The sequence below is a fragment of the Rana temporaria genome, chromosome 3, assembly GCF_905171775.1.
Source record: "Rana temporaria chromosome 3, aRanTem1.1, whole genome shotgun sequence".
In the NCBI taxonomy this organism is placed as follows: domain Eukaryota; kingdom Metazoa; phylum Chordata; class Amphibia; order Anura; family Ranidae; genus Rana; species Rana temporaria.
In genome coordinates this window covers 110,334,454-110,468,768 of record NC_053491.1, presented here as the reverse complement: position 1 = coordinate 110,468,768, position 134,315 = coordinate 110,334,454, and the positions used below count along the sequence as shown (strand labels likewise).

General features: G+C 44.9%; 1 protein-coding gene across 2 annotated transcripts; it reads left to right on the top strand.

Moving 5' to 3' along the window:
• Window positions 1–30,937: 30,937 nt before the first annotated feature.
• IRF5 (interferon regulatory factor 5) lies at window positions 30,938–115,846 on the top strand. Of its 2 annotated transcripts, none has more exons than XM_040343225.1 (9): window positions 30,938–31,250; window positions 70,149–70,399; window positions 77,329–77,518; window positions 79,823–79,878; window positions 93,480–93,513; window positions 95,355–95,642; window positions 97,989–98,378; window positions 113,363–113,481; window positions 114,841–115,846. In XM_040343225.1, exons 2-9 carry the CDS (start codon window positions 70,226–70,228, stop codon window positions 115,087–115,089), a joined length of 1,500 nt encoding a protein of 499 aa, XP_040199159.1. In that variant the 5' UTR covers window positions 30,938–31,250; window positions 70,149–70,225; the 3' UTR covers window positions 115,090–115,846. The 2 variants fall into 2 exon arrangements, with proteins under 2 accessions (XP_040199159.1, XP_040199158.1); XM_040343224.1 differs by having other exon boundaries at window positions 30,938–31,262.
• Window positions 115,847–134,315: the final 18,469 nt, after the last annotated feature.

Sequence of the window (134,315 nt, the reverse complement as noted above, 5' to 3'; positions counted from 1 at the left end):
AGAAGGGAAATTTAAGGAAAAGGTAAGTGAACCAACAATGCACTAGCTTAAAGGAACCTATTTAGAAAATAAAAGACGAACCTTTACAACCCCTTTAAGCAATATAGTCACTGAAAGACAGAACATTTCCCACTGGGTTCAGTGGACACTACAAGATCTTGTATAAAGAGAAACAGGATAAACTTAAACACACTTATAATATCAAACTTAAAGCAGGAGAAAGACCTTTAAGTCAATGTCCTCCCAAAGGTAAAAAATGTTTTCCCTAAATAGCTTCCTTTACCTTAGTGCAGTCCTCCTTCACTTACCTCATCCTTCCATTTAGCTTTTAAATGTCCTTATTTCTTCTGAGAAATCCTCACTTCCTGTTCTTCTGTCTGTAACTCCACACAGTAATGCAAGGCTTTCTCCCTGGTGTGGAGAAAGCCTCTTGAGGGGGGAGATGGCGAGCAGGAGGGTCAGGACGCTCTCTACTTTGCAGATAGAGAAAGGAGCTGTGTGTTAGTGGGCGTCCTGACCCTCCTGCTCGCCCCCTCCCCCCTCAAGAGGCTTTCTCCACACCAGGGAGAAAGCCTCACATTACTGTGGTGAGTTACAGACAGAAGAACAGGAAGTGAAAATTTCTCAGAAGAAATAAGGACATTTAAAAGCAAAATGGAAGGATGAGGTAAGTGAAGGAGGACTGCACTAAGTAAAGGAAGCCATTTAGGGATTTTTTTTTTTTTTTACCTTTACAACCCCTTTAGGAGTTTTATTCTTATCCACGTATTATACTGCTATATTGTGTCTATAATACTGCTATTCCGTGTCTATTGTACTGCTATTATGGTGGCCATAAATGTAACGATCTGGTTGAACGATTCTTCACAGGATCGGATATGATCATATCTATAAGTAGAAAAAACAGGTTCACCCTTAGAGGGCACTTTTTCCCCTTAGATTCCTGCTCGTTTTCTCTAGGGGAATCGGCAATTTGTTTTAAAATATGTGCAGTACTTACCCGTTTACGAGATGCATCCTCTCCGTCGCTTCCGGGTATGGGCTGCGGGAATGGGCGTTCCTTCTTGATTGACAGTCTTCCGAGAGGCTTCCGACGGTCGCATCCATCGCGTCACGATTTTCCGAAAGAAGCCGAACGTCGGTGCGCAGGCGCAGTATACAGCCGCACCGACGTTCGGCTTCTTTCGGCTACGAGTGACGCGATGGATGCGACCGTCGGAAGCCTGTCAATCAAGAAGGAACGCCCGCTCCCGAAGACCCATACCCGGAAGCGACGGAAGAAGATGCAGCTCGAAAACGGGTAAGTACTGCTCATATTTTAATACAAATAGCCGATTCCCCTAGACCGAACGAGCAGGAATCTAAGGGGAGAAACATTTTTTTTTTAGAAATGGGTGAACTCCCGCTTTAACCACTTGCTTACTGGGCACATAAACCCCCTTCGTGCCCAGGCGAAATTTCAGCTTCCGGCACTGCGTCACTTTAACTGACATTTGCGCGGTCGTGCGACATGGCTCCCAAACAAAATTGACGTCCTTTTTTCCCCACAAATAGAGCTTTATTTTGGTGGTATTTGATCACCTCTGCGGTTTTTATTTTTTGCGCTATAAACAAAAAAAGAGCGACAATTTAAAAAAAATATATATATTTTTTACTTGTTGCTATAATTAATATCCCAACTTTTTTTTTTTCTCAGTTAAGGCCGATACGTATTTTTCGACGTAAAAAAAAAAAAATCGCAATAAGCTCCACGTCCCTGCTGTGTTACCGACGATCGCGTGTACCCGGCGGACATCGCGGCCGTCAGGTACACGCATCGGCTTCCCAGCGATGCGCCGGGACAGTGTTTACCCGCTGCGTGCCCCCCAGAGGTTGATTTCGAGCATGCGCACTGGGATACCCCCACGGACGGCGCATGCGCCATTAAAAAAAAACGTCATTTACGTGGGGTCAAGTGGAATTAACATAAAACACGCCCACATCTTTGTCATTTGAATTCCGCGCCCTTACGCCGACACATTTAGTAGCGGAACTACGATACACTACGCCTGCTTAAAACTACGCCGATCTACGTGGATCTGGCCCTCACTGTATTACTGGCCAGTAAGCCAGGATATATGTGAGCCTTAGAATAAGAATGCAGAGTGTTTAAAACAATTAAATTACGTAATCAGGACTTCCCTTGTATAAATCTACGCATCACTGCCATTTCATCCATTTTAATCTTGATGCAAGAAGATACACACATTACCTCATCCATCAGGATCTTTAGTGTGGCATCTGTTGCACTGGCTGACCTCTTCCCTAATATAGAATCTTGTTTAGTCCGGGATTATAGCAGCAATTCACATTCTATTTCAATGCCAAAGTCTGACTAATTCTGTCACCAGAATTAGCAAGCAATTAATAAAAACTTATCAGTAAGAATGCATTTCCTCTTTCATTCTAATGAAGAAACTTGAACTAAAAATAATGTTCATTCAATCATACTATTATGTCCTATGGGTTCTGAAAACGATTCATATTGGTAAAATCAGACAAAAAGTTATTAATAACATATGTAAGCTACCATTTCTGGTTTCCTTCCAGCAATGGTAATTCCCTAACTGTTTTGCTGATCCTTTGGCTCTGATGCACTGAGTCAGGCTGCATGTACAATACAGTAAAACCTTGGTTTGAGAGTAACTTAGTTTGAGAGCGTTTTGCAAGACAAGCTAAATTTAAAAAGAAATTTTGACTTGATATACAAGCAATGTCTTGATATACAAGTAGCGTCACAACTGAGTATAAAAGAGAAGAGCGGCGCCTCTAATTGTAGCAATAGGGTTATATTAACCGCTTGCCGACCGCTGCGCGTACTTATACGTCGACAGAATGGCACAGCTGGGCAAATGGGTGCATATATACATCCCCTTTAATTTGCCGGACGTGTGGTCGCGCTCACGACGCCGGCGGCGCGCTCACGACCCTGCCGCGTTACCCCTCCGTGACCCTGCCTGCGGGACCCGCGGACTTGATGTCCGCCGGTGTCCCGCGATTGGGTCACAGAGCTGAAGAACAGGGAGATGTCAGTGTAAACACAACATCTCCCCATTCTTCCTAGTGACATGTCACTGATTGTCTGTTCCCTGTCATTCGGGAACAACGATCAGTGACGTGTCACGGCAATTCACGCCCCCTAACAGTTAGAAGCACTCCCTAGGTCACACTTAACCCCTTCAGCGCCCCCTACAGGTTAACCCCTTCACTGCCAGTGTCATTTTTACAGTAATCGGTGCATTTTTTTAGCACTGATCGCTGTAAAAATGACAATGGTCCCAAAATGGTGTCAAATGGTGTCTGATGTGTCAGCCATAATGTCTCAGCCACGATAAAAATCGATGTTCGCCGCCATTACTAGTAAAAAAAAAAAATTATTAATAAAAATGCCATAAAACTATCTCCTATTTTGTAGACGCTATAACTTTTGTGCAAACCCATCAATAAACACTTATTGCAAATTTTTTTTACCAAAAATATGTAGAAAAATACGTATCAGTCTAAATTGAGGAAAAAAAATATTTTTTTGTATATTTTTGGGGGATATTTATTATAGCAAAAAGTAAGAAATATTGCATTTTTATCAAAATTTGTAGCTCTATTTTTGTTTATAGAGCAAAAAATAAAAAACGCAGAGGTGATCAAATACCACCAAAAGGAAGCTCTACTTGTGGGGAAAAAAAAAAAGGCCAATTTTGTTTGGGAGCCACGTCTCCACAACCGCGCAATTGCCAAATCGCAACAAGTGGCCTGGTCTTTGGCCAGCCAAATGGTCCGGGGCTTAAGTGTTTAATGAAGGTACAACATTTAGAAACTCACATGGTTGATAATTAAAACAGGTACATCAAAGTATGCAGGCATCCGGGGTAAAGCTGTTCAAATAGACCATCCTCCTCCCTGCCATCAACGTCATCCCTTCACCTCTGCGCTCCATGAGCAATTCAAGCCTCGCCTTCAGATCGCTCTACTGCAGGGTACTCTTCCTGATCACAATTTCAGACTGACAGCGGTGAGAGTCAGCGGTGTGGAGGACAGTCTATGTGGAAAGCTTTACCCTGGATGCCTGCATACTTGGATGTGCCTCTTTTAATCATCAACCATGTGTGTTGCCTAAATGTTTTACCTTCATTAAATGTAACCATATTACTACACTCTAGAGGCGCCTCTCTTCTCTTTTATACTCTGTAGCTTCTGCTGGATTTTGCTTATAATCCCCTTGTGGAGGCCTCCATTGTGGATGGACATTTTATGGTTACACAACCTATCACATTGCTATAATCTTTTTATATGGATTATAAACTGAAGGACTTATAAGCGGTTGTGGAACAAATCATTTGAGTTTCCATTATTTCTTATGGAAAAATTTGCTTTGATATACAAGCGCTTTGGATTACAAGCATGTTTCTGTCCAAGGTTTTACTGTATACGGATTCAAAATGCATGCATTGCATATGACACACCTAAAGTAGAATTCCAGGTATGGATATTTTTACATAGTTACATTGGTCCAGCTTGGATATACTATTCTATACCTGTGGGATCCCTCTAGAATGGGAGTCTCAAACTGGCGGTCCTCCAGTTCTTGTGAAAACTACAAGTCCCATCATGCCTCTGCCTGTGGGAGTCATGTTTGCAACTGTCAGCCTTGCAATGCCTCATGGGACTTGTAGTTTCGCAACAGCTGGAGGGCCGCCAGTTTGAGACCCCTGCTCTAGAATCTACAAATCACTAGAAAACATGGCGATCAGCTTTAAAGAGGAATCCTAAATGTGCATACTTTATACATATAGGCCCAGATTCACATATAATTACGTTGCTCCTGGGCAGCGTAACGTATGTGATTTACGTTACACCGCCGCCGGTTTACAGCGTAAGTGCCTGATTCTCAGAACACTTACCTGTAAACTTGCGGCGGTGTATCGTAAAAGCGCTCGGCGCAAGCCCGCCCAATTCAAATGGGGCGGGCACCATTTAAATTAGGCGCGTTCCCGCGCACTGCGCATGCTCCGTCGGGTAAATTACCCGACGTGCATTGCGCTAAATGACGTCGCACCAACGTCATTTGCTTAGACGTTAACGTAAATGGCGTCCAGCGCCATTCACGGACGTCTTACGCAAACGACGTAGATTTTTTAAATTTCGACGTGGGAACGACGGCCATACTTAACATTGGCTGCGCCTCATAGACCCAGAGGCAACTTTACGCATCGCAAAGGCTACAGAAACGTCGTAAATTCTCTGCGTCGAGCGCGCGTACGTTTGGGAATCGTCGTAATTTGCTAATTTACATTAGCGACGGGGAAAACTACGTCGGCGACACCTAGCGGCGGGAAATAAAATTGCATTTAAGATCTGACAGCGTAAGAGCCTTACGCCTGTCAGATCTAATGGGTATCTATGCGTAACTGATTCTAAGAATCAGTCGCATAGATACCGGGGCCAGATTAGGACTTACGACGGCGCAAATGGTGTTGCGCCGTCGTAACGCCTTTGAGAATCTGGGCCATAGTTACATTGGACCATAAGAAAAGCAAAAGGAAGAGAGATAAGTGTCAGGCTAATCCTTTAAACAGCTTAGGAATTTATTCAGTATATAAGTATAAAACAATACTAAAAACTTGCGTGAAAAATGTTGGCGCACTTGCAGAGTGCTAGAGCGGGTGGGAGCTTCCACATGCAGTGTCACAGGAGGACCGCCGGAAAGTTTCTATTGTGGGATCCACGAGTATCATGTGTTAGCCGCAGCAGGAGCCTCGGTAAGCCTCATGGAGACGCCGGCTGGGTGTCTCTGGGTGGGAGTGGTCCAGGGCTGTCAAACTGGGGAGCCGCCCACACGCTGTCTGGCCAATCAGAAAGCAAGGCTGATGAAGAAGGCGAGGCTGTGCCTTCAAAACACTTTCTGATTGGCATTTTTGGATTTTTTTTCCAGGCATTTTACAGGCAATTGGCTTGTGTATCAAGCTTTAATGTCGTGTACACACGACCGTTTTTCATGTCATGTCACTCAACGTGATTCCTCTCAAGCCTGCCTTGCATACACACGATCGTGATAAAAAATGTTTAAAAAAAAGCGTGGTGTCGTACAACACGTACGACGGCACTATAAAGGGGAAGTTCCATTCGAATAACGCCACCCTTTGGGCTGATAATGCAAATTTTCCTTCTCATAACTTGCTTCTGAGAATGCGCGTTTTTTCCCCGTCGTTAAAGCCTACACACGGCCGTTTTTCACGACGAGAACAAGACGAGATGAGAAATGACGTTGTGAAAAACGACGAGAAAAAATAGAGCAGGTTCGTTGAGAAAAATGCTCTGGAGCCTACCCACGGACGTTTTTAGCGACCAATTTAAAAAAAGGGATTTTTCTCGTCATGAAAAACGGTCACGTGTACGCAGCATTAGAATTTTTTCTTGGGCTTGTAAAGGGGTGAATGAATGAAAACTTATATAGCGCAACACATGCGAACTTAATCGCCTCTGGGCGCTTGTTGTTCCTGTCTCCTTTGGTATCAAAAGAGATGAGTCTTGATCTTTCTCCTGAACGCCAAGTGGAGAACAGTTCTATAGGAAAAGAAAGAGGGGCAGATTCACAAAGATCTGCACCCGCGCAGCGTATCTGAGATACGCTACGCCGCCGTAACTTACCTGGCTTTGGTTTGAATCCTGAAAGAATTTGCGCCGTAAGTTACGGCAGCATAGTGTATCTCTTGCGGCGTAAGGGCGCGGAATTCAAATGCGGCGATTAGGGGGTGTGTTTCATTTAAATGAAGCACGTCCCCGCGCCGAACGAACTGCGCATGCCCCGTCCGTCAAAACTCCCAGGGTGCATTGCTCAAAATGACGTTGCAAGGACGTCATTGGTTTTGACGTGAACGTAAATGGCGTCCAGCCCCATTCACGGACGACTTACGCAAACAAAATAAAAAATTTCAAATTCGACGCGGGATCGACGGCCATACTTAACATTGCGTACGCCACCAGATAGCAGCTTTAACTATACGCCGAAAAAAGCCGAACGGAAACGACGTAAAAGAATGCGATGGCCGCTCGTACGTTCGTGAATCGTCGGAAATAGCTAATTTGCATACTCGGCACGGATTACGACGGGAACGCCACCCAGCGGACGCCGAAGAATTGCATCTAAGATCCGAAGGCGTACGAAGACGTACGCCTGTCGGATCTAACCCAGATGCCGTCGTAACTTGTTTTGAGGATTCAAAACAAAGATACGACGCGGGAATTTTGAAAGTACGCCGGCGTATCAACAGATACGCCGGCGTAATTTCTTTGAGGATCTGCCCCAGAATCTTCAGGTTTAAAAACGTGTGCATAAATGTTCATTATCATTTGTTCCCATAGAATTTTATTGGATCACAATTGCTAAAAATCGCTCAAAAAAGGCTCATGTTCTTTTTTGAGCCTAGGGTGACAAGTGTGAACAGGCAGGGATTCTGTGTAGTCAGGCTTAGTCAGGTGTAGGGCAATGAGCAGAAAAACAGAGCTTTATTGATTTTTTTTGTTATGTTCTTTTATTATCACTGGCAATACTGTACATATTAGGTCATGTGAGATCTGATTTAAACTCCCCATAGATTTCTGTTGCAACAGGTTATTTTTGTTGGAAGAAATTTGCAAACTTTTAAAAGGCGTGATAAAAGCACAAGCATAACCCAAAGAAAGTATAACAACATAAATATTGTAAAGATAAGCGTTCAAGGACAAAATAACCTCTATGTTTTAACTTGCGAAAGGAGCATGGCTGCTTATATAATTTTATAAATATTTACTTTACAGCATGACCAGGTCATTTGCTGGCGCTGACTCATGCGATAATGACAAGACTACACAAATTACCTGGTTGTAGAGCGACATAAATGTTTTTACGTGCTTGTCAGTATCTGGACTATCCGGTTGGGCATAGAGTTCCCATTTTGATGCCAATTGTCCCATAATGAGGAGAGATGACTAAAGGAACCACTTCCTGTTACAAGTACTCATTTGACTTCATGACACAGAGAGGCCCAGGCCCAGCCAAGGAAAATCCACACCCTTTATTACACTTCACATGCACAATGGCATGTTTCTAAAAGATGTGACTGTTATCGGTAATTGTCTTATTTAAAAAATAATCACACCAAGATATTTACAAAGTTGTAAGGAGTTATAATATCGATATTTTAGAAACATTATACCAGGGGTGTCAAACTCAATTTCATTGTGGGCCGCATCAGCATTATGATTGTCCTCAAAAGAGCCGGTTGTATCTGTTAGGCCCCGTACACACGAGAGGATCCATCCGCTGGAATTGATCCGCGGACCGGCTCCAGCGGATAGATCCCCTGGTGTGTACAATCCAGCGGATCTGTTTCCGCGGATTTTTATCCCCTGGGATGGATTTCCAGCGGATAAAAATTTGAAGACATGCTTTCAAATCTATCCGCTTGAATCCATCCCAACGGATTGATCCGCTGGTCTGTACAGACTCACCGGATCAATCCGTCCGAATCAATCCCCCGCATGCGTCGTAATGATTCGACGCATTCGTGGAATTCCTTATATGACAGCGTCGCGCACGTCGCTGCGTCATCATCGCGGCGACGGCGCGACACGTCATCGCGATGGGATTTTGGCGCGGATTTCGATCCGATGGTGAGTACACTCCATCGGATCAAAATCCTCGCAAATCCTCGAGAGGATTTATCCGCGGAAACGGTCCGGTGGACCGTATCCGCGGATAAATCCTCTCGTGTGTATGGGGCCTAAGATTAGATGTCCAGCGCGTCCCCTCCACTTACATTAGATGTCAAGAGCCACCCACCATCAGAAGTTGAGTCCCCCACTCAAAAAAAAAACACACATGACCCCAACATTGTGGTGTAAAATTTGTGCCCTTGCAGAGACATCGAGGCCCCATTCACACCTAAGCAGAGCGATTTTTAGGTGTTTTTATTTGAGAGTTTTGCAAGTGCATTACAAGCATTTTACATTAGGGTGACCAGACATCCCTGGTTTCCGGGGACAGTCCCCGGATTGAGGACACTGTCCCCGGACCAAGTCTGTCCCCGGTTTTGTCCCCGGATTAAATTTGAACAGGAGCTGGGGCAATTTCAAAGACAGTCAGTGCAGAATAAAATAAAAAAAATCTGAATTACACACCCCCGCTCTGCCGCTCCTACTAGCTTAGGTTCTATTTTTTCCTATTATCTGTGCCCCTTTCTGATGATCATGTGCTGGTCGGAGCGGAGTGAATATTTCTTCAGCTTCGGCCGCATGTTCTTCTGCCTTGTCTCAAGTCCCGGCCAGCTGTCTGCCTGCCTGGCGGAGTGATCTTCCTCCGATCCCCACCCAGAAGTACCTGGGGCCTGGAGAGTAAGGCCCCTTTCACATTGAGGAGTTTTTCAGGCGGTACAGTGCTAAAAATAGCGCTGCTATCCCGCCTGAAAAACTCCTTGGGCTGGATTCAGATACATAGGCGTATCTGTCCGCCCGGCGTAACGTATCTGAGATACGTTACGCCGCTCTAACTTTGGGCGCGAGTTCTTTATTCAGAAAGAACTTGCGCCCTTAGTTAGAGCGGCGTAGCGTATGTGTTGCGGCGTAAGGCCGCGTAATTCAAATGGGGACGTAGGGGGCGTGTTTTATCTAAATTTCCCTTGACCCCGCGTTTTTTACTTGAACGGCGCATGCGCCGTCCGTAAAATCTCCCAGTGTGCATTGCTCTAAATGACGTCGCATTGCTTTCGACGTGAACGTAAATTACGTCCAGCCGTATTCGCGAACGACTTACGCAAACGACGCAAAATTTCAAAACTCGGCGCGGGAACGACGGCCATACTTAACATTAGCTACCCCTCATATAGCAGGGGTAACTATACGCCGGAAAAAGCCGAAACGCAAACGCCTTAAAAAAAAAGCACAGGGGGGTCGTTCGTTTCTGAATCGGCGTAACTCCTCATTTGCATATTCCTCGCGTAAACAAACGGAAGCGCTACCTAGCGGCCAGCGTGAGATTGCAGCCTAAGATCCGACGGTGTAAGTCACTTACACCTGTCGGATCTTAGGGATATCTATGCGTAACCTGATTCTATGAATCAGGCGCATAGATACGACCGTCGGAAATCAGAGATACGACGGCGTATCAGGAGATACGCCGTCGTATCTCTTTCTGAATCTAGCCCTAGGGCTTTCACACTGAGGCGATGCGCTGGCGGGAGACAAATAAATCTCCTGTCAGCAGCATCTTGGAGCGGTGAGAGGAGCGGCATGTATACCGCTCCTTCCCATTGAAAACAATGGGAAACCGCGGCAATACCACCCGCAATGCGCCTCTATAGAGGCGCATTGCGGGCGGTATTAACCCTTTATCGGCCGCTAGCGGGGGTTAATACCGCACCGCTAGCAGCTGATTCCTGCGGCAATCCCTATTTTTAGGGGCGTTATACCGCCACGGCGGCTCCCGCCCCAGTCTGAAAGGGGCCTAAGACTTGACAGGCTGTGAGGGGGGGCGGCGGTGGCAACGGGCAGAGAGTCGCTGATTGCCGCCATTACTAGTAAAAAAAAAAATATGTCCCCGGATTTCGTTTAAAAAATCTGGTCACCTTATTTTACATGTGTATTCAAGATTCAGTTGTTTTTATTTTAGTCAATAGAAAGCACTAGGGGGAGGGGATTAGGGGTGGAGAGCTGCTGTTTTTCCAGAAAATATGCAACAAAATGTTTGTAAAATGCTTATGTTGAGCGTTTTTCAGGTGTTCCTATTGAAATCTATGGGGCCAATCTGCCTCCAAGAAGCTCATGTATTTTTTTGAGGAGACAAAATGCTCAGATGTGAACAAGGGCCATTGAAATTAATAGGATTTTGTTTGTTGTGTGGATTAGAGCTACAGGCTTCAAGCAGAAAATTTGCTCAGGGGTGAATAGGGCCTATGGGCAGGTTCAAACCATGGCCCAAGGGGTCTGCGAAGACAATGCTGCATACAGTAGGTGACCGCGATATTGTGTCAATCTCGCTCCCTTTGTCGGCGAGATTGACCACCTACGAGCCCCATCGCGGGAGCCAGCGCCGAGCTGGCTTGCCGCGATGGAGACAAAGCTGTCATAGAAGCGACGGGAGATCCGACTTGGATTCCCGCCAATTCTAGCTGCGGCATTTGGTATGCATCCTGAGAAGGAGAACTCCACGCCAGATTTTAAATAAAAAAACGACATGGGTTCCCCCCCCAGGAGCATACCAGGCCTTTAGGTCTGGTATGGGTTGTAAGGAGATCCCCCCTACGCCGAAAAACCGACGTGGGGGGGTCCCCCCACAATCCATACCAGATCCGTATCCAAAGCACGCTACCCGGCCGGCCAGGAAAGGAGTGGGGACGAGCGAGCGCCCCCCCTCTCCTGAGCTGTACCAGGCTGCATGCCCTCAACATGGGGGGGTTGGGTGCTCTGGGGCAGAAGGGCGCACTGCGGGGCCCCCCCACCCCAGAGCACCCTGTCCCCATGTTGATAAGGACAGGGCCTCTTCCCGACAACCCTGGCTGTTGGTTATCGGGGTCTGCGGGCGGGGGGCTTATCGGAATCTGGGAGCCCCCTCAAATAAGGGGGCCCCCAGATACCGGCCCCCCCCCCTAAGTGAATGAATATGGGGTACATCGTACCCCTACCCATTCACCTGGAGGCAAAGTGTAAAAGTAAAAAAACACACGACACAGGGTTTTTAAAATAATTTATTAGTCTGCTCCAGGGGGCCCCCCTGTCTTCTTTAGCCCTTTTAGCAGGGGGGGTTTTCTTCACCGCCGTCTGGTTCTCTTCCGCTCTCCGGGGGGTCTTCTCTGCTCTCCGGGGGTCTTCTCCGCTCTCCGGGGGGTCTTCTCCGCTCTCCGGGGGGTCTTCTCCTATCTTCTCCGCTCTCCGGTTCTTCTCCCGCTCGCTGTCTGGTGCCTTCTCCTTCAGGGCGGCTGGCCACCGCTATCTTCGTGTGTTAGCTCAATTACTAGCGGCGGCCAGCCCGCTCTTCTGTGACGTCTTCTTCTCTTCTCTTTTTCTGCCTTCTCCCGATGTTGACACGACCCCTCTTCTCGCTGCAATGACGGGTGCACGGTTTGCATCCGATTTATATAGGCCTCTCTTATGATGTCACAGTCCCATCATGCTCCGGTACCTACCCACGATGTGTCAACATCGGGAGAAGGCAGAAGAAGAGAAGAGAAGAAAAAGACGTCACAGAAGAGCGGGCTAGTAATTTAGCTAACACACGAAGATAGCGGCGGCCAGCCCTGAAGGAGAAGGCACCAGACAGCGAGCGGGAGAAGAACTGGAGAGCAGAGAAGATAGGAGAAGACCCCCGGAGAGCGGAGAAGACCCCCCGGAGAGCGGAGAAGACCCCCGGAGAGCGGAGAAGACCCGCCGAAGAGCGGAAGAGAACCAGACGGCGGTGAAGAAGAAGCCCCCCCTGCTAAAAGAGCTAAAGAAGACAGGGGGGGCCCCCGGAGCAGACTAATAAATTATTTTAAAAATCCTGTGTCGTGTGTTTTTTTACTTTTACACTTTGCCTCTAGGTGAATGGGTAGGGGTACGATGTACCCCATATTCATTCACTTAGGGTGGGGGGGCGGTATCTGGGGGCCCCCTTATTTGAGGGGGCTCCCAGATTCCGATAAGCCCCCCGCCCGCAGACCCCGACAACCAACGGCCAGGGTTGTCGGGAAGAGGCCCTGTCCTTATCAACATGGGGACAGGGTGCTCTGGTGTGGGGGGGGCCCCACAGTGTGCCCCCCTGCCCCAGAGCACCCAACCCCCCCATGTTGAGGGCGTGCAGCCTGGTACGGCTCAGGAGAGGGGCGCTCGCTCATCCCCACTCCTTTCCTGGCCGGCCGGGTAGCGTGCTTTGGATACGGATCTGGTATGGATTGTGGGGGGACCCCCCCACATCGGTTTTTCGGCGTAGGGGGGGATCTCCTTACAACCCATACCAGACCTAAGGGCCTGGTATGCTCCTGGGGGGGGGGGATCCATGTCGGTTTTTTATTTAAAATCTGGCGTGGAGTTCTCCCTCTCAGGATGCATACCAAATGCCGCAGCTAGAATTGGCGAGAATCCAAGTCGGATATCCCGTCGCTTCTATGACGCGCTCGGTGGAATGTGCTTTGTCTATTCCAGCGAGTGCGAGATGTCGGCACCATGACGCCGAGAATCAGCGCAATGCTGTCGTGCTAGAATCACATTCTCGGCAACATGTACTGTACCTTCGAACTGTCCGTGATTTGGAGGGACTGTCCCTGATTTGGAGAAATGTCCCTCTGTCCCTCTTTCCTCCTCATTTGTCCCTCATTTTGGTCTGATCTATATAGTTGTATATAAAATGCACTTTTTATCTTTCAAAAAGTGTTTCCCAGTGCTAAACCTTTCATCCGATTTCTAAATTGCTGCATTTGTAAATTCCAAAAGCCAATATAAAGGAATAGTAGTGGTAAAAAAAGCATGTGGGAAGTGTCAAGTATACCCCACCACATACTACAGTTGGAGGATATGGGGGGTTGTTTAAGAAATTACACAGAAAGTGCACTTGGAAGTGCAGTGCCTGTAGATCTGAGGGGAAGATCTGAAATGAGGGGAAGCTCTGCTGATTTTATTATCCAATCATGTGCAAGCTAAAATGCTTTTTTTTATTTTCCTTGCATGTCCCCCTCAGATCTACAGCGACTGCACTTCCAAGAAGCAACATTTTGCTGTAGGGTGGATTGTCAGATTTCAACAAGAAACACAAATGTAAAAACAGCACAGCCAGGATTGAAAAAGGACTGAACAGTCTGAAATGCTTATGACGGCCTTCCAGCTGTCGCGGATCTACAAATCTCACGAGGCTTTGCAAGGCTGACAGTTACAAGTATGATTCCCACAGGCAGAGGCATGATGGGGCTTGTAGTTCTGCAACAACTGGAGGGCCACCAGTTTGACACCCCCAGCAGAAGCTGTGGCAGTACAAATAAAGTTCTGTTTCACAACTGCAGGATGCTGAACTACAGACTTATTTTGGTCACTGGATTCTAGAGTGCCTGAAGCCCTATTCCAAACTGTGGCCTGAGGGTCGGATGCGGCCCTTTGCTCGCCTTTATCCGGCCCTTGGGGCAATTTTCCTCCCACTGATACAAGACACTATTTCTCTCACAGACACCAACAATGGGGCATAAATGGGATCGTATGCAGAACCATTACATTTACAATAATAAACCAATATATTGATATTTTAAAAATGTTATTTATTTAAAACTTTAACAATGGATTTGAATGGCCGGGGCCCTTTATTATTGGTATTGTATTTATTTACCAACTTACAATAGATAATAACCAATCACTTTAACTCAATTTAACTCAGCCATGACAGCTCGAGTTAATACTGTAACCAGTTCAATATCTCTATAACTGTCCCTTTTCATGAGAAAGGACCAAACCACATAATAAGGGCCTCGACGATGGGAGGGAGGGAGGGCGGGATGTTCCTTCTTCTGCTGATCCGCTGCTGTCTGCTTCACCTACGCAGCTTTAATTCTATATACAGTATAAGGGCTAGCTCGTGCCCTATTGGCATGTGACTAGTTTTTCAACCAATAATATTTAAACATATTTAAATCATAATTGACATTAAACCTGTAGTCTCCCCTGACCCCATAGGTGGGTGGAGCAAATTATTTTGCTCCTCCCTTTTCCTTCCAGCTACTGACATCAACAACGGGGCACTATTACTTCCACTGACACCAATGATAGGGCACTATTCCTCCCACTGACACCAATGATGGGACACTATTCCTCCCACTGATACCAATGATGGGGCACTATTCCTTGCACTGGCACCAATAATGGGGCACTATTCCTCCCACTGGCACCAATGATGGGGAACTATTCCTCCCATTGATTCATTGTTTACTCCCACTGACACCAGGACAATTTCTACTCCCAATGGCCACAGTCCAGCCCCTCTAAAGTCTGAAGGACATTAAAGCGGGAGTTCACCCGAAAAACTATTTTTAACATTAGATTGAGGCTCATTTTGTCAAGGGGAATCAAATCAAATAGGAACGCCCAGTCCCGCAGCCTATACCCGGAAGCGGCGGAGAAGATCTATCTCTAAAACGGTAAGTACTGCTTCGTTTTAAAAAAAAACACCCGATTCCCCTTCACAAAATGAGCCTCAATCTAATGTTAAAAATTAAGTTTTTGGGTGAACCTCCACTTTAAACTGGCCGTTTGTTTAGAAAATTTGAAGACCCCTGCCCTAGGCTAATGATAGACGGCCTACCTAGCGTTTTAATTTCAAAGCTTTATTTTAGCTTTTGACTGATGTGTACTGATAATACCTTTATGTGGTATATTCACAGCTGGATTCCTAACCAGTAATTTCATAAAAAATATTGTCAAATAATGCCGATAAGGACTTCTCATTTCTACTGCAAAAATAAGGAGACCATTGGAAGATCTCCTCATTAATCAACGTGCACTTAGCTCGGCTTGACTCATTCACACCCTCCAAGGCTGATGCCACAGTTGGGAAAACTCACCAGCGACAACAAAAACATTTGCACTAAAAATATTTGTACAGGTTGCACTGATGCTGGCTGGTTGAGCAAGCTGTCATTCTCTCACTGAGAACAACACTGTAGAATGTCACTCCCCAGCAAGAAAATGACATCTTGTTCACTCAGCCAGTGACCTGTTGACCTGTACAAACACATGAGTATTTTATGCACTTTTTAGTAATCCTGACATTGTAAGTTGTCATCAGCTAAAGAATTTCAAGTGTGATATTGACTTAAGATGTTATGTGTGTCATTAGCGTACTTTTTTAAAAAAAATAGTTATTAACAGTGGGACATATATTTATATTTCTGATCCATTGTGTCAAAGGCACAGTTCACACCGGAATCGTAGAGGAATGTAATTTCTGCACGCTCCTCTGCACTGCGATTTTACAGTCAATTCATTTGAAAAACTATGGGCTAGATTCAGAAAGAATTTACGTTGGCGTATCTATTGATACGCCGTGTAAATTCAAAGCTGCGCCAGCGTATCTTCTTTCTGTATTCAGAAAGCAAGATACGCCGAAATTAGGCTAAGATCTGACTGGCGTAAGTCTCTTACGCCTTCGTATCTTAGTTGCATATTTACGCTGGCCGCTAGGTGGCGCTTCTGTCGATTTACGTGAGGAATATGCTAATTAGGTAGATACGCCGATTCAGAAACGTACGTCCGCCCGGCGCATTTATTTTACGTCGTTTACGGCGTAAAGTTACCCCTGCTATATGAGGCGTATCCTATGTTAAGTATGGACGTCGTTCCCATGTCGAATTTTGAAAATTTTACGTCATTTGCGTAAGTCGTTTGCGAATAGGGCTGTACGTAATTTCCGTTCACGTCTAAAACATTGACGATTTGCGGCGTAATTTCGAGCATGCGCACTGGGATTCTTTCACGAACTGTGCATGCGCCGTTCGTAAAAAAACATCGAATACGTGGGGTCACATGTAATTTTTTAATAAAACACGCCCACATCATCCACATTTGAATTAGGCGGGCTTACGCCGGACAACATACGTTACGCCGCCGTAACAAGTTCTTTCTGAATACGGAACTTGCGCCCTAATTTACGGCGGCGCAACGTATCTGAGATACGTTACGCCCGCAGAATATTACGCCAGGCTATCTGAATCTAGCCCATTGCTTTTGGGGTGCCATTAAGGCAGTGCAATTCGAACACAGTGCATGGAATGCACCTTTCCTACACTGCGTTCTGGTGTGACCCGACCCTTAGCTGTGAACAATCATTCTAAACATTGCGAGTCTGTGCCCGGATCATCTGTATTGTGAGATAGTGTGATCTGCATATGGAAGGGATGAATAGAGTGATTTTGCCAAAGCTAGTTCTCAATTTCAAATTGCCAACTCTTCATTTCAATCATTGAGCTGCATAGGCACAATTTGCCTTATTTAAAACGTGTGTGTTGTTTGGTTGTATTTAGGGGCTTTAGGCTCCATGCACACAGAAGCTAAAAAAAAGCTATAAAAAAATGCCAGTAGCTTTGCAGGGAGCCTTTAAACGTTTTTTTTTTTCAATGGTTAAAAAAACGCGAAAAAACGCTGGAGTCTTTTATTTTATTTTTGTTTTTAGGGTTTTATTATACTTTTCTTATCTTTTCCAATGAATGCAAAGTGTTCTCTGATTGAGCAAGGTGGAGCTTGTGATGTCAATGCCCCACCTCTCATCCTTGTCCAATCAGAGAATGCTTTACATTTTTGAGAAAATGCAAAGTGTTCAATGAATGGTGCCCATTGCACCTCCTGTGTTCAGAATGCATCAGGGCAGTCGTTTAGGATGGGACCAAGAGGCTAGTTGCCTACTACAGTGATTTCTAGCTTCCATGGGGGCCCCACAGGTATGGCACATACTGTACATACATACACTAGTCCAAGTGGCACCAATGTAATTATATAAAATTTGCCTAAGATAATGAGGCTAATGAGGGCATGCTTTTTGCCACAGGTCTATGGTAGTTGAAAGGAGCTTCTGTAAGGACCCTTTCACATGGGCAATCCAATCAGGTCCACCTGTTTTTCAGGCAGACCTGATCACATGAAAAGAGACCTTATGCTACAATGCCATTTAAAGCCTATTGCACTCTTATAAAAAAACACCTTAATTTTGCCTTGCCCATTCACTCCCATACACTTTCTCAAAATGGCAAATTTGGTCTTAAACCACGTGATTTTCAGAAATGTGAAATCAATTTTGCTAATTTCTAATGGAAACCCTGAGCCATATACTGTATATGAATATCAGTTGAGCTATCTTCTAGAGAAAACTTACATTTTATGTTTACCGGTCTTATATAAAACGGATCTACACTAATTACTTTATATAAATTAGCTCTCTTCTTTATTGCTTTGAATACCCTTGCCAAAAAACAACCTGATATTTTCAGCAGTGGTATTGATGCTAAAGCTACAATGAGAATTTCTCCTCAGTCATGTTCTGTGGCATTGTCAGGTTAGGCAATGTACAGCAGGTTACGGCAGGTCCCGGTGTACTAGGCATGACCCGCCCTTCTAGACTGTGTACTGCTAAGTTACTTCTGTACTACATGTACAAACTTGCTAGATGCTCTTATAAAACATACAGGATTGCTAAATATAAATCAATATTACACATGCAGTGATCGCACAGAACTTAATTTTCTCTAGAGTTGGCTCTAAACATTACGCATCCAAGATCTGACCACGAATGACAATTGTGGAAATACATAAACATGCACACTTGTATTGCACCAGTCTTATGTCAATGGAACAATGATCAGCTGGGAAAATCCAATCCAACTGAAATACCATCCAACCCAAACCAATTCTGTCAACAGAATGTGTAGTTCAACCCAATTACTGTCCACCAACATTAGGATTGGTAATGGTAGCCTATTACTATATTAGTCAAAGTGTAAAGTCATTACCATCTTTAGTACATATTTCAAAATAGCCAATGGCAAAGACTACAGTATATAGGTTACGTCATGCCTCAATGCATTTAGAGCATTCTACATAATTGCTTACAGTATACATCAACACTTAATTTGTCATAATCCACAATAAACACAAAGAGGTGTACTTATAAAAAATAAAAACACATAGCTATTAGTCCTGCAAAACGGCAGCTACATGTGTCCTGTGCGAATGCCAAAATAATCAAGTGTTACTAGGCTGTTTTATCTCCATTTATTCATAAGAATTGTGTGAATCAGAAAAATACTGAATTATAGCAATTAGATGAAGCTTATGATCATAGGTAATAAATACATATTTACTAGGGCTGTTACTGATTAAAATTTTCGTGTTCAATTAATATATTTTTTTTAATCTACTAATTTCGATTAATTATAACGCACATACATTTTTCGGATCACCACCATATATAGTCCCCACTGTTATATCCACAGACATCTCCCCCACTGTAATATCCAGACATCTCCCCTCTGTAATATCCACAGACATCTCCCCCACTGTAATATCCACAGACATCTCCCCCACTGTAATATCCACAGACATCTCCCCCACTGTAATATCCACAGACATCTCCCACGCTGTAATATCCACAGACATCTCCCCCAATGTGATATCCACAGACATCTCCCCCAATGTGATATCCACAATCACCCCCACTGTAATATCCACATACATCTCCCCCACTGTAATATCCACAGACATCTCCCCCACTGTGATATCCACAGACATCTTCCCACTGTAATATCCACAGACATCTCCCCCACTGTAATATCCATAGACATCTATCCCCACTGTAATATCCACAGACACCTCCCCCACTGTAATATCCACAGACATCTCCCCCACTGTGATATCCACAGACATCTCCCCACTGTAATATCCACAGACATCTCCCCCACTGTAATATCCACAGACATCTCCCCCACTGTGATATCCACAGACATCTCCCCACTGTAATATCCACAGACATCTCCCCACTGTAATATCCACAGACATATCCCCCACTGTGATATCCACAATCACCCCCACTGTAATATCACCAATCTCCCCCACTGACTCTCCCCCATATGATGCATTCAGGTGAAAAAACTGGAAGTTTTATAACCCCTTTCAGTATGTAGCACCCTTCTAGTTTAGGGAAATTATAGGTTTTGGCTCCTCTGTAGTCTTTGGCGCAGCGATTAATTTCTTTGGGCTGCTTTAGGTTTCACAGGCTTCCAGAACATAGAGGGCTGGGAGAGTCAATATGGGAAGCTTGAATATTTAGTGCCCATCGGCCAATCCGTAGGGAAGTGTGCCCAGTAGGTGGCTGGGGAGAACATAAATAGTCTGGAGTCTATGAGGCAATCCTGCTGGAGTGTACTATCTGGGAGCATTTTTTTTAAAAAAAATTCTGCAACTGAGGACCGGGTCTAGAAAACTCACCAAGGAACTCCTAGTGGAAGCTGGGAGGTGTAACTGTCCTGGGACACTGTGAGTACTGACCCAAGCTCAAAAACCCAGTGGATGTGTGTTGTTCTACTTTGAGGGCTTGTTGTAGCTTTTTTTTCTGAGACAGCTCATACTGGGTCTCAGTTTGGCCTTCTCCTGGGTTACTGGGTTAAAGCGGTTCTCCACCCTAAAGTGGAGTCCCGCTGATCGGAACCCTCCCCCCCTCCGGTGTCACATTTGACACCTTTCAGGGGGAGAGGGGTGCAGATACCTGTCTAAAGACAGGTATTTGCACCCACTTCCGGCCCGGCATTCACGGGCAAAAGACAGGCATTCCGTCACATCCCGTGGCCCCCCCCCCCCCGTTGTGTGCTGGGAACACTCGGCTCCCAGCACACAGCGGGAGCCAATCGGCTGGCGCGGCGCGACTCGCGCATGCGCCGTAGGGAACCGGGCAGTGAAGCCGCAGCGCTTCACTTCCTGGTTCCCTCAGCGTGGATGGCGGGGGGAGCAGCAGAGAGACGAGCGGTCGCTCATCCTCTGCTGCGATCGGCGATGAATTCCAGGACAGGTAAGTGTCCTAATATTAAAAGTCAGCAGCTGCAGTATGTGTAGCTGCTGGCTTTTAATATTATTTTCCCATGGCACATCCGCTTTAAAGACATCTCAAAGAAGTTGCAACTAGTGAAGTGTGTCCTTCTGTTAGAAGTCAGCTTCTTTGAGTATTCCATACCACCCCAACCCTTCTCCTGTTGTAGGTTCTACAAGCAATAAATCATAAAAAGACATCCCAGAGTAAATGGACTGTTGCCAGTGTGATTGGTAGCTTCTGCACTGTTTGGGGAAGACCCAGTTAAAACCAGCAGCTCCTACAGTGGTAGCACTACAGGTAAACAGAAGAGAATCATCTCAAGTTTTTTCTATGCCTGTAGAGTGGGGGTCAGAGCATTGGTACATACATGAACAGCCAAGCAGGTAAAAAACCTAGGAGTCATAATTGATGACACCCTCTCGTTTGTGCCCCACTTTAGAAACATCCTGCGGAATGCCAATTACCATCTAAGGCTCCTCAGAAAAGTAAAACATCTATTCACGCAAAATAACAGATCACTACTTGCCCAGGCTTTTATGCCTTCACGGTTAGACGGGGCAAACGTATTCCTATTGGGTGCCCCGCAGAAATGGGCCCATAAGCTCCAGGTGGTTCAGAACCACACTGTTCGCTTTGTACTCGGTCTAGCGAGACGAGACCATATTAGCCTGGCCAGGAGATCACTTCATTGGCTCCCTATCGAGCAGAGAGTGATCTTTAAAACGCTCTGTATCTTCTTTCGTGCATACTGGGGACAGGGTCCCAAGTACTTACACAGCTTGGCGGTGCACTATGAACCCTCGCGCCCATTAAGATCCAAGACCCAAAATTTAGCCATAGTCATTCCATCTAAACTTTCTTCCATGGGAGGCAAACGACTCCAGAGTAGGGGTGCCATGCTGTGGAATGCCCTCTCCTTGGAACTTAAGATGACACCTAACCTGCTCCTCTTCAGAAAAAAACTAAAGACGGAGCTGTTCGTCCAGGCCTATGGATAAATTTATATTCTTTTCCCTCTCACAGTCCGCCCCCTCATTGAAGGGGCCACTTGCCTCTCTAATAACTATGATGTCTTCTACCCCTCCTCTAGTATCCCCACTGTTCCTTTTTTCTTTTATATTTTTTCTCATACACTTCACGGCTCTTTCCTCTTGCTCCCCTAAGGGCTGGATACCCTTTCCTTTCACCGCCCTCTCTTCTCTTTTCTCTCTCTTCTTCACCACGGATTGATTCAAAGTTACATCTCACCAGTGGCGCTTAGACGCTCACTTCACAGTGGGCATTTGGCGCCTAATTAAGCTCAAAAATCAATCAATCAATGAAGTTAAAGTTGAGAGTACAACATGGATATCTGATTTTATTCTTTTGATCCAGTGACCAGGCCCAGGCAAGAAGTCTGACCACCCTGACATTTGTCAGAAAGGCTGATGGGATAAGGTAAATAACCAAATAATAATAATAAAAAAATATCAGTTTGAAGTATTACCTGATTTAAGACTAGGATTAAGAATATATGCAAATTGGATGTGTTTTAAACCACATCAAATTCGCATGACATGTGAATGTGACCGTCTCTCAATGGAGCTGGTTCACACATGTCCAGGGTGGCCATGGTGCGGATTCAAAAAGGGTCCTGTGCATTTCTGGGTTTGGTTCAGGTGCGAATTCAGGCACAATTTTACACCTGAACCAGTGAACAGAGACACAACGCACCCCGGACTGCAAACTGCAGCCGCACATACGTGAACTTGGCCTAAAAGACAAAGCTATGTATCTGAGCTGATTCCACATTGTATTAACAGGTTACTTCTTATAATCACTATATGGAACAACTACAAAAAGGTGACAGCTATTTATAGATTGGTTCTCCCTTTTAGGAGACAATAGATCAGGAATGCCAACCACATTAGTTTCTGGCTAGCTTTACAAATTATATATGTACAATCAAAGTGTATCTAAACCCACAAACAAAAATATAATGCAGTATATGTTGCCACTTACCAGTCCTTATGCCGCGTACACATGTTTTTTAACCCGATTATTGTTAAACCAGCCTTGCCTACACACGATCGTGAAAAAAAAAAATGCTCGAGCAAAGTGCGGTGACATACAACACGTACGACGGCATTATAAAGGGGAAGTACCATTCGGATGGTGCCACCCTTGGGGATGCTTTTGCTGATTTTGTGTTAGTAAAATTTTGGTGAGAGACGATTCGTGCTTTTTAGTCTGTTACAGTGTGATGAATGTGCTATTCCCATTACAAACGCTAGTTTTACCAGAACGAGTGCTCCCATCTCATAACTTGCTTCTGAGCATGCACGTTTTTTTCACGTCGTTAAAGCCTACACACTACCATTTTTTACAAAGTTAAAAACGGCAACATGAAAAACTACGCAAAAATTTAGAGCATGTCTTGATCTCATAGGGACTTCTTAGTGATCCTGCTGTTATTTTGACAAATTGCCAGTAGCAGGATCGCTAGTGTCAGTCGCCCGACTAACATCAGCCTTATAGCAAAAGCATTCATATATTTTGAAAACATTGTGTAACTGTCTTTTGGAGGGTTATGGGAAATGGCCATCCTCAAACAGGATATTGGGCTAAAACCTGGAGGTAAAGAAGGGAACAAGAACCTTTGCTAAAAGTGAAAGAGTGGGATTGATAATGAAGTTGGTAGTAGCGATGGATGAACATCTGACGGGACGGTTCGCGAACGCTAACCACAAACTTTTGCAAATGTCCGCGAACCGCAAGTTTGCAGCGGGCCCCATTGACTTTAATGGCAGGCGAATATTAAAAACCTGCAGGTCATATTTGTAGCCACAAAATACTTACTAGCTGTGCACAAATAGTCCCACAACATGGACACTGACCTACCAGAAGTATTAAGTAAAAAAACGGATACATAAGTAAGTGCCGGCCATTACAGGCCCAAAAAATTAGCCGACAGGCATTTACCTGACAGCAAACAACTTTGTATTCTGTGCCTGTAGGTACATTAAGCTATTCACCGTATACAGAAGTAAGTGTCGGCCATTACAGGCCCCAAAAATTAACCGATAGGCATTCACCGGACAGCAAACAACCTTGTATTCTGTGGCTGGTGGTACATTAGGCATTCACCGGATACAGAAGTAAGTGTCGGCCATTACAGGCCCCAAAAATTAGCCCACGGCCACAGGCGTTCACCGGACAGCAAACAACCTTGTATTCTGTGGCTGGTGGTACATTAGGCATTCACCGGATATAGAAGTAAGTGTCGGCCATTACAGGCCCCAAAAATTAGCCCACGGCCACAGGCGTTCACCGGACAGCAAACAACCTTGTATTCTGTGGCTGGTGGTACATTAGGCATTCAACGAATACAGAAGTAATGCCGCGTACACACGATCACTTTTCGGCATGAAAAAAAACGAAGTTTTAAAAAACGTCATTTAAAATGATCGTGTGTGGGCTTCACATCGTTTTTCGGCTTCTGGAAAACGACAACATTTTTTTTCGAACATGCTGCATTTTTTAACGTCGTTTTAAAAAATATTGTTTTTCGAGTTATAAAAAATGATCGTGTGTGGGCTAAAACGACGTTTGAAACCCGCGCATGCTCACAAGCAAGTTATGAGACAGGAGCGCTCGTTCAGTTAAAACTACAGTTCATAATGGAGTAAGCACATTCATCACGCTGTAACAGACAGAAAAGCGCGAATCGTCTTTTACTAACACGGAATCAGCTAAGGCAGCCCAAAGGCGAATAGAACTTCCCCTTTAGAGTGCCGTTGTACGTGTTGTATGTCACCGCGCTTTGTTCATAATTTTTTTTAAATGATGGTGTGTGGGCAACGTCGTTTTTAATGATGAAGTTGGAAAAACTTAGTTTTTTGGACATGCTGAAAAACAAAGTTTTTTTTTAATGCCGAAAAATGATCGTGTGTACGCGGCATAAGTGTCGCCCATTACAGGCCCCAAAAATTTGCCCACAGCCACAGGCGTTCACCTGACAGCAAACAACATTGTATTCTGTGGCTGGTGGTACATTAGGCATTCAACGGATACAGAAGTAAGTGTCGGCCAGTACAGGCCCCAAAAAATAGCCCACAGGAGTTCACCTGAATTTGAATGAAACATGGTCTACTGGTCACATGTGTTGAATTCCTCCGAGATCGATGCCTCATTCATTTTTATAAATGTGAGGTATTCAACACTGTTGTGAGCTAGGCGAGTGCGCTTATCGGTCACGACCCCCCCTGCTGCGTTGAACGTCCTTTCGGACAGGATACTGGACAAGGGGCAAGCCAACAGTTCCATTGCAAATTGTGCAAGCTCTGGCCAGAGGTCAAGCCTGCCCACCCAGTAGTCCAGGGATTCATCACTTCTCAGTGCGTCCACATCGGCCGTTAACCCGATGTAGTCGGACACCTGTCGGTCTAGGTGTTCCCTGATGCTGGATCCGGAGGACAGCTGTCGATGGGTAGGCTGAAAGAATGATCTCATATCATTAGTGACCAACACATCTTCAAACCGCCCTCTTCTTGCAGGCGCTGTTGGATTGGTACCCGAAACCGTTTCTCTGCGAGTGGAAATTCCTCTGCCAGCGGACGCAAAAGCAGAATGCAGCATTTCTCAAAGCAAGGCCTGGAAGTGTTGCATTCTGATAGCCCTCTGTGATGGTGGTAACATTTCCGCCATGTTTTGTTTGTACCGGGGGTCTAAGTACGTTGCCACCCAGTACTGGTCCTTGCCCTTTATGCTTTTTATAAGGGGGTCCTCTTAAAACACTGGAGCATGAAGGCTCCCATTTGCACTAAACTAGAAGCGATGTACTGGCCTGGCTCCTGCTCATCATCCAGGATAATGTCGTCCTCGTTCTCCTCCCCCCCATCCACGGACAACACCAGGGATCCCAGAAAGGTTTAAAGCATGCTCTTCTTGCTCCTCCTCCTCCACCCTGGCACCATCCTCCTCTGACTCCTCTTCAGACTCCCGTTGTTGACTTGTCTCAGGTGGAGTAGCCCCCCTGGGAATTCATCCAGCATTGCGACTTCCTCATCTTCCTGCTCCTGCTCCTCGATGGCTTGATCAATGACACGATGCAATGCACGCTCCAGAAAGAAGGCGTAAGGTACGATGTCACTGATGGCGCCCTGGCTGCGACTGATCAGTTTGGTGATCTCATCAAATAGCCGCAGAAGTCTGCATGAGTTGCGCATGAGCAGCCACTGGCGCGGTGCAAAAAAACCAAGCTCCCCAGAACCTGTCCTGCCGTAGAGTTTGTACAGGTAGTCGTTAACTGCACGTTTCTGCTGGAGCAGCCTATCAAGCATATACAATGCTGAGTTCCATCGCGTCGGGCAGTCACAAATAAGATGTCTGACGGATAGATTGTGTCGCCGCTGAATGTCAGCAAGGCGAGCCATGGCCGTGTAAGATCTTCTGAAATGGGCCGAGATTTTCCTGGCCTGCCGCAAGACGTCCTGGACCCCAGGGTATTTGGCAACGAATCGCTGCACGACCAAGTTCAGGACTTGTGCCATGCATGGCACATGTGTAATTTTGCCCTGTTTCAGCACGCTCAGCAGATTGGCACCGTTGTCGCACACCCCTTTACCAACTGTCAAATTGAGCATTGTTAGCCACTGATCTGCCTGTGAACGCAAAGCTGAAAGGAGTGCAGGACCAGTGTGGCTCTTGTCTTCCAGGCACAACAGACGCAGGACAGCATGGCAACGTCTCACCTGGCATGTCGAATAGGTTCTGGGGATCTTGGGCGGCGCAGTGGAAGAGACGGTAGCATTGGAAAATGAGGAGTCAGTCTGTGGTCAGATGTATCTTGGCACCGCCACTGTGTGCCAGAGATACATTCACTTGCCGCTGAACATGGCCATATAGCTCTGGGATGCCCTTCTGTGAAAAAAAATCCCACCGCCTCTCCTGTCCAGGTTCTGAGGACCGGCAAGGAAGAATTGCGGTTTACCTGTCAACTGCCCAGCATTGGGCAGGTGACAGGTAAACTGCATACCCAAACAAAGGTAGACGCGATACCCAAACACAATTGACGTTCTTTTTTCCCCACAAATAGAGCTTTCTTTTGGTTGTATTTGATCACCAAAAAAAAAAAAAAAAAGCAATATTTTTTAATTTTTGCTATAATAAATATCCCCCAAAAATATATAAAAAAGCAAATTTCCTTCTTAGTTTAGGCCGATATGTATTCTAAATAAATAAAAAAAATCGCAATAAGCGTATGTTGATTGGTTTGCGCAAAAGTTATATAGCCAGATTCAGAAAGACTTACGCCGGCGTATCTACAGATACGCCGCGTAAGTGTAAATATGCGCCGGCTTATTTATGTTCCGTACCCACAGAACAAGATACGCCTGAAAATAGGCTTCCTCCGACCGACTACACTTTCCTACGCCGGCGTATCGTGGGCGCATATTTACGCTCGACGCATCTTGCGCTCACATTGATTTCCTATTCAAATATGCAAATGAGGGAGATACGCCGATTCACGCATGTAAGAGCGCCCAACGCAGGCTACGCACGGTGCGTGTAAGGCCCCGTACACACGACCAAACATGTATGCTGAAACTGGTCCGCGGACCAGTTTCAGCATACATGTTTGGTCGTGTGTAGGCGCGAGCGGGCAGATTTCCAGCAAACATTTGCCCGCCGGGCCTTTTCCCAGCAGACAAATATTCCTGGACGTGTTTTAAAACCGTCCGCTGGAATCCTGCCCGCTCGGACATGTACGGTCGTCAGTACAGACCTACCGTACATGTCCGAGCGCCCGCTGTCCCGTGGAAGCATTTAAATGGCAGGCCCGCCCACGTCGCCGTGTCATCGTCGCGGCGACGACGCGGCCACGCCCCGCGTATTGTTTACGCGCGGACTTCTGTACGATGGTTAGTACAGCCATCGTACAGAAGCCCTCGGGCAGACATGTACGGTGAAAACGGTCCGACGGACCGGTTTCATCGTACATGTTTGCTCGTTAGTACCCGGCCTAAGTCGTACGTCAGGCCTAAAGTTATTCCATCAAAAAGCTGGATTATCTTTGCACCAGACGTGCACAGGTCAGCTGGAGAGCAGCTACAGAAGCATCGTTACGGTCGAGCTGAGCAACCACACTTGCAGGAGAACACATCTGTGTGCCAACATGCCAGGGGCAGCTGTGGTCCTAACACTACTAATGGGTCCACCGACTCGTAGGAGGGCACGGGAGAGGATATACCGCACGAGCATGGACGTCTTTGGCATGGGTGTATCGCATCTTCAGATTCAGCCCTGATGCCATCCTAGAATTAGCCACAACCCTGCATGATGACATCACCAGCAAGACACATCGTGCACATGCAGTGCAGCCACTGGTCAAGGTACTGGCAACACTGCATTTCCTCGCCAGTGGATCTCTTCAGCGTACAAGTGGAGTCGTGGCTGGGATGTCACAATCCACCATGAGCAGATGTGTGCACCAGGTTGTCCCCGCAATCCTCAGACGCATGTCCCACCACATCATCAGTCCCACCCAGGAGCATCTGCGACTGAAGGCAATGCAGGATTTCTACCAAATTGCAGGATTTCCAAGCACCGTGGGGGCCATTGATTGCACACATGTGGCACTACGGCCCCCCGTGACACAGAGCACATATACCACAATCGTAAGCAGTGGCATTCCAGCAACGTACATGTGATAGCCGATGCCCAATGCCTCATATGGCACGTCCGTGCCAAACACCCAGGGTCCAGCCACGACAGCTACATATACCGTCAAAGCAACATCCCAACAGATTTTGAACAGAGCGTGTACAGGGACAGCTGGCTGGTTGGTGAGTGACATGGGTGTCAGGCATGACTGTCCGCCCCCATGATGCAGACATCACGAGGGGGCACATGCATGACTAACATCCTCCTGTCTTTTCCCTTCCAGGTGACTCTGCATATGCACTTGGACCCCATCTCTTGACTCCATACCGGAACCCCCAAACCAGGGGAGAGATAAACTACAATGCTGCACACATATACGTACCCGTGCAGTGGTGGAACACACATTTGGCCTCCTGAAATCCCGTTTCCGATGCCTGGATAAGTCCGGGGGGACCCTGTTGTATTCCCCAAACTTTGTGTGCCAGATCATTGGTGCATGTTGCATTCTGCACAACTACACCATGAGAAAGGGCCTGGAGATTGACATACGTGATGACCTGACCCCCGAATCACACAATCCCCCCTTAATGAGGCTACCCTGTCTGCTGAGGGAACAGCAGTCAGGAGATGCCTCACAGAAGACATCTTTGCACGTTAAACACACACATTCATCATGGCACAAGGAGAATGCACGCATGCACACCACTGTAGTCCCTAGCTCACACACACCACATCCACATCACATTGGATTAGCCCAAGTCCACCATGCAGGACTTGGGAGCAGCAACGCCACGCCAAGGCCCCAATTATGTCACTGTCCATTCATACCACATTCACACGGTCGTGGAGATAATTTCTCCCCGACGACCGAGGGTGACACCCCTTACTGGCAGGAGTGTCACCCCCACATTCACACACCAGTCACACTGTAGCCAGCACTCCTCACCGTGTGCTTACATAAATAAAAAAAAAGGCTCATGACCTTAGCATAAAAAAAAAAATCAAATCCTAAAAAATAAATAAAAAAAAGGGGGTTGCCACCTGGGGCCCTGTGGGCCTCCGGGCCCCTGGGGACCTCCGGACCCCTAAAAGTTTTTTTTTTTTTAAAGGGGGTTGCCATCTGGGCCCCTGAGGACCTCCGGGCCCCTTACAGGTGTACTGCCTGTACCCCCCCTGATGACGGCCCTGTTCAGAGGTGCCTTTTTTGAGATCGCTTCACTTCCCCTACAAGGCTGCCCTGACACAGTGGTCTTTGCTCTTCAGTAAGGATGAGCTCCGGCGTGTTCGCACACTCTGCGTGCAGAGCCTGCCAGGAAGTTGGCACTACGCTGCGCTAATCACAGGCAGTGAGACATTTTCCGATCTCTGCAGCCACGAATCGGGACAATGCCTCACTGCCTGTGATTAGCGCAGCGCAGTGCCAACTTCCTAGCGGGCTCTGCACGTGGACTGTGCGAACATCCTTACTCTTCATTAGGGATGAGCTCCGGTGTGTTCGCACACTCCATGTGCAGAGCCCGCCAGGAAGTCGGTGCTGCGCTAATCACTGGCATGGGGACATTTCCCGATCTCTGCAGCCGAGCATCGGGACAATGACTCCCTGCCTGTGATTAGCGCAGCGCCGTGCCGACTTCCTGGGGGGCTCTGCACATGGAGTGTGCAAACACGCCGGAGCTCATCCCTACTCTTCATACATAGAGCTATGAGCTCAAAGGACTTAATTCATGAACTTTGTTAATAACATCACCTAATTGCTGCGCCACTACCCACTTGTAGCAATATAAACCTGAAAGGGAATGCGAATGAAAAATAAACTTTTGTCTTTGGTTGGACATTCAGGGCAACTTCGCACCAGATGCAGTTCTTTTTTTTCTGGGCTGGTTCACACCACAAAAACGCACTCCAGATTCATTCCAGATGCGTTTATGCATGCGTGTTTTAACAGGTTTTCGATGGTGCGTTTTTGGTGCGTTTCTAAAAAGATTCCATGTGCTTTTTTTTCTTGTTTTTTTCTCACTAGAGTCCAGTGCATTTTTGATGCGTTCCAGTGCGTTTTTGCAGGAAAAATGCAGCATGTTCTACTTTTTTGCTGGAACTGAAAAGCGCTGGAACTGACTGCACTGGTGTGAACTATGCCACTGGAAACTATATAACCTACTTTCCTTGCGTTTTTGATGTAGAACAAAAACGCACTGGACTCCATGTGGTGTGAACTGGCTCTGAAAATGCATGCACAGTGTTTTCCATGCATTCCAATGGCTTTTATTTTTATGGTTGAACTGGATGGACTTGTGTCTTTTCAACCTGACTAACTATGTAGTTCACACCAATGCAGTCAGTTTCAGGTCAGTTTCCGGTGCAGAAACTGCCTGGAACTGAGCATGGGTGCACTCATGTGAGCCAATTAACCTACCAGCATGTGTTTTGAGTGTGAGAGGAAACTGGAGTCTACAGAGGAAATCCACACAAGTACAGGGAGAATATGCAAACTCCATGCAGGTAGTGTCCCGGTTGGGATTGGAACCAGTGCTGCAAGGCACAAGTGCTAACCGCTGTTATATTTGCACATTTATTTTGTGGCGCTTCTATAGTATATTGTGAAAGATTTCCCTTCTTAGCTGAACACAGACACACCTGACCTGACTGAGCCCTATACCTGCACACACCATAACACTGATGTCAGCCCAGCAGACTGCATGGAGGGAGGATCCATGTCACCTGAATCTCTGTCCTGCCCTCTCCCTCCTCTCACCCTGACAAGAAGAATTTCTAACCAGGAAGTTCACCGCCCTCCTCCCCTTCTGCTTTCATAGGCAGCTTCTGCTTTTTGTATTTTGTGTTTTCAGTCATCGTCTTGGAAGTGCTGTCCTTCCTTCCTTCCAGGGAGCTGGCTGGAAGAATGACTTCCCAGGAAAGCGTTTCTTTCTCAGCTTAGGAACGCCAAGACGCACCTGGAGAGCAGATCTTACGCAACAAAGAACTTTACACCTTGCTGGGCCACCTGACAAGTACAGTAAGTACTACAGTAAGTGATATTTGTTTGTTTTCATGACATGGATCCTTGTTATTATACAAAGTCAGTTCATAAATACCAGGGTTCTGTTGCAGCTGAAAAGAAAACGTAATTTCAGATATGACTGGAGATTCCATGTTACCTTGAAGGGCGTAGACACCCATCCTTTATTCTGAGCCGCTTTTTGATGTGTGCATCCACCTTGGCGCTGCATGCATGCAGACCCAGCAGCTCTATGCACATAGTCAGATATGGAGGTAGGAACAGGTGCACAGATCCAAACGCAGACACTGTGCATTTGGATCCATGCACCGTCCCCCGCCTGTGAACAGGAGGTGATGTATTCTCTGTGGATTGATTTTCAGAGGGACAGCCAGGGCAGTCCCATTCATGTCAATTGGGATGCAGCGGCTTCTAATCTGACAGCCCTGTGGGTGTCCCCGAATGCAGTTTGATTTTTGGAGACATGCACACCCACACAGTTATGAAAATGGGAGCAGCAGCTATGTCCATGCAGTTGCTGTGTCACAATTGACATGAATTGGACTTCCTGCATTGGGATGCACGGGACATCTGTGTTGTAATTTAATAAGCCATGACACCTGGGGCTGCTAGAATAGCAGAAGAGTGGCTGCATCTGATAGGTTGCAGTCAAAGTTCGGCCAACAATTTTTCACCTCCCTCAGTTTTTCTGATGAACTTTGTTGAGTCAGGTCGTGCCGACGGAATTGACCACAGATTGAATTCGGGCCACGTATATCCAAATTAAAGGAGATTGTACAGTCCTATTGTAATGTGTGGTGCGCTTTATAGTGAAATAGTATCAGAAGTCCCTAAAATGGTTCAGTTGTTCTTTGTTATCCATCAGGGAGGACCTACATGACCTTATCCTTAGTAACTTTCTCACCATCAATGTTTAAAAAGGGCTGTGCATGGCTACCTAAAGCCAAGAGACGGTACTTACATAAAAAAAATCATATGGGTACAGTATGGATAGGTGAAAAAATATTGTGCAAACGGTGAAAGTGGGAAAACAATAGTAAAGGGCTAGTGAGTAATAAATAGATAATATGAATGGAAGCTGCTACGTAGAAATGTGACAAACATTCTAAATGGAAGGTGGATAGAATGTAGCGCTAACCCTTATGTGAAATAGGAATACACATAAAAGGACGAGCGTTCTAAAAATCATTCAAAACTAAATGAGTAAGAAAGTCCCACGTGATAATAATCATTCAGTATAAGAAGAACAAGGAAGTCCAACCTAATATATAAAAAAGTGAAGGTAGATTTAGTCAAAATGACCTAGATCTAGTCCAAAGCAAACAAATGGAGAGTGAGTCTGCAGTAATGAATGGTGCTCTTCAAATGGGTAAGTCCAAGCTGATGGACAGGACATCTAATAAAGAAATCAATCTTCTCTAGTGTAGTAAGAATGGATACCCTTACCGCAACTGATGGACCCATATGTCAGCGACAGAGGATCATGTGAGCTTGGATAGCCGGATCGATACAGACGGTGGAAGAAACCCGGGTTGCATGACCGCACAATTGTCATTCAAAGTGTGACAGCGCTGAAAATTGGCCTGGGCAGAAAGGGGGTGATATTAAAGTCTTGTTTGTTATCTTAGCAGCTTGCTGTTGGGGTATCTAAGCAGGCGCGCTCCCGACCTGCGGCTCTGTGTGTCCATTCACACGCGGCGCCGCAACTTGGCCCAGCCCCCTCTGTCTCCTGATTGGCTCACTGGCTGTGATTGACAGAATTAGAAGCCAATAGCTCCTGCTGCTGCCAAAAGCCAGTCAGGAATGTGAGTCCCCAGAGAAACAAGTCTCTCGTGGACATCTCTGGATCGAGAGGGGGCTCAGGTAAGTATTAGGGGGGGTTGCTGCACACAGAAGTTTTTTTATTACCTTCATGCATAGAATGCATGAAGGTGAAAAACGTTGTACCTTTTACAACAACTTTAAGGCAATCCCTGACTCAGAGATGAGACACTTGTGTTCAGAAATCATCAGCAGAGTTCCTCCGTGAGATGTTTTATCCCATGACACTTGTACACATTTGTAACTGATGCATGTTTGCATTCAGAAGGACATACAGAGCTTTTGCCCACTCCACCAGTCCCGGTAACAAAATGGCATTCTGCCGAGCACAAAGCGGGCCCTGTGCGTGCTCATTAACCCTTACATCCAGTACCTAGTGATCAAGCCTTAGATCTTCATAACACTAGTCTGTTCCCAGTGACCAGAGGAGACGGACAGCTAGGGAGAGACTCAGGGCACCAACCCCCCTCTCTATGGGAGGACCTGTCACCTAACCAGGTACCAGACCAAACAACTGGTTGTTTTAACTGTTCTTCCCTTTGTTACCCATGGCAACTTCCTCCTCTTTTTTTGCCTTGTGAGTTAACCTTTTGTAGTGCTGCTACAAATACCCCATAGTGCTTTTACAGAGCCAGGTTCTTTAGGAATATGCCCAGACCCAACATGCACCCCCTTGAAGAACATCAGGCTAGGCTCATTGCAGTTGGAACAACTTTACTGAACACTTAGCATTACATATGCAACAGGGTGAAACAACCTTTCCCTATCCAACTCTAATTGCGGCTGCCCCAGCGTACCTGCACAGGTAAAGTCCTTGTGGGTGAAGTCTATACTTGTGAGATCCAGCGAGGCAGTGTCCATCATTATGGAGTTCTGAAGTGGACAGCAACCTTTCTAAATTGTTCCCATCTGCGCTGTACTAGTGGGGCACCTGACCTCTCCCCTTCTATAATACATGGGTGGTAGTGCCCATCATTACGGGGTCCCGATGAGTCAGCATCCTGATGTGGACTACATGTCCCAGCAACCTTCTTCAGCTGTTCCTGTCCCATCCAGGCTGCGCCCGTTCGGACCCAGACCTCTTCCCTTTTATAATACACAGGTGGCAGTGCCCAACATTAAGGGGTAACGATGAGTCGGCATCCTGAAGTGGACCACGGGTCCCTTGGCTTAGGGAGCCAGGTTGCCAACTAAACATGTTTTTGTGATCAGGCGATACGTCCATACACTACCGTGTTTCTCCCGAAAATAAGCCCGGGTCTTATATTAATTTTGGCAACCTAAAACACACTAGGGCTTATTTCTCTTCCATTCATGGATGGACACAGCAGCAATTGACCTTTAGGGTATTATATCCTTCCTTCCAGGAGAGACTAGGCAGAAAAAAACAGCACTTCAAGTGTTAAAACACTTTTCAGTACAGCTCCTCCCAGGGGGCGTGGTCCCCCGGGTATAACCCACTCTCTGACTCAGCAGCTCCAGTTTTTTTCTGCCTAGCCTCAGGAGTAGACATGGCCTTCTGGAGTCCATGTACTCTGGATTTTTTATTTTTTTTGCTTTTATTTTGTTTTGTTCCTGCATTTTTGTTCCTGATATCTTCTGCCGACTGGGTGACAGGCTGGGTCTTGATCCTTGTAGTCCCCCCATGCTCGGCCATCGAGCGTGTGCCAGCCCTCAGCTCAGCTCTGGGTCGTCCACGACATGCCCCGTTGCTCCAGGGGTGGCCGGGGAACTACATGTTCCAGGCCACACTATATGACCAGTCTCTATGGCTTTGTCACAGTGTGTCTGGCCGACAGCCATGCCGTTTAGCCGACGTTGGTTCTGTCCGGAATGCCTCCAGCCGGTGGTCGCAGGACGGGTAAGTAGTGACCCCTTGCCCTGGCAAGGTGGTATGGCTGGTGCTTCCTTGGGGAGGTCGAATGAGGGTCCGCCCTGCTTTCCTCTCTCCCTTCCTCTCCCTCCTTTCCCATGCTGGGTGGCGGCTGTAAGGGGGGGGCCCTCCTGGGGTTCTGTCACTACCGGGGACCGTGTACTGTAAGGTGCTGTTGTTTTTGTTGGGGGAATTGCTGTATGTGCTGGGCTGTGTCTTTCTGCTGTCTCACTGTGTGTTTTTAAACAGGTGTATGGTCGCCATTTTGTCGCGGATGAGGTGTGTATAGGTTGGCGGCCATTTTCTTGTGGCCCACATGCTGGTTTTCCCTGCATACGGTGGCCATCTTGCAAAAGTCTTGGCCTCTAGTGCCTGTAATAGCGCAGCAAAAGCCCGCAAATAGCTTCCTGAGGGACAGCGCAGCGCAGCCAGCACTTCTCAGCGCTTCAGCTAACACTACAACTGGGTCGAGTGGTAAGTTCCCTGGGGGTCCCCTGCCCTCTGTTTTGCAACCAGGAGGGTGACCGGTGGGTGTCTGCCTTGCAGTACTAAGGAGGCATAAGCGGTGGGTCCACATGGAGTCTGAACAGAGGCTTCTACCCCAACCATGCCTGAGTTAACCCTTAGTGCCCCTGCGGTCTCTGTAGAGCCCATACGGCAGTCCCTTAGGCGTTTTATCGTCAGGATTGAAGCGACAAATTGACAGAAGGGGGGTAAAAACCCCCTCCCTGCGCCTGCTTCTGGGAATGGCTCTGACACGGAACCAGACCCTTCTGCTGCTGCTGGCTCTGGTTCTGTCATGTCAGATGTTGCAGGCTTAGCCCACACGGTCAGTGAGGATGACTCTGCTTCAGGGTCAGCGCTTGATAAGGCGTTTTGTTGGATCTTTTATCACTACGGTGCGGCACACTCAAAAACTTGAGGATGGCAGAGTCGTCAGAGATGCCGGTCACTTTTTTGGTTCCGCAAGCCGCCCCGCAACGCAAAAAGTGTTTCCTTGTGTTCCAGACCTGGACAAAATAATGTACAAGGAATGGGATCGGCCGCAGAAAGTTTTTGCTGTACCAAAATACTTTGCGGTCCGTTATCCTTTTGAGGAAGACTTTAAAAAAAAAAGTCCTCCGTCAGCGGACTCCCCTGTGTCCAGACTGAACAAGTCTACCACGTTACCTGTGGAAGGGGCTCCCGCCTTTATGGACCCCGCAGCTAGGAGAGCTGCGGCTGTGGCCCGCTCCATGTTCACAGTAGTGGGATCGGCGGTGAGACCGGTTTTGGACGAAGCTCTAGTGTCAGACAATTACCGAGCGGGCAAAGTCCCTGCTGCAGGAGCTGGAGACGCATAAGGCTCCTGAGCTCTGTGTGGGCCTGGCTGACCAGTTGGTGCAGGGCCTGCAGTTTTCCTGTGAATTGGCCCTGGATACGCTCCCCTTGCTCTCCAGGGCCTCCGTCTACGCAGTGGTACTATGCCACCTTGTGTGTAGGTCTGCGGACCAAACCTCTAAAAGGTCCTTAGGAGGGGCTTACCCTTGAAGGGTGTACGGCCTTTTGGGGCGTCCCTGGATGACATCATTATAGATGCTACAGGGGGTAAGAGCACTCTGCTCCCGCAATCTGGGAAGGGTAAGGAGCCTCGTCATAAGCAGGGTCCCTCCGTTACCTCCCCCTAGCGTTTTTTTTTTTTTCGCCCCAGGTGCGGCAGGAAAACTTTTTCCAGGGTGCTAAGGCGCCCGCTGTAGATCAAAAAGCGCACCTGGTCCGCAAGCCCAACAAGTCTGCTCCTGCATGTAGGTCTGCCCCCACCAGACACTCGGGTGGGGGGCCGACTTTGCAGGTGCGCGGCTCGGTAGAGATCCCTCTTTCCGACCGCTGGGTTTGTGAGGTAGTTTCCTCGGGGTACAAGATAGAGTTTCTCTCTTGTCCACCAAACAGATTTTTCCTTCCAGCTTCCTCCGGTACGCCGGGTGGCCCTGTCAGGGGCTGGTCAGGATCTGCTGGTCAGGGAAGTGATTATACCGGTTCCTTCAAGGGAACGGTTTCAGGGGTTTTTACTCCAATCTGTTTGTAGTCCCCAAAAAAGGAGGGGGTCCGTCCAATCCTGGACCTCAAGGCCCTTAACTCTTTTGTCAAAGTGCAAAGATTCAGGATGGAATTGTTCGCTCGGTAGTGGCGGCTCTCCATCAGGGGGACTTTATGGCATCCTTGGGTACTCAGGACGCGTACCTGCATATTCCCATATTTCTGCATTTTGAGGTCGAAGAGGACCATTTTCAGATTGTGGCCCTCCCCTTCGGCCTGGCTTCGGCACCACGAGTTTTCACAATGGTGCTGGCTCCGATTCTGGCCCTGCTAAGGCAGCGCGGAATCGCTATTGTGGGATACCTGGACAACTTTCTCCTGAGAGCTTCTTTAAGCTCAGACTTAGGAGAGGATGGGTTCATCACCTGCCAGCCCTCCAAAAGATTCGGGTGGCTACTGAATGTCCAGGAGTCAATGTTGGTTCCGTCCTAGCGACTGGAATACCTGGGGTTGGTCCTGGATTCCTCAGAAGAAAGTTTTTTTTTTTTTCTCCCGACGGAAGAACTCCAGACACTGCAGTCTGCGGTGCAGCGGTTTGCGACCCAGCAGTGGTCGTCGCTTCGCCTTTGCAAGAGAATTCTGGGTCCCATGCTAGCCTCTTTCGAAACTTCGTGACATCTCCGGTACTTCGGACCGGGAAATTATTTTTGCTGTGCTATCGGACAGTGGTCACGACGGATGCCAGCCTCTCCGGCTGGGGGCGTTCTGGAGTGTCCAGTCAGCCCAGGGCGCTGGACTCAGGTGGAGTCCCGTCTGCCAGTCAATGTCCTGGAGCTCCGGGCTATCAGGCTGCGTCTCCCCAAGTGGTTTCCGGGTCTGCAGGACCGTTCGGTCAGGATCCAGTCCGACAACACTACGGCCGTGGCGTTTGTCTACCATCAAGGGGGCACGCAAAGCTCGGCCGCAGTGGTGGAGGTTGCACACATCCTCCGGTGAGCCACAAGGTATGCTCCGGCTCTGTGGGCCGTGTACATTCCGGGGGTGCAGAGTTGGCAAGCCGACTACCTACTCTGAAGTGTTTTCAGAGTTGTGCCAAAAATAGACCTTCGGGCGTCCCGTCTCAATCGGAAGGTGTCACGTTTCGTGGCCAGGTCAAAAGGCCCTTGGTCAGACGCGTTGGTGGCACCGTGGGGTCACTATCGCCTAAATCTACGCTTTTCCTCCTCTGAAGCTTCTCCTTCACCTGTTGCGCAGAGTGGAAGCAGAGGGGATGCCAACAATCCTGGTCACTCCGGATTGGCCGCGCCTTTCCTGGTACGCGGACCTGGTGCGTCGGGTGACAGACGTCCCTTGGATTCTACCCCTGAGAGTAGATCTTCTGTCGCAGGGTCCGATTTTTTTTTTTTTTTTTTTTTTTTTTTTTTTTCTTGCCCTGCTTTACAGTCGCTGGGTTTAACAGCATGGCTGTTGGGAGCCAGGAGCTGGAGGTCCGAGGTCCGTCAGGCTTGTGACCTTCCTGTGTGTCCTCCACTGCCTCCGTGGGACTTGAATTCGGTTCTCTCGGTGCTTCAAAAGGGCTCCGCTTGAGGACATTCGGGAGATTCCTCTTTCTCTCTCTGTCCCAGAGGGTTGTCTTTCTTAGTAGCCATTCCTTCGGTCAGAAGAGTTTTTGATCTGGCGGCCTTGTCTTGCAGGGCTCTTTTATAATGAGGACATTGTTTTACTATCCTTATGTCCTCAGCTGAAGGAGGCCACGTTACTTCCCTTGAATGTGGTGCGAGCCCTACAGGCGTACTTGTCTGCTACGGCTCCGTTCCGGAGATCGGACTCACTGTTCATGTCAGTGAAAGGTCTGTCGGTCTCGTCGGCCTCCATTTTCAGGTGGATCAGACAGGTTGTGCTCCAGGCCTATGCCCTAAAGGGGCGGGCGCCTCCCTTTATGGTTATGGCGCATTCGACCAGGGCGGTTGATCCCTCTTGGGTTTTCCGCCATCAGGCGTCTGTTTTACAGGTGTGTAAGACAGCGATCTGGTCGTCAATCCACACCTTTTCAAGTTTTACAAGGTGGATGTGAGTGGATCTGCGGAGGCCTCCTTTGGCCGCAAGGTTTTGCAGGCGGCTGTTTCTGGTTGAAGTTCCTCCGTTGAGGAACTCTGGTTTGGGGTGAAGCTTAATTGCTGTGTTGTCTTCCCACCCCTCGAATTTTTGGACACTGCTTGGGGACGTCCCTAAGGTCAATTGTTGCTGTGTCTGTCCATGAACGGAAGAGAAAATAGGATTTTTGTACTCCACCGTAAAATCCATTTCTCTGAGTTCATGGACGGACACAGCACCCACCCCTCCTTTTTGTTTGTACTGCTTGTTACGAACTGGAGCTGCTGAGTCAGAAAGTGGGTTATACCCGGGGGACCACGGCCCCTGGGAGGAGCTGTACTGAAAAGTGTCTTAACACTTGAAGTGCTGTTTTTTTCTGCCTAGTCTCTCCTGGAAGGAAGGATATAATACCCTAAGGTCAATTGCTGCTGTGTCCGTCCATGAACTCAGATAAATAGATTTTACGGTGAAAATACGGTTCCTTTCTTGCAGCTTCCCTGGCTGTCGCATGGTCTGCCTGGGCTCTTCTCTGCTCCAGGATCCCCGCTGGCGTCGGCCTGCTCCGTGCACTGGGGAGGGGGCCGCGGGCATCAGGCGGGAGGAGAGCAGAGGAGGAGGGAGCCGGTGTCCTGCTGCCGTCGGCCTGCTCCGTGCACTGGAGAGGGGGCCGTGGGCGTCGGGCGGGAGGAGAGCAGAGGAGGGGGAAGCCAGTGTCCTGCTGGTGTCTGTGAATAAATTGTGGTAACACTGCGCTGTCAAGTGGACTAACAAAAAAACTAAAAATTTCTGCAGCTTTAAAGTGGAGGTTCACCCAAAAAATAAATGTTTAACATTAGATTGATGCTATTTAAGGGGAGCAGAAACGGGTATTTTTTTTTAAATCAATGCTGTACTTACCGTTTTCGAGATAGATGTTCTCCCGCCGCTTCTGGTTATGGGCTGGGCGTTCCTATTTGATTGACAGCCTTCCGAACGTTGCATACAGCGGGTCACGAGTTTCCAAAAGTAGCCGACGTTCGGCTTCTTTCCGCAATTTTTGTATTTTTCAGTTTTCGAATTTTTCACATTTCAAATTTTTTCAATTTTCGAAATTTCGATTTTCGAATTTTTCAAATTTCGGAAATTCGGATTTTCGGATTTTTCAATTTTCGAAATTCCGAATTTTTCGAGTTTTTTATTTTTCAATTTTCGAAATGCGAAAATATTTGCAAATACGAAAATTCGGAAATACCAAATTTCCAAATTTCGAAAATTGAAAATTTCGAAATTCGAATTTTTCAATTTCGAATTTTCGAAATTCGTAAATACGAAAATTCGTAAATACGAAAATTCGAAAATTGAAAATTCGTAAATACGAAAATTCGTAAATACGAAAATTCGAAAATTGAAAAGTTTGAAATTTCGAAAATTGAAAAATAAAAAACTTGAAAATTCTAAATTTCGAAAATTGAAAAATTCGAAAATTTCCGAAAATTCTTTTCGTTTTTTTTCGTTTCATTCGTTTTTCCCGTTTTTTTGCTTTTTCGGATATCCGAAAATTTCCCGAATTTTACGAAAAAAGCAAAAAAATTACCGAAATTTCAGAATTTCCGAAAAAATAAAAAAAACGAATAAAACAAAAACGGAAAAACGAATTTTTTGAATTTCCCGAATTTACGAAAAAAAAAAAAAAACGAAAATAACAAACGAAAAAAAAAATTTTTTTGCCAGTGCACATGTCTAATCAATAGTGATTATAGCCAAGGTGAGGAAGGAAAGAAGGCTGACATAGTATAATCCAGTAAAACAATTTAATGTAAAAAATATTTAAAATCGCACTTACAATAAGTAGATAAAAATTTGCATGTGAAAATATGTAGCCGGCCGGCTAACACAGCCCGTTCACTCCGGGACACTGTATGTAGTGATGACGTCAGCACCCCGCTACCCTATGCCGTTTCGTCACAATTGACTTCGACCTGGGGCATGAGCTGCATGCTGACTCAGCGCTTTTTATATCTCTTATACAAAGATAGGACCGCCCCCATCTGAGCTCCTAGCATCCCCGAAGCTAGGGTAGCCATCTTGGAAGAGGGAAAAGTTTTGTACTAATATGGGTAAAAAGTTTGAACACATCCTCCCATACTGTCCTTATGGCTAAGGTGTCAGTGTTGTCTATATGTCACATAAAAAATTAATTTTACTCACATTTAACTATAATGCTTTGCTATCTGCTAAGTGGAATTAGTATGCACGCTCACCAGGAGACATCCGATCACAAGCCGGGACCTCTCAGTCAACGTGGTTTGCCATTCCATGTCCATTGATGCCATAGTAGAGAGAGAAAATAACCGCTCAGTAGTCTTCAAAGAACCTCCTCACTGGAACCAAACCATGGGTGCCGGCAATGCAATAGTGATGCAAAAATATGAAGGAAACTTAGACAGCCACACTCCAAAAATGTTCTTTTAATTAAAATCCATCACAAAATAAACATGCCACAGCAAAAAAATTGGAGCAAAAGCTAACGTTTCGCACTGTAGCTTCAGTGCTTAGTCATAGCTAGTACACCACGTGTGGCATGTTTATTTGCGGCTGTCCAAGTTTCTTTCGTATTTTTACACCATTGATGCCATGCTTAAGGTGGATGAGCTTGCCAACAGTAAGGTGGGACCCCATTATGTTGAATAGATGTCAGATGCCAGCCCATCGCGGACTCACAGCGTTCTGCCGTGGGTCGGTCAGTCACCTGACCATGAGGCTCCTCCCATGCTGTTCAGCTAGACTTGGACTAGTGGTCACATGATGGTTATGGGCATACTTGCCCATACGCCAAACAGAGGCGCCGCGTGGATGACACGCGAGTCCCGCACGTCCCGCTGCAGTGACGCCCACTCCTCACCCTGCTGTAGTGACGCCTACTACGTCACAGCGTTGGTCCGCATGTGTACATGTCATATGAAGCTGACGTTTCACTCAGGGAGGTGAGTACTATTGCCGCGGATATTTCCATTTTGAAAATGGGCAAAACTGCCAATTCAATTGTATTCGATACATAGCGCAGCACAACTCGAATGGAGAAAGGGGCCAAACCTCCCAAACTTCCAAACAACCCAGGGTGGGAGAATCAGTTAAATATTCAATAGTTAACCTGTGTAGGTGGATTGTGTGTTGAATATTAAACGTTCCACTCCACACATGAATTTGAATTATTGTGAAAGTTGACATACCAACACTCAATGAACAATATATATAGTGTTTAAAGGAAAAGAGAGAAACCTTATTTTAATTGAAAAATTCAATAAAAATTAATAAAAAATATTACTTGAAAAAATTGGACACTAGTGAGCATCAGGTTGATAAAACCTGATTACTCTGGGGAGAAGGCCACTTATTGCTCCCTGTGGTCAAATATAGTATTGCACCCAGAGGCAAAAAACAAATGCGGGACAAAATAAAATGGCTGGTAGCCATTAAACATAGCAGGTGATTTATATAAGAGAAACATTCACACAGTTCCCAATTGTTCACAAAGCTATGTGTCTATATTCTCTCACCTATACCCTGCCTGCAATTGGATAATCTGTTGGAAATTTGAATGTAATCATTGAAGATCGGTGTATGTATAATTGAAATGTAATTAAACTATAATTAAAATAGAATAAAATAAAAAATGGAGGAGAGCATTAAGGATTCATGTTTGAAAAAGAGTATGAGTATGTACGTATTATCCGGGAGCTCAGATAAGGTTCACAATCGCATAATCAGCTATTGTCTATAAATGCGTTCACATCTATGTCAATATTCAACCCATAGGGTGTGTAGCACCGTATCCGATGGATCCATGCCATTTCCATCCTGGATATTTCCCTGACCAATGAACCACCCCTCCAATGAGGGCTGTACCGATCTATACCCAGAATAAGAGTGTTAGCAGGGTTACGTTGATGGTAAAGATCGTAGTGTCTGGAAACCAAATGATCTTTATACCCACTTTTGTTGTTAGTTATATGTTCCCCTATGCGTACCTGCATTGCTCTTTTTGTTCTCCCTATATACTGAAGCCCACATGGGCATTCCAACAGGTATACCACACCTGTGGAACTGCAGGTGACAAATGACTCAATCAAGTGTTCCCTTGATGTACTGGTTGATCTGAATGATTCAGTTTTTTTGTTTCTGGTTTTATTAAGAGTGCAAAGCTGGCATTTCCGGCATTGATGGTAGCCAGTAGGCTCTTTCTGGAAAAAGGACACTTTTTTTAGGTGGTGGATCTACCACATTGGGTGCCACCCTATCTCAGAGAGGGAACACCTTTGAAGATCACCTCTGGTTTTGCTGGTAAAAAATGTGCTAATGATCCCATCGTTTCCCAGAAGATGCCAGTGTTTACGGATAATTTTATTGACCATAAAATATTGAGAGGAATAGGTGGTAATGAAAGGAATCCTTGGTCGATCTCTTTTTCGTTTGGGGCCATCCTCTAGGAATGAAGTTCTATCGATCCCAGCTACTTCTCTCTGGGTGATGTCTAGAGAGCCCCTATCATAGCCTTTTTCAACCATTCTTGTTTTCAAGATATCAGCCTGTATTTCATAATCTGTGACTTCTGAGCAATTAAATCTCATTCTTATAAATTGGTACTGACTGTAGCCAAGATGCTTTGACAGCTCCCCAAAGGAATATATGCATTCCCATCTGTCTTCTTGAAATAGGATATGGTTTTGAAGCCTGTTTCATTTTTGATGATAGTATGATAGTAAGATGATAGTTGGGTCCAAAAAATTTACTTGTTCTTGGCTGGCTTCATGGTAAAACGAATGTCCCTCTCATTATTGTTAATCGAAAGGAAGAATTCGTCAAGCTGTGGGGCGGTGCCATTCCACAGGAGGAGGACATCATCAATGTATCTTGCCCATAGGGCCAGACGAGGATTGCGGTCCTTGTAGATGACGTCGTGCCATAAATAAATTGGCCAAGCTAGGGGCATACTTGGCCCCCATTGCTACGCCCCGCTGTTGCCTGTAAAAATTTGAACTAAACCAAAAATAATTATGATTCGCTGCGTATTCCAAAAGGTCCATAATGAAGGATTGTTGTTCCTCTGGTATGGTAGAAAAAAGATTCAAATAATACTTGACTGCGGATAAACCCAGTCCATGTGGAATGATTTTATATAGGGATGTGACATCTGCTGTTACCAACCAGGTTTGATCGTTGCAAGATTGTTGGGATAGTAAGTTCAAAACGTGTTTGGTGTCCTTGAGGTATGAGGGTGCCTGTTGGACTAACGGTTGGAGGAAATGGTCTATATACTTGACCACCCGGGATGTAATAGAGTCTATACCACTCACGATAGGACGTCCCGTGGGGCAAGTCAAACTTTTGTGGATTTTGGGCAAGCAATACAATATTGGAACCCTTGGAGCCTTTGGTATCAAAAAAAGTTGTTCTTTCTCGTTTTAGAATGCCTGATCGGGCACCCTTATGGATCAATTTCTCCAATGTCTGTTTATATTGAATAATTGGATTCCCTAATAAGGGAACATAAGTGTCCCGATCCTCAACTATTTTGTTCAATTCTTGTAGGTAGTCTTTACGATCCAGGACTACTATCCCCCCGCCTTTATCAGCGGGGAGGATGACCAATTCTTTGTTTTTGCACAAAGTATCCAGCCCCTCCTCCAATGTTTTATCCATTTTAGAGTTAACTATTTTAATGTTCTCCAAATCTTGCAGAACCACATCGCAAAATACCCTTAATGAGGGGGCAAGAACTCCCGAAGGGTTGAATATTGATGCATTCAACAGTCCTGAGTGTAGGTATTCTTGTTGGACTTGAACTCCCGTATTGCCAGGTGTGCTTGCAAAATACCTTTTTATATCCTGCTGCTGTCTGCCCGCTCTGTGCACTGGAGAGGGGGCCACGGGAATCGGGCGGGAGGAGAGCAGAGGAGGGGGGAGCCAGTGTCCTGCTGGCGTCTGCCCGGTCTGTGGAGGTAGGGGCTACGGGCATCGGGCTGGAGGAGAGCGGAGGAGGGGGGAGCCAGTGTCCCACTGGCGTCTGCCCGCTCCATGTGCTGAGGAGGGAGGGGCTGCGGGCATCGGGAGAGGGGGAGCCGCTGCAATCATTCTGCAAAGTGGATTAAAAAAAATGTTAAAATAATTTTACTAGGGCTTATTATCGGGGTAGGTCTTGTTTTCGGGGAAACACGGTATACATAAGTTTACATGGGTACTGTGTCCCCCTGTATCTGAGGCCTTAACAGGATTTTATTAATATAAAGGTTTGATTAGTTATGGGGGGGGGGGGGGGGTGTTATAAACATTAAGACAAATTATGGTAAAAACTATATGTAGCAGGGTCATCCTGTCAGAGTCTAATGACAGGCCTGTATCCTGCTGGAACTTTGCTCACGCTTGTAAATATGTAAGATACCTTTAAGAAGTTATGCATTGTGGGACTGCAAGTAGCAGGAGATATGGACTCCATTGACTCTTAGGAGAAACAGACTACACATCCCACAATGCCCTGGGTTATCAGAACATGTGACACCTCCGCACAGACTTATGGGGGAGGTTACTTCAGGAAAGGGAGGGGCTGATCTCTCTCTCTCGGGACCTGCATCTTCTCCTCTGCAGAGCTGTGGAGGACAGCACAGCCGGGCTGCTAGGCCTGAAGCCTGGGCCTACATCCTCCAAGAGACCTGCCATTCGGAAGGAAGCAAGACCCCAGTATCCAGCTCGTGTTCCCGGAGATCGGAGAGGCCACCCAGCTGACAACTGAAACAGGTGGAGAGCCTGATGCCGGGACCCTTGTGCTGTGGAGCAGTGATCTACCAACGCGTCTTTTGAGAAGAACTCAGGCAGATCGGGCCTGTTGGGTGAGAGAGCACATGCTCAACTTCCAACTCTCCCTTTAGACAGTCAACCTAGTGCCACCCTACTAGCCGGAGACACATGTTTGGCCTCTAGCTGAAACTTAGAGGCCCTCTAACTTGATAGCGTCAGTCACTTCTGTATATTAACTAACTAATGAGCGATCAGTTCACCAACGTTACTGTTCAAGATACTTTGTTTGATTAACTTTCTCTCATCGTTTACCACTTGCGGATTATAAACCTAACGTGCACCAACCGGCCGCAACGTGGACTTGAGTCTCGAGACGTTCTTTAGCTGTTCTGCAGGATTGCCCGCTAGAGGGAGCTCGCGAGCATAGACTTCCTACATTAGTTTAACCACTTACCCCCCAGACCATATTGCTGCCCAAAGACCAGAGACCTTTTTGCGATTCGGGACTGCGTCGCTTTAACAGACAATTGCGCGGTCGTGTGACGTGGCTCCCAAACAAAATTGGCGTCCTTTTTTTCCCACAAATAGAGCTTTCTTTTGGTGGTATTTGATCACCTCTGCGGTTTTTATTTTTTGCGCTATAAACAAAAATATAGCGACAATTTTGAAAAAAATGAATATTTTTTACTTTTTGCCATAATAAATATCTCCCAAAAATATATAAAAAAACATTTTTTTTCCTCAGTTTAGGCCGATACGTATTCTTCTATATATTTTTCGTAAAAACAAATCGCAATAAGCGTTAATTGATTGGTTTGCGCAAAAGTTATAGCGTTTAAAAAATAGGGGGTATTTTTATGGTTAATTTTATTTTTATTTTTTTACTAGTAATGGCGGCGATCAGCGATTTTTTTTTTTTATTTTTTTTTTTCCGGTACTGCGACATTATGGCGGACACTTAGGACACTTTTGACACATTTTTGGGACCATTGGCATTTTTATAGCGATCAGTGCTATAAAAGTGCATTGGATTACTATAAAAATGCCACTGGCAGTGAAGGGGTTAACACTAGGGGGCGGGGAAGGGGTTAAGTATGCCTGGGTGTGTTCTTACTGTGGGGGGGGGGGGTGGACTCACTAGGGGAAACACATACATTGTATGAACAGAAGATCAGCATTTCCCCCGCTGACAGGACCGAGAGCTGTGTGTTTACACACACAGCTCCCGGTTCCCGCTCTGTACCGAGCGATCGCGTGTGCCCGGCGGCGATCGCGCCCACCGGGCACACGCACGGGAGTCGGGGGCGAGCGGGGGGTGCGCACGCGCCCCTAGTGGCGGCTCAAAGAGCCGACGTAGAGCTACGGGCTCTCGCCCAGGAGAGCCGACCTGCCGCCGTAGAATGACGGCGGCTGGTCGGCAAGCAGTTAACTGAATGGTACCATTCTTTAGCTTAGATCTTTTCATTATTACTATTTACTACTGATTCCCGCAAGGGCCCTTGCAGAATCATATTGTGTCTACTAATCTACATAAAGTAAACTTATCTTTTTTTTTTTGGTTTAAATATATTGACTGTGTGGTGTATATTTTCTCACCTGGAGGGACCATCCATAAAGCAGGTAATACCGTTGATACATTGTCATTGCATGTTGTATTCCGGCTATTGTGACTCCAGCCAAGCAGAGGTCACAATACACCAGCCAGGTTTTTGATGTGTCAAGGGAGGTTTCGAGCCAGTTAAATAGGGGTGAGCCAAGCAAAGAGAGAGGAGATCCCAAACCAATCAGCGGCTCCTGAGGGGGTAGCGCTACATATAGAAAGAATATACAGAAAATACAGAAGTTGGTGAAAAGTACTTGCTAATGAATGGCCCTCAGACAGTGTGAATGTGTTGGAGAACTGGACCAGGAACTTGAAAAAAGGACCAGGAACTTGAAAAAAGGAAAGGGTTGAGATTCAGCTTAACCACTTAAGCCCCGAGCCTGTTTTTCAGATTCAGCGTTTACAAGACTAAAACAGTTTTTTTTGCTAGAAAATTGCTTAAAACCCCCAAACATTATATATATTTTTTCTAACACCCTAGAGAATAAAATGACGGTCATCGCAATACTTTTTGTCACACCGTATTTGCGCAGAGGTCTTACAAGCACACTTTTTTTTGGGAAAAAATTCACTTTTTTGAATTAAGAAATAAGACAACAATAAATTTGGCCCAATTTGTTTATATATTGTGAAAGATAATGTTACACAGAGTAAAATGATACCCAACATGTCACGCTTTAAAATTGCGCCCGCTCGTGGCATGGCGTCAAACTTTTACCCTTAAAAATCTCGATAGGCGAAGTTTAAAAAAATCTATAGGTTGCATTTTTTGAGCTACAGAGTAGGTCTAGGGCTAGAATTATTGCTCTCGCTCTAACGATCGCGGCGATACCTCACTTGTGTGGTTTGAACACCGTTTTCATATGCGGGCGCTACTCGCGTATGTGTTCGCTTCTGCGCGCGAGCTCGTCGGGACGGGGCGCTTTAAAAAAAAAAAATGTTATTTTTATTGATTTGATTTTATACTTTTTTACACTGAAATAAAAAAATAAAAAATGTATCACTTTTATTCCTATTACAAGGAATGTAAACATCCCTTGTAATTGAAAAACGCATGACAGGTCCTCTTAAATATGAGATCTGGGGTCAAAAAGACCTCAGATCTCATATTTAGACTTAAATGGAAATTTTGTCATTTAAAAAAATGACAACAAAAAAATTGTCTCTTTAAGACGCTGGGCGGGACTGACGTTTTGACGTCACTTCCGCCCAGCAAAGCTATGAGGACGGGTGGGGGCCATCTTGCCCTCACTCGCGTCCTCACTGAAGAGCCAGCAGCATCCGATCTCCTCAGCCGCTACCGACGGCTCCGGTAAGCGGCGGAAGAGCGGCGGGCCCTCTCCCGCCACCGATAACGGCGAATCCGCCGCGGAGACCGCCGTTATCGTTTACACGCCCGCCCACAGAAGAGATGGATACCTCGGTTGTGGCAGCAGCTGCTGCCGTTACCGAGATATCCATCTTTAAAAAGAGGACGTATATATACAGTGGGTGGGCGTTAACCGGTTAAAGGGTCACTAAAGGAATTTTTTTTTTTTTTTTTTTTAGCTAAATAGCTTCCTTTACCTTACTGCAGTCCTGGTTTCATGTCCTCATTGTTCGTTTTTGCTCTGATGTTGCTGTAATTCTGCTCTGTTCTGGACACTTCCTGGTTGTCTGTTTCCTGAGGACCACAGTACTGGGAGCTTCTAGTTTCGTTTTCCAAACCATCACTTCTCTATGGCTCTATACAGCACAGAGGCAAGATAACATGCAAAAACAAAACTGAAACTACAGGTAATGAATGAATGAACGAAAAACAAAACTGAAACTACAGGTACATTATATGATTGATTTTTATCTATTTTTAATCGTTTTTAAAAGGAATCAGTTAACTATTATGTCTCTATACCCTGTAAACAGTCATTTGAGCAAAAACATTTTTTTCCTTTAAGAGACAACTCTGAGTCACCTGGGGTGCCCTCAAGTGTCCCCAGAATAGACTGAGAAATCTATAAAAGATGAGAACACCACAGTACTAGTCGAATCCAGCCGATTTTTATTCTACATGACAAAAAAGAGAAGACTTATTTTCATGTCATGTAGAATAAAAATCAACTGAACTTGTGCAGTGTTGTTGCACCTTTTTATCTTTTCTACATTCCACAGACCGTGTGAATACCATGTGAAAAAATATCCAATTCTAGCCTTTGATAATATTGTGGCTTTCTATTCCCTAAAGTGGACCTCTGCTTCACCCAAACAGGTCAAAGCAACAGGTTAACTTTCAAGTTTACCTGCCAAAAAATCCAAAATATGTGTAATTTGTGTCTTCTATCTTTAGGTTCAATAGAAATCTTACATCGCCCATGCATTATGGTGGAGATGGTGTGTTCAGTGTGATGTGCAGTGTTATTTTTTTTGCCATAGAGTGTCTGTCTTGCTTTTAGGCCAAAAAGTTAAATTCATACCCCCCCCCCCCCCCCCATGGCTTCTCCCAAACTGCAAACGCGACGTCTTATGACTTTATGCTTTAGCTGATTCCGTGTTAGTAAAAGACGATTCGCGCTTTTCTGTCTGTTACAGCATGCTTACTTCATTGTGAACGGTAGTTTTACCAGAACGAGCGCTCCCGTCTCATAACTTGCTTCTGAGCATGCGTGGGTTTTTAACGTCGTTTTAGCCCACACACGATCATTTTTTACAACCCGAAAAACGACATAGTTCAAAAATGTCGTTAAAAAATGCAGCATGCTCGGGAAAAAAAAAGTTGACGTTTTTCAGAAGCCGACAAATGATGTAAAGCCCACACACGATCATTTTAAATGACATTTTTTTTTTTTAACTACTTGCCGTCGCCGCACCGTCATAATACGTCCACAAGGTGGCTCTCCTAGGCGAGATCACGTATTATGACGTCCTACCTTTTAGCCGCCACTAGGGGCGCACGCGCGCCGCCGGAGGCGCGCGCACGCGCCCCCCGCTCGCCCCCGACTCCCGTGCGTGTGCCCGGCGGGCGCGATCGCCGCCGGGCACACGCGATCGCTCGGTACAGAGCGGGGAACGGGAGCTGTGTGTGTAAACACACAGCTCTCGTTCCTGTCAGCAGGGGAAATGCTTTTCTTCGGTTCATACAATGTATGAACCGAGGATCAGTGTTTCCCCTAGTGAGGCCACCCCCCCCCCCCCCCACAGTAAGAACACACCCAGGCATACTTAACCCCTTCCCCGCCCCCTAGTGTTAACCCCTTCACTGCCAGTGGCATTTTTATAGTAATCTAATGCATTTTTATAGCACTGATCGCTATAAAAATGCCAATGGTCCCAAAAATGTGTCAAAAATGTCCGAAGTGTCCGCCATATTGTCGCAATACCAAAAAAAAAATCGCTGATCGCCGCCATTACTAGTAAAAAAAATATTAATAAAAATGCCATAAAAATACCCCCTATTTTGTAAACGCTATAACTTTTGCGCAAACCAATCAATAAACGCTTATTGCGATTTTTTTTTTACGAAAAATATGTAGAAGAATACGTATCGGCCTAAACTGAGGAAAAAAAATGTTTTTTTATATATTTTTGGGGGATATTTATTACAGCAAAAAGTAAAAAATATTCATTTTTTTCAAAATTGTCGTTCTATTTTTGTTTATAGCGCAAAAAATAAAAACCGCAGAGGTGATCAAATACCACCAAAAGAAAGCTCTATTTGTGGGAAAAAAAGGACGCCAATTTTGTTTGGGAGCCACGTCGCACGACCGCGCAATTGTCTGTTAAAGCGACGCAGTCCCGAATCGCAAAAAGTACTCTGGTCTTTGGGCAGCAATATGGTCCGGGGGGTAAGTGGTTAAACTAAATTTTTTTCATGTTGAAAAATGATCGTGTGTACGCGGCATTAGTATTACTCCTTAGCCCTGTATCCTTTGACCTATTGAGCAGTTTACCCTTGCAGTGTGGGGGCCCCACTACAAGGCTTATTTGTTATTTATTTTTTGTTCTGGGAGTCATGCTTTAAAGGGTCACTAAAGGAAATTTTTTTTTTTGCTGAAATGACTGTTTACAGGGCATAGAGACATAATAGTTAACTGATTCCTTTTAAAAATGATTAAAAATAGATAAAAAAACAATCATATAATGTGCCTGCAGTGTAGTTTCGTTTTTGCTGTTGTTTCCTGGTTCTCTGATGTACAGAGAGCCACTAGAGGGCAGTCAGCCAATAGAGAGCAGTGATACTTTGTCTAAAACTCCTCAGCACCAATCCAGTTTAGTTTTACTCACACCTCCTTGATTAGTGACCACTGTGAGAAATCTCCCAGTACTGTGGTCATCAGGAAACAGGCAACCAGGAAGTGTCCAGAACAGAGAGGATTTACAGCAACATGAATGCAAAAACGAACAATGAGGACATGAAACCAGGACTGCAGCAAGGTAAAGGAAGCTATTTAGCTAAAAAAAAAAAATCCTTTAGTGACCCTTTAAAGACCAGAACCTGCTTTGCAAAGTAGAAACACACTCATGGCTGTTCTTGCAACCATGAGCTTTGTTACATTCTGCTAATGCCAAGACATTCTACTTACATTAACATCAGTAAAAGTGTAAAAACCTTGTCCATCAACATCCTAGAGATTCGGGTGGTATGTTTGGCTCTAACAGCCTGGACATTCAGGTTTCAGGATTATCCTGTCCAAATACAATCCGACAATACCACAGCAGTGGCTTACATCGATCACCTAGGGGGTACCAAAAGTCACACAGCCAGAGGGAGGTGAACCATGTTCTGGCTTGGGCAGAGAAGCATGTATCTTGCCTATCTCTGCAGTCTTCATTCCGGGAAGTGAAGTATTGGCAGGCGGATTTCTTGAGCTGTCAACAATTGTTCCCGGGAGAATATTCTCGACATCCCGAAATTTTTCTGGCCATATGCCAGAAATGGGGTATTTCGGTCATAGATCTATTGGCCTTCAGTTTAACTCAAAATTGGACAACTTTGTGTTAAGAGCAAGGGATCCACTTGCATACGGGAGATGCGTTAGTATCCCTGCAGTTTCAGTTTTCACAGATTTTATGCATTCCCCCAGTGACCCTTCTACCGAGGCTTCTATGCAGGATCAAAAGGGAACAGAAGCCGGTAATTCTAGTAGCTCTGGAATGACCCAGACGATCCTAGTATGCAGAAATCATGAGGGTGGCAGTAGGGGATCCATGGACTCTTCCTTCTCGTCCAAACCTACTTTTGCAGGGGTCGCTATTCCATCCTGCCTCCCAAATGCTGAATTTTGCGGTTTGGCTGTTAAGCCCACATTCTAAAATAATCGGGGGCTTTCAGGGTCAGTAGTAACTACCCTGATTAATGCCTACTTAGGTGGGACCCAGTCGATTACTGAGTCCCCAAACGGCAGATCAATTGCTCTGGGCCAACGTGGTCCTAAAGCCAGGATCCTTGAGTTGCACACGCACCCCGGCCCGGAAGGCCATTTGCCGGGGAGGCGTGAAGTGGCTACCCTAAAGGTGGGCGCCACACAAAGAGAAGTCCAGGAAGATGGCGTCTGCCTCATAAATAGTCTCTCCCAGCCTGCACAGCGAGGCCAAACCCTCCTGATAGGCTGCTGGGCAAGAGCACCCAATCCTTGACTCCACTGCTGTCACCTGCCGACCCGGGATGAGATCAGCACCCCAGAAACAGAATGGACCCACAGCACAGCCAAAGCTGAAACAGAGACCCAAATTTGAACAAATCAAAGTGATCAGAGTTAACTAACTCTCTGACCCCCTCTAAATTTCACATAGCAACGGTTATGAAAAGTAACCAGGTTATATATATATATATATATATATATATAATATAGTGTGTGTGGCGCTACCCCCGAAGGAGCCGCTGATTTGTTGTTGGGATCGGCATATTAAGTTACCTTGATATGGTCTAGGGGTGTAGTTGGAGAACAAAGTAGCGAAGGTCCAGACAGTGAAAAAAGTTTTTCCAATGCTTTATTTCCAGGCCAACATCAACATCAAATAGGAAGAAAAGGTTGATGAAGAAAAAGGAAGAACTTTGCGGTATCGGGCCTGGATATGAACCGAGCAGTCCTGCTCTCAGTAATGTCAATTTGTGATTCGTCGCCACTCTAGCCAGAGTGGGTGACGTGCCCCCGGACAGACCCTTCTCAACAGTCTGGCAGCCGAGGTGTCACTTTGAATTTGCTGGGAGGAACAGGCCTCTCTCACAGACCTGGCTCTAGGGCCTCTGCCACAGGCCTATTACTTTTAAGCGAGCTAAATAGGTGAACGGAGCGAATCCTCCCAGTAGGTTTTAGCATTGGTTTACCAGATGACAGCAAGCATACCTGTCAGTATTCCAGTCACCAGATCCCCGATTGGTTCGTTCAAGCCCTGTTGGACCCCCCAATCGAATGGCACCCAGCCTGGGATCCTCTCAATAGAACCGGGGACTCAGTAAGCCAATGAGGTCCCCTTTCGCCTCCGGATGAGGCTCTGTGTAGTCTGCAATTTTGGCCAGGTGGGCCACACCGGCAGGGTCCATGGGATGCGCGCACCCTGAAGGTGGATGCCGCACCTGGAACCGGGACCCCGCGAAGATTTTCGAGCACATGACACCTGTCACAGATATACTCTCCCCCAGCATGCCCCGCGAGGGGAAAAACTCCTCTGATTGGCCGCTAGGGAAAACTTGCTCTGCCAGAACCTCTCTGGTGCCAACTGCTGGCCAGGGATGGTACCGCATCCCTGGAGGACAGACTAACCCAGTGGATTTTTCTGGAACGACAGAAGTTCCAATTTAGCAAATTTGTAAATGGGAGCAAAATAACTCTCCCATTTCCCACTAACTTTAGCGTAGTGCCCATACTGAAAGTAAGGGGGCGCTAAAATATATAATATATATATAGTGTGTGTGTGTGTGTGTGAAAAATTGTGAGTGCTGCAATTAAAAAACATAAATATTCAGTTCATACAATTGTGTAACAAAAATTAATTGTGCTAACCCAAAAAGTGAATTTTTATAACTGCTCGTAGGCAAAAATACAATGATAAGCGATAGCCAATAAATGGCAAAAAATAAATCAGCGAGACGATATAAGAGAACAATGACCTGCCATCTTTTAAATGCTGCCCGAGCATGTATACCAGGGACGTGGAAGCAGACATCCCCTCCAACTATAAGGATGTGGCTTAATAGAGTTGAAAATCTGAACAGAATGGAGGATTTGGTTTGGACCTCAAGGCAAAAACGGAAGGTATATTTAGAAATATGGGCAGAGTGGAACACATTTAGATATTGGGAGGAGACAAGACTATATGTCCCTTAATATAGACCCTCTATTTGCAATCATTAAATCTAGAACCCAGGCCTGGGCGAGACTACCTCTGGGGGTTATGGGAAGAATCAATCTAATCAAGATGATTCTACTACCCAAAATCTTATACATGATATGGCACGCTCCCTTATATATCCCACTAAAGATATTCAAACAGATGGAGGCAATACTAAACTCTTTTGTATGGGGATCGGGCAGACATAAGCTAGCTTGGTCTGTACTTAAGAATCCCACGCTAGAGGGGGGATGCTCCCTGCCAGATATTCAGGACTACTATATAGCAGCACAACTGTCCCATTTATATCATTATAATAAAACTGAGTCGAGGAAATATGGATCGATGGTTTGCAACAAGCCGGGAAGTGTGTTCCACACTCCCTGCCAGGCGATATTCAGGAAGGGACAGGGAGGGTGTAGGACACCGCAGTTTGGAGCAGGCATGCTAGTACATCACCAAAAGATATGGGACATAGCCCTTAAAAAGCAAGAAAGGTCACATATCCACTCACACACGCCACTATGGGTTAATGGAGACATGCCCGAACTGACCTCAGTACCAGACTCACAGATCTGGGCCTCGTACGGGGTACTGTACCTCTCTCAGGTCCTAACAGAAAGTGGAATCAAGCCCTTCTCAGTGATGAGAAGGGAATTCTCCCTCCCACAACAATTTCTATTTAGATATCTACAGCTCAGACACGCACTCAGACAGCAAGTGGCATTAGTGGCGGTGGACCTGGGTGTTCCGCCGGTGCTGGATGTCATATTCGGGGCTGACTCGACCAAACTCATATCCAACTTGTACTATAGTATTAGACAGCGTAGGGTAAACAAGATAGTCCAGACAGCGAGAATACAGTGGGAGCAGGACGTGGGCCCTATTGAGACAGAGGATTGGGGGGAAATTCTGGAGGGCGTTAAAACCGCATCCCCCAAGCTATCTGACAGAATGACACAATTATATATAATCCACCGAGCTTACCTGACACCATTGAGATTGACAAAGTTCCAACCCACAAGGAGCACACTATGCCCCATGTGTCTATCGGAGGAAGGCACCTTCTTCCATTTGCTCTGGCAGTGCTCCGACATGCAGGCTTACTGGCTACAAGTGACGCAATTTCTACATGACAATATGGGATCACCAGTGGGAATGGACCCAAGATTGTGCCTACTGGGTTTAATACCAGACGTTGAGGTTGACAAATACCAGACCATATTTTTACAAGAATCATTATTTGTCGCAAGAAAAGTGGTAGCTAGGGCATGGCTGCAAGCAACGGCTCCATCCTTACGGGACTGGAAGAAGGAAATAAATGCGGTACTGCCCTATAGGAAAATGATATACAAACATAGGGGCCGCCCACAAAAATTTTCTAATGTTTGGGACCGTTGGCTGGAAGATGGGGAAACGTGTACCGTATAATCCGTGAGTGATAAGGGGAAGGCAGCGGGCGGAGGGAAAGAGAATGACTTCTGAATGTATGTAAATGTGATATGGGGTACCTCGTGTAAGATACAGATAAGTAGACTGTAATAAAGTTATGTATACCTACCCGGAACGTAATGCATTTGCGGATGACCTTGAATTTTGAACATATAAGTTGTAAAACAGGAGGAAATGTAACTCCTGTGATGTATAACCTGTACACCTTAAGCACATCTCAATAAACTTGACTTTTTATGGTTAAAAAAAGATATTGGGAGGAGGGAAAGGCCTTGATGGACGCGGATTGAGGGAGGGGTGGACGGGGGGGGACCTGATGGGGGGAGGAATTATGAGCTTTTTCTTCTTTTTGTATTTTTTGTCTCCCTTTTTTTTTTTTTTTTCTTTTCTTTTTGTGTTTGTTTTGTTTAGTTTGGGGGGGTTATAGGGGAGGTAAGGCAGGAGGAACAGATTAGGTGCCCCAAGCCCGACGAGATATGGATCTCCCGTCGGACAGGTGGCAAAAGGGAAGGAGGGCAAAATGGTATTAGGGGAGCGGATCAACAAAAGTAGATTTGGGGTAGCAGGGAAGGAACAAGTATAGGAAGAGAGATAATGTAACATATTATGAGCCTCTTTTCTTCCCCCAAAAGAGATCCACCTCCCCTTTACTTTTTGTTTTTACTTTTATTATTTGAATTGTTATGAAGATAATACTGTTACTTATGTATCGACTGATTTAAACCAGAGGAATGCCTCCTAGGTTTCTGTATACTCTTGCTTTGCTAAAAAAAACAATAAAAGAAGATTGAAAGAAAAAAAAATAAAAAAATAAATAAAAATAAAATAAATGAAACTAATGAAGAAACCATTCAGTCCATAAATTGCTTAGGTGGAGCTACAGTGTCTGATGTCACCATGCACCAGCTGGTCTGTCTTGAGCCGCGGCTGTGTTTTTGAAATCTGTTGAATATCAGTATCGTTGTTTAGAAATAAAGCCTTAAACTTAGTACTGCACAATGAAGTCTCTTCTTTAGCCCTCCTAAATCGACCTTGGGAGTGAACTTTGCCTTGTCAAAACCTATGAGGAATATCGCAGCAGGGGAACAGCAGTAGCAAGAGGAGAGGTCAGAGGAACCTGTGGATATACCGTCCCTGGCTAACTGATCCCTATTGTATAAGCCCATATGATCTCTATAACCTGAGATCCGACATATTTGGTAAGTGGCGTTGATTGTTTAATGGACAGAACATGCGATTAACCTTCTGTCAAGCTGTTTGTTTTTACTGGTCTGCAAAGCAATTTATGGACTGAATGGTTTCTTCATTAGTTTAATTTTTTTTTTGCTATTTACTGGCAATCACTTATTGTATTTTTGCCTATAGTTATAAGTTCACTTTTTGGGTTACTGCAATAATTTTTGTTGCACAGTAAGTGCTTCATGGGCAGTGCATCACCAAGCCTCAATGACTCAGATTTGCAAGGCCGCAACTTGTGGTCAGTGCATACAATTACTAGATTCTATCAGGTGGATGTAAGACAGCAAAGGGATGCTGCCTTTGGGCGCAGTGTACTGCAGGCAGCAGTATAGGTCCTTGAGTCTGATGGCGGCCTGCTTTTATTCGTGTCTCCCTCCCCTCAGAAGGCATTGCTTTGGGATATCGCACATAGTAATAACTATGGCTGCTCTGTGTCCCGTGATGTACGATAAATAAAATATGATTTTTATAACAGCTTACCTGTAAAATCATTTTTCTTGGAGTACACCACAGGACACAGAGCTCCCTCCCCTCTTATTGGGATACTTATTGCTTGGCTGCAAAAACTGAGGTACTCCCTGGATGGAAGGGGGTTATCTAGGGAGGGACTTCCTGTCTTTGATTGCACCAGTGTCCATCACCTGACGGTGGCCTATAACTCACATAGTAATTACTATGGCTGCTCTGTGTCCTGTGATGTACTCTCTAAGAAAAATATTTTACAGATAAACTGTTATAAAAATCCTATTTTATCTTCTTGTGGTTTTTTTTTTTTTTTTTTTTTTTTTATATAGGTGTTGGTACCGTGAGGAATAATTTTAGGGGTTTGGCAAGGATAATATATATTTTTTTTTTTACTTGAGGTAAATAAGTGGGAAGATATTGGTGCCCTGGCATGAGTGTGAGTGCATGTACATGTAATAACTGCATTCCACAGTTGCATAGAAAAACATCACCTGTTATTCATCAAATGAGACTCCTTATTATAAAATGGTGCGTCATAAAAAAATGTAATTAAAATCAAAGGAAAGCTTCATGCAGGTCACATGGTGGAATTCCCATGTTACACTAATTCTGGATACCTGTAATTGTTGGGAGTCTCCATAAGGACTAAAAATAACACTTCTTTAATCAGGAGTCTCGTCATCGTGTGCTATTGCAGAAACCAGCAAGAAGTGAATGAGTTCAGTCTGCCCAAAAGGTTGCTGTGTGTAAGGATATGGGTAGCGTGGTACAACTATCCATAGAATACTTTACTTCTTTAACCCCTTCCCACCCTCTCCAGCATCCTTTTAAAAAGTTTGGAACACCCGTGGGGTGGGAAGTATTGACGATCTTGTGACCCCCCCCCCAATCACAGGGGTCACATGGTCGAAAGCTGGTCCCGTTAGCTACTGATCTTTAGCCCAGCGTGCATGAAGCCTTGGTTTCTTTGTCCAGCTACAGTCTACAAATGGTCCAGAATGACCTGCGCTCAGAGGAGGCAGGTTTAATAATAATAATGGGCCTTAGTAAATTTAAAGGCATACTTGCCAACTGTCCCGTTTTTAAAGGGACAGTCCCGTCAAATAGGACCTAGTCCCGGCTAATTTAGCCTGCCGGGACTTGTCCCGGCTAGTGGGGAAGGCAGGTGCGGCAGTATGTTTATATATCTCCCTGCAGTCCCCGGCTGCCTGGTCCTGACACACACATTGCAGAGTGAGACGGAGTGAACTGAGCCCGCCCCCCTCCTCCTCCTGCTGTGTGATGTTTCCTGTATACACAGAGGAGGAGGGGGAGGAGAAGGAGGCTCACCACGCTGCTGCCGAGAAAAGCTGCTCGTCTGACAAGATGACACATGTCCTGATGCAAAGTAAGTGAGCCTTCCAGAGGGGGAGGGAGGGGGTCATGCCTACAGGTTACAGTTTACTGTGAGTAATTTTGGGGGAAAGGATATGTTCTAGGGGGCACTTTATGATGTATGCTGCAAGGGGGATTGGATATGAAATCTACCCCCTTAGCACATATTCCTCCCCCCAAATTAAAGCTGCCTTCTGCCACAGAGGGGGTGGCCCTTAGCATCCCAGAAGAGATGTGGCAAATTGCTCCAGGTGCCCATACTAATGCCCCCTTTCCAGGCAAGTTAGCAAAGTGTGGGTTCCAGGTCACAGGTCCAGGTTCACACTGAAAAACACAGGAACACGCTGTGCGTTCTGTGCAATTTCAGCCCAATTATGTCCGCACACTCTCTGACCATCTCCTATACCATGTCTGCAGTCTCTAACTAAGGATGAGTTCCAGCGTTTTCACACAGCCCATGTGCAGAGCCCACCAGGAAGTCAGCACTGCGCTAATCACAGGCAGTGAGTCATAGGTGTACAAGGCAGGAGGCGTGCTGATACTTGTAGTCCTTTATATTGGACCTTCCCTTACCCTAAGGACTTCCTCTCCCCTCTTACACAATCACAAAGGTTGTATCAATTTCCTGTAATTCTCTCTTTATTGAGTAGACCCTATAATCCAGTGGTCTCAAAGTACCGGCCCGCGGACCAGTTATAAATGGCCCGCAGGCAGGGTGGAAGTGGGGGGAGTAGATTTCCTTCACATGCAGAGTAGCGCAGGAAGCGTCTGTCATAAGTTCACTTCTCTGTCTCACGCTGCGGCTGCTCCCCGCCCCCCGGCGCCCCCCTTCTCTCTTCTCGTCCATCCCTATTTGCTTGTGATATCACCTGGGATGGACGAGAAGAGAGGGGGGCCCGCCGGGGGGAGGGGAGCAGCCGCAGCGCGAGGCAGAGAATCGAACATATGACAGACGCTTCCTGCGCTACTCTGCATGTGAAGAAAAAAAGAAAAACAAGTAAATGCTGACATGTACACTGATTGTGCCCCATGTGCTCTGTTTGTTCCCCATGTACCCCGATTGTGACCTCATGTTCCCCATGTGCCTTAATGTCCCCCATGTACCCTGATTGTACCCCGATTGTGCCCCCATGTACCCTGATGTGCCCCATGTACGTGCCCTCATGTACCCTGTTTGTACCCTGAATGTGCCCCATGTACCCTGATGTGCTCCGATGCGCCCCATGTGCTCTGATGCGCCCCATGTACCCTAATGTGCCCCGATTGTGCTCTGATGTGCCCCATGTACCCTGATGTGCCGGGCTCTGTACCCTGATGTGCCGGGCTCTGTGCCCTGTCGTGCCGTGTCCTGTGCCCTGATGTGCCAGGCTCTGTACCCTGATGTGCGCTGTGCCCTGTACCCTAATGTGCTGGGCTCTGTGACCTAATGTGCTGTGCCCTGATGGTGAGTGGTCAGTGTGCAGTGGTCGGTGTGCAGTGAATTGGTCATCGTGTAGTGCAGTGGTCAGTGTGCAGTGGTCGGTGTGCAGTGTAGTGGTCAGGGTTAATAATGCATCCACTGACACCAGTGCTGGGGGTAAAAATGCATCCACTTACAGCAGTGCTGGTGGTAATAATGCGCTCGCTGACACCAGTGCTGGGGGTTAATAATGTGTTCACTGACACCAGTACTGTTGTTTTTGAAGTTTGAAAGTTTGCATGCGGCCCCCCATGGCATATGAAAACTTTTCTTGTGGCCCTCAGGTAATTTGAGTTTGAGACCCCTGCTATAATCTGATAAGTAGGCGAAGATTATGCAGAGTGGGTGGAGCTTCGGGGAAGTGAGTGTGGTAATTAATTAATAGCTGTGCTGCAAAGTGTCCCTGGATTTTTTTTTCAAATGTTGGCAACTATGTAAAGGCAGAAAATGGGGTTGCCATCCAGCCCTAGTCCGGGTTTTGAATCGTGTATCTGGGTTTCAGACTGCCTAAAACTTAGACATATTATTCAGACAGACTGTGGCTTCCCAACATAGGTGTGGGCACACCCTAATCACCTCATGTAGTGCAGATTCCCCGTACTGCCCAGGTCCCCCCCTCTACTCAGAGCTGTGGGCAGGTTCCGGATGGTGAGAGAGCGGGAAGGGGCCTGTAAATTTGTCATTTACTCGCCCCTTCCTTTTCTGGATGAACACACTGAGTGATCGGTACCGATCAGTTTTTTTTAGTATGTGTGTGTGTGTGTACACAGACACATGCACATGTGTTTGGGGGTGCACACCTATGCAAGTACCACAACTGACAAATGCACAGGCGTGCTCGCGGTCCGGTAGAACAGAAAGGACTCCATGTGCTCCTCCCACCCATACTCCAATCCCTGGCATGCTGCGCCTCAGAAAATGGATGTGCGGGCTAGAAATTTGAAGCCCAGTAGTCTCTCTGCAGATACATCGTGGATGAAAGATGTCGATGCCTGAGCCTCCATCCTTAGGGGAGCATGGTCACCATCCACTGTCCTGTAACTGAAATCTCCCCCTCCCTTTTTCTCTTACCTCTGAGTGCACTAAGGAAGGTTGGCTTTTGGGAACCCTTATTTAAGGGGGAATGCTGGGAACTCTGAAGCAAGTGGGGGGGGGGGCTTTGGTGAGCAGAGACCCCCTTACATCAGAGTTCCCCCTTTAAAAAAAACATACTGCAGTTTAAATCTCTGCATTAAAGCAGAATATTGAAGCAAAGGCTTTTTGTGTCATTTTATCGTTTTAATAGACTTTTTTCAGTTTTATCTTGTTATTTCTGGCTGAAATGTCATAATCATCCTTTTGCATGTTGGGTCTTGTGGTTTTCTAGTTAGGGGTGTTCAGCTTTATGTACTTCCCTTTTCATTTCTGGATGTTGGTTTAGTCCAGATGTATTATAAATACAGTGGGGAAGTCCCTTTTGTATATTTGCAGATCCTACTACTGCCATATGAGAATAGGCTTTATACTTTTTTTTTTTTTTTTTTTTCTGGGTCATGTGCTTGTAAAATCCATTAAGGTGGGAAGTTATATTTATTCTCTAAAGCGCTGTACTTTTGTTAGGCTATACACAATTCAGATAGTGTGCATTTTTTTTTCCAGTTTCATTCATTTGTTCTTTTATAAAATGTATCTATTTTTAAAAGTGTTTGTCAAAATCGGTTGTAAAATACTTCCTTCATGTGACAGGCAACAGTCGCACTAGTCGCGCACTGAAATGATCCATTTTAGCGTGCAGGTTGGTGTCCATTGTGTGGGGGGCGCGGTGCAATAGCAATTTTACAGCCCAATGCAATGTTTAACTTTTTTCTTTCTTTTTTCTAACTTTAATTGGTAAAATTACATTTCATTCTTGTCTATCTACCACAGTGGAGCGGTCAGTCACTTATGTATGATAAATATTCAAGCTTCAAGTGTATATTTAGCTTTGTTTTCTAATTGTGGCAAAGTATGGTTCGATTTTATTTTCTGGTTGATGCAATGCAATCATAACGATCAAATCCACAAACGATCCAATAGCCATAACTTCCCATTTTGTTAGATTTTTCTTTTTTTTTTTTTTTTACCTTTAGATTGAACCTAATTTAAACTGAGTCGACTGGACAGGGCGAGAAATTATTCGTTTTGCATCGATTGGCAGCAGGGTTGCCAACCTCCCGTAGCATTTTTTTACTGGCAATCTGAGAAATTACAGAAGTCCTATTGAAAACTAACACAGTGAATATTTGAAGTATAAACCTGATATGGAAACACTGACAATACCTAGAACAAAAGTAATTTGCTTGATTTACACTTAAAAAGTCAACACCGCATGACATTATCAGCCCCTGATATTTACTGGCCGTTGGCAATTGATTTTTACAAACTGTTAGTTAATTTACTGGCAGTTGGCAACCCTGACTGGCAGCCGTGTGGCACTTGGTTCATGAATACTGTTGTATTACGATTGATCGGATTATGAAATTACATAGTGGAAACAGATGCAATCAATAAGTCATGACTGTATCTTAACTGTCGATCGAAATCAGCTTACCTGTGTGTGAAATATTAATTCAATGGGTTGTTGATGATAATAGATTAATTACTCCTCGGAATTCATTGATCAGAAAATAAATTGATCATTTATCCAAAGCGTGTATGAGCACCATTACTTAAAGCGGGGGTTCACCCTAAAAAAAAAAAAAAATTCTACCATGTCATCCAGCATACTAGCGTGAGCTACAGTATGCCTTTATTTTATTTTTTTGCGCCGTATTCACATTTTAATCTCGTAGTTAAGTTTCAGACTCCCCGCGAGGAGTAGGCGTTCCTATGCAGAGGGGAACATGATTGACGGCGGGCTATGGCGCGTCACGCTTCCCGAAAATAGCCGAAATAGGACTTGGCTCTTCACGGCGCCTGCGCAGTCAGCTCCTAGTCTGTGCGCAGGCGCCGTATAGCGCCGTGAAGAGCCGAGTCCTACTCCGGCTAATTTCGGGAAGCGTGACGCGCCATAGCCGGCCGTCAATCATGTTCCCTCTGCGTAGGAACGCCCATTCCCCGCGGGGAGTCTGAAACTTAACTACGGGATTAAACTGTGAGTACGGCGGAAAAAAATAAAATAAAGGCATACTGTAGCTCACGCTAGTATACTGGATTTCATGGTAGAAACTTGTTATTTAGGGTGAACCACCGCTTTAAGTTACAAGATCTCTAATGTATACCGCTACAAGAAAAAGTATTGTCCAGTGGCAAAAAAATTGACTTGAGAAAAAAACTTGCGTAGCTATCAATCAAAAAGCTGCAATGCATTGTTGTAGAGGAGGCCAGCTATATTCTTATATAGCCTAAAATATTTTAGGGTTAAGTAGATAGTCCATTACATACTGTATAGTACTTTGTGGTTATAAAGCTCAGTTCTGTGGAATACTCCATCTTGCACGAGAAGTGTAACTTTCATAACGGAGAAGTAGGAAGGGGATTCAGTGACTTGTAACACAAGCAAAATACTAATAGTCATGAGTTGAATCAAATTTGCATTGCACTGCAACTGTTATTTTCACATGTGAATCCCCTCAATGAATCTGCATTTGAAGACCTATCATAATGAAACCCACTTTATTTTTAAAGATCAGTCACACCTTATTCCTTTGAGAGAGAACCATGTGTTTTTCATGTGCTCTTCCAGCTGGTGGCCATCTCATCTGTTGGTCCTACAACCCCCTAGTACATTTTCAAGGGGGTTCAGGTGAAAAACACATACAGTAACAAGGAGTCCTCCGGGCCTGACAACAGAGCCACAAAAAAAGCAAAGTGTACTGCAGGAGCCACTGGTAGCTTGAACCTATTTCCCACCTCAGACACACAGCCAGGCACACAGCATTTTTGCCATTCTTCCTCTGGCTCGAAAGATCAGTCTAAAGATACATTTTTATGGCTTTTATTAAAACCGTAGGGGGAAAGGGATCATGGGATGCCCTAGAACTGCAACAGCTGTAGGACTTGCTCAGTACAAAATGTAAACTGTACTGTATTGCACAATTCTCTGACGCACTGCAATCTCATGACTGTATTGCACAACTCCTGGCTATACTGGACCTGCAAAAAGAAATGTATAGCAAGCATGAAAGAAACCTTGCTCTGATCTGTCAAGCCCACTGTGAAAAGTTTAGAAAACGGCAAAACCCAAATCTAGGTGCTCCAAGGCTCAGGATGTCCTTCCTACATCCAAAAACTGTGTCCTGAGTACTAAAACGAAAGCGCCTTGTGCACAGCATTATCAAAAAATGACAGACATATTTATATATTTTTTTATATATATATATATATATATGTATGTATATATGTGTATGTATATATATATATTGTGACAGGAAGTCAGGTAAATCTGTGGGTGTTGTCACTGACGGGACATACATTTCTGCCTTGTTTAGACGATACACAGATTGTTATCGGGCGTCGGCTACAAACGTAGTCCGAGGAAGGCTAGAGGCTGTTAGAAAACTTCAGCTGTTAAGAATGAAGCAATCAAGGCCTTTATAAGTAGCCAGAGGGTTACCACTTGGTTGCTGCATCACTCCTAAGGCTGTGTGAGTAGGAGAGCAGTGCCAGAAAGTCTCCTGATGAGGTGAGGAGACCATTGACTTTTTCCTGTGTTATCAATGTCAAAAGACTACTGTTTGTGCTGTATGACCAGCATTGTCTGCCCAGCGCTAGGCTGAGCCAGACTCCTTAGATAGGTTCCTGTGTGGAAGGTAGACACCCAGAGTGGCTAGGATTTATTTTATATTTGATTTTGTTTATGCTGTTTGGATGCTTGCAATTATTTTCCAGCAAGATGGAAAAATAAACCCAAAACTTTATTTTTCAACTGTCTTCGACTGCCAGTCTGTATAAAATCAGTGTGTGGTGAACCCAAGCAAGGGGTCACACACCCCGCTACCGAGCTAACCCCTCACAAAATATATATATATATATATATATATATATATATATATATATATATAACACACACACATTAGATAAAAGGAGAATGGAGTCCACTCCCACCAATCAAGTGATGTCATTGATTAGAATAAACAAATATCGCTGTGAGTGTGTGCTTCCTGGAAAGTGCAAGCCATATCGTAAACATTTTTCAATAAATATACTGGATAAAAATGTATCTAAAGAAAGGGACATATGATAGATTTGGATTAAATGTAGTATAAGAGCATATGGGTTGCACTTCCTAAGAACCACACACCCACATCGAGTTTCTTGCTTATTCCAATCAATGACATCACTTGATTGGTGGGAGTGGACTTTAATGTCCTTTTATCTAATGTGTATCTATATGTTGTGTCTGTCATTTTTTGATTAATGCTGTGAACAAAGCTTGTGCCGAAACGCGTCAGTACTGATCGTGGCCTGTCATCCCTTGGGAGATCAAAGCACCCCACTGTCAATTCTCCTCTGTAGGGAAACGGGGTGAATTATTCAGCCACAAAATATTTAGGCTTCTTTACACCAGCTTCCTTCTGGCTCAGCGCAGGCTGGCTGGGCAAATGTTCTTCAGTAGGCCCCCCAGCTGAGCCTAGCTGGGACCTCCAATGTCTTTACAAGGGCTCCTCCTCCTGCACAGGGATTTCCACCTGCTGGACTGATTTCAAGAACTCTACTCTCTGCTGCCAGGCCTCAGACAACTTATGGGCTCTCCCTCCTCCTTCTGGGCACAACTCCCTAGGAATTGTTCGGAGTTCCATAAATGTTTAGGTCAGAGGCATATCTAGTGAAAATGGCGCCTATGGCAAGCACTGAAACTGCGCCCCTGTTGAAACATTTGAAGCCCATCTTTCAGATAATCTTAACAAAAAAAAACAGCTAACAAAACTAGTGATATTTATCATCCCTTGTGATACCTTGGGTAGTGACATATCCTCTTTTTGGAGAAATCTGGGGTTTATTAGACCCCTGGTCCCTCCTCTGCCCCCCAAGGCCAGGTAAATGCAGAACCAATACTGGAAGTGATGAAATCTTCATCACTTAAGGGCTCAGTTTTCACAGAGGGAGAAACTGATGTTCCTCCTTCTTTGTGCGCTGCCAATCCGACGAGACGGAATGGGAGAGCCTGGGAGAACAGGGGAGGGCTGTGGCTGAACGCAGCAGGGATAGAGCTGCCATTGTCCATTAGCAAAGGTGCTGAAAAGAAGATCCTGCCTATGCTCGGGAGGAGAGAAGAAGAGACCCTCAGACCCTGGTAAATGCCATGATGCCCAGCCACTCATCAGCGCCCCCTTCATATGGCGCCCATGGCACTTGCCATGGCTGCCATACCCTAGATACGCCACTGGTTTAGGTTGCCTGTCCTGCTCTCCCTCCCCCTATGTTTCCAGAACATTCTAGAAGACTGGGGGAGTAGCTGAGCAGCCCAAAGCAGTCAACCCCTGCTGCACTCTTCTTCACTCTACTCTGAACTAGGAGGATGTTGCACTGCAAATTCTATTTTCATTGATTCATTCGCAGTACATGCTGCTGATGTTGACTCTTCATTGCTAGAACCTTTCATCAAACTGCAGAGCGATCTAGTTGCCCAAGCAGGATTTATGCTAGATAACCCTTATATTCAGTTAAACCGTGCAATTTTTAGGAAGTTTCCTTCACTTTGAGAAAAGAGAACTATTTATAAGGAATTTCTCACATCCTACTCTCTAGAATCGTGCTTCATTCGGGTGAGTAATTCATTAACACAAATGTGCAGCCGCCTGAACATAGTAAACAGAGATAATCTTCACTTGCTGCAATGGAACCTGGTATAAAATAACTTGCATCTGTTCACCAAACCCAAGTCATGTTTGGGGCTCTTTCACACAGTTAGCCAGCGGGGTTGGTAAAGTCGGGTGGCTGAGTTGCTGTTTAACATTACAGCCTGATTGAGCTGTACACGTCGTGGCAGCAATACTTTGTATAGCGCTGCAGTATTTTTTTAATTGGACTGCAGAGATTGACAGGGGACACTGCCTGTTAAATTTGCCCATTGAGATCAAAGGGGCCGCACCGGAACTGAAAGCCAAATTCTTGGCTCGCAGTTGCAGTGCAGTCCCGTAATGTAAAATTGCCATTCAGCAATAAGGCTTAACTGTACTGTAAATATCTCCTAAACCTGCACCATTAAGGGGATATTTACTTCTGTAGCAGCTGGTAACGACACAATCGCATGCGCTCCTAAAGGTACTGCATCCCCGTGATGTTCCTACTGAGTTCTGTGCTGTAAACGGTGACTCCCATGCGCATGCCCATTAACCCAGAAAGAAGACTGGGTGAAGATGGAAGCCCCGTCAACGAGTGTTGCCAACTTACCAGATTGAAATTTACTGACACAACACCCAAAATTTACTGGCACAGCCAAGTTTTTACTGGCAGTTATAAAATTAAAATTTTAAGTGCAAATTCCAGTATTTATGCTACAAATCAGTACAATATCCAAGTAGCAATGCAATTTAAGGTAGATATTAAGGCAAAGGGCATATTTCTTATTTATTGTTTTCCGATATAGTAAGTACGTAGCTAAAAAACAGGACTCAGGAGAGCAAGAAATTCGAATGGAGGATGTACTCATGAAATTGACTCACACAGTGATGCTGACAGCAGTGTGCAGCAGCACAGATTATGATGACTTCTCACCGACATGACATGGCCTCTCCTGAGTCACAGTGACAGTCTCTCTCAATGCCAGGTGGTCCCTCCAGTCCAAACAGCACTGACAGTCCCGCTCCTGGCTTGCCTTACTCCTGTTCTGCAGACCATAACAAAAGGCTCTGGCCGCTCGGCTCCCTTGCACCATGACCTCACACAAAACGCTCAGACACCACTTCCACCAGACCTATCCCCTCACCGGCACTGCCCAAACACACTGTAGCAGGCACTTGGATGGTCTCAGCCGGCTCCGAATCCGAGCTGCCTATGCACCGTTCCGAGCCGAGTGCCACAGCCATATTTTTTACTGGCAACCTTTGCCTCTTACTGGCAGGAGAAAAGTGGCTGGCTGGCGGTTGGCAACACCACTGTCAACAGTGACAGCGCGTTGCTGGAGGGCTTTGTTTTATGTTGAGTTTCACATAATGTACTAATATGTGATGTATACTGGCACATTATAACTTTGCCTTGCAGGGGAAAAGTGTTTTTTTTTTTTTTTATCTTCCAGTTTTTAATACCGGTTTTAGGAAGGGAAAAAAAAAAAACACAGGTGTCAGGAGGCAGCTGTATTGCCTCCTGAACGCGTGTCATCTGTTGCTCTACAAATCAGAGGGTGGTAAGCACTGCCACCTGTCTGAAAGGAACCTAAATCTGAACTCCAGGCAGACATAAAAAATGCTGTTTAACCACTTCAGCCCCGGAAGAATTTACCCCCTTCCTGACCACAGCACTTTTTGCAATTCGGCACTGCGTCGCTTTAACTGACAATTGCGCAGTCGTGCGACGTTGCACCCAAACATAATTGACGTCCTTTTTTCCCCCCCCACAAATAGAGCTTTCTTTTGGTGGTATTTGATCACCTCTATGTGTGTGTGTGTGTGTGTGTGTGTGTTTGTTTGTTTGTTTGTTTGTTTGTTTTTTTGTTTTTGTTTTTTTTTAATCGAGACTGCAACATTATGGCAGACACATTGGACACTTTTTGACACATTTTTGGGACCATTGTAATTTATACAGCGATCAGTGCTATAATAATGCACTGATTACTGTGTAAATGACACTGGCAGGGAAATGCCTTGTTTACATAGGCATCTCCCCGTTCTGCCTCTCCTGACTTCAATCTCGGGCTACTCCCATTTGCCTGCCCGTGCCATTCTGCCGACGTATATCAGCGTGTGGCGGTCGGGAAGTGGTTAATGCAGCTCTGCATTTATTAATATATTTGTTGTAAAAAAATAAAAAGAAAAAAAGTTAGAGGGTTAATTTTCCATTGGGGACACTAGTTCTGGTGACCTGGGGTCCCCAAGGGGTTTCTTCTCACTTCCTGTTTTGTCTATGGGACAGGAAGTGAAGGGAAATCTCCCCAATGGGACACAGATGGAAAAAAATAAACTGACAGGGGTTATAACCCTTCCTTGCTGTATTAAAAAAAAAAAAAAAAAAAAAAAGTTGTAAACTGCGTTACAATAAATGACCTACATCCTATATATTAATAGCAAATTTCCTATTTACAAGCCTAATGTGCAAGTGGAAATCTTTTTTTCCTGGTAATGAAACTTGGACAGGAGGAAAAGAAGATTGTAAGTGGGGCCAGGGGTGGAAAGGGTTTAGAAAAGGTGCCAATAACTAGCACTGCATGAATAGCTATCATTAATATTTCTTGTCGCTCTAAGATGAGAGCTTAAAATGAATACTTTTTAAAGTTCACACATTTTAGAATTGCTTTTTGTCTTGTAGGACTCGTTAAGATGGTGAGGTTGGTATGTATTGCTGCTGTCAAGGTTTTCTAACTATCCACAATTTTGCACGTGGAGATGAATTCGCACCCACGACGCATCCGTCTTAAGCCATGGCTGGTAGCACAGGTGGACAGTGGGAACTATCCAGGCCTACACTGGGAAGATCGGGACCACAAGCTATTCCGCATTCCATGGCGTCATGCAACACGTCACATACCAATGCAAGACGATGAGAACACCATATTTAAGGTGGGTACAGTATAACCCCTCAATGGCCTTCCAGTCAAAGGATGCAAAAAGTGACATACCTTCATATGAATCTAGAATGTTCCTTATAGATCTTTTTTCTAACATGCAATATATCTTAAAAAAAATCTGTTTTCCAAGCTACAACCAGGAAACATGTAATGGCTGTGTTTTTCAGAGCTAGATAAATACTCCTACTTTATAAAGAAAGAAAACTATAACCCTATGCACAAATTTTGTTTCAATGCATTTGTAATGGCGTGGGCTCCCCCCCCCCCCCCCCCCCCCCCAAGACCATTCCAGGCAGATTTTGAGAGGAAACCCTATGCCAAAGAAATAAAAAGAAAATTGTGTGGGGGTCCCCCCTCAAAATCCGTATCGAAACCTTATCCGAGCATGCAGGTCTGGAAAAGGGGGGAAACGGGCGAGCACCCAATGCCCCCCCCCCCACCATACCAGGTGTTATGACCCTGACAGTGAGAGGACTCTATATGAGATTAGACCGCAGCTGTAGAGGCTTATCAGAAATGAACCACCAGATCACTCTCACTGAACAATAAGAGTTTGGGGTTATATCATCATATCCTCAGTGGAACAAAACACAAGAGTAATAGCTTAATTCCTCTTAAGCTTAACTAATGAGAACAATCTGGATACTACAAGTATAAGTCTTTGTCTAAGTAGATTCAACAATCAGGATAGTAGTATTACATGTAGGATATCTCCACACTGGTACCAATAGAGTGAAATATGTCTGCTGTATCTGGTGCTAGTATATAATAACAAGTATAAGGTAAGAGACACAGTTCTGGAATATACTAGGAATCAATGTTATTGTAATAGCTGGGTTCAAGTATACTTGCGGTTTTAGGAGGTAGTCTGTACCGGAATGTCTGCACAGGTGGTGGTGGTATCTATATACAGCAGTAGTTTGGTATTTAAATATACTTGCAGTTCAGGAGGTAATCTATACCAGGGAGTCCGCACAGGTGGTGATGGTATCCAGCAGGATAGTGAAACACAGGAGACTTTGGAGGAGTAAGTAGTGGAGAGAGGTGCTACAGCGAGTCTGTAGCTTGTCCAGGGTTTCCCAGATGGCGGCAGGGTCCAACAGGAATATCCGAACACCCTGCCGCCATCCCCGGGAGTTTAAATAGCCCGGGCAGTGGCTGAGCTGAGCGCCGCACGTTGGAACGCACTTCCGCGTTCCAACGTGGAGCGCAGACGTCCGCGCACCGGAAGTGACGCGGACGTGTATCTGAATGGAGCGCAACTGTCATAAGTGACAAGTCTGCGCTCCATGAGGAGGAAGTAACGCTGACGGCGTTACATACCCCCCTCCTCAAGGGGGCACCTCCGGAGCGCCCAGTGAGACATGGTTTATCAGGATATTTATGATGAAACTGCTTAATGAGCCGAGGAGCATGAATATTTGAAGAACATTCCCAGGAATCATCTGTGGGAGAATAGCCTTTCCAACGAATCAAATATTGAATAGAGGATCCTCTTTTCCTAGAATCAAGAATCTTCTCTACCTGATATTCAGTTTCACCAAAAACTTGAATTGGAGGAGGAGGTTGTGGATCTCTATTTGGAAAAGGGTTAGATTTATAAGGCTTGATTAGTGAAACATGAAAAGATGGATGAATCTTCCAATCTGGAGGTAGAAGTAATCTAACAGCATTTTTATTTATTACATGAGAAATTGAGAAAGGTCCTGTATATTGACGACCAAGCTTTTTTGAAGGAATATTAAGTCGTAAATTCCGAGTGGATAACCATACCAAATCTCCAATTTTGTATGGAGGTGATATTGTTCTATGAGAGTCGTAATATTTCTTTTGTCTAATTTGAGCAGTCTTTAGATTAGAACGAAGAGTGTTTAGAGTGTTTTTTATGGTTGATAAGAAATTCTCAACAGCCGGAACATTACTTGGAGAAAAAGTAGAAGGTAAACTATTAGGATGAAACCCATAATTTGCGTAAAAGGGTGAAAACTGAGAAGATGAATTGGAAGCATTGTTATATGCAAACTCTGCATGTGGAAGTAAGTCAACCCAGTCATCTTGAAGATGGGTGCAATAACAGCGCAAATATTGCTCAAGAGTTTGGTTAACACGTTCCGTTTGCCCATTTGTTTGGGGATGATAAGCAGTAGATCTACGATGATCTATTTGTAAGGTTTAGCAAAGGGCTCTCCAAAACTTGGAAATAAACTGTGACCCACGATCCGAAATGATTTGGGATGGAAGGCCATGCAATTTAAGAATATTAGATAAAAAAGCCCTTGCTGTTTCTTGAGAAGTAGGTAACTTTTTCAAAGGTACAAAGTGGGCCATCTTGGTTAATATGTCAACAGTGACCATGATGGTGTTAAATCCATTTGATCTAGGAAGGTCTACTATGAAATCCATGGATATAACATCCCAAGGTCTGTCAGGTATTGGGATGGAGGTTAATAACCCATAGGGTGGTTTCCTCGAATGTTTGTTGATTGCACAAGTGTGGCAAGAACTCACATAGTCATGAACAGTCTTTGTCATATGGGGCCACCAATAACTTCTCTTCAGTAAAAGAATGGTTTTACTAATACCAGGATGACCTGCAAGTGGGGCATCGTGGAGTTGTTTTAATAGTGTGAGTTGTAAACTTGGTGGAACGTAGATCTTGTCGTTGAAAGTAAATAGTCCATTAGACTGCTGTTGTAGACCTTTAGGGAGTTGAGATTTATCTTTAGAAAGAGTTTGAATGAGCAATTTATCGAATGTCAAAGTTGTTCCAATAATTCGGTTGGAAGGAATAATGGAAAGTGGTGGAATGTCCATGGATTGATCTTCATTCATACGAGATAGAGAATCTGCTTTGATATTTTGAGTACCGGGGAGGTATGAAATGACAAAATCAAAACGATCAAAAAATAAACTCCATCTGACTTGACGGGCAGAAAGAGTTTTACAAGTTTTGAGATGCTGTAAATTACGATGGTCAGTGAGGATAGTGATAGGGTGTGTAGAACCCTCCAGAAGGTGTCTCCAGTTTGCGAGAGCGTCCTTTATTGCTAACAGTTCCTTTTCTCCAATCGGATAGTTTTTTTCAGCTGGTGATAAAGTTCTGGAATAAAAGGCAACAGGATGTAGTGGATGTGATAATGTGGGTCGTTGGGAAAGTACAGCACCCAAGGCAAAATGTGAAGCATCAACTTCCAACGTAAAATGAAACATTGGATTGGGGAGTTGGAGAATGGGAGCTGAAGAGTAACTAAGCTTAAGTGTTTCAAATGATTTCTGTGCTTCCTTGGACCAAATGAAAGGTATCTTAGAACTGGTTAGACTAGTAAGTGGTCTCACAATTGATGAGAAATTTTTAATGAATTTTCTATAATAATTAGAGAATCCAAGGAATCTCTGAAGGGCCTTTCTGGTCTGGGGAGAAGGCCAAGACAAAATGCAATCCACTTTAGTATGGTCCATCTGAACTCCATCTGGAGTGATCTGATAACCAAGAAAGGAGATAGTAGTCTGACTGAAGACGCACTTCTCAAGTTTTGCGTATAGAGAGTGAATTCTGAGTCTCTCCAGAATCCAACGCACATGTTTGTGATGTTCCTCGAGAGTATCAGAATAAATTAATATGTCATCTAAGTAGATAACAACACAAATGTCAAGCAGATCATGAAAAATATCGTTAATAAACCACTGAAAAGTTGCTGGGGCATTACATAAACCGAAAGGCATTACACAGTACTCGAAAAGCCCGTATCGAGTTTTAAAAGCAGTTTTCCACTCATCTCCAGAGCGAATCCTTATAAGATTATAAGCACCTCTAAGGTCCAGCTTTGTGTAGATCCTAGCTGTCTGTAACCTTTCAATAAGCTCTGGAATGAGTGGTAATGGATATCTATTCTTTACTGTGATGTTATTGAGGGATCGATAATCTATTATCGGTCGAAGTGATCCATCCTTATTTTTTACAAAAAATAGAGCTGCACTGGCAGAAGAAGTGGAGGGCCTTATAAATCCTTTTTTAAGGTTCTCATCCAAGTAATCTTTTAGGTGTATAAGCTCTGGTTGAGAAAGGGGGTAGATCCGAGCAGTAGGGATAGGACTGTCAGGAATTAAGTCAATAGGACAATCGTAAATCCTATGTGGAGGGAGTTTCTCCGCGTTAGTCTTACTGAACACATCAGCAAAATCTTGTAAGTAATCTGGTAAATTAGTAGGATGAATCTCTGAGAAGGAGATGATACATGGAGGATGACAAAATTCTGTACAGTAAGTAGACTGTAAAGAAAGAGATCTTGTGGGCCAAAGAATAGTAGGCTGATGAAGATGCAACCATGGTAAACCTAAAACTATAGGGAAAACTGGAGATGAAATAATATCAAAATTGAGAGTCTCTGTGTGGCCATTGGCACAAGAAACTATTAAAGGAACTGTCTGAGATGTAACTGGACCGAAAGAAGAGTTAGAACCATCAATAAATGTGAGTGACACTGGAATCTGCTTTAACACACTGGGAATTTTATTTGCTTTTACAACATTTGAGTCAATGAAGTTGCCACATGCGCCGCTGTCGACCATTGCTTCAATGGAAATCTTTCCTTGATCCCACTGTAGGGTGAGAGGAACAAAAATATAATGATTAGATATGGTTCCGGGTGAATTTAATTTATTAATGTGGGAAAAATTACCTTCTGAATTCTTTTTGAGAAGAGGGCAGGTGGAAACGATGTGGTCAGGAGCAGAGCAATATAGGCAAAGATTGTTAGCTCTGCGACGCTGTTTCTCTGCAGAGGTTAAAGGTCCTTTAATAACACTAAGATCCATTGGAGAATCTTTGGGAGGTGATCTAGATCTCCTGAAGGGAGTGACAGAATAGGTAGTGGCACGTTCGGTCTTTCTTTCGCGAAGGCGACGATCAATAGTGACCGAGAGGTGCATAAGATCTTCCAAAGTAGTGGGTAGGTCAACACGGGCTAACTCATCCTTCATAGCTTCAGATAAACCCAAACGGAACTGGTTTCTGAGAGAAATATCAGACCATTGAGTTTCTCTGCACCAACATTTGAATTCTGAAATAAAATCTTCAACAGGACGCCTTCCCTGTCTAAGACTCCTGATTGAATTCTCAGCTGTTAACTGTTTGTTGGGATCTTCATATAACAAAGACATCTCATCAAGAAATGTGTCAAAATCTCCTAAGAGATCTCCGTGTTCTTCTACATAGGTGTCCGCCCATACCCTGGGCTCACCTTTAAGAAAATAAATTAATGTAAGGATCTTTATCCTATCAGAATGATAAGTACGTGGCTGTAGTTCAAACATCAATCGACATGAACTAATGAATTGTCTGTAATTTTTTCTATCTCCAAAAAATGGTTCCGGTGAACAGGCCTTTGGTTCAGGTCTTTGCCTGGCTTGTGCCAGATTTTGATCTCTTAAAGCATCATTCTGCATACGTAACTCATTTATGTTGTTAGTAAGATTATCAACTCTTTGAGAGAGTGCAACTAAATGATTTGCAAGGTCAGCTGGATCCATTTAAAAGATATATGTAATTATATCCTTTATCTTTTTGGGTTCGGATATTATGTTATGACCCTGACAGTGAGAGGACTCTATATGAGATTAGACCGCAGCTGTAGAGGCTTATCAGAAATGAACCACCAGATCACTCTCACTGAACAATAAGAGTTTGGGGTTATATCATCATATCCTCAGTGGAACAAAACACAAGAGTAATAGCTTAATTCCTCTTAAGCTTAACTAATGAGAACAATCTGGATACTACAAGTATAAGTCTTTGTCTAAGTAGATTCAACAATCAGGATAGTAGTATTACATGTAGTATATCTCCACACTGGTACCAATAGAGTGAAATATGTCTGCTGTATCTGGTGCTAGTATATAATAACAAGTATAAGGTAAGAGACACAGTTCTGGAATATACTAGGAATCAATGTTATTGTAATAGCTGGGTTCAAGTATACTTGCGGTTTTAGGAGGTAGTCTGTACCGGAATGTCTGCACAGGTGGTGGTGGTATCTATATACAGCAGTAGTTTGGTATTTAAATATACTTGCAGTTCAGGAGGTAATCTATACCAGGGAGTCCGCACAGGTGGTGATGGTATCCAGCAGGATAGTGAAACACAGGAGACTTTGGAGGAGTAAGTAGTGGAGAGAGGTGCTACAGCGAGTCTGTAGCTTGTCCAGGGTTTCCCAGATGGCGGCAGGGTCCAACAGGAATATCCGAACACCCTGCCGCCATCCCCGGGAGTTTAAATAGCCCGGGCAGTGGCTGAGCTGAGCGCCGCACGTTGGAACGCACTTCCGCGTTCCAACGTGGAGCGCAGACGTCCGCGCACCGGAAGTGACGCGGACGTGTATCTGAATGGAGCGCAACTGTCATAAGTGACAAGTCTGCGCTCCATGAGGAGGAAGTAACGCTGACGGCGTTACACCAGGCCACATGCCCTCAACATGGGGGGGGTGGGTGAAGTCACAAGGGGTGAAGTCTACTGGTGATATCACTGGATGGCCACGCCCCATAGCTATATAAGAACTGGCAGACATTGCAAATTAAATAATAGCAGGAGCCAGTGTTGGCAGAGGATCGGGTCAGCGGTGGAGAAGGTGGCAGCGGAAGAAAAAGCCCGGAGGAAGAACACATTACAATTTTAATAAAAGACTTGCAGGTGTGTCTGCCATAATGGGTAATTATGCTTTGAATACATTATGACGAGCCATAGAACTATAATTTGACTTTAAAAAGAAAGAAAAGGAGATCTTTTGGTGGTAAAGTGTTTTCTGTTGGACAGACATACTATGTCCATCATCTATGGTCATCATAAGGGGTGCCCTATTACTTGAGCACTGGAGCTATAAGACCTCTTGCAAAATAAAAATAATGAACATGTTTTCTTTTTTACAGGCCTGGGCAAAGGAAACGGGCAAATACAATGAGGGGGTGGATGAACCTGACCCTGCAAAGTGGAAGGCAAATTTGCGCTGTGCTCTGAACAAGAGTCGAGAGTTTAAATTGTTGTATGATGGCACTAAGGAAACCCCCATGCAGCCTTTCAAGATCTACCAGCTATGTGACCTTTCTGGGCAGAATGAAGGTACAGCTAAACAATAAATTTAGCTAAATATCTGTTTTGTACCTATATATTAAAGGAAATGTACTGTAAAAAGTTGTATTTCAAAAATTATACAGCATAGAGTATAACAGGGTTCAACAAACCCCGGGCACCAGGTCGCAATTGCGACTAGAATTAGCGACCTGGTGCCTGGGGCGGTACAGCTGGGGTATCCTGTGTCTCCATGCGCCCCCACCACGCGATTGCGTCGGGGCGCGCCGGCCGGTAATTGAGCCTGCGGCTTTGCGGCCTTCTGCAGGCCTATGCTTCCTTCTGTGATCTGGCAACATCTTGTTGTGTCCGTTGGTATGACAAGACAACCAGCAATGCTAATGGAGCTTCCTCTGTCTGTTTTCACTGCAATCTCCTTCCCTTTTAATTAGAACCCCTAAACGTTATGTATATTTTTTATTCTAATACCCTAGAGAAAAAAATGGCAGTCGTTGCAATACTTTCTGTCAGACCGTATTTGCGCAGCGGTCTAACAAGCGCAATTTTTTGGGAAAAAATAAACCTTTTTTAATTTAAAATTGTTTTCATATGGGGGCGCTACTCACGTATGCGTTCGCTTCTGCGCGCGAGCTCGGCAGGAGGGGCGCGTTCTGGCTCCTAACTTTTTTAGCTGGCTCCTAGATTCCAAGCACATTTGTCAAACCCTGGAGTATAACAAAAAAGTGAAGGCGGTAAAGTGCTATCAGCATTTCAGATATGCACAATGGCCCGGATTCACAAAGCACTTACGCCGACGTATCTCCAGATACGCCGCGTAAGTGTAAGTATGCGCCGTCGTATCTATGCGCCGTGCCCATAAACTGAGATACGCCTGAAAATAGGCTTCATCCGACCGACGTAACTTTCCTACGCCGTCGTATAGTGCACGCATATTTACGCTGGGCGCATTTGCCGCTCACATTGATTTTCTTTGCACATATGCAAATGAGGGAGATACGCCGATTCACGAACGTAGTTGCACACGGCGCATAATATACGTGATTTGCGTAAGTCGTACGTCTGGCGTAAAGTTATTCCCCATATAGGAGGCGCAACTCATGCAAAGGTATGGACCAGGGAACACAAGCCATCGTATCTTTTGTCGTTTACGTTGTACGTGAATATGACTAGGCATAGGTTACGTTCACGTCGTAGGCAGTGATCCGTCGTATCTTAGGGAGTAGTTCCGACGTGATTTTAAGCATGAGCACAGGGATGCGGCCACGGGACGGCGCATGCGCTGTTCATTTTAAGTACTTCTATGACGCTTGGCCCATCATTTGCATGGGGTCACGCCTCATTAGCATGGCTCACGCCCACTTCCACCTACGCTGGCTTACGCCGAGGAAACCCAGCGTAATTTTCCCAGCGAGTGGGAGCAAGTGCTTTGTGAATCCAGTGCTTGCCTCTGTGCGCTACGCCGGCGTAGCATAAAAGAGATGCGCTACGGCGGCATAAATATGCGCCAATGTATGTGAATCCGGGCCATAATCTCTGTTGGCACAGTAGTCAGAAGATGTGACTAGTGAATTTTCATACTTTTTAGCACGATCATGACAATAACATGAATAATTGGTACACAAACCGGCCGTATCTTGTGATCAGATGGGGAAAAAATAATTTTCCTCTTCAATATCTGTGTAGAATGCAAAGTGCCAATAGTTTTTTTTTTTACCAATCTGACCATAATCATCTGGTTTGAGTGATGATTGTCTATTGGTCCATTTTACCCTATGTGGTAGGCATCTTGAGAAAAGGACTGTAGTCAAAACATTGCCATTTTTTTTTTTATTTTTTTTTTTACTCTTTTCACTTTCCTGCGTTCAGTTTGTTTAGCTAGTATGCGTATTATCCTTAATCCTTAATAAAATCCTAAATTTTATACTTCCATTGCATTCTTGTTTGTATGATTCTTTGTCATTTTAATTTCAACTCTTTGAGTACGGTATCTACATCACTCTGTATCGTTATCAGCATTTGGATATGCTGGTTTTCATTTCACAATTTACGGGGGGGGGGGGGGGGGAGAGCTAAGTATAAATATAGTCTTTCCTTATGTTATTCTAGACATAAAAATATCATGGGATGCACAATTAAAATAGCTATGTATTCCTTTTACATTACATTATATTAGATTTTTTGTTCTGCCTGACCAAAGTATAGAAATCTATTCTCGCAAAGGGTCATGTTTATTTACAAATTAATTCAGCTCTGGTTAGAATTCGATTTAAATAAATGAGGTGCCAAGGCCTGTATAATGTTTGAAGCCTTTTTTCTGTCTGTGTTGTACTTCAGATTCTTTACATTTGGAAGCCTTGCCTGATGAACCTATAAGCGATGATGAGAAAGAAGTAAGTATGCTTGATTATACTAACATAGTGTGGAGAGCGCCCAAACATCACTGATGCTGGTCTTGCAGTAGCAATTACTGTATACAAAAAAATACAACCAAACTGATTGCATATTTGGTGTTGTGTGCAATCGGCTAGGCAGTGGTAGTCAACATGAAAATTATGGCGGGCCTTAAGTGCGACACCCCCTTGACATTTCCAAAGGGAATTGATCAGTGGTGGCCCATCCATAGGGGGCGCCCGGGTGCCGCCCCCCCCCCCCCCCAAAGTCCATAAAAAAAAAATAATAATAATAAAAAATTATTTAAACATGTCCCTTTAAAAAAAAGAAAATCGAAAAAAGGTCCTTATGTGCACTGTATCCGGGAGCCGGGGACAGTGCAGTTTGAGTAGCGCCACGTCTGTGCAATCGCGAGATTGCAGACGTGGCGCTACATTGGCAGCAAAAAAAATGCCTTTGTGGCGGAGCCCATCGCGCCACAGCTTCCGGCGCAATGTACTTGGACTTGTGGCCGGGCGGGTAGCACGGCACCCAGTATATTTCGGTGCCTGTGCCGCTCAGAGGGACGCATCTCCGTGAGCCGGGCATGAAGGTAAAGCAAGCAGCCTTATACATTCCCCTCAGCAGCATAGAGCAGCATAGAGCAGTGTCCACAAACCCCCCCCCCCCCTAATGAGCAAAGCTAGCGCGGTCCCCCCCCCCCCCCCCGGTTATTGAACTTCTTAATTCTATTTCCTACAAAAATAGCGGCCGGCTCCCCCCACCGCTTATTAACTTTTTTTTTTTATTATTATTACATGTTCGCCTATAACTTCCTGGGGAAGACACATGGCCAGGTGATATCAGTGTGATCAGTCATAGAAGATCACATTGTAGGAAAGCAGAAAGCAGTGTATTATATCAGTATGAGAGATGTCAGTACAGGGACATGCATTGCAGTGTATTACATCCATATGTGAGATATCCCCCCCCCCCCCAATGTAGTTATTTTCGCAGTCTCTGTTAATCTCATGCAGTCAGTATGTCCGCAGTCTCTGGTAATTTCGTGCAGTCAGTATGTCCGCAGTCTCTGGTAATTTCGTGCAGTATGTCCGCAGGCTTTGGTAATCTCGTGCAGTCAGTATGTCCGCAGTCTCTGGTAATTTCATGCAGTCAGTATGTCCGCAGTCTCTGGTAATCTCGTGCAGTCAGTATGTCCGCAGTCTCTGGTAATCTCGTGCAGTCAGTATGTCCGTAGTCTCTGATAATCTCATGCCCATTTAGAGTCCTTCATTAATAACAGTGTAATTTTTTAGTTTGTTTGCGCCGATCTGTAAGGCTGCGCTATATACCATGATTTGTGATGCTGGGGATGTATACTCTGTCCTGTGATGCTGAGATGTATACTCCTGACACTATGGGTGGAAGCAAGGGGAATATAGGGGACGGAGTGGGTGGATTCTATAAGAGGTGTGGCTTATGAGAAGTGGGAGGGACCAAATGTGAAGGGGCGGGGTCTTGTGCCCCCCATCCTAAAACTTCACCAGCCGCCACTGGAATTGATGGTCAATGGCAGTGCAGTAACCTCACTGCCTTTATGGCCCGTATACACGATCCGAAAATCGGATGAAAAATATTGCTTTTGACGCAATTGTGCGATAATCGGATCGTTGGTACAGAGCTTTTGAGAGGCGATCACGATAATTCATCAAATTTTATTATTGAAACGGACATGCACGAACATTTTCCTTGTACGACACCATATCGTATGATTTTAGTCAGTACAGTTGTCGTCCTAACACATGACATCACTTCGACTTTTTTTTTCCTGTTGTATGAGAATTTTTGTGACTTTAGTAATCTATTCAATTTCTACTTGCGACTAGTAAGTGAAAAAAAAGTCGGACGATCTGACGTCCAATTTTCGGATCATGTGTACGGGGCATTGGCCTCCTCCCTTGTACATCTGGACAGTCCTTAAGACGTTTGCCTCCCTGGCATTTTGGTGCTCAGGATGTCCCATTAGCCCACATGGTAATCCCTTGTGCTTGGCATCTCCTTCAGCTGCCTCCCATATTTTGTCTTGTGCTACTTTATCTCCTTCAGCTTAACCTCACCATCTTTTCTGGTTGCCCTGAGTTTCCAGCACCCTGCAACCCCTTGTTCCTGCTCATGTGGGAACTTGGCTTCAGGAGTTGTACACCATTCAAATTTACATACATTTCTGCAGGAAAATTCTGCATTCCTGGATAGTGTTGTACCCCCTCAGCATTCCATCTCTCCTTCCCTTTCAAAGACCTGACATCTCTGTTCTTTCGAGGAACTTACTATTTTTTTGAAGCACTGGATTTCATGTGTACCCTAGGGCCTTTAACTGGCATCCCCACTGTGGAACACTCAGACGACCTTCCATGAAGAGTGTCCATGAAGATTTTATGAACCCTTTCATTCAGAGCCCTTCTGAAGGTTCTAACATCTTCAAGCTGGATAGGGCCTTACAGGTGTCTAGTGTTCATAACTTCACTAACTTCAGGTGTCTAAGATCGATAACTATCAGTCCCCAATGTTTCCCTGTATGCTGAAGGTGAGGTAGAGCGGACCTATCTGTCTATATAGGAGTAGTAGACATTCATTGAACTGAACAGCAACTGGGAGATGAGGCATTATCCAGATTGGTCCTGTTAGCCCCTCTGAGACAATCTGGATGCCAGTATTAATGATTAAAGACAAGCCAGAGGAGTTCTGGAACGCTTGTATGACCACCTATAATCTAGTGGTCCAAACCTTGGGGTAAGAGGCATGGTGTGCTATGGTGTCAGTGGAGGAGTGTCATTTCACCTATATTATATTTCTACGCACCTTGGGTGTCCCCTAGGATGTATGGACATTTACATCTAGGAACGTTTAGTTCTGTTAATCATTCTGGGAGTTCCTATTGAATGAACTTTTAAGCAATGCATTTCTTCTCAATACCTCTACACAGGGTATCCGCTCTTCTGTATATCATGAATTCTGCTGCCAGACTCATCTACCTTATTATCCACTCAGTGTTCACCCCCTCTGTCTGCCAGTCACTCTACTGGCCTCTGATCATCCAAAGAAGAAAATAAAAAATACTAACCACAACATACAAAGCCATTTACAAAAAAAATCACCAATCTTATCTCAATATACCACCCAAACCATCCTCTCCGCTTCTCCCAAGATCTCCTACTCTGTAGCTCCCTTTTTCTCCTCCTCCCATGCTCCCTTCAAAACTTCTGCAGAGCCTCCCCTATCCTCTAGAACTCCCTACCCTAATCTGTTTGGCTATCTCCGACTCTGTCCACCTTTTGTAGGTGATCCCTGAAAATTCATCTTTTCCGGGAAGCCTATCCTACCCCCACCCAACAACTGAGCTTGTAAGTCTTCTGTCAGCTATTCCTTTAATTGTATTACTTTATTTTTGTACCACTTGCTCCTAACTATTAGATTGTAAGGTCTCATGAGCAGGGCCCTCGGAATCCTCTTGTAATGAGTTGTATTGAAACTGTACTGTCTCACTTTTATATAATAAAATGCTACGCAAACTGTTGGTGCTATATAAAACTTGTATAATGTTAGTCATCATAATAAAGGTTAGGTAGGTCCTGTAGGGTTCTTCTATCAGATCCCAGTGACACTTTTGGGTGTTAATGTGGATGAGTTGTCCAGCCTCTTGTTTTTTCTGGTGTCCCCTTGTATCAGTATTGGGTTGTGGTATACATTTTATCTTACTGCCTTCTTTCAGTCATGTTGATTTGTTGGTTGGTTCCTTTGAATTCTCTACCAGTCTCAGGGGTGATGATTCTCACATTCTTTGGATATTTTGTTTGCAAGACTGGTTGTGTGGCCAGTCAACCTCAGTGTTATCATGGAACCTTCTTTCATTGAAGGATGGGGAGTGAAAGGTGAAAGCCTTCATATGTGGATTTCTTGGTCTCTCTATGGACCCCTTCCTTTTTCTTTTTTGTATATACTGTATGTATCTTACCCATACACTCTTAACAATGTTCTTTTTGTCACTTGAAGATTTAGAAAATGTTTCTGGATTTTGTAGTCCGTCTCCTTCATAGTGGCACGAGCCGATGAAACATTTTTGGCGCAGTTCTCTGTCTTAGTGATTGGCTGATTTATGACTCAGTTGTTGACTTTTTTTATACTCTGACTACTGAAGCTTCCACAAGGCGTAATTCATATCCATAGTTTATGAACACCTGCAGAGCACGGAAATGTAAACAGCCTAACTGTAAAAGTCTTGCATTAAATTAAACTAGTAACACTTTTGCTTAAAGGGGTTGTAAAGGTACAATTTTCTTTTTTTCCTAAATAGCTTCCTTTACCTTAGTGCAGTGCTCCTTCACTTACCTCATCCTTCCATTTTGCTTTTAAATGTACTTTTTTCTTCTGAGAAATCCTCACTTCCTGTTCTTCTGTCTGTAACTCCACACAGTAATGCAAGGCTTCCTCCCTGGTGTGGAGTGTAGTGCTCGCCCCCTCCCTTGGACTACAGGAGCGTCAGGACGCTCTCTACGTTGCAGATACAGAAAGGAGCTGTGTGTTAGTGGGCATCCTAACTCTCCTGTAGTCCAAGGGAGGGGGCAAGCACAACACTCCACACCAGGGAGAAAGCCTCGCATTACTGTGTGGAGTTACAGACAGAAGAACAGGAAGTGAGGATTTCTCGGAAGAAATAAGGACATTTAAAAGCAAAATCGAAGGATGAGGTAAGTGAAGGAGGACTGCACTAAGGTAAAGGAAGCTATTTAGGAAAAAAAGAAAATTGTACCTTTACAAGGTACGTAGAAAAAAAAATTGTACCTTTTACAGCCCCTTTAAGGCTCAGTCTCTACATCAGAATTGAGCAATACCATTGATTTCTTATTGGGTTTCTGACATTTTTCAGTTTAGAATCTACTAATATTAACCATATTTTATTTTGACACCTAAGACATGGGGGTTACTATGATTGTTTAACAATAAAAAGGGGGTGAGGGGGCGCTTACTATAAAAACTATTTTAAACTATATAAAATAGCGTGCATAAAACATCAAATAATTCAGGAGTGATGGTTGCAAAACACATTCATAAATGACTCTTCATAAAGGTGAAATAATATTAATATAAAATAACACTGTGAAAAATTAATTAAAAAGTGCAACAATCCAGTGCAGAAATCACCTGTGTAATTGTGTGTGTGTGTGTGTGTGTATGTGTGTGTGTGTGTATATATGTATATATATATATATATATATATATATATATATATATATATATATATATATATATATATATATATATATATATATATATATATATATATAAAAAATTAGGGCTGTTACTGATCAAAATGTTTCTGTTCGATTAATCGTTTTTTTTTTTAATCGACTAATTTCGAATAATTATAACGCACATACAGATCCAACTACTTTTAGCTGATCTCCTTGCAGGCTGATTCCCAGTGCAGCTACCAACCACTGGAGAAATGGATAGCAGGATACAAAAAACACACAAAGGCAGCGCTCGATGGGAATAGCATTAAAACTTTTATAGTCTTCTTCAAGTAGGTAACCAAATAAATATTGCACTGGAGATAAAATCGATGTAGCTACATAAACTGTAAACATGGTGCGAGTAATACCAAACGGTACCAAAAGCAGTCATAAAAACATGTAGCTAAGTATGATACTGGTATAAAAATGTGTACAACGATACCACTGCTGAATCCAGATAAGGAGAGGTTAACATCAGTGCGTCGGCATGTAGATGTCCCATGAAGGGAACTATCACAACTCCCAGTGGATGGTTGTAGAATCCCAGGTTGATAGAGGGAAGTGTAACAGCCCTTGCGTGTGGCAGATAGTGAGGTCCCGCCGGCATGCAAATATGAAGGCACAGCAAAGGAGCCCTTCAGATAATCACACCGCAAGCCCCGCCTGTGTCCATGACGTTACTGGATCTCTGACGGAACTCCCTGAAGGCCCAGAAGCCGGCGGAGAGGTGAGTACCAATCAAAAGAATTTTAATCGATCAAAAAGATTTTGATCGATCAAAAAAATTAATTAAAAGTTAATTTGCACAGCCCTAATATATTCCTGTGCATGCAAAATACATACACTAGAAAAGACTATATAAAATTGTGTAATAAACAGTGCGGAAAAAACAAATCCAAAATAATGCAAGTCTCTGTGCTGGAAAATCTCTAAGCCACACTCCACAGCAATGTACAAAATAAATCCAAAAAGTGCAGATGCAAAATTTTAGGACAGAGAGCTGTGGTGACATCACTTTCCGGGTGCGGCCGAATCCGGAAGTCTTCCTGCACAGTACTGTCATTATATGCTGAATTATCTCTGCTTAAAATGTGATGCCGCGTACACACGACCAGTTTTCATGTCCTAGAAAAAAGGACGTTTTTTTCTCGACGTGATTCTTGTCAAGCCTGCCTTGCATACACACAAGCGTGAAAAAAAAAATGCTCGAGCAAAGCGCGGTGACGTACAACACGTACGATGGCACTATAAAGGGGACGTTCCGTTCGGATGGCGCCACCCTTTAGGCTGCTTTTTGCTAATTTCGTGTTAGTAAAAGTTTGAGAGATGATTCGCGCTTTTCAGACTTTGTGCTTTTCAGTCTGTTACAGCGTGACGAATGTGCTATCTCCATTACAAACGCTAGTTTTACCAGAACGAGTGCTCCCGTCTCATAACTTGTTTCTGAGCATGCGCGTTTTTTTTCCTATCATTAAAGCCTACACACGACCGCTTTTAATGACGTGAAAAACGACCAGAAAAATTAGAGCACGTTCTAAATTTTTAATGCCCATTTTTCACGACGAGAAAAATGCTCTGGAGCCTACACACGATCGTTTTTAATGACTAATTAAAAAAATTGCATTTTTCTCGCAATGAAAAACGATCGTGTGTACGCGGCATGAGTGTTTTACCATTAATAAAAGTTTGTTTTTGTGTTTAAATACTTCACTATGGAGTACCCTCTTTTTCCTGTATGTGTCTGTCTGAGCATCTAACCAGGAGGTGTGACCATAGAGAGAAAGTGTGTGCAGGTATCGTTTTTTATGAGGAATACAACAGAAAGGCCCCTTTTACACGGGGGGCTCCGTTGATCCCGGCTGAGCCGGCAGATGACAGGGCGGTCCCCGCACACTGTGGGGGGGGGATCGGATGAACACGGACCGTCTGTCCGTGTTCACCCGATCCGATCCGCCAGACAGATGGAAAAGTCGTTTTTTTCTCCGTCACACTTTGGCGGGTCGGATGTCAGTGGGCCTGTCACCGCTGACATCCGTGGCTTCATGGAGGAACACGGAGCGCCCGTTCAGGTCCGCCTAAAAAACTGTCAGGCGGACCTGAACCTGACCCGCCCGTGTGAAAGAGCCCAAAGGCTTATTATTTAGCCTCCTAAGGTGAGAGGCTGGGGGAAACGTTTGGTACGTAGCACTGGATGAAAGCACCTGCACTTTATTGGATATCACTGCAATTAAGAGACAATTGTTTTTCATCTGCACTTTTTGGATTTATTTTGTACATTGCTGTGGAGTGTGGCTTAGAGATTTTCCAGCACAAAGACTTGCATTATTTTGCATGTTTTTCGGAATAGTTTTTTCTGCACTAAAGACTGTCTATTGCACAATTTTATATAGTCTTTTTTAGTGTATGTATTTTGCATGCACAGGAATATATATATATATATATATATATATATATATATATATATATATATATATATATATATATATATAATATAAATATATATATATATATATATATATATATATATATATATATAGTAGCAGAGCGTCCCAGAGAGAGCCTGGAAAAGTCCTGTTCGGGGTTTACACCTCTCCCAGGCTCCTCTCTTATATGTTCAGGGATCTCTGAGCTCTGATCCAGTACAGGTGTTGGCCCTCTCCCCCAGGTCAATTTAAGCTCACCTGTGCAGACAGTCTTTGCTCTGCCCTGGGACACACAGATAGTGTTGGTCTGTGAGAGCAAAGAGGTTGGTAAACAAAACTGTTAAGCAATCTATGTGGAGGCTGACAAGCTGTAGGTTTGTTCAGCCTGGTAGTGAGGGCGTGCATATTGTATAGTTAGAGCCGGGACACGGCTAGGCTTTTTGTTTAATTACTTTTTTTTGCTTTTCTGCACACTGTACAGCACCTGTAAAAAGACTTTGTATATAGCACCAATAAACACCCCACTGTTTATCACTTATATTATGTACTTGGTATCTGTGCCTGCACATCCCAGGGAGCGTTTGTACCTGCTACCTATCCCTCAGCTTACATATGGTGGAGGCTGCGACCAGCAGTAGTAAGTTACTATTTAAAAGGCCAGTACCTAAAGTGACAACATGAAGGAAATCCTCAAACAAATGGTGTTCTCCAATGCTGCACAACAGCAAACTAACGCTGCACTGCAGCAAGCCAACGCTGCACAACAGCAAGCCAATGCTATTGCACAGGAGCAAACCAAGGCGCTGTACCAACAGATTAATGCTGCACAAGAGCAATCGCAGCGGCAAATTGGTGCTGTACAGGAGCAATCGCAGAGGCTGTTTGAACAGCTTGCCACTGCTGCAGAAGCGGATAGGAAAACCCTGACTAAGGTTGCAGAAACGCCTAGCACAGTGGGCACCTGCCGAAATCAAGGATATTGGAAGCAAGCCTTCAGCCATCCATGTGGCTCGCTTTCTGTCCAAGATGACTACGGATTATGATCCAGAGGCCTTCCTGTTAACATTTGAACGGACCGCTGAGAGGGAAGGTTGGCCTAAAACCAAGTGGGCAGGACTGATTGCCCCCCTTACTGTCTTGTGAATCGCAGAAGGCCTACTATGATCTGGAGTCGGCAGAAGTGGGAGACAATGAGAAGGTCAAGCAGGAAATTCTGGCGCAACTCAGTGTCACCTTGGCCGTTCGAGCACAACGGGTCCACAGCTGGTTCTTCCAAGTTGAGAGGCCCCCAAGATCGCAGATGTTCGATCTAATCCACCTGGTGCGAAAATGGCTACAGCCGGAGTCCCTGTCTGCGCCACAAATAGTGGAGCGTGTGGTCATGGACCAATTCCTGAGGTCACTGCCAATCCCCCTGCAGAAGTGGGTGAGTCAAGGAGACCCCAATTCGGAAGATAACCTGGTGGAACTCGGTGAGAGGTACTTTGCTGCTGAGAACCTGGTCACCACCCCAACAGCTGCACAGACTTTCCACCCAAAGCCACGGTCTCCCCAGGCAACCGTAAGACTTTCCAGGGGAAGTGGGTGGTAAGCATGGCAAGGAAGTAGGGGGGAGGATTTTTGGTGCCAGGACTGAGGTTTGGCGTCCCAAACAAGGGAAACCACTGCCTGTCAGCAAACCGAACTGGGGAAACATCAGGTGTTTTCGTTGCCAAGAACTGGAACATGTTACAGCAAACTGTCCATTGACTGATGAACCAATGCAGTGTGATCTGTCCATTAGAAGACAGTCTGTTTGCTGCTATTTCATGCGCTGCAGCGCCAAATGTGCGGAAACACTTGTGTCAAATGACTGTTAATAATAAGCCTATTACGGCCTTGCTGGACTCTGGAAGTCTGGTTACTTTGGTTACAGCTGAGATGGTTGAAACTATGAATTTTCATGCTAAAAAAGTTGCTGTGATCTGTGTACATGGGGATACCCGGGAGTATCCTATAGCCACAGTTAAGTTTAAAACTGGCTTAGGTACGGTGTCCCATGCGGTCGGACTTGTGCCCCACTTGGTGCAAGAGGCCATCATTGGTAGGGACTTCCCTAAGTTTTGGGAACTGTGGGATTGTCCCGACCCGGTCGCAGTACCTGACTCAGTCGCAGAGCCAGAGCTCCTGGCTACTTCTGATATTGTGGGTTCAGGGGACTCCTCTCAGGGCTCTCCGAGCTTTCCTTTCTCAGTTATGGCAGGAGAGCAGGAGGAGCCTGAGGAAGTCCCCACAACCAGTAGAGCCGGACAGCCGCTGCTGACTCTGAGCCTACGTTGGAGTTTGCTGACCTTAATGTGCACAAGGAAAATGTTGGTACTGAGCAGAGAAAAGACCCTACCCTTGCCAGGGCCTGGGAAAATGTAATGGTGATTAATGATGTACCTGTTGAACCAGGGGATAGGACCTGTTTTCCTTATTTCTGCAGCAATGAGGATTTACTGTATCGTGTATGTAAAATGAATGCTGAAGTGGTTGAGCAGTTGGTGGTCCCTAAGCCATACAGGCGGGTGGTGTTGTAACTTGCTCATGGGCACTTGCTAGGAGGCCATTTAGGGGTTGAGAAAACCACTGAAAGAGTGTTGCGCAGGTTTTACTGGCCTGGGATACAGAAAAATATTGAGAATTATTGTCAATCCTGTCCTGTGTGTCAGATGTCAGCCCCACAGCCTCACTTCCGAAGTCCTTTAGTGCCCTTGCCCATTATTGAAGTGCCCTTTGAAAGGATTGCCATGGACCTTGTGGGTCCGCTCCCCAAATCTGCCCGTGGTCATCAGCATATCCTCGTGATCATGGATTACGCTACCCGTTACCCTGAGGCCGTTCCCTTACGCGCCGCGTCTGCTGAAAACATTGCCAAAGAGCTGGTTATGGTGTTCAGTCGGGTTGGCATCCCTAAAGAAATCCTTACAGACCAGGGTACCCCATTTATGTCACGGATAACTAGGGAGCTGTGCAAGTTATTTAAGGTGAAGCAGTTGCGAACCTCGGTGTATCATCCTCAAACGGATGGCTTGGTGGAACGCTTCAAAAAGACATTAAAGAGTATGTTAAAGAAGGTTGTGGACAAGGATAGGAAAAACTGGGACTTCCTGATACCATACTTGATGTTCACCATCAGGGAGGTTCCCCAGTCCTCTACGGGGTACTCTCCATTTGAGCTGCTCTATGGGACCCTCGAGGACTCTTAGACATAGCCAAGGAAACTTGGGAGGGGGAACAGACACCCCACAAAAGTGTCATTGAGCATATCGCTCAAATGCAGGAGAGGATTGCAGCAATAATGCCGGTGGTAAAGGAACACTTACTGCAGGCCCAAGCAGCCCAACAGAGAATATACAACAGGGGGGCCCAACTCCGTGTTTTCTCACCTGGTGACAGGGTCCTCGTGTTGGTTCCCACTGTTGAGAGCAAGTTCCTGGCTAAGTGGCAGGGTCCCTTTTTGAAGTAATTGAAAAAGTTGGGGAGGTCAATTACAAGGTGTATCAACCAGGTAAAAGGAAGCCCGAACAAATTTACCACATAAATCTGTTAAAGCCCTGGAAGGATAGTCAGTCCCTCCCTGTAGTGCCTAAAGGTATTGAGTCCCCTCTGATGATCCCTGAGGTCACCATTCCAGACACCCTGTCATGTTCCCAAAAACAGGAAGCTAGAGTTCCTGATAAGGAATCGAGAGAAATTTTCAGAGTTGCCTGGCACGACCTCAGCAGTTCAGCATGATATTGTTACTGAACCGGGGGTCCGTGTCAAGCTCAAACCGTACCGAATTCCTGAAGCGAGGAGAAAGGACATCAGTGATGAAGTTAGGATGTTGGAGCTAGATGTCATTGAGGAATCCAATAGTGACTGGTCTAGCCCCATCGTGTTAGTCCCAAAACCGGATGGCACTTGGAGGTTCTGCAATGAATTTAGGAAGCTTAATGCAGTGACAAAGTTTGACACGTACCCAATGCCCAGAGTGGACGAACTTATAGACTGACTTGGCAAAGCTCGCTATCTGACCACTTTGGACTTGACAATAGGGTATTGGCAAATACCCCTGACTGCTAGCGCCTAAGAGAAGACTGCATTTGTAACCCCGGAGGGATCCTTTCAATATAAGAGGATGCCTTTTGGGTTGCAAAATGCCCCTGCGACGTTTTTAGAGGGCTATGAACAGGACCCTAAGGCCTCACCGACAGTATGCAGCAGCCTATCTAGATGACATAGTGGTACATAGCACTCACTGGGAGTCTCACTTGCCCGTGTCCAGGCTGTCCTTGATTCCCTCTTCAAAGAAGGATTTACGGCAAATCCCAAAAAATGTGGCATCGGTCTAGAGGAAGCCAAGTATTTGGGCTACACTATTGGCCGTGGTGTCATAAAGCCCCAGGTGAATAAAATAGAAGCCATCCAGGAGTGGCCACGTCCTGCAAATAAAAAGCAGGTCAGGGCTTTTCTTGGCATTGCAGGGTATTATAGAAGGTTTATCCCAAATTTTGCAACTATAGCTGCCCCACTGACAGACCTTACGAAAGGGAAAGACTCCGTAATGGTGAAATGGTCCCCAGTAGCGGAAGAATCTTTCCAAGTCCTGAAAAAAAGCTCTTTGTGCACAGCCAGTGCTATACTCCCCCGATTTCGCCAAAGACTTTTTGGTTCAAATGGATGCCTCTGATGTGGGTATCGGGGCAGTACTATCACAGGTACACAATGGGGAAGAACACCCTGTGGTGTACCTAAGCAGAAAGCTTAATGACCATGAGAAAAAATATGCAGTCATTGAAAAGGAGTGTTTAGCCATAAAGTGGGCCGTGGATAACTGACCATGCTCCCCTGAAATGGATGGCCCAAAAGAAGGAGACGAATAGACGGGTGAACCGGTGGTTTTTGGCCCTACAGGATTACTCCTTCATTGTAAAACACAGGCCAGGTGTTGAAATGGAGAATGTAGATGCCCTGTCCCGTGTTCATTCCTGTTGGGCTACAGGTGTTCCAACCCTGGGGTTGAAATAAAGGGGGAGGATGTGTAGCACAGCGTCCCAGAGAGAGCCTGGAAAAGTCCTGTTCGGGGTTTACACCTCTCCCAGGCTCCTCTCTTATACGTTCAGGGATCTCTGAGCTCTGATCCAGTACGGGTGTTGGCCCTTTCCCCCAGGCCAATTTAAGCTCACCTGTGCAGACAGTCTTTGCTCTGCCCTGGGACACACAGATAGTGTTGGTCTGTGAGAGCAAAGAGGTTGGTAAACAAAACTGTTAAGCAATCTATGTGGAGGCTGACAAGCTGTAGGTTTGTTCAGCCTGGTAGTGAGGGCGTGCATATTGTATAGTTAGAGCCGGGACACGGATAGGCTTTTGTTTAATTACTTTTGTTTTGCTTTTCTGCACCTGTAAAAAGACTTTGTATATAGCACCAATAAACACCCCACTGTTTGTCACTTATATTATGGACTTGGTATCTGTGCCTGCACATCCCAGGGAGCGTTTGTACCTGCTACCTATCCCCCAGCTTACAATATATATATATATATATATATATATTCCACAGGTGATTTCTGCACTGGATTGTTGCACTTTTTAATTCATTTTTTATTCGTTATTGTATATTTTTTCACCTTTTTTATGAAGAGCCATTTATGGATGTGTTTTGCAATTATCACTTCTGAATTATTTGATGTTTTATGCACGCTATTTTATATAGTTTAAAATTATTTTTATAGGAAGCGCCCCCTCACCCCCTTTTTATTGTTATACCTTTCAGTGTGTGAACTGGCTGCTACTTTTTTCGTTTTTAGTATATTATATCTCTTATTGGTTTGCGCATTAGTTTCCCCGTTTTTCATATTACTGTGAATGTTTGTTATTTATACCTGTATATTTTCTGTGCAGATCAACCACATGTTTCCAATGCTTGACATTCAAGGTGAGTATGTGCTCTTCCTGGCCTTTTGATGGTAATGTCTAACCATAATGCGTATATACACTCGATGGCCACTTTATTAGGTACACCTTGCTAGTACCGGGTTCGCCCTCCTTTTGCCTTCAGAACTGCCTTTAATTTTCGTTGGCATAGATTGAACAAGGTGTTGGAAACATTCCTCAGATTTTGGTCCAGATTTCCATCACAACCCAAAGGTGCTCTATTGGATTGAGATCTGGTGACTGTGGAGACCATTGGAGTGGGTACACTGTATTCATAAAGGGATGGTCAGCAACAATAATCAGGTAGGCTGTGGCGTTTACATGATGCTCAATTGGTACTAAGGGGCCCAAAGAGTGCCAAGAAAATACCCCCACACCATTACACCACCAGCGTGAACCATTGATAAAAGGTAGGATAGATCCATGCTTTCATGTTGTTTATGCCAAATTCTGACCCAACTATCTGAGTGGACTTGCACCTGAAGGTTGGATAAAACAATTGTGCTCATCTGGAACGGTTTAGCTGCCTTTCCTTACCTTCCTTCTGAATGTCGCATCTGAAATCGAGACTCATCAGACCAGGCAACATTTTTCCAGAGATAGTTGTGCATGAAAAGCCCAGTAGATCAACAGTCAATTAAAGAGGAACTGCAGTCTGCTCATATAATTTGTAATAAAAAACATCTTTGCCATTCTGAAGCTTCCCTCCAACCACTTTGCCTATTTTATATATACTGTGATTCTGTTTTTGCCAAATATGCTGCTGAAATCTCCCTCCACTAAGTCTGGCTGCAGCCATTTTAACTGGGCAGCTGAAGCTGCTGCCTGTTCACTTCCTGGATTTACACAGACGCGCAGAAGCGCACCTCCAACTCTGCAGCCCTGCAGTTCTCTTTGGTCCTCTTATGACTAACCCCCAACCCTTCCTGGCAAACTCTCACCAGAGTGAGAGAGAGAGGGTGTACGATGTCATGAGCCTAGGCAAATGACCAGACAAGAAAGAGGAAGTGGGCTGTATAAGGTATTTACTGGCACAAAAAAAAAAAATCTATCCAAAGTTAAAACAAGGGCAGAAGATTTAACAGATGGAAAGTTAAAAAATCGTGACTGAAGGTCCGCTTTAAATCCCCTTTCTTCCCCATTCTGATGCTTAGTTTGAACTTCAACAAGTCGTCTCCACCACATCTAGATGCCTAAATGCATTGAGTTGCTGCCATGTGATTTCTATTGCTGATTAGCAATTTGTGTTGCCAAACAATTGAACATGTGTACCTAATAAAGTGGCGGGTGAGTGTATATTTTTTTTCTCTATTTAAAATGCCAATATATACAATGACATGCCACCTTGGACCCTGTCTTTGTGGACAGTATGACCACTTGCAGCATCCACACGTAGCATAACTCTTCATTAAGTTGAATACAACACTATTTTACTTCAGATAAGCACAGTAAAGGGAATGTGTTTTCAGTCTTTTGATGTATATCTTATCCCTGCAATGACTAATGCTGACTTAGAGAACATGGAATTTGGCTAGGACTGAACTAACTAGCACTAAACAGGAGCGAAGAACAGAGGGGCATACCAAATCCAGAAAATAAACAAGTTGTAGTGGTGCTGAACTACTGATAGATGTCATTAGAACATCATAAACATAATGAAGCATCAGAAAAATACAACTAGATAGATAGATAGATCGATCTAGAGAGAGAGTGAAAAAAAGATCTTCTACATTTAGAAAGTCACAAAGAAAATAGAAAATGGCAGTATCATCCTGATATATTATTGGTTAGATATTTGTATTTTTTTTCTCTAACATATTTTCTGTGAAATTTTGTTTTCAGATCCACTTCCTCCTTATACCTGGCCCAAGTCTGAACCTGTTTTTAGTTCATGTCCAAATCTTATACAGCCCAACCTTGCAATAGCTGATTCTGTGCCCTCGGCATCTCCTGTAACCTACCCTGGTGTGGAGCTGTCACCCCAACCTGTAGTAATGACCCATCCAGAGCTGGTTGCCCCAACAGGTCTGGAGACCACGCAGAATGCAGAGCTTCCTATACCAGGAGTAATGCCTACACCTGTTGAGCAGGGGATTCCAGGCTTACTTATTAGTCCACAGATGCTGCCATGTAAGTACAGCAGAAGTCAGTCTATACTGGCCATGATTTATTAAACTGCAATGCATGTAAAGCAGGCTAAAAGGCATGATGATATTGTAAGGCCACTGTAGCATACCCTAAAGCCTATGAACGGGGCCGATCCTAGGCAGGGTGCACGGGGTGCTCCGCACCCAGGCGCCACAGAGGTGGGGGGCGCTGAAGCTCCAAAGTGCTCCCCTCCCTCCTCCTTGTCTGTGTCCAGAGGCGGAGCGCATGTAGCGGGTGCTGTGGTTCCCCTTCCCGCTTGCTCTCTCCGCTGGCAACTGACCAGAGCGCATACCTCCCGCTGTCCCCAGAATCCAGTCTGGGTACCACAGCGGAGCCTAGTACTGGAACACGTTCCGGCACTAGGCTCCACTAATTAATTCTGTCCGGTGTGCATGGAGCAGTCTCCTGTCTGCCCCGCCCCCTCTTTGTGTGTCGGCTCTTCTCCCATAGGCGGTGTGATGAGAGGCTTCTGGGTTGGCCAGAGCTGCTGCCAATCATCCAATGCACTCCCAAAAATGCTCTCAGAGTGCCACCCTCCAAGTAACCAAAGATGCTTTAGGACCCCACATGGACTTGCAGTCCGCCCGGTGCGCCTTTTACAGATGGCCCCTGGAGCCAGTTGGTCAGTCCGCATTAGTGATCGAGCACAGGCAAATTAGGCAGCCGCGAGGCCCCTGTGAGTGCGAGTCCTTAGGCAGCCGCCTAATTAGAGAGCCGCCTCTGCTGGAGAGTGAAAAATCAGTTTTGTCTGTATAGAAACCAATCAGCTTCGAGTTTTTTTTTGTCAAAGCTTAATTAACCGTTTAAGGACCGCTGCACACACTTGTACGTCGACAGAATGGCACGGACAGGCAGATGGTCGTACAGGTACGTCCCCTTTAATTTGCCGCTGTGTAGTTGCCTTTGCGCCGCTGGTGTCCCGCGATCATGTCACGGAGCTGAAGAACGGAGATGTCAGTGTAAACACAACATCTCCCCGTTCTTCCTAGTGACATGTCACTGATCGAATGCTCCCTCTAATCGGGAGCAGCGATCAATGACGTGTCACTCGTAGCCACGCACCCTAACAGTTTAGAATCACTCCCTAGGACACACTTAACCCTTTTAGCGCCCCTGCAAGTTAACCCCTTAACTGCCAGTGTCATTTTTACATTAATCGGTGCATTTTTATAGCACCGACTGCTGTAAAAATGACAATGGTCCCAAAATGGTGTCCGATGTGTCTCCCATAATGTCGCAGTCATGATAAAAAACGCTGATTGCTGCCATTACTAGTAAAAAAAAATATATATATATATATATATATAATAAAAATTCCATAAATCCCCCTATTATTGCGTGGTGGTGTTTTTTTTTTTTTTTTTTTCTTTTTAGTTTTTTACCATAAATACGTAGAAGCCAAATGGTCCAGGGCTTAAGTGGTTAAAGCGGTTGTAAACCCATCGATGTAACACTTAAAAAAACTGTTAACATTCCCGGCATGCCGGGAATGCTAACTGCACATTGGTTGTGCTCTCAACCAAACTGTCAAACCATCCAATGGCTGGTGTCATAACTGATCACATGTGCAGCTTCATGGCAGTTGAAGATTGAACAAAGGCCAAGATGGCAGCTTCCTTGGCTGAAAAAGATAGGAGGGTTTACAACCGCTTTAAACAGCTGAAGTTAGAAGCTAATTGGCTATCCAGCACAGCCACACCAGATTTTGCCCTCTCCAGTTTAATAAATTAACCCCAGATTGTTCTCTCCGAGAGAACACCGGGTGAACACAATGGCTCCGCGGGAGGGATTGACTGTGTTGATGGGGAGAATTTAGATTTTTTTTTTTTCCTGCAATCCGTGGTTGCAGGAAAGAAAATGGCACTGTCTATGACTGGCTTTACCAGCAGCTTACAGAGTAGTGATTAGGGTTGCCACCTGTCCAGGATTCACCCGGGTTTTGAATCATGTGTCTGGGTTTCAGTCCTCCTGAAACCCGGACACAATATTCAGACAGGAACATGGCTCAGGAAAGGGCCTGACAGGAGGGTGAGGGGGCACTATGCATGCCGCATTACTGTTTTCTTTGGAGCGCACAAAGGTGTCCCAGGTCTATTATAATCCTCTAGTCACTAGTGTTTTTCCCCCAAAAAATAATACATTTGAGTGTGCAGGTTTGGCTTGAAGAAAAAGTGGCAACATTAGTGGTGATGCTTCACTTATTTCTATTTTTATGCATCCCTGCTCTTTTTCCATCAACAATGACTGTACAGCTATACAATAAACACACACATATATATGTTTTTTTGTATTACTTTTTTTTCCTTACTATCGTTTCTGTTGTTGCAGTGACTGACCTGGAAATGAAGTTTCTATATAGAGGGAAGCAAGTTGGAATGTTGACTGTTAGTAACCCTCATGGCTGCCGACTTTTCTATAGTAATCTTGCGCCAACCCCAGAGCAAGTGGAGCTGTTTGGCCCAACTTCACTGGAACAAGTTCGATTTCCTGGAACAGATGAGATTAGTAATGAGAAACAGAAGTTCTACACTAACCATCTTCTGGATGTAATGGACCGGGGTCTGATCCTGTGCCTACAAGGGCAGGATATATACGCCATTCGCTTGTGTCAGTGCAAAGTTTTCTGGTCTGGGCCATGTGCCCCTAATGTAGGTGGACCCAACCCTATAGAAAGGGAGAAGAGAATCAAACTATTCAGCCTTGAGACTTTCTTGAATGGTGAGTGTTGGAGCTTTTGTTGTACGGAACATGTAAAAACGTACATTGTAGTTATATTGCTAATTCCATATACAATTCTTTGTTGGGATTTGTATGAGACAGTAAGGATCCAGTCACAACCAAAAGTATTGGGACTCCTCCATTTTTTTTTTTATACCATAGTCCAGGGGTCTCCAAACTTTCTAAACAAAGGGCCAGTTTAATATCCTCTCGACTTTAGGAGGGCCGAACTGTGGTCACTTTGATATTGGGGTAGGGTGACCAGACATCCCTGGTTTCAGGGTGACAGCCCCGGATTGAGGACACTGTCCCCTGCCAAGTCTGTCCCCGGTTTTGTCCCCGGATTGGATTTGAACAGGGGTTAGGGCAATTTCAAAGGCAGTCAGTGCAGAATTTAAAAAAAATTCTAGCTTAGGGTGGTGTATTTTTTTTCCATTACTTGTGCCTCTTTCTGATGATCGTGTGCTGGTCAAAGCAGAGGAAATATTTTTTCAACTTCGGGTGCTTGCCCATTCAGCTCCGCTTGCATGTTCTTCTGCCTTGGCTCAAGTCCCGGTCAGCCACCTGCCTGCTTATCTCCTTGCCTTCCCTGGTGGAGAGTAAGGCCCCATACACACGATAGAATTTATCCGCGAATACGGTCCAGCGGACCGTTTCCGCGGATAAATCCTCTCGAGGATTTCGGCGGATTTTCATGCGATGGAGTGTACACACCATCGCATTGAAATCCGCGCCGAAATCCTCTGGCGATGACGTGTCGCCGCGATTATGACGCGGCGACGTGCGCGACGCTGTCATATAAGGAATTCCACGCATGCGTTGAATCATTACGACGCATGCGGGGGATCCCTTCGGACGGATGGATCCGGTGAGTCTATACAGACCAGCGGATCCATCCGTTGGGATGGACTCCAGCAGATGGATATGTTCTGCATGTCAGCAAATATTCGATCTGCTGGAATCCATCCCAGGGGAGATATATCCGCGGAAACAGATCCGCTGGCGTGTACACACCATAGGATCTTTCCGCTGAAACCCATTTGCTGGGATTTATCTGCGGATGGATTCTATGGTGTGTACGGGGCCTAAGACTTGACAGGCTGTGAGGCGGGCGGTGGCGGCGACAGGTAGAGAGTCGCTGATTGCCGCCATTACTAGTAAAAAAAAAAAAAAAAATGTCCCTGGATTTAATTTAAAAAATCTGGTCACCTGATATTAGGGGTGAAATAGGGCGTGGAATTGCGTCCTATTTCTGGTGTCAGTGGAATTAATATTGCCTCATTGTTGGTGTCAGTTTGAGGAATAGAGCCATATCATTGGTATCAATAGGAGGAATAGCACCCCATTATATGGGTCAATGAAAGAAATAATGCCCCATTATTGGTATCAGAGGGAGGAATAGTATCATTTATCGGTAGAAGGAAAAGTTCCCCAAGGGCCGGATAAAGGCCATCAAGGGCCGCATTCGGCCCCAGGGCCGCAGTTTAGAGACTCCTGCCATAGTCTATAGAGCAAACACTTTGAGACTGACAGTAATCTAATCAAAGTAATTTGGGAGCACAGGAACTACTGCAACCAGCATATAACAACCATACATATATAGATGCACACCAGTATGGAAATGCAAGCTTTATATAAAAATGATTAGCAATAATACCTATATCCAATGTACAAACTGGTATTCTCAGCAAGGGGGCAATAAAAGTCCTGGTAGAATTGTGCACATATACCCTGGACTGGTATATATACTGTACAGTTAAAGTAGAACTATAGGCAAAACCTTCTTCCTTTCGTCTTCTTTTTTTCTTTTTCATTTTAGATGGCACAATGGAGGGTTATAACCCCTGTTAGATATTTTTTTTTTTTTCGCACTCTGTGTCCAATTACTGAGATTTCCCTTTAACTTCTTGTCCCATAGCCAAACGGCAAGTAAGAGAAATTCCTTGGGAAACCCAGATCACCAGAACTAGTGTCCCCATTGAAAGATTTACCCACTATTACTTTTCTGGGGACAACCCAAAGTTGAAATTTTTCTTTTGCTTTCACTTCCAATGATAATGGGACACCGGACAAATATAAAAAGGTCAATCTCCTTAACGGGGGCACAGACCGCAATAACAACTGACAGGGGCTCCAATTCATCTACACTCTATTAAAAAAAAAATATTTAGCTATACATTTATAATAGAGATACCTCCAGATAAAGGTTACAGCTAAATCCAATTGCAGGGGCCCCTGAGGATGATCTGTCATGCAACCGGACCTCTAACTACCAGAAGTGGCCAGCAGATGCCTAACCTGGCTCTAGTCTATGCTGATTATTGAGCCCTAAGCTAAAAATAGCAATAGAATCCCAGACCAGAAGGGACAGAGTTAACTAAAATAACAGGAGCTGCATATACAGTATCTCACAAAAGTGAGTACACCCCTCACATTTTTGAAAATATTTTATTATATCTTTTCATGTGACAACGCTGAAGAAATGACACTTTGCTGCAATGTAAAGTAGTGAGTGTGTAGCTTGTATAACAGTGTAAATTTGCTGTCCCCTCAAAATAACTCAACACACAGCCATTAATGTCTAAACCGCTGGCAACAAAAGTGAGTGCACCCCTAAGTGAAAATATACAAATTGGGCCCAAAGTGACAGTATTTTTTGTGGCCACCATTATTTTCCAGCACTGCCTTAACCCTTTTGGGTATGGAGTTCACCGGAGCTTCACAGGTTGCCACTGGAGTCCTCCTCCACTCCTCCATGATGACATCACAGAGCTGGTTGATGTTGGTGACCTTGTGTTCCTCCACCTTCCATTTGAGGATGCCCCACTGATACTCAATGGGGTTTAGATCTGGAGACATGCTTGGCCACTCCATCCCCTTTACCCTCAGCTTCTTTAGCAAGTCAGTGGTCGTCTTGAAGAGGTGTTTGGGATCGTTGTCATTTTGGAATACATGCGGCCCATTCTCTGAAGGGAGGGGATCATGCCCTGCTTCAGTATGTCACAGTACATGTTGGCATTAATGGTTTCCTCAATGAACTGTAACTCCCCAGTGCCAGCAGCACTCATGCAGTCCCAGACCATGACACTCCCACCACCATGCTTGACTGCAGGCAAGACACTTGTCTTTGTACTCCTCACCTGGTTGACACTCCCACCACCACGCTTGACACCATCTGAACCAAATAAGTTTATCTTGGTCTCATCAGACCACAGGAAATGGTTCCAGTAAGTTCCTTAGTCTTGTCTTCGGAAAACTGTTTGCAGGCTTTCTTGTGCATCATCTTTAGAAGATGCTTCCTTCTGGGACGACAGCCATGCTGACCAATTTGATGCATTGTGCAGTGTATGGTCTGAGCACTGACAGGCTGGCCCCTGAAACCCTTCAACCTCTGCAGCAATGCTGGCAGCACTTATATGTCTATTTCCCAAAGACAACCTCTGGATATGATGTTGAGTGAGTGCATTCAAATTCTTTGGTTGACCATGGCGAGACCTGTTCTGAGTGGAACCTGTCCTGTTAAACCGCTGTATGGTCTTGGCCACCGTGCTGCAGCTCAGTTTCAAGGTCTTGGCAATCTTCTTATAGCCTAGGACATCTTTATGTAGAGCAACAATTCTTCTTGTTTTTTTTTTGTTTTTTGTTTTTCCGGATGATCTGAGAGTTCTTTGCCATGTTGAACTTCCAGTGACCAGTATGAGAGAGTGAGAGCGATTTAACGATTTTTTCCACTTCCTCCTGGGGTTTTCAACAATCCAGAGACAGGAAGTCTATACATAATGTATCAGCAGGCCCAGGCATTTACAAATACAGACAGTAGAGGGCAGCAGATCTCTACATGGGCATAAATGGTTGTCTTCCATATACAAGCAGTCCCCGGGTTACAAACAAGATAGGGTCTGTAGGTTTGTTCTTAACTACTTGCTGACCAGCCGCCGCAGTTATACGGCAGCAGGTCGGCTCCCCTTCGCGAGGTCACGTAGAGCTACGTCGCCTCGCTAAAGTGACCACTAGGAGCCCCCCGCTCGCCCCTGATCCCGACGTGCGTGCGATCACCGCCGGGCACCCTGTCGGGGGGGGGGGGGGGGAATGACCTATCATCTGTTGATACAATGTATGAATAGCGATATGTCATTTCCCCATGTCAGTCCCACCCCCCTTCAGTTAGAACACACCCAGGGAACATGATTAACCCCCTCCTCGCCCCCTAGTGTTAACCTCTTCACTGCCAGTGGCAATTGTAAAGTAATCAATGCATTTTTATAGCACTGATCGCTATAAAAATGCCAATGGTCCCAAAAATGTGTCAAGTGTCCGCCATAATGTCGCACTACCGCCATCAGTAGTAAAAAAAATATATATTAATTTAAAATGCCATAAAACTATCCCCTATTTTGTAAACGCTATAACTTTTGCGCAAACCAATCAATAAACGCTTATTGCGATATTTATTTTTCATTTAAAAAAAAATGTAGAAGAATACGTATCGGCCTAAACTCTATTTGTGGAAAAAAAAGACGCCAATTTTGTCTGGGAGCCTCGTCGCACGACCAATTGTCAGTTAAAGCGACGCAGTGCCGAATCGCAAAAAGTGGCCCGGTCATTGACTAGCAATATGGTCCGGGGCTGAAGTGGTTAAGTTGAATCTGTTTGTAAGTCTAAGTGTAGCTCCAGCCAAAAAAATATATTTTTTTCTAATCATCATACTTGCCTCCGGTGGATGCAGCGTCAGACTGATGCTGCATCTGTCCCCTGGCGTCTATTCACTGAGAACCAAGCCACTGAACCATGGCTCGGTTCTCACTCATCCCCGAGCGGAACGATGCCGATTGTCAGTCGGCATCGCTTCTGCTCTACTTCTCAGCGCTCATTGGAGCGATGAGCCATGGCGGGACGGTGATCGGCCATCTCAGCGGCTCGCTGAGACTGCCATTAATCAAGGCAGCTGGCGGATCCCGACTTGGAAGTTGTGATGATGCGCTGCCCCGACTTCTGACTGCTCTCCACTGAAAACGGGTCACAGTAGTGCAAAACCAATTACCGTATTTATCGGGGTATAGCGCGCACCCCTAAAGTTGCCTCAATTCCTGTGGAAATTTTTTTTTTTGTACTTACAGTTTTGGTGTCTTGCGCGGCGTCCATTGGCGGCCTCGTCAGGTCCGGCGTCCGTCTGCGGCTTCGGGGGTCCTCTTCGTCGGGTACGACGTCTTTCTGCGGCGTCCTCCCCGCTAGTTTCCCGCGCCGAGTTTGAATTCTGCGCCGACATATACCGAGCGCAGTACACTCGTGTATCGTCGGGCAGGCTCGGCAACTCTCGCGCTGACGTCCTGTACGTCCAGGACGTCAACGCGAGAGGAGCCGAGACTGGCCTACGATACACGAGTGTACTGCGCTCGGTATATGCCGGCGCAGTATTCAAACTCAGTGCGGGTATCGGCGTATACCGCTCACCCACGATTTTGCCCCGATTTTCAGGGCAAAAAAGTGCGCGGTATAAATACGGTACACTCCTGTGACCCAGAGGAGAAGCCCAGCCTAAACATCTCAGACTGGACTTCTCCTTTAAGATTTTTGGATAGGCTAGGGAAGGGTTAACACCACTATAACATTTGGTTTGCTGTCTGTGCCCCTGTTCAGAAGATTTCACCTCACTTTCTGTGACAATTGGATTTTGAAAATTTTGGGTTGTTGTGGAAACAAGGATTAATGATAAAGCATCAGTGGAGGCATCTTTTTCCGATAACTCTTAAGCCCCGTACACACGAACCTTTGTCCGACCAAATTCACATCAGAATTCAGACGGTATTCCATCTGAGTAAAAGAGAACATGTTCTCTATCTAAACTCTGATGGAATTCATCAGAATTTCCAATGGAATTACTCCGATGGGGCATACACACGGTCGGAATTTCCGATGGAAAGTCAGTCGAAATTTTTCCATCGGAAATTCCGATTGGCTTTACTGGAGTGAATTTCCCTTCCTAGGGGTAGATTTCCTCTCACTTGTCGCCATTGGTTTGTAAGTAGGAGTCGTTTGTAAGTCAGATGTTTGTTACTAGGGAACCGCCTGTAGCTCTGTTCAGTCAGTTTTTAGGGAAAAAAATATTTTTGTTTATACTCTTGTCACCCATGCCAATTTTTTTCAACAATAAAAAAATGGACAGGTAAAAAAAAAAAACTATGAATACTGATATAAGCTGAACTGAAGACCGATGTATAAACTGATGTAAAATTATTCCGATGATGTGAAAGGGGCCTAAATTGTGATTCTGTTTTGAAATTTTAGAGGGTTACTAATAATTTGTCTGTGACTGCATAACTAAAAAAGATGGAAGGTTTCTGATTCATCTCTGCTTTAAAACATGATTTATGCTGCTGGCAGCTGATTTATTGAGCATTTACGGTGCATAAGTAGTCTCTATTTTGTTGACGCGCCCCCAAAATGTATTTGATTGATGTGGTTTGTTAGTAGTATTTACTACCGGTTTCTAGGCATGGACCTTGACCTATTAAAAACGTCAGCGCTGACGCTCAGACAAAAGTGTGAATCACTGCTTTGTAATAAAAAAACAAAAAACATTAGTAATTGCCAGGCCTTTGAATAAGCAAAATAGGCATGCAAAAGCATGTTGACATTTCTCGGCTGAACACCTTGGAATGCAAGTGCGTTTTTATCTTTAAACCTAAGGATAAAAAAATCATGTTTTTAGTGAACTTGATATGAGGATATATCGTTACCAGGCAGATTATTGATAGCGATTGCCTGGTTTAAAGTTTTAAGTGTAATGCAGGTTTTTTTTTAATTTTCTTTGAAAAAAAATATTTATTTTAAAGGTCTCTACAGTGGAAGTTACAGCCATCCCTTAATTTGTAAAGGGTCAGTGCACCCATAAATATTATAAAAAAACAATAAAAAAAAATAGCTTGTCATAAAATACTTTTTTTTTTTTTTTTTTGGACTGGACCTCTTAAAACGTTAGGGGATACTGCTACCTAAAGAAGGATTAGACAATGGTAGGGAAAAAAAGCGCAAAAATGTAGGTCAGTCCAGGATAACCCCTCCTAATACTAGCATGCCTCATATTTTTATAGGCATAACACTAATAAGAGCATGATTATAAATATATGGAGATGGTGGGACCGGTGTTTCTTAACACTCCAATGGACTTTATAATGAGTACAAAAATTCTACACGTACAGGACACAGGATTTTAGTCTGTAGTCTTGGGTATATAATGTTTGTTTAAAGATTTTATTGGTATTTCAGAAAAAAATCATTCATTAACCTCCCTGGCGGTATGATTCTTTCAGAAAAAACATGCTAAAAGCGGTACCATTATTTGCAAGGAAATTTGGCGTTTTATATTGTAGGTCTGTAATTTTTAGAAATAACTCACTTAAATCTGACCAAACAAGATTCTAATAGGCATCCCGTGTATTACATTTTTTTAAAAACAAAATTATAAATTATAATATAATAAATAATTATAAATAATTATAACAAATAATAATATAATTATAATAAAAATTATTCAATAATGTAATCAAATCAAAATCACTGAAATTTGCTCAGTTGCAGAATTGTCGCTGTCATTACTTTTATTTTTTTATGACGAATTTCCCCACAAATCGCTATCGCACAATTCTGCAAGTGATTATAATTTATTATCGCTGTTTTTTAGCTGATATAAATGGACACTTTTGGTTGCTATGGACAATCTACAGTTTGCAGGGAGAAAAAAAGGTTTTTATTATATAAAATGACATGCAGGACACTGGGCAGACCACTAGGGACAGGGGGGGTGTGTTTGTTTTTTTTTACATACAGTACTGTAATCTATAAGATTACAGTATACTGTGTGTATAGTGTTTGTTTACGTTTTTGAATTTGGCGCCGTTCTCCGTCCCCGTGCGTCGTAACGTCGCAGGGAACGGAGATCGGCGTCACACGGAGGCACTATGTGAATCGAGCGAGGTCCCGCTCGCTCACACAGCGCGGTGGCATCGCTGGATCCAGGGACAAGGTAAGTAAAAAGTGCCTGTGGATCTAGCGAGGCAAGCCCGAGACTGACACGGGGTTACCGATAGTAGCAAGAAAATCTAACCCCGTGTCAGTCTCGGGAAGACCGCCAGGGAGGTTAAGGCAGTATACATGTGAAAATATAGCAAGACAAACAGGAAATGAAACAAAGTGGATCAATAATATCCACGGAACAGTACAAGTCATATAAATATATATTTTGCTTTCATATCAAATGGTGTCAATTAAGAAGGTCTACCTATATAATGTTTATTCAGACACTGGAGGGAAGGCATATATTGGCCTGAACTGAAGCTGGCCATTATACAACTTTCTTATTTAATTTCATTTAGATGTACCTTCAACTATGTAGTGCAAGAGCCCACCGGATTGCATACAAATTGTAAGTCAGGTGTCTCAAACTGGCGGCCCTCCAGCTGTTGCAAAACTACAAGTCCAATGAGGCATTGCAAGAATGACAGTTACCAGCATGACTCCCACAGGCAGAGGCATTATGGGACTTGTAGTTTTACAACAGCTGGAGGGCCACCAGTTTGAGACCCTTGTTGTAAGTGTTTAGGTTTGACCTCCTATTTTTTATTTTCTAAGAAAATTTGTATAATGTATGGCCAGCCTTGATCTATTGGATTATCAGAGCACTGGATTGCACAGCTAGATGATTATCGGCCTTAGTGAAAAAAAAACAGGGGTAACTTGATGAACCTGGAGGCCAGGATGTTGGCATCTTGCTTCCTCCATTTCTGCCATTGAGCCCTGGTTCACACTGGGCTGCGGGAGTGAAGCCGTCAGAGTTCAGCTGAACTCGTAAAATTTCACTCCCGCTGGCAGTCCCGATTTTGGCCGCGATTTCAGAGACATCTGTGCAGGTTTCTGCACAGATGTCAATGTAAATCGTGGCCCGAAATCGAAAAAAAGTAGTACAGGAACTACTTTTTGAAATCGATGCGGCATCGCACCGATTTAGGACGGTGCCATTGCCGGCAAATGCCGCCGATTTGATATTCAATTTGTTTTTATTGGATTTTTTAAAAAACATAAATATAATTTACATTACATTATCGATAAGCATACAAAAGGATTTCACAATTAAAATAGATTTAACATTTCATACACATAAATCGCAACAATAAACAATTACACATAACACAACAATATGGGTCAATCCTGCCTCCTCCTGATCTTTTACTCTATCCTCCACCTTTGCCCTCTCCTCCTCGTCTCCCCCACCCCAGGAAGAAAGACAAGAAAGGGGGGGAAAAAAAGGGGGGGGGATTTTAAGTGCTGGGTGCCCAATTTCTATTTCTAAACTATTAGTGCCTGTGCCCTCCATATTCTTTTATTATGAGGGGACAAAAGTAAACTCTCGTACCCCATTACCTATATGCCTCTCTCAAAGGTAGGAAGGGAGGGAATGGGAGAGGAAAAAAAAAACTCCCCTTAACCCAACCCCCTTTACTCACCAAAACTATTTTATTTAAGTGCAATTTGTGCTTCTCACCCTTTAATTTAAGTGACTTCGCAAATTTCTCCCTCCCTTCCCCTCTCCTTCCCTTGTACCAGGGAGAGAGGGAAAGGGAGAAAGGGAAAGAAAGAGAGAGGGGGGGAAAAATAAAAAAATGCCGCCGATTTGAGATGCGATTTGACATCTCAAATCGCATCTCAAATCGTACCAGTGTGAACCAGGGCGGAAGGTTGAAGATGTCGGGATGGAAAGACCATTCCCCTTGGTGCAGGCAATTGCAACTCCCTTCTCCCTGTCAGCGCCCTCTCTGTCTGTCTCTGGCCTGGCCCCGCTCCGCTATTTTTGTAATATTAAATTTGTCACTACTAGCCTCTCTAAGTTGTATTTAAAAATGAGCGCTGTAAATACTGAATATCGGGTCTCTTCAGGCCGGTCACGTGACTCATGGCCGATTTTCAGCTCTAATGGGTGGCTTCTGCGAAGGAGACGAGCGGCCAAGTGATCTCCCTCTGACGTCAGAGGGAGATTACGGCCCCTTCCTCAGAATACCTCTATCAGAGCTGGAAAGCGACTGCGAGTGATGTGACCGGCCTGAAAGCAGCTGACATTCTATATTACTGCGCTCGGTTTTAAATACAACTTACACATTGTGCTAGTAGAGGGGCTGGCATAGTCTTATAATAATGCCTTAACAACCACTTTAAGTGTGTGCTCTAGAGAGAGAAGCTTGTTTGGTGGAAGTAAAACCTTTGCCTGAGATGTGTCTAGGAGGAGGCCTAGATATTCCATATTCAAGGACAGTGGTGTGGTGCTATACATTTTGAATATGTAGAAGCCCTTGAAGACCGGGTTTTCAGAGCCTTCTGCTGATGAAGGACCCTTTTCTCCTGTAACATATTTGATGAATTTGTCATGTGCTTCGCCAAAGAGATGTTCTCCTTCAAAGGGCATACAAGTGAGGGGTCTTTAACAAGCAGCTTCAGCTGACCAGACTTTCAGCCATGAGATTCTTTGAATCTGGACAGAAGTGAGAGCGATCCTGGAAATTTGTGTTATGACTTGTTCTAGTCTCACTTGCCTGACGAAGAGGTCCTGTGCGACTTCGAAACGCTGCTTTTTTGTGATCGTTTCTATGCATTAAAACATTTTTGGCCGTTTTTCTAAATGATCCTTGGTGTGCTGGCGAATATATCTACATGACTTGTTCTAGGACATAAACATAGAAAAGTAAGGATGAGGACAGTTTTTATAGGTGTTCTGCCAGAGTTCGGTGCTGAAAGACATCATACAATTAGCTGTGATTTGACAAACAGAAATTGCAGCAATAGCTGGTTGCAGGTTTTCAATTTCCTGTCTGCAGAATCCTCCAACAGAAATGGCATCTACTATAACCATAGTAAGATGTTTGTTTAGGACTAAGAAAACAGAGTCTACTACTGGAACGGTCTATTTCTCATTAATAATTTTTCCACTGGATATAGCTCAGAAATTATTTCTTCTGATAAGAGCTGAAACACAATCCTGATAAATTGCCCATTCTATTTGATCATGAATGAGTCCCATGTCTACCTCTTCTAAAGAAAGTAGTTCCACTGCCAACTCAGGTGGAGACGTTGAAGGTGGAGAATAAGCCTGGCACTTTTGGGCTCCGAACAGTGATGACTGAATTAAGGCCACTAGTTGTCTGAAAAATTTGAATGTAGTTGCAGAGAAATCTCCCTTGGTCACATAGGCGGCCTGTTACCTTTCTGAGATAGAGCTAGCATTGGAGGCAGTGTTAAAATGGGGTCCTGATCTAGTGCATGGGAAGCAAAGTCACTCTAAGGCCGCGTACACACGACTGGTCCATCCGATGAGAATGGTCCGACGGACCGTTTTCATCGGTTCACCTCTGAAGCAGACTGATGGTCTGATGTGCGTACACACCATCAGTTCAAAAACTGATCGGGTCAGAACCCGGTGACGTAAAACACACGACGTGCTGAAAAAAAAGAAGTTAAATGCTTCCAAGCATGCGTCGACTTGATTCTGGGCATGCGCGGGTTTTGAACCGATGCTTTTGTGTACTAACCATCGGTTTTGACCAATGGTCTGCCGTCAATCGGTTCGATTTTCAAGCAAGTTTTAAAACTTTGGTCTGAAGGACAAAAGTCCGATGGGCCATACACACGGTCGGTTTGGACCGATGAAACTGGACTTCGGTCCGTTTTCATCGGTTTGGACCGGTCGTGTGTACGGGGCCTAAGTAGTATGAGTGCTTTGCATGCCATCAGCAGAGCAAATGTTTGTCTGAAATTTGACGCAATTTCCTTGCGAGGTCCAGGTAGGATCACAATATTTTACCATGGTTGCACGGATCTGGATGCACTGCGTCTATTGTTGTAGTAGAAGGCAGTGAAGAATTTGATTGAAGAATTTGAAGTGCCTGTACATAAGAACCAGTTAAGCATAGAAACTTCTCCATAAGGGAGGTAAGGTCCATCACCTACAATTGGCAAAAAGAGTCTCACAGAGTGAGGTAGGATTATAGGCACATACCTAATCACCTGATAGTAGCAGTATATGACCCAGGATCTATGAATATCCAGCCTGTGGCCTTTATTGTACAATAAAGATATCCTATTTGTTAAAGATCCTTCCGCAGGACCTCGGGTGGAAACTCTTGAGGCCATAGGTTTGGATGGTGGTCTGCCTGAGACAACTAGAGATGCTGGAATGAGATGCAGGTACATCCTAAAAAAAGAATCACCCTGGTTGAGGTGAAAGTCAAACTACCTGGTGGAAGCAAGAAGGAAGTCTTGGACCTCAACATCACCTTGCCTTTTGCAAAACAAGAAAGGGAGAGGGTTATAATGGGTTCCAACAACAGTCTTTTAAGTACAGAGAACGAGATTCCAATCCCATGGACTCACAGGGAAATAGGGAGGGTTACATGGGAGACCCCCTTTACAAAGGTCCTAATCAATGAGTGGGAAGTCAATGGTCACTAAAACAGGACAGAAAGGGTAGAAACCAGATCCTTGATAGTGTTGAAAGCCAAAGGCTGGTAAAGAACCAGAGAAAGGAGAGTATCATTTAACATATTGATCACCTCTTAACACTCCCCACAAATCATACAAATCTCTATGTAGTAATTTTACACTTGAAATATGAGGGAGTCGGAAGCACTCGCTAATTTGTTACGTGACGTGCTGTATTTTTGCTTATACACCCAGGTAGAGTGAATTAGTGAGCCACGTCCTAGCAAGGGAAAAACCTATACATACTGTAATGTGCAAAAGTTTTAGGCAGGTGTTAAAAAATTCTGTAAATTAAGAATGCTTTCAGAAATAGAAGTGTTTATTTTTATCAATTAACAAAATGGAAAGTAAATGAACAGAAGAGATCCAAATGAAATCAATATTTGGCATGACTACACCCTTTGCCTACAAAACAGCATCAATTCTTCATTATTCTGCACCCCAGTTCCTATGTTTTTAAGCATAGGACATGGAGACAAGGCTAAGCGACTCAACTATGCACGAAAACATAGGAACAGGGGTACAGAAAATGGCAGCTAGAGTGAGGAGTCAACGTTTTTGAAATACTTGGCGGTATAAAAGGCAGTTTGTTCTCCGAAGGGCTGAAGAGCGATACAACAATGAGTGTTTGCCAGCAACAGTAAAGCATGATGGAGGTTTCTTGCAAGTTCGGGGCTGCATTTCTGCAAATTGAATTTTAGATTTGGTAAGGATCAATGCATCCATCATGTCATACCATTAGAGAGGCATGTGATTGGCCCCAATTTTATTCTGCAGCAGGACAACGACCTCATACATGAAGCCAATGTCATTAAGAACTATATTCAGTGTAAAAAAGAACAAGGAGTCATGGAGGTGATGGTCGAGTGTGACTGACCCTGTAAATGCTTTTCTTGTTGTAAAGGGTGACAGCAGTGTTGCCAACCGTCCGTTAATTTACGGACAGTCCGGTAATTTCACCCCATTTTCATGGTGTCCGTGAATGTCCATTACTGGCAGCCGGTGCCAGTAAGAGAGATGGCTGCAGGCTGGCCATGCAACTGCGCATGCGCTGTTCCGAAGTCTGCAGGACTCGGGAAAGATCGTACAAGCTCGGCCGGGCGGCGCATGCCCAGTAACCTAATGTTTTTAAACGGAAGCCGCCACTCGTTCTCGGTGGTTCCGTGTGGAGAGTGCGCAAGGTGGAGAAGAGTGACGTGATGGGTCATGTTGATGACCTCCGCCTCTCGCACCGTGCTCTATGAGCACAGAAGACCGTCTCCATGGAAACATTATCCAGGCCGCGGTCCTTACTCGGCCAATCAGCGAAAGTCCAGCCGCCCCATTCCGCCCACCTTGTGACAATTTTGCTGTTTCAGGCAAACCACCCAGGTACTACTATCTACTTTGCTAGTGGTCTCCCGCTTATCCAATAGTGTAATTCAGAAAGAAGATCGCCAGTGTTACGAACCAATGGGCTGACGACATTGTGGTGTGGGCGGCGCTTGTGAAATGTCCTCTGTAATGTGGAAGACTGAAGGGGTCCCCTGCCAGACTGGCAGGGGATGGTGTCACGTACACATTGGCTTTGTGGTGGGCGCAGGGATATCTCTTAGGCTATAGCAACCTGACATGTCTGGAGGACTACGAGTCCCAGTGTGCTCTCATGGTCATAGGTTGGCAGAGAGGGGGGGGGGATGGTGGCAGAGAGGGGGGGGGATGGTGGCAGAGAGGGGGGGGGATGGTGGCAGAGAGAGGGGGATGGTGGCAGTGGGTGTTGGTTGCAGAGAGAGGGTGGATGGTGGCAGAGAGAGGGTGATTGTGGCAGAGGGTGTTAGTGGTAGGGGGCGATTGGAGGCAGGGGGCAATGGTGACAGGTGATTGGACTAAATTTGCCCTAATTATGTTGAAAATAACAAAAATTATGTTTTTTTACCTTTAATATCTACCTTAAATCACATTGCTATTTGCCTAGTGTACTTGTTTGTAGCCTAAATACTGAAATTTGCACCTAAAAATTTAATTTTGTAACTTTTGTGAAATGCCAATAAAAACTTGGCGGTGCCAGTAAATGTTGGGTGTTGTGCCAGTAAATTTGAATCTGGTAGGTTGGCAACACTGGGAGAAAGACTAATCCAGAGTTCCCATAATAAAATAACTTCTGTAGTAAACATACTCCCTGTAGTTACATATGTGAATTGTGTGACATTATGAGATGGTATTTGTGTACTGCACCTAATTAGAGAGACCTCTGAAGTGTGCTCTAATGCATGAATGGCATTCACTACTCAGTTTCACTTTGTAAATGTGTGTTTTTTTTTTTTTTGTGCGTTTTATACAAGAGCCCACCCACCCGGAACGTGACAACGTTTTTCTTTGTGCAAGTGCGGATATTCTGACAGTTCTATCACTATCTTCTTATATATTGGCTGTGGCTAAGATGTGTATGGGCATTATCAGTATAGTATTTCTTTTATTTTCAGAGCTCATTGCTTGCCAGAAAGGTCAAACAAATGTATTGCCTCCATATGAGATATTCTTCTGTTTTGGTGAAGAATGGCCGGACCAAAAACCAAGGGAGAAAAAACTCATCACCGTACAGGTAATGAACTGCAGAAAGATGTGTATTACCCCTTTTGTGCCAGAGGTCCCTGTAGCCTCAATACCCAGGCAAATCTCAAATTTATCAGCATCAGTGTGTGTATTTGTATATGTGCGTGTAATCTAATATTAAAATAGACATGCTTCTATAGGCTGCATGTGATCACTATCCTAGTTGATATATTGATCACATAATTGTGAAATACTCTGATTTTCTCACAATTGTCAGTGGAAGCTAGGTTTGACCGCTAGCAGCCCCACTGGTAGCTATAAAAGGGTGACTGTTTTTCTAAGTAACACAAAGATTGTGAACAGGAAGAGGATGGCTCACAAACTGTTTTTGCCACAGAATGAAAACCATCTCACTTTTTCTGTAAAGCATATTTGCATAAAACAAAACAAAATGTTGCATCTTAACAGTCCTTAGATGTAGTGATTGCATTAATTTTATGTTTACATATTTGACTTTCCTTTATTTTCATCTGGTAATTCTGACAGTAACATACTTCCAGTCCTAGGATGACAACACTCACTCAGCCTTCCATATTGTTGTTCAGTCGTGTCCAACTCTTCGTGACCTCATGGACCACTGCCTCCCGGAGCTTGCTTGACTTCATGTTCTTTGTTTTTCTATGACGCTGTCTATCCATCTTGTATTCTGTCATCTTCCTCTTCTTCTTTTCCTCCCATGTTTCCCTGTTAGGCTTTTTTGTTTTTGTTCATGAGGTTTTCGTGGCAAGGATACTGGAGTGGGTTGCCATTGCCTTCTCCAGTTTTGTCAGAATTCTCCACTGTGACCTGTCTGTCTTGGCTGAGCCTACACGGCATAGTTCGTAGCTTCACTGAATTACGTAAGCCCCTTCACCATGGCAAGGCAGTGGTCCATAAAGGGGCTTTCCATATTAGGACATCCGAAACAACATTGAACTACAGAACTCCACTCCTTGCCTATTTTACATAACTTGAGTGATGGGGTTCTGTGGTCCTCAGAGATAGCTGAGAACAATATAATTGATAACTTCCTATGCTTACTTACTGCCAGTGCTGACTGTTATCCGCTCATAAGATTTCTGTCAAAATCAACAGGTATATTTTGAAACTTATCGGTCTGTTGAAGAAAACCCTTCTAATAGTATACAGTATTTACTGGTACATTTTAAGGTTCTGTGTACATGGGCTTTTATATAAATTTTACCATTCATATTGTCTTACATAGAGCAATAAAAAGCACAAAATGATCTAAAAAGCCCATGTAGACTTTAATTTTATGTTGTATACAAGTAAAGACACAATAGAGAAGAAAAACTAGTACAACCGTTATCTGCAGTATGGTTCTAATATTTTTATTTTGTAATTCTAGGTTATTCCTGTGGCTGCCCGCTTGCTTTCTGAAATATTCTCAGGGGAGCTGTCGTGGTCTGCAGATAGTATAAAACTCCAGATATCACATCCAGATCTAAAGGACAAAATGGTGGAACAATTCAAAGAACTTCATCAACTGTGGCAGAGCCAGCAGACCCAAGTGCTTGCTCCACAAGGTGCAGGAACAAATCCAGGGGTAGATGTGGCATCCGGTCCCTGGCCCATGCACACTGAAAGCATGCAATAAGCTCTGTATGATCACCTGTGTTACTTCATGTGACTTGAAAATTGCAAACCGGTTCATTCTCATTTGGACTTTGGGTTGGCTAGTTAAGGTGTCTTCCCACTGCCTCACCTTGGTTTGTATAAAGAACACTCAGTGAATCTAATCGTCAGGATGTATTAAGAATAAACTGTTGAAGCTTGAGAACAGACCTGGAAAAAAGAAATCTGGTAATATATCCTTAGCTTAAAATTTTTCACTGATTACAGGCTATTCTCTTTCAGACATTTAATGGCATGTAATACAGCTCATTCCTGGTCTGGTTTCTGCAGTCCTCTAATGCCATGTCGTACCTCGCTGTAAACTGCCTCTCTGCAAAAACCGCTTCTTTGTAGTTTGTTAAATAAAATCGCTGTGAGCAATGATGTGTAAAAAAAACAATCAGAAATGTAAGATAATTAAGAAAAAAAATATACAAATATATATATGTATATACAAACACAAACACAACAGTCTAGAAAAAGTATGCCACAGGAAAACATATCCACATTTTCTTGGGTGCAATGTTTAGTAGAAAGATAATAATCCACTTCAATTTTTGGCCTATTACTGTATATGACTAAAGGTTTGCCAACAGTCCAATGTTTCTATGTATATTTGTTGTGTAAACCAAAGACAGTGACTGAAAAGTAATATTGATTCAGGTAAAGCCTTTAAAAGCTGAACCCTGAGATCAGAAAATATTGTCTAAATACAAAAAGTATGTGTATTTTTACTCGAACTTTGGTGTACTTTTGTGTGTTTTTTTTCCAAATCTGTGCAGTAATTCAGTGTAAAATTTGTGCCATTGTGCAGAAACCTCCTGGATTAAAGTCACTACTGCCCGCTCCCTACTTGTGCAGGGGGACTGGTCTTATATCTGCCCCCTCTTGTAGTTTTCTCCAGGCAGCCTGTGGTGGGTGGCTCTATTTGATGGAATGTATTTGAATGAAAATTGTCTCCATTGTCCTTTTTTAAAGAACAATGGAATTCAGTAACAGTCTGGTTGTAATGTCACCTACAAAAGGTTGGGACACTGCAAGCAAAAGAAGGTTTTTATGCCAGCTCCAGCATAACCTCTCCCCTACCCAGCATGCCTCAGTATTTTGCTGGTGTCCTTAGAAGGTTGGATGCTTTCTCCTCATCTCCAATGGAAAAAATATATTTTTGCTAGCCTTCTTTGTAGTATTTTTTTCCTTGGTACTTTTAATCAAGATTCTAATTACACATCAAGTCGGGCTCTAAGCACTAGTGCTTTTTAATGGCATTCCCATTGTGGAATGCTCAGATCATCACCCATGAAAATGGTGTGTTTTCTAGTCTGTTGTAGTCTGCTGGACCTAACACCTGCAGGCCTTGATTGGATAACTTTGGGTTATCAATATGGGAGGTGGTTCAACTTCAATCCTCACTAGGGATGCTTACTTCCTGTGGATTTTTGATTCCTTCTGTGTTGATAAAGGAAATGCCCCTTTTTCCCCTTTTCAAGGCTCCTAGCGTATTTAGGGAGTACCCTCCTAAAACCGTTTTCCCTTCTTATGAGGACTGTCAGTCTTTTTCTACCTCTCTGGGAGTCTGGACTCCGCAACACATCTCAGTCTCTTTGGACCAAGAAGTCCCAGGCGCAACGGTCAGCTTTACGCAAGGGATGGGGTGGTTCCTTTCCCCCATTCTGGTAGGACTTCCTAGATGGTTGTGTACTCCTTCTTGGGACTGACATTCCTCATTCCTGTCCCAAATCAGGTTGATGTTTTCAATAGTGGGACTAAGATTCCTGCCCATTAACAGAGCAGTAATACTCTGGGGCAGGTTGGTTGATTTTTAGAATCATGTGTTAAAGCGAGGTTAAGGAAGGCTTGCCTGCCAAACCTTAGGAACACCCTCAGGACTTTGAATGGTAGGTGCCTTGCTTACGGTACTCATGTGTACCAGTTTGGGCTTCAGTACACCCTCATCCCTGCGTACCTCTTATATGGGTGACGCTCATGCACCTTACGCTCTCCTTTCGAGCTTTAAGGTTGGTAGGTAAGCTTGGGTTACTCAATAGTGCAGGGAGTGGGACTTCTTCTGTTGACTGGCTGGCCTTCTCTTTAGACATTCCTATTGTTCAAACCTCCCTCCGCAAACATATTTTTCCTGGGACTTGGCTCAGTGAATATTTACTGCTGACCACTTCTAGTTATTGGTTCTGGTTTTCTCATGTTCGGGTAGTGTTTTATTCCACATGATTATGGTGGACTGTTTGGTACTTTAGTCATTTGCTGACTCCGGCCCATTGTTTCTTCAGGTGGCTACTTTCCCTTGGTGTTTTTGGAGCACAACATTGATCCTCAGTGCACACCCCTTGGTCCTGGCAGTTTCCCAGTGGTATTCACCTCACCTCATCTAAACTTGATTTGAACATAGTACTCCAGATTCCTCTGAAATGTAGCTGGCTCTGGAATTCTTTTTAGGCTTGTCTGTGGCTGTTGCGCATGAATCAATTTTACCCCTTCGGATGTCCCTCAATTGATGATGGAGGTGAGATTTTTTGTACTTCCCATAAAAAAATGTTTTCTTTGATTCCATTGAAGGAGACAGGCCCTGTGTACTGACTGCATGCTCACAAAAATATACAGGGGGATGGTGCTGGTGTACAAATTTTTTTTTTTTTTGCTGTAGGTGGTAGTATAACCTGACTGTTTCTGAATTCCTGTGCCCCTCAATGGACCCAAAGAAACCTTTTACAGTACAGAAACATTATTTTTCATGTCTGGTGTTCAGCTTTAAACTGCAGTAGAGGGCCTTTTGGTGTGCATGTTTAAAACAAAGAAATATCAAATAGACAAAACCAGATGTATTCAGTGTGAGTGTTGTCCAAACTACTGATAGGGATTACTACCGTTCTCTATTTTGTAGATAGTAGATGTACTCCGCATTGAAGACGAATTTCAAGCACATACAAAAGACCCATATTAATGCAGTTCTCATGTACTATTAATTGATGCATCATTAAAAGGATTGTCTGCACTGCAAAGAGCACAAGTGCCTGAATTTACCTTGAATTCAGCCTCTTGATATCCCCTGTACAGTGGTATGCAAACTAGGAGTAGGAAAATCAGCACAAGGAGTCAATCAGTTGTGTTGCAGGGCTCTAACAAGAAACACGCATATAGGAATAGAGAGCAGAGTGGAAGAAAGATAAGCTCATCCATGTGCTGCTTCTCTGTTACTGCCCAGTCACAAGCTGAAGGCAGAGTTTTGGAACCCCCCAGCCTTTATAGACCCCTTGCTATCAATCAGGGAGATGTGTAATGCCTACTTCCCCAGTCCCGCCTAGAAGGGGGGGGGGTAGTAGTAGTCAAGTGCAATATGGAACGTAGCAGGCAGCTGATTTTACAGCCAGGTGCTGGTTACAAGCAGCATATATATTAGTAACTTACACATGATATTAAACAAAGGTGTAGAGTTGCGAATAAAGAAAAATACAGGAACTGCTTTTGAGTGCAATTTCTGCTCTCACTTCCATATTCTAGATCATGTGTGAATTTCTGTGGAATTTTTTTTTTTTTTTAATCTTTCAGCACATATAGAATTTATATCACAGTATCAATCTTCTATTCATTTATGCTATAAAAAAAAATTAGACAAATAAGCAGGAGTGCTCAGTGTCTATACTTCTTACTATATATATAGTGTGTGTGTGTGTGTGTGTGTGTGTGTATATGTATATGTATATGTATATGTATATATATATATATATATATATATATATAAATAAATTATATATATATATATATATATAATATAGGGCTGCAACTAACGATTATTTTCATAATCGATTAGTTGCCCAATTATTGTTTCGATTAATCGGATATTAGGTTTTAAAAAAAAAAAAATAGCATTTTTACATTTTTTGGGCCAATTTGTTGTTGGGCAGATTACAAAACACAAATTGCCGCAAAAACACATTATATGCTTTTCTGCAGCTTCTCCTTAAAAGTATATTGAACCAAAAAAAACATAATAGCACCGCTTTGCGTTAAAAAGTCCTTGCCCTTTCCAAATACTGTACGCAGAAGCGAAAAAAAAATCATGGATGTGAACGTGTCCCATAGGAAAACATGTAAATGAACTGTAGTATGTTTCTGAAAAAAGCGGCAAAAAAGAGGTGTGAACCCCGGCCTGAGATGTTTAGTAACATAATGGGGTTGAAAAAACTAAAATAAGTACAAAAAGAGCAAATAATCACTACTGTAAGGGGTTAATTTTTTTACTGTGGGACGGTGAAAGTAATATTTACAGTAGCGATTTGCTTTTTTGTACTATAAAGGGCTAATTTTAGTTTTTTTAACCCCATTATGTTTCTGGCCGATTAATCGATTAGTTGTCGATTAGTTGTTTTGGCGCTATATATATATATATATATATATATATATATAATATAAAAAATCTATTAAATGGTTTTTCAATGGCTGGTATTATTGCCCTGGGTTTTTCTTAATGCTGTAAATGCCTGTCTTCTGGAGATATGGCATACAAATAGAAGAAGTAAATCTTCTTGTGCAATTGTGTGAATCTGTATTAAGAGAAATTGCTGACCTCCATCTAAAACTTCTGGTTGTCCAACGGTTTTCTTAGCGATACAAAATAAGCATGCAAAAAGTCAGTGCCTCCAAGTACTAAAACAAATTTATTACCATTAAAAGCCTTGCAACTAGCATTTTAGGATGGCTGCCTCAAAGTTCTTGGCAGTATTGACTTCTTTTAAAGGCATTTTTTAAACCTTTCTACCATCATCTTCTGTTTGTCACTGTACAGACAGTCTATATTAGTTATAGCTGTGTAAGAAATGTGTGTGAAACAAGCAAAATAGCACTGCACAGGTTAAAGGGGTGGTTAAGGTTCGTTTTAATTTTCTAAATAGGTTCCTTTAAGCTAGTGCATTGTTGGTTCACTTACCTTTTCCTTCAATTTCCCTTTTAAATGTTTTTTTTTCTTTGTCTGAATTTCTCACTTCCTGTTTCTCCTCAGTAAGCTGTTCTGGCTGACTAACCGCCATGGATGATGGGGGCAAGCTTACTGAGGAGGAACAGGAAGTGATAAATTCAGACAACGAAAAAAAAACATTTAGAAGGGAAATCGAAGGAAAGGGTAAGTGAACCAACAATGCACTAGCTTAAAGGAACCTATTTAGAAAATAAAAAACAAACCTTTACAACCCCTTTAATGCAGAATAGCTCTACACAGATTACTGCACAACTTGTGTCTGTAGTCTGTGAACTCCGTTTTCTTGTGAAGTAACGACATATGCTGCAATTTCGGGGTCTCTCAGTCTAATGAGGGTGTAGGTGAAAGCAATGGACAGCACCTACCATGCTGCAAGAGATGTGTTTGTTACATTACAAACGTTTTATGAAACAGAGAAATGGCTTGGCATGCACATGACCCAAAACATGAAGTTGCTTATTCTTCCAGGTGAATAGTGACTGGGTAGGTGGACCAATGCATGGACATAGGCAAATCAATCAGTCATGACACTATACTTTTATGGCCCGTACACACGATCCGAAAATCGGACGACAGATTGTCCAACTTTTTTCGCTTAATAGTCGCAAGTAGAAATTGAATAGGTTACTACAGTCACAAATATTCTCGTACGACAGAAAAAGAAAAAAAAAAAATCGGAAGTGATGTCATGTGTTATAATGTATTTGTATTGTATTTTCAGACGACAACTGTACTGACTAAACGAAAATCGTACGAGGGAAAATTTTCGTGCTTGTCTGATCGAATTCTCGTGATCGGCTCTCGAAAAGCTCTGTACTAACGATCCGATTATCGTACGATTTCTTCCTCCGATATTCAGATCGTGTGTATGGGCCATTAGTCTCAGCCAGCTGTTCATTTGTTTGTATTAATATATTTTTTATGTGAAGCCAGGCCTCAGTCCTAAAAGTGCCCTTCGTGCATTATTTAGGCTTGGTACAAAATGTTGCATTGTTTGCAGCCCATGCACTTGAATTGGGTGCTGTACCGGCAGAAAAAAAGGTCCCTGCACCCTTTAAAAACCCCAGTCACAGGGAAATCTCATGGTGCTTTTGTGCCATGCCAGTTCCTACCCCTTCAAAATCACTGCATGCTTAAATGTGTGGGTGTGATGATATAAATGAAGGGCAGCCCCACACGTCTATAAACCAGCAACGGGTGCGATTCCCACAACCAACCACAAAAGTGTGAACCTAGCCTAACAAAGACTAAAGGCTACTAGTGTCTATAGGGAACTTACAGGAGCTCTGAACTTAAAGGAGTTGTAAACGTAGTTATTTTTATGTAAAAAGAAAAACACGGCTATGCTTAACTGCTCTTTGCAATCTTTTTGCACAGAGCAGCCCTGATTCTCTTCTTCTGGGGTCCCTCGTTGGTTCCCCCTCCTTTTCATCAGGTGCTCCCACGAAAAGCCACTTTCAAAGGGGGCACCCGTGCAGGCTCGCTCCCGAGTCCTCCTGCTGTATCTATTGACACAGACAGTGGGACTTGGCCCCGCATCACTGGATTTGATTGATAGTAGAGGTAGCCAATGGCTCCTGTTGCTATTAATCTATCCAATGCGGGGAGAGAGAGCGGCTGGAGCCACTGAGCTTATGCACATCACTGGATCGAATCGGGCTCAGGTAAGAAAAAAGGGGGAGTCTGTGGGGAGCTGCAGCACAGAAGGTTTTTCACCTTAATGCATAGAACGCATTAAGGTGGAAAACCTGGGGGCTTTAGAACCACTTTAAGATAATCTTCAACATACCAGGTGACAAAAAATGAATTTTTACTTCCCTGTAAATTCCATATCTTAAAGTACAATATAGAACACAGGCTAAATATTCATACATTATGGGTTATTTGCGCCTACCGTCAGGTGAGTTTTTATTTATCATTTTCAGAACAAAAAAAGAAAGAACATTAGCCGCAAAGGCCAAAAAAAGTTACATACAATGAACTATATACACTTCTTCGGCATTTGACTCATGCACAACTCTGTACCCCCACCTAGTACTAAAGCAATACAAATTTTCAGGGCCTCCAATCACATGCAATACCAGACGAATGAGAGAGAACATATTTCTTATGTTCCCACATCATATCTCCCAATACTGTTTTATGCCCCGCCTCCTAACTACTCATATGGAGCACCAGCCTCTATAAATCAAGCAATGCAATATCCATACATTCAGTAATTAAAAATTTTGTCCAACCCTAGTACAATCCTTCAGTCCGACACAGTAGTCTCGCTATTCATCCAACCGCCCCACACTTTATCAAATGTATTTGGTACACCTCTGCTGTTATAAGTAGCCTTGTATAAGGGGATGGCTTTATTAACCAAGGCTTTCCATACTGGGATAGACAGGGGACTAGACTTTTTCCATCATAATACTATCGCTTTCCGCGCATAATATATGAGAGTTGTTAGCAAAGTACGTGTCACTCTTTTAGCAGCCAGATTGTCCCTGGCAAAGCTTTTTGACACACACCCTGTGCGTACCGCTAAAACCCTACCCCACTCCATGAGAGTAACACAGGAACAGATAGGAGGATGAAGATTTCAAGGAAAGCAGGAGCCAGCAACACCAAGGGACATGGTTTAATAGTAGTACTGTCTCCTGTGCAGATGTTTATTTTTTGACGAAACATTAATTGCTGGATATTTATAGTCCCTTACACATCCCCAAGAATAGGAGGGATGAACAACACCAAGGCAAACAGAGCAGTGCCAATGGACCCAACCAAACAGGCAAGGGTCTTACAAGTTGTCTAAGGCTCCTTTCACACACGTTGGATGCTGCCAGCGGATTTCCCCACTCTTAGGAGTTTGGGTGCCCCTTCATTGTGAAGACAGCTTAGGTAGACTTGGTGGACTTTGTGTTTCAAGATATAAGGAAGGGCTGAATTCTGGTTTTGAAGATGAAGCCTGAGGACAGTGATGAGGCAATTCATTTTGATGGTGTAGAAGCCCCTGAGAGAGGTGGTTTTGGAGTCTTCAGCTGTGAAAAGTGGACCATTCCTGCTCCATCCTTTATGATTTTGTTACGTGGTCTTCTTTCAAAGGGCATAAAAAACAAGGCATATTTTACAGGCAACTAAGCTGACTAGGCTTTTAGCTATAAGATTCTGGGAATATGGACAGAAATAAGAGTCATTCTGGACATTTGTGTAATTACTTGTTCTAGGACATCAACACCAGAATAATAACGTGGAAAGCAGTGTTTGCAAGTGTTCCGCCAGAGCTTGGTCCTAGAAGAAATGATCCTGTTGATTGTTGCATTCAAATAAAAAAATGTGCAATACAGTGCCAAGGATTTCTTAAAAAGAAAGAAGCAATTAAAGATCACAGCTGCTCTAATTAATGGCAGGACCAAAAAAACTATGTACAAAGATTGTAAAAGTGCAGCGCTGATCAAAATAACTATAACACCCTATGTGTAGTAGTGGAGTATCAAATAAAATAAAAATTCATTAACACTATGAACCTTGCATAACTCGGTGAACAATTAGCATGACTATAAAGCATTAATGTGCAAGTACTTCAAAAAAAGAGAAAATTTCATAAATGCAAAAAAAATATATATAATATATAACAATGATGCTCTAAACAGTCCTTGAACACAACTAGCATATAAAATGTGAAAAGTGCTAGACAAATGTTTATCATAGAAGTGCAAAAATATATATGATTCTTCTGAAACCGATGTGTAGTGGTGACACCAGTGGTAACTTGTAGGTAGATTCAATGTGACTGACACCCAGGTGAGTTCTCCACCAGACGTACTAAATGAACTCGCCAGATCCACCAGCTGGTAAAATTATAAACCAGTGTCTGCGCCTCTTAGCAATCAAATGCCTCGGGAAGACGTCGTGCTGCTTTTCAACTGGACCATTAAATTCAATTCTTCTAACACATTATACAATATAATTAAGCCCCAATCACATGTTCCTTAATCTAAATTTGTTCCTCTCGGGATAAGCAGCGCCATATTAAGTGTTGTTTCCATGTCTGTATTGGCAAATACTGCCCGCCCTTTCATGTAGTCCTTGCTTTAATCTCGTGCATGCTTGATCGTTTCTCAGCCAAGCCTTCTAGTTCCAGAGGCTGAGAAAGAACGTGCCGTGAATCGCTGGAGAGATGTGCATGCAACGTCATTACAGATAACGGGATGGATTACCAGCAAAGGTGGTACAAAATGTAATAGCTGCAGGGGATGATCTGAGGGAGGTAACTCAAGTACAGTTCTTAGGTGGGGTAGGCTTCCTTGCATAAATGAGTTTTCTCTTTCGTTCATCAGCCTTCATCTTGACAAAGTGGGTATTAGCCTTCCTTTAGGAGTGACTAGGCAGAAAGTGTTAACAACTTCAAAGCTGAACTATTCATGCTCAGCGGCCATGTCTTTGTGGCCGCGCTGTTCTGCCTCTAGCGGCTGCTTGGCGGCCTTTGTCCTGGGCTCCTGGCTCTATCTACACCCAGTGGTCATGCACTTGTGTACCGTGGCATTGGTTGGTCTCGATCAGCCGCCTGTTTTTTCCTGAGATCCATGCACTGGTTATGGTCGGCGGCCTCACTGTGTGGGCTTCTAGCTGCCGCCTGGCGGCCATGTTCTTGGTGCCATCACGCTCTATCTACGCTTGGCGGCCATGTTCTTGTGGTCTGCGATCGGCGGCCATTTTGCTATCTATCAGACAGCACTTAAACGGTGCAGACTGACAGACACAAGCTGCTGAAGGGTCAGACTGCATATCTGACAAGGAAGCAGCGCTATTAAGTGGCAGACGGCAGCATACTACTGTTGGAGGGTGGTGAGTCCTCTGAGTGGGAACCTCTCATCTCTGCTGCAGCTAGGAGGGTGGGTTACTGTGCCTTGTCTTGAAGTCCCTGTGCCAGGCGTGTGGGTCAGCATGGTATCAGAAGCAGACACAGGGGAAAAAGTAACACCTGAGCTTGTAATTGATGCCCCTGCACCCGATGTATTGGTGGACGCTATGCAATCCTAGATGCCTTTGTTGCCAAGGTGGAAGCAGCGCGTGGGAAAATGGGGGCTAGAAAGCGCCCCCTCTTCCTGCCATTTTCTGGGGACAACTCAGATGCGGGGGCCGAGTCCAGCTACAGCTCATGACCCTGGCTCTGAGGCATCTGAGGATGCGGACCGAGATCGGCCGGACAGTGAGGATGACTCCGGATCCAGGTCAGCACGCGATAGGGCTCTGGTAAGTGATCTTATAAGCGCAGTGCAAGATACTCTAAAGATAGAGGGGTCTGCAAAAGCAACAGAAGCGCCGGTCCCTTTTGGGTTCCGTAAGGCAACCGGCACTGCTAAGGTGTTTCCTTGTGTCTTATTTAGACAAACTTTTATACAAGGAGTGGGAAAAAACACAGAAATGGACCTCGCCCCAGATAGTGGACACTCCTGTGTCCAGACTAAACACGCTAACTACTATACTGGTGGAGGGGGCTCCCGCCTTCAAGGACCCTGCGAACAAGAAGGCCGAGGCGATCACCTGCAACCTGTACACGTAGTGGGTTTGGCGGTACGCCCAACCATAGTTGGGGCCCTGGTGTCTCAGACACTCACGGAATGGGCAAAGATGCTGCACAATGGGTTAGAAGCATGTCAGGCTTCCCCAGATGAGGTAGCCCTAGCTGACAACTGGTACAGGGCCTAAAATTTGTTTGCGAATCAGCCTTGGACACGATTCCTCTGCTGGCCAGGGCTTCAAGCCATGTGGTGGTGTTACGCCACCTGCTTTGGTTAAAGAATTGGTCTGTGGACCAATCTTCCAAGAAGGCCCTGATGGACTTGCCCTATAAGGGCGACAGACTTTTTGGAGCTTCCCTGGATGACATAATTAAAGATGCCGCAGGAGGTAAGAGCACGCTGCTCCCACAATCCAAAAAGGGGGAAGAGCCATGCCATAGGCAAGGGCCCTTCTTCACCGCGCATAATCGTTTTTTTTTTTCCGTCCGCCCAGTGCGGCAGGTAAAAGACCTCAGGCCGATAAAGCACCTGCTCAGGGACAGAGACGTTCCTGGTTTCGCAAACCCAACAAATCTGCAAACAAAGCTACATCCTCATGAAGGTTTGCCCCCACCCATCTCTCGGGTGGAGGGACGTCTTCACGACCCAGTGGATATCTCAGGTCCCCGACTGGTGGGTTTGCGAGGTAGTCTCTTCAGGGTACAAGATAGAATTTCTATCTTGCCCACCAAACAGATTTTTTCCCTCCAGCTACAAATGACTCGTCGGGAAGCCCTACTTGGGGCAGTTCAAGACCTGCTGAAACGCAGGGTGGTTATTCCTGTCCCAGTACAGGAACGGTTTCAGGGGTTTTACTCACATGTGTTCATAGTACCAAAGGAGGGTGTTCGTCCAATCCTGGACCTCAGGGCCCTCAATTGCTTTGTGAAGGTACAAGGATTCCGGATGGAGTCAGTTCGCTCCGTCATCACTGCCCTCCAGCCCGGGGACTTTCTGGCATCCTTGGATATCAAGGAAGCCTATTTGCATGTCCCCATATGCACCAGGCATCAGATGTCTGCGTTTTGCGGTTGGGGAGACCACTATCAATTTGTGGCTCGCCCCTTTGGCCTGGCATCGGCACCAAGGTGCTTGCCCCAATTCTGGCCCTACTAAGACAGTGTGGCATCGATATTGTGGGCTACTTGGACGATCTTCTTCTGAGGGCTACTTCAAGCTCAGAATTAGAGGTGAGCGTGTCTATAACCTGTCAAACCCTCCGACACTTTGGTTGGGTACTGAACACTCAGAAGTCAGTAATAGTACCGACTCAACGCCTAGTAGATCTGGGGTTGATTCTGGACTCCTCAGAGGCTAAGGGTTTTTTTCCCTGTGGAAAATTTGCAGACCCTTCGGGCTGCATTGCGACAGTTGACATCCCAGAAATGGTTGTCACTCAGCTTTTGCATGCGAGTCCTGGGCCTCATGGTGGCCTCCTTTTGAGGCGGTACCATATGCGCAATCTCACACGAGAGTGTTACAGAAGGAAATTCTGTCCAGATGCGACAAGTGCCCATCATTCCTGAATTGTCAAATCCGGGTGAGCCACCTGGTCAGGACCTCCCTAGTTGGGTGGCTGACCTCACCGATACTTCTGTCCGGGAAGTCGTTCCATCCTTTTCACTGGATAGTCATCACGACGGACGACAGCCTTACCGGTTGGGGGGGGGGAGTCTGGGAGGTTCATTCAACCCAGGGTCGCTGGCCTCCGGAGGATTCCCACTTGCCGATCAATGTCCTGGAACTTCAGGTGATCAGGCTGTGCCTCTCCACATGGTCTCAGAGGCTACAGGGGCGTCCAGTCAGGATCCAGTCGGACAACGCCACGGCAGTGGCATATGTCAACCATCAAGGTGGTCAGAAAAGAGCGTACCGGCCCTGTCGGCTGTATACATTCCGGGCGTGGAAAACTGTCAGGCGGACTACCTGAGTCACCAGATGCTGGACCAAAGAGAATGGTCTCTGCACCCGGATGTGTTTCAGCTCCTTTGCCCAAGATGGCGCACGCCAGATGTAGATCTCCTGGCGTCTTGACGCAATTGGAAGGTATTGAGGTTTGTGGCCAAGTCAAGAGACCCATGGGCAGACGCGACAGATGCGTTAGTGGTAGCGTGGAGTCAGTAGCGGCTAATCTATGCCTTCCCTCCTCTAAGGCTCCTTCCTCATCTGCTTTGCAGAGTGGAGACAGAGGGGATTCCAATGATCCTATCTGCTCCGGATTGGCCTCGGCGTCCTTGGTACGCCGACCTAGTGCGTCTAGTAGCAGATGTCCCTTGGCGTCTACCGCTAGGAAAGGACCTGCTGTCTCAAGGTCCCATACGCTATCTTGTTTTACAGTCACTGGCTTTAACGGCAGGGCTATTGAAAGCCAGGTGCTAAAAGACCAGTGATCTGAAAGCGGTGTGACATCCATACCAATATGTCACCCGGTAAGTTTATGATATGTGAGGGGGTGAGTTGAGAAGTCGAGAGATAAATCTGGGTGTCGTCAGCACAGAGGTGGCATTCGAGGTCATGGAAGGTTATCAACTGGCCCAGGGTAGAGAGAGAGAGAGAGAGAGAATAGGAGGGGCCCAAAACTGAGCCTTAGGGTTCCCCAGGAGGAAAAGGAGTGGAGGAGATGGTGTTGTATGTATGCGACACTGAAACTGCACTGAGATAGGTAGGAGGAGAATCAGAAGGTCAACCTAGTGTTGTTTATAGAGTGGGTGGTTAACTGTGTCAAAGGCAGCAAAAAGGTCAAAGAATGGAGTACTAGCCGTTGGTTTTAGCAGGTCATTAGTACATTTTAGTAGAATGTTGTGGGTGAAAGCCAGACTGTAGGGGATCGAGAAGGCTGTTGTCGGTGAAGTAGCAACTCGCACGGTTGTAGACAAGGCGTTCAAGAAGCTTGGAGTCAAAAAAGGGCAGGGAGATGGGTCTTAAGTTATTCAAACAGGTGGGGTCCAGTTAAGGTTTTTAAGTATGGGGGTAACCAGTGCATGTTTGAGTGGGGATGGAAAGGTGTTGGAGGAGGGACCGGTTGAATATGTGGGTTAGAGTTTAGGATAGAGCAGGAAGGTGGTTGCAGTAATTATGAGGGGACAGGTGGTGAGGTGGGCCACAGAAAAGCATTTGGCAACAGGGTTGGAGGAGGAAAGTATGGTGTGGTATTGGTTGGGAGAGAAAGTTGGACACTGAACATCTCATCACGAATGGTGTCGATTTTGTTTTTCAAATGATTGGCAATCTACTGGGGAGCAAGCAAGTTGGTGGGTGGAGACGGTGTGGGATGACGTAAGGAATTAAGGCTAGAAAATAGCTGACAAGGTTTGGATGAGAGGGTTTTTACGAGAGTGGTGTAGTTGGCTTGTTTAGCAGCATGAAGGCAGGAGTTGTATTTGAGAAGGGCAGATTTGTAGAGGGTGAAGTCTTGCAGAGATTTTGTTTTACACCATGCTCGCTCAAGAGCATGGCTGTATCTCTTGAGACTTCTGGCGTTGTCCGTTTTGCCAGAGTTGTAGCAAGTGAGCCCTTGTACTGTGTGTAGAGAGAGGTGCAAGTGTGTGCAGGGATGACAGTATGTTGTAGACAGAAGTGGCCAGGTCTGGGCAGGACAGGAGTACGATTTTATCATAAAGGCAGTCAGTAACAGAATGAAGGAGTGAGGTGGCGAGGAGGTCAAGTTGAGAAGTGGCTAGGGTTTTAACATTGATTGGAATGTTAATGTCACAGAGGATGAGGGCGGGTACTTCAGAGGAGAGAAAGTAGGGTAGCCATGTGGAGAACTCATCGAGAATGTGTGACTCTGGGCTGGGAGGCTGGTAAATTACTGAAAACCTCAAACTGAAGAAAAAAGACGAATGCAGTGCACTTCAAAATAGAGGGAGATGTAAGAAGAACCTGGGAGGTGCTTTATGTGGAGAGAAGTCCAACTCCACCTCCTTTTCCTCCGCTGGGTCTGGGTGAGTTCAGGAGGCCACCATGGGAGAGGGCAGCTGGGGAGGCAGTGTCAGATTCCTGGAGCCATGTTTAGGCAAGTAGATTGAGGGAGTTGGAGATACTCGGAGGGGTGAAAACCTTTTTAGGACAACCCCAATCGATCGTCATAAATTGCCTATTCAATTTTTCAAGAATGGAGAATGTGTTTTTAGACTTTGCAGTCCTCTTTGTACCTAAAGGGGCATGGGAAGATGAAAAAGCTTTTGGTATTATCGGCAGGGCATAGTTGTGTGAGGTCGAGCATCGGGATCGCAGGTCCCTTACAGCCGTACCATGTTACAGGAACCCCACATTTATGGCTTTCCAGGTGCTCCATGAGTAGAAGACAGGGCTGGATATCGGGAGAATTCCCGGTAGGCTGCCTGTCCTGTAGCCGGTTTCAGCTGCGGGGCTGCAGTGCTCCCTGTCCTCTCTCTCCCGTGTATCATCACGGAGCTGGCTGGCTTGGTCTGTGTTTGGCGATGACGCTGTAACACGGTCCCGCCACCCTAGACCGACTCAAGTAATAGTAGATAGAATCAGTGTTCAGCCTATCACACGAACCTGTCTAGGGGGGCGGGGACAGCGTTATCGCCGAACACAGACCCAGGCAGACCAGCCAGCTGAGCTCAGTTATGATACACAGGAAATGTCATGCCCGCCCGGGGTGCTTAATAGGAGGATCGTATATAGGCTGCATATACAGGAAATTAGCTGTCTATTTTACTCCATACAGCCGCTGGATGCTTGCAGGAGGGAGAAGAGGAGAATCAAGCATTCCGCGGCTGTATGGAGGAATATAGAAAGCCAATTTCCTCTATATGCAGCACCCCTGCTTCTCCTCCTATCAGGTTCTCCTCCCCACCACACTCTCCAGCCCCCCCAGTTCTTTCTGCCCCCCCCCGGTCTCTCCAACCACCATCCCAGTGTTCCCCCCCCCCCAGTGCTCTCCACCCTTGTTCTCCCCCCCCAGTGCTCTCCACCCTTGTTCTCCCCCCCCAGTGCTCTCCACCCTTGTTCTCCCCCCCAGTGCTCTCCACCCTTGTTCTCCCCCCAGTGCTCTCCACCCTTGGTCTCCCCCCAGTGCTCTCGACCCCTGTTCTCCCCCCAGTGCTCTCCACCCTTGTTCTCCCCCCCAGTGCTCTCCACCCTTGTTCTCCCCCCCAGTGCTCTCCACCCTTGTTCTCCCCCCCAGTGCTCTCCACCCTTGTTCTCCCCCCCACCCTTGTTCTCCCCCCCCAGTGCTCTCCACCCTTGTTCTCCCCCCCAGTGCTCTCCACCCCTGTTCTCCCCCCCCAGTGCTCTCGACCCCTGTTCTCCCCCAGTGCTCTCCACCCTTGTTCTCCCCGCCAGTGCTCTCCACCCTTGTTCTCCCCCCCAGTGCTCTCCACCCTTGTTCTCCCCCCCTGTTCTCCCCCCCCAGTGCTCTCCACCCTTGTTCTCCCCCCCCAGTGCTCTCCACCCTTGTTCTCCCCCCCAGTGCTCTCGACCCTTGTTCTCCCCCCCAGTGCTCTCCACCCTTGTTCTCCCCCCCAGTGCTCTCCACCCTTGTTCTCCCCCCCAGTGCTCTCCACCCTTGTTCTCCCCCCCAGTGCTCTCCACCCTTGTTCTCCCCCCCAGTGCTCTCCACCCTTGTTCTCCCCGCCAGTGCTCTCGACCCCTGTTCTCCCCCCCCAGTGCTCTCCACCCTTGTTCTCCCCCCCCAGTGCTCTCGACCCCTGTTCTCCCCCCCAGTGCTCTCCACCCTTGTTCTCCCCGCCAGTGCTCTCCCCCCCAGTGCTCTCCACCCCTGTTCTCCCCCCCCCAGTGCTCTCGACCCCTGTTCTCCCCCCCCAGTGCTCTCCACCCTTGTTCTCCCCCCCCAGTGCTCTCGACCCCTGTTCTCCCCCCCAGTGCTCTCGACCCCTGTTCTCCCCCTCTCAGTGCTCTCCTCCTCTCTTCTCCCCCCCAGTGCTCTCCACCTCTCTTCTTCCCCCCCAGTGCTCTCCACCTCTCTTCTTCCCCCCCCCCCCCAGTGCTCTCCACCCGTTCTCCCCCCAGTGCTCTCCTCCCCTTTTCTCCCCCCAGTGCTCTCCACCTCTGTCCCCCCCCAGTGCTCCCCATCCCTGGGTCCTGTGTCTGCATCTACTTCAGAGCAATCTTTATGGTCCCTTTTCCAGCATCTGTACACAAGAGCTGATTTTGAGGCCCTGGCGAACAGGGTGGAGACTGCCCTGAGAGGGGAATTACAGTGTCAGCGTTAAACACTAGGGTGTATGATGTGGAATAAGAGCATGGCACCGAGTCCCAATCTTTCCAGAGTCTATAGTTCTCACCGACAGATCTTTCTGACCAAGTCATTCAACTCCAGTTGTTATTGGACAATTTAGAAAACCGTAGACATAGACAGATAATACGGCTTTATGGGATTCTGGAATTGGCAACACAGGAGGCACTCCAATCTACTGTGACGGCAATCTTCAACAGATACTTAGATCTCCAGCCAGACACGAGTACATCGAACCCTTGGCCTCCAGCACCCCTTGCCTGACAGGTCTAGCGATGTATTATGCCACCTGCACGCCTATACTCTAAAAAGAAGAAATCTTGCAACAGGCCTGGCTTGTGGGGTTGCTGGAATTTGATAGCGTTGCAGTTAATCTTCTGCCCGATTTCTCCAGAAAGACTCTCAAACCGTTGCTTAAGCGGTTAGGTGAGCTGGGACTAACCTATAAATAAGGAAACCCGATTGTACGGAAGGGCAACAATAACTTTCCCTCTACGCCGCTCCTCCAAACTCCCAGACCATTTTGCCTTTATCAAAATAGATCCGATTCCAGTGCCGAACTGCTTGACCGTCACGATCACCTCTGAGTTTTTTTTTTATTAGGAGATGGGAGAACCTTTGCCCTCTTGCTCAGCCTCTATATAGGCCCTTGTGGGCTGGTGACTTGCTCACAATCCCTCGAAACTCTATTGTTTTACACTTTGAGGCATAGGGTACGGATCTCCTCTCATCTTTGTAGACATGAGACTACCACGCATTTTTTTCAGTCTTATTTTGGATGCCCAGCATCAACTGCACCCCCAATTCCCTCTACCTGCGGTGTGTTATCTCTGTGGTGGGGTGCCTTTTGTGAGGATATGGCCTGTGCTTCTTCTGGTGTGTGCATGTCCCGGTGTAGATAAGTACATACTCTCTGGATAGCACAGTAGGGGTCAGGGTAATGCTTAATTGGCATAACCTAGCTTTTATGGCATAGTCTGATGTTAGTGGGTTTATACTATACCTAATTTTGTTAACATTTGACATGTTTACATGGGTGTGCCCTCCTGTGTAGGTAGGTATAGGTCTGCGTAGATGGCTGTGCCCACCCACGTTGCTATAGGCCCTGCATACATGGCTGTGCCCTCCCTGAGTAGGTAGAAAAGATGACACCTTAAAGAATAAAATGGCAGTCTGTGCAATACGTTGTCACACCTTATTTGTGCAGTCTTTACCACTCTCGCCAAGGCTCTTCTCCCCCGATAGCTCAGTTTGGCCGGACGGCCAGCTCTGGGAAGGGTTCTGGTCGTCCCAAACGTCTTCCATTTAAGGATTATGGAGGCCACTGTGCTCTTGGGAACTTTAAGTGCATCAGAAATATGTTTTGTAACCTTGGCCAGATCTGTGCCTTGCCACAATTCTGTCTCTGAGCTCTTCAGGCAGTTCCTTTGACCTCATGAATCTCATTTGCTCTGACATGCACTGTGAGCTGTAAGGTTTTATATAGACAGGTGTGTGGCTTTCCTAATCAAGTCCAATCAGTATAATCAAACACATCTGGACTCAAATGAAGGTGTAGAACCATCTCAAGGATGATCAGAAGAAACGGACAGCACCCAAGTTAAATATATGAGTGTCACAGCAAAGGGTCTGAATACCAAGGACCATGTAATATTTCAGTTTTACTTTTTTAATAAATCTGCAAAAATGTCAACAATTATGTGTTTTCTGTCAATATGGGGTGCCGTGTGTACATTAATGAGGGAAAAAAATGAACTTAAATGATTTTAGCAAATGGCTGCAATATAACAGAGTGAAAAATTTAAGGGGGTCTGAATATTTTCCGTACCCACTGTATTTGTAAAGATAAAATATGTGCCAGTTGACCAGCAGGTTCCTATGTTTGACTTCATGTGATATGTATTGCTTTTTTTTATGGTCTGCATTTCCCTTTTTCTTGTATAAAGAATTTACAAAAAAAAAAAAAAAAAACACACCACATTTAAAGTATGTAGTTATAAACACAGCGTTGCATTTATGTATGTATTTTTTATGCATGGATCGTTAAAATGCTGATGAAATACCTTTCTCAGTCCGTCAATGACCTAGTGGAGATATGCAGATCAGGACATCCGATTCTACTTTTTTGGGCTGGGTCAGTATTGCAGCCACTGACAACACGCAATAGAAAAATACATGGAATGTGCACTCTTGCCTGTTATATCAAGCTCATGTCTAGTGTTGATCCTCCTATAGGCAATGCATCTAGACAGTGCCATGCGTCCTGAAAGATGAACCACAAGTGGCATTGCATTTCTATTAAGTTATCAAAATCATTCATGTTGGGCTTTTTTTTTTTTTGCAGTGCCTTTGGAATTTAGCGTAAAGCCTCGTACACATGCTCGGTTTACTCGGCAAGAACCACCAAGAAAACTGCTGGCAGAGCTTTCTTACCGAGTATACTGAGC

Excerpts from the sequence above, each read along its gene's own strand:
- IRF5 (XM_040343225.1), top strand. The coding sequence starts at position 70,226 with ATGAATTCGCACCCACGACGCATCCGTCTTAAGCCATGGCTGGTAGCA. Across the intron at positions 77,519-79,822 it reads CCTTTCTGGGCAGAATGAAG|ATTCTTTACATTTGGAAGCC; the intron begins GTACAGCTAAAC and ends GTTGTACTTCAG. Across the intron at positions 113,482-114,840 it reads AAAAACTCATCACCGTACAG|GTTATTCCTGTGGCTGCCCG; the intron begins GTAATGAACTGC and ends TTGTAATTCTAG.